Raw genomic sequence first — 144,179 nt, forward strand, 5'->3', positions numbered from 1 at the left:
GCCCGCGTAGTGCCTCTCCTCCGAGAGTGCCGTTAAATCACTGACACGGGTGTGCGGCTACGGGAGCCAGACATTCTCACGCATCAAAGCAGACCCTTTCTGCGGGGACTTCCCATTCTCGCATGGGACCTTCTTCCTCCTCTTGCACTGCCACCCGTCGTGTATCCCGCGTCCCCCACCCCGCACGATGTTTGGAGGTACAAGACGACACCTTCACCGCCTTGAATTACTTTCTTTCTTCCTGATACCTCTGAGGGCGTGAGCGGGTGATATCGTGGTCAAGGCGTTAATTATTGTTTCGAGTCTGTGAATGTGCAATGTCGGAGGACAATGACAATTATTATTTTATAAATACTTCCTTGTGTCATGACCTCCTCCCTAAGAGGCCGACGAAGTGCCTGCAGTGCTGTGAACAGCGAGTTTGCGGTGGATCCTCCTGTTTAGCCCCGTTCCTTTGTACAATCAGGCGCCTAACTAAAAAGGGGAGGCTTTATTTTTGCTTTCCTCCCCCTGACGGCTTCAGAGGAGCAAAGGGAGCGTCGCACGGGGAGGAACCTTTGAGATTTCTGCTCCCCAAACCCCTAGCTTTCAAACACCGTGGAGCCCCGAGGGCTGCGGTTTGGCTCCCCCGCCGCGGGCCGTGCCGTGCCCAGCCGTGCCGGGCTGTTCTTGCGTGTCCCCAGCCCAGGGCCGCCTGCAGCCCGGGCTGGTGCCGCTGCTTCCGGCACTTTCTCTGCCCTGAGCACCGGGCCCGTAGCGGCCGCTGGCTGAGCCCTCAAGCCAGGGTGCTGTGCCCTTCGCCCCGCGGGGCTTGGAGGAGACCCCGGCCCTTGCCGTGCCACGGCAGGAGGGTCCCCACTAAGGGGCACCCACTCACGTTCCCACACAGCGGGAGGGGTTGCAGGGGGTGGGGGGAATGAAGCCAAAGCCCCGCCGCAACACCGCGGCGAACGAGCCCAGCCCGCAGGGAGGGCGCAGGAAAGCCCAGGTGCGGCCCGCCCGAACCCCAGCGGGCCGAGCCGGGCCGGGCCGGGCCGGGCCGGGAGCGCCTTGCGCGGCCGCGGGCGGGGCAGGAGGGTGCCCGCAGGGCCCAGCCTCTGTCGGCAGCAGCTTTCAGTTTTCATTGAGCCTGCTGGTTACTGTTTAACATCCCCACCCACGTTTCAGTTTGTTTAGTAAATCGATCTGATGCTTGTACTGAGGCTGCTGCCCTGTCGCCATTGAGCAAAGTTAATTCCCCCCCCCTTTCCACACACACGCTCTCCTCCGCCTCCTTCCCTCCCGCTACAGCATATGGTAAAGACGGTGCCAGCGGCACCCAACAAGTCACGCAGCCCAGCGCCGGGACGCCCGCGGGGAGCCGGGGGGTGCGGGGAGGCAGGCGGCCCGGGGGATGCTGCCGCCGCCGCCCTGAGCTGCGACCGCGCCGCCGGAGCCCGAAGGACGGCGCGGCCCCGCCGGTAAGTCACCGGGGCTGGCGGCCGCCCACTGACCCAGCCCCGCCGCAGGAGGCAAACGTGCGGAGCGGGGAAAGTTGGCCCGGCTGGCGTGAGACCGCCCGGCAGCCGGTTTTGGGGGAGGACCGGGGGGGGGGGCTGTTCTGTGTTTCATACATACGACTTTTTTTTTTTTTTTTTTATAAATACGTCTGGTCACGTGTCTCTGTTGTCGGCGCCCCGGGGCGCACCGGAGAAACGCGCAGAGCTGGGCACAGCCTCGGGCCCCCGGGGCGGGGTGTGCTGTCCTGCCCGGTCGCCGGCCGAGGCCGTGGGAGCGCGGCGATGCGCGGCCCCGCTGCACGCTCCTGCGGTCCCGGCGCCACCGGCCGGGAGCGCTGCTACCACTGCCCGGGGCTGTGCAGGCATTTGGGACGCCTTCGCAGTCCAAGTTACATTTTTGGACTGCGTTTAGGAAGATTTTCTGTTTGCCTCCCCCCCTTTCCCCTCCCCCCTTCTTTTTTTCTCCGTCCCCGCCCTCGTGGTCACCTGTGCAGCAGGTGGATTTGTTATGGTGGTGCTGCTCCTAGTAGAACTTCTTGGCTGCTGCAATACACCTTGGTAAGGAATCCCGGAATACTTCTAGGGGAAAAATAATGACAAAAAAAGAAAATCAAAACATTAAAAGGGCAAAGCAAGCCAAGAAAAAGTATTGCAGGGAGATAGAACGGTGGTGCCAGTGCTTTAACAGTGCTGCAGGTGCATTGAAATGGGCTACCTTAACTTTGCTGAAGGCAAACTTTCAGATGTTAACACTTAATCTGTTCCTGTACACTGAAATAAGAGATGTAGTCAAACGTTTTCTGAAGTAAACAGTAGATTGCAACGATAACACTATTTTAAAACAACTTTTCACATTTGTAGTAATGAGCAATATCCCATAGTGATGTATGGTTATATCAGACCTTCCTTTTTGTAGGCCATTTCTTGTACAATGCAGCACATACTTTATTGTGATTTCTCATCGATATTACAAAGACAGTAGTCTAGTTTAAAGTGACATCTTTGTTATTGCTGCTGAGTTTGTTAAAACTGAGTTAGTGAATAAGAGTGATTATGCTGCACATATTTGCAAGTCCCCGAGTCTTTTATGTGCTGGAGAAAACTGCAAAGTGCTATGTAATTCTTCATATTCCTTAAGAATAGCAGTTCTCACAACTTATATACAAGGCATATTAAATATTTATATATGTGCAGGTGCTTTTCAACTGTTAGGAATTGAATCAGCCATTTCATTCTTCTTTCCTTTTTCTAGTCATATGATAAGGGAAAAAGGAAGACAATGCTGTGTTGAAACTCAGTTCATGCTTCCCATTATCACAGAATCATTGAATCATTAAGGTTGGAAGAGACCTTCAAGATCATCTGGTCCAACCATCACCCTACTACCAATGTCACCCTCTAAACCATGTCCCTAAGTGCCAGGTCCAACCTTTCCTTCAACACCCCCAGGAACAGTGACACCACCACTTCCCTGGGCAAATTGTCCCTTGGTCTGTGAATCAATGAGAGGAAAAAAAAATAATTTAAATTATATTTTCCATCAGCCAGTGCTCAGCTCTCTGTCCCTGTTTTGCTTACCAAAGCATACCAGACTGACTGAGGGTCACTTCATACATATGAAAAAGAATGCAGTCAGGTGTAGGACAAGATCAGGATGCCATCATCTTGCTCATGGAATCAAAGAATCACTTAGGCTGGAAAAGAACTTTATGAAGTTGCCTTTCATTTTATTAGCTCAAGCATTTGGAGCCTAAAACTGATTTCCCAGAACTAATTCTTTACCACTTTCTCTGTGACTTATATAATTAGAGGAATACCTATATTCCATAACGTTGTATTAAGTGGCATTAATGTAAAAACAAGGCAATGCAGAGATCCAGTTTGGATTTTCAAGACGGCTTTTGTAAGTACCGATGTAAAATATACTGGGAAAAGTGTCTGTTGGCATTGAGCTAACACTGTCGTCTATCCCACCTCCAACCAATGAAGAGCAGAGGAGATACAGAGAGGAAAACAGAATTCCTGTGGCCTGGCAGTATCTAGTTCCTTGGATGGTCAAGTGATATTTACTGCTAATTTGCGCGCATCACTAAAACAGCTTCAGGCCAGCTCCTTAACAAAGGTATTCTAGTATAAACACACCTTTGCTACTCCTATTCCTCCAGAGGTGAAGGCCTAGTATAGCTTTGCCACATTTGAATTTCTGAACCAAATCCTGTTTGATCCCTCTGAGTTTACTATAAACTGCACTAGTGCAAGAACAGAACTTGGTTCTTCTGATCCACATGGATTCTGTTTTGAACCATGCTGCAGAATTTATAACAGATTGACTCTAATGCAAGAGGTTGTTCCTGTTGTCTCTTCAAGCTCTTTAGGGCTGGTGTGGAGAAATGAGGTCCAGAACATATCACCAAAGTTACTTGCAAATCTTCATCACATAGATCAGTTTCCACTGACTTTTTGTCACCTACAAGAAACAAAACACTACTTTAAACACTATTCATTCTTTTTTACTAGATTGTTAGTATAGACTTCATGAGAAAATTCAAAGGTACCAATGCAGCAACCCATTCTACTTTTGTATGGTCTATATCAAAAAGATTCTGGTAACCGTTAAAGCTACAGAGGTTTTGGAAAATCCATCAAATTTTATGCTTGCTTATTTGGGAATTGGATTTTTAAACAAAACAACAATAATAGTTCTCAACTTGATTTAAGACTGAGTCATTGCTATAATGTGGTTCTGAGTTGAGCAGCTGCACTTTTATGTCTCTCAGATAGCAGGGGCAAGTTACTCCATTTATTAACTGACAAACAGACTCTTTCAGTGTGGGAATTTAGCTACCTCACATCTCAGTGATTTTAAAGTTCCATCTTCATCTTGTAAGCTTTGAAATATTCTCTGTTTATTTTTATTTTATTTTATTTTTTATTTTTTTTTTAATTTAAATGAAGTGGTTTGGCTGTTTGGAAGTCTCTCTTGATTCCTATGTGTGTTTAAAAGTGACTGAAACAATTCACACTGTTTGAAGCTAAGCCTGAAAATTAGCATGATTTGAATATCTTGTGCCATGTTGATATGAGGTATATACCATCAGTAATTGCATTGTTCTGGTACTCAAGCCTGGTAATATAGACTGCTTTAGAATATAAAGAAAGATTTTATTTCTGTAGTAAATAGTTACCTGTTGTATATGGTAATATGTTCTGTGATAGAATTTAATTTCACAAGAAAAATATTGCTGCAGCATAAGGTAACTTAACATTACAGAAAGGCACGGCTCTTAGGTTTTAATGTCTTTTAATGAATGAAGCATTATGTAACATGATGAGAAAACAAGGAAAATTCATTTCTAACAGATTAAGATGTTTGAGTGTCTTGAAACAGCTTTGATTGAATCAAATATTTTTCATTTCAAATTTTCAATTTTAAAATAGCACACCCTAAAAATCAGGTCAGAATGCTGTGTGCAATGTCAGAGCTGAGATATATCAAACTGAAAGGCTCCAACAACATTTTCAAACCTTTCTCAATTGTCAATTTAAGTTAATTGAAAATGAAAGGTCTTGGTTTCAGGATTGGGCCATTTAAATAGAAGCCTGCTGCTTTCATTTTGTAGAAGGGCAATCTCCTTCCACATACGTGTTTTAAAAGGTTCATTCATAATTCTCCCTTCACACTTCTATTGGAAATGACAGAATTCATTATTTTGAGTTCTTGAACTATTTTTCTGCAACTTGGGTGATGAATTGTATGAGATCTAGTTCATAACATGGTACGGCAACCCACAAGATTTAAAATTCTCACAGCTCGATCTGTCACTTTATGACGCTTGGCTGGCAAAGGTGCATGAAGCCTCCATGTTCATCTTCTACCCATAATGGAGTGGTAGGTTGGGATTTTTTTCTTTAATACTAACTAGGAAAGAGACTAGCACCCTTATTTGGTAATTCACTAGAAGTATCCAATCTACAAGGATATACATTACAGTAAGCTATATAAAAGACACTGTGAATTTTCTTTGCCTCCAGCTTATCTGGGAATCCAAACACAACAGATGTATATAAATATTGCTGTTTACAGTCTCTATTCCTAACATGGCAAACTTTGCCCCAAGACTTCTGTTTTTAATTATATTTAATTCTCTGATAGAAGAGGAATTTTTTGGCGCATATGTACAAAAGTACCTGTTAAAACACAGGTTCTGATGGGAGAGGGGATTCAAGAAGTACTAATTAATACTCTGAACTGTTCCCAAAGTTAAGTTCTATCTCTGTGAAATGGTAAATATGATTCAGCTTGCAGCTGTAGTGCATCTATGGCAATGGCAATGTTGCAACGAGAATCCCCCGATCTTTTGTACGGGGTTGCTCTGCTGTACCAGCCTAGTTTGTACTTGTCTGGAAAAAAAAAAAAAAAAGTAGCAATGCTTACCAGCTACTTCTTTACCAAAATAGGCCTCACTAGCAGTAAGGTAAGCATACCTTAGAATTTCCCCTTTTCTTTGTTGAACAAGACATTTGTTCATTAATTACTTTATTTTGAAGTATCAGCACCAGGCACAGAATGGAACCTGTTAATGCTCTCAGAGCTTTCTCACATACTTAGACTCTTAATTGAAACCACCATGTTTCTTCATATGCCTCAGGCACATTTTGTGTCTCTTGCAGATAGAGATTTTTTCCTTTTCCTTTTCCTTTTTCCTTTTTCCTTTTTCCTTTTTCCTTTTTCCTTTTTCCTTTTTCCTTTTTCCTTTTTCCTTTTCCTTTTCCTTTTTTTTTTTTTTTTTAATTGATGACTGTGATGAGAAAGATTACTTTTGTTCATATTACTTGTCTCAGAGTCATGCTCCAAAGTGTTTTGCAGACAGCATCTTTTGATATGCCCTTCAAGATAATAGTATTTATTCCTTGTGCAAGGAAATGTCAGACTGACATTACATTAGCAGATGAAATTCCTTCAGTAGAGGTCTAGAGATGACTCAGAGAAATGAAATGGTGCCTACACTGTGATTATACATTGATACCCACCCACTGTCCTCAGTAGCTGTAGTCATGTGTTGGTTTTTGTCTGCTGCTACAGTTGCAGGAGTAATTATGATTTTGTGAACTGACAGGATTTCATTTACCTTATTGCTAAATACTTCACCTGTTTATTACTTTTCTTCTCCCAACTGCCAAACAAGGTAAAAACAGTCTTTTCTGATGGACCATTTAGTAGCCATGCAGTGACGCTGGCAGTTTGGATAGAGACCTTATACAGTGCTGGCTACATCTGTGGTTTCATATGATTTCTGAGCAGTTAACCTTCGATCTATATTTCTTCTTCTGTCATCACAGAAATGGAGGTTGACTTTTTCTTACGAACTCTGAAAACAAAACATAGGTTTTACTGCTAGGTCTGACTTTGTTGGTAGTTGCTATCTACATAATAGGTATGTATAAGCATTACTTAATACCCTTCTTAACTTTTGGGAGAAAAATGGTATTCCCATCTCCAGTGTCCAAATCCAAAATATTTTTAAAGGACTTACATTTTTAAAGAAGCTTTAATGTCTTCTGAGCTTATTGTCTCCATTCATGTTTAACAGTATTAAACAGTTTATTATTGTTATTATTATTTATTTATTTATTTAATTTTTCCCCTTATCATGTGGCTCTTTCTTTCAGCATCAGTGACTTTTTCATTCACTTCAGTTTTGAAGTGCCAGAACATGGTCTGACATTTAAAGAAGAACTTTTGATTTAATTACTGTAACATGAACAACTTTAGCTGTGATAGTAAGGAAAAAAAAAAAGGCAAAACAAACAAAGGAAGGCACTCAGTTTTATTGTGAGAATCTTGAGAATCTTTCTGTGTTTCATTTCAGAATCTTCTAGATAAATTACAGGGATTCACAGTATCCCCTTTAAGAGTTTGGCTTGACACCCAAGCTTACTTGAAAAACCTAAACGTTAGATCAAAGATGAAACACCATCAGCAAAAATGAATTTCCCCAAAGAAAAAAATTAAACACAGGATTAAGGTAATTTTTTTTTGTTTATTTGTTTATTGATTGATTGGTTTAGGGCTATTTTGGTTTAATGTTAGTCAAGATAAAAAGAAAATAAATAAAAACAAGTGCTTTTCAGATTATTTATCTCCTTTGCTATTGTTATTTTTCATTGAGAATAAAACATGAATGGGATGTAGTAGAGCTTCAGCTTCCAGGAATGAACAATATGTATTACATTAAAAAATGGAGGTGCATTCTGTACTTCACGAGCACGTTTGCTTTGAGCCTTTGGGTTGATTTGGAGTCCATTTTCCCAGCCAGATTTCTCAGGCTTTATTAAAATGCATTTGTTTGCAGGTAAATAAAAGCAGAGAAGAAACTCTACATACTTCCTGATGCATTTCACACAGTTCAGTCAGGCCTGACTGAAATAACTGAGGCAGTTTATGGCATTAGCACCATTTGCTTATATGCTTCATCTTCCACCTCACTTGAAGGTCTTTGTCCCCATAACAGAGGCAACAGAATGCATATTCTTGTTTCCAACAGAGGTAGTAGTTTAAGTTGCTGAATGCAGAGCCACTTACATTAATGTAGTGGATTATGAACATCAGTGTCCAGGTGTGGGTGCATGCTTGCCTCTGCTTTATCCATAGAGTGGAATGGTTGGTTCTAAGAAGAGACGAGGCTGAAGTTGTAGAGTACTGCAACCAGATCATAACCATAAATTGTTATGTCAGAAATATTATCTATGCCTTTTCTTGCTCCCAAGAGTGAGCTGTACTGGTGGATGTGTAATGGTGGGGATATTTGCGTGCTTGAAAATTGATTGAAAGCACTTCATCTGTCGTTTTTAACATCATGTTGATCAGTGTAAAATAAGAGAACAAGCAACTTTGCTATAGAAATCTTTATAATAGAAAGTCTGTAAAGACCTTTTTAATAACAGATAAAATATGGGAAACTTTAAATAAATAGGCTTACATTTCAAGGACAAGGAAATGCTAAACTATTTACAGGCTTTAGCTGAGAAAGGAATTCAAATTTTAGCAAAAATTTCATCATTAATTTTGCTATCTAACTTAATAGAGTTTTTATCTCATTTTAATCCACTAGGCCAAGTAATTTATTTCTCAATATGTATTTGAGGCTGAAAGAAGGTAGAAAATGAAAAACACTCCCAATGATCATTCCCAAGTTTCTATGGTATCATAAAGTGTAAATGAGCATTTTGAAATTAAGATACATGTATGAATAGGAAAAACCTTGGCAGGTAGAAAATGAGCACAGCTTTTACTGGCTTGAAGAACATATCTAAAAGACTGCAGAAAACATTTTAACCCTTTATGATGTTCTTTTGCATCTAGCAGCTTTGAATTTATAAGGCTGGCCTCTTGCTTTCCACAACAGGAACGAAAGCAATGTTGTAAAGCAGCTCAAGCCAACAAGGTGCTTGTTAAACCTCCGCTGTGTGAAGAAGGTTATGAAGGAAAAAAAAAAATCCTGATACAGAAGTATTTCATTAGTTGGGCAAAATAGCACAGTTAGTTGTAGGGAAGCTGCAGTTTAGAATGAAACACATTATCAAACCTAGAAAGACAATGTGCTCTGAGAGGTCACTATGAAAACAGCTTCTTTGTCTGCCTTGTCTGGTAATTTTAGGTGATCAAAGTAATAGATTTCTATTTCTCAGTTTAAGAGCACTTTCTACCTCAGACAAGTACAACTGATGGTAGAAACTGTGGGGAGTACAGGCATCAGTAATAGTTTAGAAATGTCAAAAATGGCTAGCGTGGTATACTTCACCACAAAGGGTATATGCCCACCACAACTGTAGCTTGTGATCCTAGAAGATTAAAGATTCTCCATTGCTCTTAGCTAGATAAAGAATCCAACATGTCCTGTAATCCAGGATGAGACAAGATATATTTTTTCAGATAGCAAGAAAATCTGCCACTTTCTAGTGGCTGCTGCTTTCAGGAATCCTTTTATTTCAGCTAAGACTCTTTCCTTATAGAGTTTGTATTTGTTGTGGAACAGAACATACAGGCATCCAGGTGTCCTAGTCCTAATACCAGTGAATTCAAAATCCTAGCTAATTTTGTGTCACACTCAGTATTGGCTGTTTGAAATGACCCTGACCTTACAGTCAGCGTAGATATAGTAGAACTGTGAGAAAAGCTTTTGTACGTACAAAGGTAAGTACAAGGGTTCCAGTTAGGAACACTGGGCGTTACTTATGGTGTATCTCATGCTTTAGATACATCACTTAGATGAATGTACATTTTCTGTGGTTGGGAGTCATACAAGTCTGCAACTTACTTGCTTTTTTTTTGCCCTGAAACAACAAAAATAATGCTGTTATTAGTATGTGACATAGTTAGATTCCTGTTGAAAATCAATAACCTTCCCTTAAAACAACCCTTACATTCTTTCCTAAACCCATTTAGAATCATTTTGTATGCCTCATTAGCCTTGCAATTTAAGAAAGAACAAAAGAAAGAGAAAACAAGCCAGCCACCTACTGTTAAACGGCGTGCCTCATTTACATTTTCCAACCAAAGGGAATGTTTATGACACTAAATATATCTGTTAGTCTATAAGTACCTCTGTTTAGAATTGAACAGGACAGTGGTTCTCAAACTGAGTCCCATCAAACATGTAGTAATGATTCCCAGTGTGCTGTAGGAAGTTTGAAACCACTGCTACCTTCCTTCTTTTGTCAGCTATGTGGCTTACTTACATAGGAACTAAACAGATACTGAATGCATTCTTGAGGATTCTGTGCAACTGCCTGTTAGAAGGTGGGTGGTGAATGTGAACAGATATGGGCATTTTATTTTTTAAAAAGTAGGCCCAATACTTAAGCACAGTTGGCATTTAAAGGAAAATGTACCGAGCTTCTGAAAGGAAAGACACTGTACAATGTAGAATAATATTGTTGACTTTTAAGTGAGTGTTTTGGAAGTTGATTGATCAGATTATGGTGAGAGAAAGGGTCATGTACTTTTATGTACAGTTGTCAACTTTTAATTATAGTGAACCTTTGAAATTCCATGCAGTAACCCTGTGGGAATCAAACCAAATGAAATAAATGAGATGGAGGTGATAATGACCTACAGAAAAACTGAAGCTAGGCATTATTTGAGTTATAAAAATATAAACTGTCATATGTAATGCATGTTTGAAGAAATAAGATTTGCTACACTTATAAGTACAGCAACACCTACTTTTTCATGTAGTAAAATGTGTAGCAAACCAAAACAGATGCAGCTATATTAGACAGTTATAAGAAGGAAAAAAAAAAAAAAAAAAAAAGCTTTTGACAGCTCCTCTATTAAACAATTCTTACTTTTTATAGTTATTTTTACTGTATGTATGTTTATATTTATTTATGACAAGCAGTCAATGTTTAGAAATTTTATTTGAATATATTAAGCAAGCTGTTTGCTCTTCTAAATTTTATTCTAAAAAATAATCTCAATATTTCAAAGATTTGCTTATTTAATTATTTATTTAGGAAATAGATCCTTAACATAATATGTAAAAAAAATAAAAATAAAAAAAAAATATTGGAAGAAGTGATTGAACAGGTTTTGGCAACTTATATCAAATTCTTTAATTTCTAGGAATTTGACTTAAAACACGTTGGAATAATATCTTACATGTATTTTGCATGACATGAATCTTCTGGTAAACTATTTTTAAATAGAAAGTGAAGGTTTATTAAGTTCTATTAAAAAACAGAGTTGTGTCTCTTGAAGGAAAAAAATACCACACATTTTCAGTTTTCTGAGTATTTCTTTGTGTTTCATTCATCCTGTTGACTTTGTGCTCAACATTGAGAGGTAAGACTTTTTATATATTCTGTGTTAATACCTATGTTCAAAGAGTTAACTTTAATTTTTCTATGGATGCCTCTAAACAAGGAATAAACATACACACATTTTTATTTAAGCAAAATAATTTATTTATATGAACTTTGTATTACCATTATATGTCTTTCTCCTATTTTTAGTGTAGTTGTCTGTTTCCTTCAGAATTGCCAATTCACCTTTAGGTGAATTAAGATAAACTTGCGTGTTATTTATAAGTGTTAGTACTAATAAAAAGTGTTTTTTTATTATTTTTTTTTTTCTGTGTATAAAGGCTGATCATATATGTATGCTTTGTGTGTGTGTGTTTGAGAGTTTGAACTTTTTCTTTTTTCTTTTGTTTGTCCTTTGAGTAACCCATCAACTTTTGCTAAAGACACAAGTTGAACAGCTGGCTACATATTAAATGTAGCTGGTTGGCTGGTAGTTGCAGCATAAAAAAAAATGTGGCATACCATGATCTGCTTCCATTGCCGTAGATTTCTTCCAAGCAAATGTTTTGGTGAGGGAAAGGGTGAATGCTGGAGGACTTTTTTATTAGTATTATTTTTTATTTTTCGTAACTTATTCGTGGGGAAGGAGCAGGAGCACCATTCTGTGTGTTAGAGGATGGATTATAGTCTGTACATCTGTAGGACTAGAGAGCTTGTCTCGAGGACAGAAGAAGGTGTAACTGGATTGAAAACAGATGAGTGTCAAGATGAGGAATGTGGTGAAGATGCATGTAGAGTGCATTTTCAAAGGCTCTACCCTCCCACCTTATGTTTGGAAGGGATGAAGTGAGGTGGCTTGCCTCTAGCACCTGAAGTGGTTATGGCCAGGAAGACCATAGTTCAGGTATCAGTTCTAGCAGCTACTGAACCAGGCTCCAACTTCTAGTTGGAGGCATCTTTGAAAAGAGACAAAGGCTGCAAAACTTTACATTACAAGGTCTTGGTTTCTGAGTAAACTGTTGCCTCATGGTTTGTGGGTAAGAAAAACACTGCATCTGCACGCCAAGGAAATCTTTGTATAAAGAGAATGTTTCAGGAATCATCAAGCAATTTGAAGATGTAAGAGAAGACCCGATTTGATGCTGAGATTATGAAATAGGCAAAAAGTTCAAAAAGAACAGAGAAAAAGGGCAGATTATTTGTTTGGGCTCATTTAAAGCTTTGGTATAGGAAGCCAAGAGGAAGCCTAGAACTTGAACAGCAGGGACAATGTTGAATAAGATATGAATGATAACAAGTGTCTACAGATAAACATCACTGAAGATGGTGTAGTGGTTAGCATTTAGGTGACTGATGACCTTAGGTCTGATGCTTAGGAGGTAGTAAGGTGATAACCTGGGAGAGAACAGAACAGAGGGCTCAAAATTGAGCCTTGCAGGACTACGTAAAAGAAGGATTCTCTGCTTAGAAGAAAATGTTGAAGCATGTAAAACAAGTTTTTCACAGATAAAGCAGTAAGAAGAGATGTATATTCCCATCCAGCAATGGGAAAGTTGTAGGCATTAGAGAAATATGTGTGCATTACAAGGTGTGTGTACATATGCATGTTAGAGGGTTACTTTTAATATGTTGCAGGTTCCCAAGTTCATTAGGGTCTTATTCTGTACCGTATGCACACTTACGGAATCATACTGCAGTAAACCTGATAAGAATAATGTAATTCCCTGAAGAGTCATGGAGAAATGCTAGCAATTTTCAGCTGAAGCCTAGATTTTTAAAAGCTCAGCTGAAATAAAATAATGATAATAATGTTTTTATATATTATAAATATATAAATATGTTTATATATAATTAAAATAAAACATATAAATAAATAAATATTTTTTAAAATTTATTATTATTATTATTATTATTATTATTATTAACACTTCCTATTTCATGCTGAATAAAGAATTCCAAGTATTGCTTTTCAAAGTGAAACTGTTTCAATTGTCATGGGGGCTCTAGGAACATCTGCATCAAGCTAGATTATGCTATTACTGTTTCATGTGCCACATCATAACAGTGATACGGATATGATGTGGCACATGGGAATCATTAGAACTAATTCTGCACACTGTTGATGATTTCTCTGCTTATCATACTTTAATTAGTTGAGTTACACCAGTTTAAAATAATGGCAACAGAAGGAAAAATGAATTATTTTGTTTTTATTATAATTCACAATCCTTGTATGAAACATTTTTGAATTCAGTGATACCCTTCTTTGCAAGTAATTCCATTGAAGCAATTGTATGACTTGTACCTCAACCATGGCACATTTTGGATACAGACAACTACTTGTTCTTGATTGCAAAAATTACTTAGAGGCATCATTATATAACAAAGTGTTTTCTCACCATAGAGAACCTTAATAAATGTCTTTGCTCAATCCTTTCATCTGGAAATCACTTTCAAGATCAAGAAGTGTATTTCAGCAAAATCAGTGATTAACATTGACACTCCTATGTTACTGTAAGGAGGTCTTGTTTTTATTAACACATTCTCATTTGGTAATGAGAGAGGTGATAGCACCTTACCATAGTTCAGGTTTACTTGATGAAGCAGACTTGCAGACCTTGAGAGAACGGGACCCATAGGATTGATCGTGGTCCAGTTTCTCATTTGTGATTTTCTCTTTTTCATTTTGTTTGAGATTGAATTTGAGAGAGGGCTTTGTTCCGGACAATAGTTTATGGCAGTGGGCTGAAGAGATGAGATTTCACTGAATCATAGAACTAATACACAAAAAGAAAATATGTGAAAATTGAAATGACAAGGTAGAGTAGCTTGGTTGTTGAGGTAGATAAAATAACTAGGTTCTCAGGGAAATGAGGTGGGGATATTTTCCTGAACTAGATTTAGTTTGAACAAGAGCAGTTGAGATGGAAAACCTAGACATTATAAAAACTTGATAAAAATAGGAAAAAAAACGTATTTGTCCCTCTTTTTCTTGTAACTTTATATTGAAGGGTCTGTAATGGTGTGATACCACGGCCCAAAGGAAACAAACTAGAGTCCATTTTTGTCAAGGTAACACAGCTAAATGAATCATAAGTATATCTGATCAGAGTGTATTTCTTTTTACTTTATTTACTATGCAGCATTACTGTCTGAGCAGCTTGTGATGTAGAAATGCACAGGAAAATGAGTAGTACTCAACAAAATCAGTGTTTTTTTTTTTTTTAATCTAGAATAATAGTATATTTATTTTATTTTATTTTATTTTATTTTATTTTATTTTATTTTATTTTATTTTATTTTATTTTATTTTATTTTATTTTATTTTATTTTATTTTATTTTATTTTATTTTATTTTATTTTATTTTATCTTTTCTTTCTTTCAAATCATTCGGGCAAGATGTGACTGATCTAAGATATGTGAAGTACCCTTTTGTGAACAGAAGAATAAAGTCAGTTCAGTATAATCATGCCACAGCGCTGGCAGAGATATACTGTTTTGAGCTAAAAGAACCAGGAGGGCTGCCAGGGTTCTCCAGGTCCCAAATAACTGTCCCCCTGTGATGTGACCGAAAGAGAGAGAATTATTTTGCCTTTGATTAATAAGGATTTAATTTCAGTAAAGCTTCTTTTAACTCTTCTACAAATGCTCAGGGAGAAAAAGTCAGCACCACTTTTGGTGGTACAGAAGGGAGCATGCCTTAGGGAATGCAGAGCTTTGCAACAAGCAGAACAAGCCTGGACTGAACCCCAAGCAGGACAGTATTTCTGATTTTTTAGTGCTCTTGTTTTTAGCACCGGAACAAATGTCCGTTACGGTAAGATCACATCAATTTTGAATGTAGGACAACTGTAACAAATTTGTCACTTTTTGTCAATTTGCTAAGTTTTTTTTTTTTTTTTTTTTTTTTTTTTTTTTCCAGAAGTGTAGTTTTTTCATATTTGCTTTTTGATTTTTTTGTATGTATTGTATGTAAACTTTCTGTATTGCATCTACTAAATTCCCACGCAGTATTATTTACTACTATCCTGGATCATATTTTTTCACCAAAATTGTTAATCTGGCACCAGATAACTACATTCTCATCCCAACACTTTGAGCTATCAGTTCCATCACCAGTGAGGAACACTAAACATAAAGTGTCTTTCTTTTTCCTCTTCTGCTCTTATTCCTCTTCCTTGCATAAGCAAGTGGTGACATCTTACACTGTAGTTTCACTCTTCCATTTTGCTGTTGGCTGCTGTCGATGGCTGCCTAAATTTAGAATTATTTATGGAACTGTACAAAAATATATGATGGGAAAGTTTAAAAGTCAGTAATTTAAATTGACTGCTGACTCCTAACTTTCCATGCACCTGAGGTTCAAAGGAGACCCCAGACTGGTCTGAACCATCACTAGGTTTTTCATATATTGCAGTAATGCTTGCTAGCCTCAAGAGACTGAATGCTGTTTGCTGGCATAATAAAAAGGTAGCCTTTGCTCTAGGACCGTTAGTGCTTTTAAAAGTATTATCAGCAAAGTTAATATTTCTACTGCAGATTTGACTTTCACAGCCCCTTCCCTTCTTTATTTGCCAAAACAAATTGGCTTCATTTTTGACCTGTGGAAAAGCAGAGTTTACTCACTCCATTTGTTTTTCTTTCAGGATGACACACTGCCAAAGAGGGAGAACTTTTAACTCTTTGAAACTACCTTTTATAGTTGTTGTTTGCAACATAGCACACTCATTTATTTGGTGTAAAATGAATGAACTTGTCCTTTTTGAAAAGTACCAATACCTCTGTTTTGGGAAAACTGATGTCTGGATGTTCTGGAGGTATCGTTAGGGGAGACAAATGCATAACTTTGAAGAGCCATATGGTATAATCAAGACCTACAATGTCCAATGTAACCATCACAGTAACTATAATAAATTGACTGAACATTGCAAAATAATGTAAAAGTCTTTTTTTTTTTTTATCTAATTTTACAATCCCCCTTACTTCTTGCTGCCACCTGCTGATATTTGTACCTGGCCAAAAGGAACTTGGCTGGAAGTGATTCTTTTGAATCCTCTGAGGATAGCTAGTTATTTGTTAAACAGAGCAGCGAGACTGCCAAGTTCCTTTCTTAAAAAACATGAAGTTAATTAGTCACCATGATCAGAGCAAGAGACTGATGAGGCATATTTAATATGAGTGAGAAAAGTGGTCGTCAAAGGAGAGAGATAACTTTATCAGTGTAATATTTTAATTAAGTTCCCTTTTCATTCTTTTGCTGTACAAACATCATAGAAACAAACAGTTCTGATAACTTCTCTAATTTTTCCTGCCCTTAGAGGAGCACTGCAACAGTTTAGTTTATGTTATAGAGGTTAGAAGTTACTGCTGTAGTACCTTGAGAGCTGGAGCATATGTGATTACAGGGAGGTACTAATGAAGTATTATGACACTCAGTGAATCTACCCTTGTTTTCACCCCTAGAGAAATAAACTTTCACCCCTAGGTAATAAACTAGAACAGAATGGTATTTTAAGGCTTCAAACACTGCAATTTAATATCAGCTTTTTTTTTTTTTTTTTTTTTTTTTTTTTAAAGTGCCTTTTCTTGTATTTGACAATTAAAACTTTTGAAAGTAGAATTTTACTCCTTGATTCAGTAAAAAAAATCTCTCCAATATCTTATTTTTTTCAGTGTGTATATATATATATGTATATATAGGGAAGTGACGTTCCCCCTGTACTCTCAGAAATACGGCCCCCTCACTAAAAGAAGGACATTGAGGCCCTGGAGCATGTCCAGAGAAAGGCTATGGTGAAGGGTCTGGAATACAAGTCCTATGAGGAGCAGCTGAGGGAACTGTTTTTTTTTTCGTCTGGGGAAGAGGAAGCTCAGGAGAGACCTTATTGCTCTACAACTGCCTGAAAGGAAGTAGTGGGGAACTGGGGGTCGGCCTCTTCTCACAGATAACTAGTGATAAGACAAGAGGGAATTGCCTCAAATTGTGCCAGGGGAGGTTTAGGTTGGAAATTAGGAGACATTTCTTCTCAGACAGAGTGGTTAGGCGTTCCAACGGAGACCAGGGAAGCTATGGAGTCACCATACCTTGCGGTGTTTAAGAAAAGGCTTGTCCTTAGAGACATGGTTTAGTGGGTAGGGAAGTGGTTGGACAAGATGATCTTAGAGGTCTTTTCCAACCTTAACAATTCTATGATACACACACACATATATAGAATGCATATTTTATGTGTGTATATACATGTATTTTACATGTGCACACCTTGCAGTAGGATTGAAAATGCAGTGATCACTGTCCAATAATGGAGGAAGACACAGCTCTTGCTCACAAAACATTTGATGAAGATCTTAGACTTAAGAAATGAAGTTGTTTTCTACAGCTAGCTTGTCTTTACTCTTATCAAAACTATGGGGCTTTCCAATGTCAGGACACTTGGTGGGTGGTTACTTCTTAGAAGAATAAAGAGGACTTATCAGTGTTTGCTTAGGATATATTACATTCTCAGCCATAAAAGTAGCTATGCTGTATATAGCACTCATAAATCTTCAGCTAGTCAAGGCTACTGTCTCTTTCTTCATGCAAGTTTGCAGTTAAAAACATGGGCATAAACCAATTGTATGAAATAGTTGTAATCTCAAAATACCTAATTTCTTCACTGCTGGTTTTGAGAATTGATACCATAATGCAGTTCACAAAATTGTTCAAATTACTTACCAACCATGCCACAGAATCATTGTCTTTGTCCTTAGAGTGAAAACATATTTCTTGGGCACATACTCACCAGAGGGCACTGTTACACATATTCTTAGAGATTATGTTTTTAATTATTTATTTATTTATTTATTTGGGGGTGGGGGGTGAGTAATTTCTGGTCTTGGAAGAAATGGTGTATTAGTATTGATTTTCTTAGGGGAGCTGTTGTTAAAAAGGCAGTTTGAACTGTGTTTTAGTCTCTTTATATGGACAAAGTACATTCTTCCTAGTCATAAGTGAACACTGCTACCAGAGCTGACATTTCTGCTGAAGAGGGCCTATCTTTTTATGAATTAACTAAATTATGTCAAGCCCCATATAAATTATAAGAAGTGAATCTAAAAATTTCTGAACCTGTAGATGTCCACTGAATCAGTAGCAGAAGAGCAGTGATATTTCTGTTCTTCTTATTTTTTGTTGAAGAGAATGGACAGGTAATATCAAGGAAAACCAGTAATTCAGCTTTAGATAATTATTATGTCTTCAGTTGATTAATTAAAAATACATACTTGGGTATTGAGGCAACAATATGATTACAGAGGAGATCTTTATATCTACACAGTTACACAAGTTTGTATTGATATTAGGTAAATAATTATAGATGAGAAAAATAAACAATGACAAAGTAAATGATTCAGGCTATATTTTATTGTGGAAATAGGCTAGTTTTGCCAATATTATTGAGACAAATTTTACTCCAATGTCTCTTCAGCCTGATCATGTACTTCCTGATTATTTGTATTTTTTTATAGCAAAATGTGTTCCATATGTGCTTTTTTCACTTTTTTTTTTAGTGTTTTTCAAAACAGCAAAATGAAATAACACATGCCATATAAAAATGGACTTCCCCACAAATGAACACAGCCATTTGTTAAGGATCAGACATGTTTCCAGTTTTTACTGACCACGCTTTGACACCTATTGTGGGTGAACATCAATGACTTCTGGTTGCAGAGTGGACTTCTCATTTTTAAATAAATTCATTATCATTGATCTGGTTGGCATGGGTTGCAGAGAGAGAGCTGCCATCTAGAGTCCAAGCTGACAGCACTGCCTTTTATGCTACCAACGGTGAGGTGCTTCTTTGTCCATGCAGAAGAACAAAGGTAGGAGCATGAGAACCACCATTCTTGTCCTTTCCACAGGAAGTTGTTACACATCATCCTGGTAAAAAGAATGGTCATTCTAGCATGCTGTTTGCAAGTAGGAAGATATTTGAAGGTATTATTATTTCATCTATCTTGCTACAGCATGATCCATAATTACTAATCTGTCTCACTAGCCCATGTCTATGTCACTATATACCTTTGTATCAAAGTACCAGAATGTCATGGAAAATGGTAAATGCCACACATTTTTTTTTCCCCCCTATATAAAGGTCTGTAGATGAAATCCAATGAAATATAGCGTAAGCTCTGTATAGAAAACAAAGTGTTTAAGTTATAACAGAAAGCATATTTCCAGCAGGATCACCCACTTCATAAGATTTTACGTCTTTCAATAAGTTAGTAAATACAGGGAAAAGATATTACTGATCTTGGTGTGCCTTGATGGAACTCCTGGTGCTATGTGTTCCCTGTCTCCTGGTCCCTGACTATCCTGTCCTGAGAAAGCAAGCAAATGCTATAGCTCCTGTCCCATCATCAAGAATGCTGAGAGGGAAACAACAAGTCTGCTGCCCTTATCCCAATATAATTCATGGCTAAGACTTGGAAATTTTGAAGTGCTTCCTGATTGGGACTTTAGACACTATCACAGCATAGCCAGTTTTCCAAAAAGTCTTTGGCAAATTTCCTCCAGAAAGCATTGAAAGAAAATAAGATATCATGGGTTAAACCGAAAGATTTTTCCTGGATTAATGATTGTTTAATAGATGGAAAACAAAGGGTAGGGCTAGGATTAGGCTTATGGTTGGCTTTTGTAATGAAAGGATTGCTAACATTTTATCTATTTATTTATTTATCATATTTATCATATTTATCATATTTATCTATTTCTAGATAAATAGATACTTCTGGGATTTCTGCTATTCAATATATTCATCAGAGCTTCTTGAAAGGGGTTGATTCATGATGTAGTAAAGGTTGCTTGTGCTGCAAACCTGTTGCATCCAGATTGCACCAAAATCTTGAATACTGGATGTGGATCTGGTAACCCACTTAAAAAGATGTAAGAGGATTTGCAAAGATACCCTCTACATGTCATTTTGGTGTCAGTCACTATGGCAGCCATCACAGTGATACTGGGCAGGTTTTTGTAACTACTTGAAAAGCTTTTGGTAAAGAGCAGCATACTCAGGAGCATGACACCATAGATCTGTTCTCCACAAAGTCTGCACTGGAAATCCTAATAAAACAGAAGTGTTAAGATAGTCAGACAACATAAAGATCATAGAACTTCTAAGTGTGTCACTTTCTTTTTTATTGTTTTGTGATTTTTGCCAACTTTTCTGCAAGTCCAGTTGATTATACTTAGCACAGCCTTGATTCCATGTGCTTGAATTGTTGTATCAGTGAGATTTTCTATAAAATAAGTTACACATGAATTGTAGGCCATTATCTGTCATTAGCTCATCTAGAATGTCATGGTGAACTAAGTGCTATGTATAATGTGTTTTCTCAATTGCTACTGGCTGTGTTGTCTTAGTATAGCAGAATGTGACTGATACACAGTGCCATGCGGTTGGACTGCTGGAAACCAATTTTTTAAAAAAGGGGTTTAGTTAATAATTGCAGATTTTTTTTTTCAGTTATTTTAATTAATGAAGAGGCATTTACATTAAAATTTATCCTGTATTTATTTTAGATTTAGTAGTATACATTGCTCATGAAATTCATATCCATGCAGAAGAAAAACAAGGAAAAGACCTTGAGCTCTTTTTTTTTTTTTTTTTTTTTTTTTTTTTTTTCAGGATATATTTACCAAAAAAAACTACATTTTCAAGTTAATCAGTTGGTGTTTGTACTTTCCAAGAACATGTTTCTGAAAATATGTCTCATTTTCACCTGGAATTGAGCTCTAAGACTTGCCTACAAACATTTATGATTGCCTTAATCATTTACAGTTAACTGACAACTGATGAGCTCAAGACACAAATGGTTTAGCGAAGACAAGCCCTTATCAGCATACTTCTCAAAGGAATATACTTAGGACTGGGATCAGATTTTCACAGGGGCTCATGCACTAGAATATATATGAATCTTTTGATTTGTATAAATAGATATCTAGTGAAATACAGCTTCCATATCTTAAGCAGATAATATCTATATTATTTGTATGTAAACTCAGCTTCTAGTCTGCCAGCAAAAAGGAACAGGATGATCGAAACCATCATAAATAATTATGGGTCGTAGTTCTCTTTCATGTTACAGTGAATACTGCAGCTGTGTGCATGTGTGGAGAAGTGTCTTGTGTGGCACAAGATACTTGCTCCTTTTCACCTTCTTAATGTTAGTGATCCCGTCCTTTAAGTCTTTCAGTTAAAAGTTATGCATTTCACCTTTCTGTTTCCCAATAGGATGAGGCTAGCCATTATTTTAAGAGCCATAGGTTCTTTTGCAGTGCAAAAGAAGGTGCCTGAATGTTTTTGAAAAATCTCTGGATCTTTTTTTTATGGGGGTACATGATCTGTGGATTGTATATACTTCTCATTTCAGTTTGCTCACTGATACTTTACTTTGCTGAGAATATGAGTTCTCAGCAGGTCTAAGGTTTCTGTTCTTGGCTGCTTCTTTAGAATTTTGAACCATTTTAGTATATCACACTTTTTTATATATTTTCATTTCATCTCATCTCACTTAATTTTGTTTAATTTCCTGTAGACTAGATACTGCTTTGCACATTTTCTATACCATGTCTTCCAATACTTAATAGAGTGTTTCAGCTAAAATCAATGTCAGCCTATTAACATATTAATAAGTATTCTTATGGCACAAAACAATGGGAGAGTTTTCTTTCTGTCCCATTAAAAAGTGCAAAATTTTTCTATATAAAATTTGACCATCTTTGGTCAGACTTGCCATCAAGCCATTATCTGAAGATCATCCTAGTTCTAGATCTACTTCTATTTCTAAACTCGAATGTACTTTCTAAATGTACTTATTGCTAACAGTTTTAGCTAGCTTTCCTCACAGGCTTTTTTTGAAAGTAGTATCCCAAATGGTATATTTTTTTTTGTGATACTGGTAAGGTTTGCATCCTTTGTCCTTCAGTACCTTCTAGAAGATACTGCATGTTGCTATTGTTGCAGATGTAGTGCTGCTTTGTAATAATTTGCTCATTTTGTGTGTGGATTTGGTTACTGATTGGTATATTTTATGACTGTGTTCAGTTAGTTGTTGGAAGTTTATTGAGTGAAAATATTTGTTTAGCTTAATACAGGTATGTTGGAAAATCAAGAAGAGTGGCTTGAGAAGGCAGTAATCTAATAACACCCGTGCGACAAGTAGTACCATTCACTTTTACGTCTCTGACCAGCAATAGTTTCACTGATGAATTTACCAAAGTGAGTGGTAAAAATCTATGTGCATTAACATAGGAAAATATAATCCTAGTAATATTGAAAAGGATACGGGACAGGTGGATAGGCACAGAAGAGTAACACTGAAAAAATTTAGGGGCTTGAGTGAATTGTAAGGTAAGACATGATTAATTTCATCCAGAGGTTGTGAATAAAGCTGGTTGATAATTCTGCTTTTCTCTGGTTACAGGTTTCCCAGGAGGAAAAAGATAGTATCTTAGCTGGATATATGTGCTATACTGTACTGTAACCTACTGTACTGTAGGGGACCTTCTGTCTTGGGACATTCTGTAGGTCAGAAAAATCATGTAATTTCATAGAAGAGATGAAGAATTGGCAGAAATTGGTATAAATCTCAGCCTGGGTTCAGTGTTGCATTTCATTACAGATAGTTAGAAACACAATTTTATTTGCTAAAGTTCTAAAGGATTAAAAACAAACAAACAAAAAAAATGATTAATATATATTTTTTTCATATTTGGATTAACATTTTGTTAATTTTGATAATCAACTTGCTCCTTTTTTTTTTTAATTTTTCACTGTCATTATTTTATAGATGCTTTTTCAGGAAAATTGTTGGATATATCAATTATACTAGTTAGCTATATACAACTTACAACTTATATACAACTAAACAACTTATATAGTAGTTGCCTAGCAAATATCATTCTTGTCAGATACCTCTGATAATGTTAATCTAATAGCTGAAGAATAATTAATAAATATAATATTATATAAATATAATTAATGCTTACAGTGTCTTGGAAAAGTGTCTGTTAGAAAATCCAGGAATAAATCTGTTATATTTGTATAAATGCATATTTTTCAACTTCATAACTTATCAGCACATTTCATTAAATATAATTATATTGTGTTCAAACATGACTATTTCATAAAATTGTCACTAACTCAACCTGCATAGCCTTCTCTACCTCTTTGTATACACAAAAACATGCTATACCTGTGATGAAAACCAAATTGTAATATAAATCTGTAGATATTAATTTTACTGTATATTCTGTTAATTTATTTACAGTATCCAGGTAAATTGGCACCGGTTTTCATTCTGGAAATGAAAATTGTAACTATTAGTGTGAATATATTTGCTTATCCAACTTCAGTGCCAGCTTTTGCTATTAAGATTAGTTAAAGTACATGTTGGCCACATTTTAACTGTGAGTACTTAGAATAGTTTAAACATGTAAGTAAACAAGGCACAGGGCATATAAGCAGTGTCATTTAAAAGAAAAAAGGAAAAAAAGGTCATCTGTAGAAGTCAGCTACAAATTACTTTTTCCAGTCTAGTTTCATTGCCACTATTTAAGTTATAAAAATTCTTTTTAAAATATACTAAAAATGTTTTTTTAATTATTATTATTATTTTATTGCTGGGTAATTCATTCTTCGTTATGGACATTCTTCCTTGATTTATTTTTAGATTCTTTATTCAAAAAGGTCTTCAAATTTAGGGAGGCATAATGTTGACAAAAAGCTATTTTCCTAGTCTTTTCCCAATTGCCTGAGACTTTGCCAAGAATATAAAATTATGTAGAGGAGAGCAAAATATGGATTAAACAAAATTCAACCACCCTGAAAGGGGTATTTCTTTGTTTTATTTTTCTGCCATTGTCTTCTTAGTTTCTCCTTTATTTTTTTTTTCCTTGTATCTGTCCATATTTTGTTCTCTGTTTTTCAGTGAAATGAGGTGATTTATACACTGTGCTTTACTTTTGTCCTGGCTCAATAAAATAAAATAATTTAACACATAGCTCTATTTTATTGTATTTTTATTTCAGCAAGCTTTTTTTTTTTTTTTTTTTTTTTTTTTTTACTGTAAAATACTTTTTGGACACTTAAAAATTCAGATGTAAAAGGACATTTTTTTTTCTTCATAGTAGTTTTTGACCAACTTTAGAATAAGCTTTTTGAAGAATGTTGCTAAGCTTTTTCTGTATATCATGTGCACTTGCTTGTGCAAACACAACCTGTTTTATCTTTTTGCTTACAATATTAATGCACCGTACCACATATTGTCCTGGTCAGGTAATTTGTTTGTTCTGAGCAGTTGCTAGTGTATGGCTGGGCTTCCACATTTGTGTAGCTCATCCCAGTTTGAAGGAAGACAGGTTCCCTGAGCATATTGGAGACGAACAAAATACTGCTGAAATCTACAGTAAAACAATTTCTGATAAAGTATCTCTGGAAAAGTCTAGAGCAGATGGGAAGAGTAGGAGTATTGCAGCAGATGTGTATTACAGCAGGTGAAATGCAGTTTAAAACCCCAGAATTTACTGAAAAGAGAATTTCAGATCTAAAAAGTGATTTAAAGACCAGTCCTGTCCAAATTGCCACAGAAAATGTATAATTACACTCTCACACATTTGTTATGCAGGTTTTAAAGAAGAAAGTGAAATCTGCTCATATTTCAGTATGATGTAGTAATCCAACAGAGGTCTCTTCCAGGTTCAGGAATATTATGACTTTTTCATCTGGAAAAATGGTTCCATGAAAGGATTTCTCTAATTTCAATACCAGTCTAAAGACATTTTAGCTTCATGAAATATAATGTTTTTAATTTATTTTAGTGTTCTTTTTCTGTAGGGAATGAATTAAACAAAATTAAAGAGGGAAGAGATTGATTGAAATTGAGCAAGTGGGACAGGGAAAGAAGAAAGAGAAATGTTGGGCAGGAAATACTGGAACATACACAGCACGTGAGTGAGGTGAAACTAAAATGATTTTGCAGACATTTGATATGACAAATTGGCAACCCTAAAAAGATAAAATAGATTAATTTTCATTAAAAGAGAGAGAGAGAAAAAGAGAGAAAGAAAGAGAGATAGATAGAAAGAAAGAGGGATAGAAAGAGAGAAAGAGAGAGAGTGAAAGAAAGAAAAACAAAATAAAAACAAGGATGGTTGAAGGGTGAAACTAGAAATATCCAAGCTGGAAATAAGTTACTGTTTTTTGACTGTGACCATATTTGTGACTGTTACTAGTCAATGCCATTGGTCCCCTGTGTTTTTGGTAGGCCGTTGATCATTTTAAAATCAAAATGGATTCTCAAAGGAGATGAACATGTGCTTGCTCCTGGTTATGAATAACCAGGTCAAACTGCACTTTTCTGTGTTAATCAGAAGTCAGGGTAGATTAGTGGTATTTTATTAAGAATGGATTTTAGATTGGCACAGCAGTGACTGTAAAAGTAATTACAACATGCTGTAGTTAGTACATCTTCAATTTGTCTGCTTGTCAAGTATTCTGAGAAGAGGAAAGCCTGAATGGCCATCAGATTCACAAATACATAGGTTTTGTAAAAAACTTTCTTACTAGTAAAGATGTCTGTATTGTCTAATAACAATACCCACCAAACTCTATGTTTCAGCCATTTTATGTACCTAGTTTGGATAATACAATTAAAGGCTGAGGCCAACATTTACACATTTTATTACAGTCTCAGTGCAGATGTGCACATTTTTCATTGCATCTAGCCTGTTCAAAGTGTGGGCAGCAGAAATGCGGCCTGAGCACACCTGGTGAGGCAGACCTGATGTCTACTCGTAACCATTCTACCTCACCTAACTACTCTACATGTGTTGCTTTAAAAGAAAATGAGTTTGGGCTGAATTTGAAAATAAATAAATAAATTCATACAACTAACCATTTTTTTTTTCTTTGAGCTTTTTGTTTGTTTGTTTGTTTGTTTTTTCATGGTTTTTGTGATGCAGGCTGTAAAGTATTGGGCATGTCTGAGAATAAGGCTAACCAGGGATTTGAGACAGAGGAGGAATTAGTAACAGCTCCAGGTATCACCAGGTACGAAGGTCTCTGTCATTAAGGACCATGACTAAATAAACAAGCTGGGATATGATTGCTTTATTGCTCTTTGCTCATTTTATGTCATTTTATTACCTTAGTAATGGCTATAGGATTAGGTGTGTAAGGGAGTTCTGAAAATGTAGCACTGAAAGAAGTATATTAAGAAGTGTGTGCTTCCTATAGAGATTCTAAATTTTCCTAATCATGGATGATGGAGAGGCTGATTTAATTTGCGTAGAAAATTTAGGGTAGGGAGAGAGGTGCAAAAGGGTTTAAAGAACAGATCAATTTCTAGGTTTCATCCTTACTTTAGTATAGCTGATAATATTATGCGCCTTTACAGTGGCTCCAGTGGGAGAGGAAATGTCATTACATGTACTGCGCAGTTAGCCAAATGGTACATTTCAGTTCCACAGTCGAAGTGTGAAAATATGCAGATGAGAATTAGTTTTATGTATACATAACTACTAAATAAGTCCTGATATTGCCAACTACTAAATAAAACACTCTAATTTCTAATATTGACAAAACTAACCTCATACACTATAACAGCAGTATCACTTCTGAGGACAAAAAGTACTTATCAGCTAATAATTTTACTGTTTTCTGTTTTGCATGCACTGCAGTTTATACGATCAATAAGGAATACATGTATAATGCCTCAGCAGACCTACAATCTAGACTGTAAGAATATCTGTTCTTGACTAAAGTCCTGTTACATCTTAATAAGGGAAGATATTTTCAGCCCTGGTGTCTAGAAGGTGTCAGTTTATTCCAAGGGAAAGAAAATATACAATCCATAACATTTCTAGTAAAATAAAAAGCAAAGCAAAGAACACTTTATTAGGTTAAGCCTTTTTTTTTTTTTTTTTTTTTTTTTTTTTTTTTTAATAGGAGAACCTGAAAATAACATGCTTTTACTTGGAATTTAGTAGTAAAGAATTAGATTTGAGAAGCAGAAAAAAAAGTGTCTTTCAGTGTATTTTAAGTGTATTTTGTTTGTATTTAAGGATTTCTTATAAATGTACAGACTACAGATGTGTAATAGTGTACTTAATTTATAGGTAGCATTGGCAAAAATGTGTATAATGAAAAAAAAAAAAAAAAAAAAAGGGGAAAAAGTGGGGGGGGAGGAGGGAGAAAGGTAGTACTGCTCAGCTAAAGCTTAGTATTTAAAAATGCAAGTCACTCCAGAAAAATTAACATGGCTGTAAGATGTGTAAGGTAGTTCTCAAAGTTACTACAAGTTGTCCCTTGCTTTCCTTCATACCTTTATCCATTTTGAAATTCTCTGCACATAGTCAAACTAAACTTACTTTTCTTTCAGACTTTACTACTACAAAGCCTGTTTTGCTATGTAGTTTATCCAATACGTAACATTAGAGTTATCCAAAACCCAGGGAATCTTTTATTCATATGCTTCTCTGTCAACAGGTCGAGTCTTAAAAACATTTTTTCTCTTTTTCACTATATATAATCCTTGCAGATAGTATTTCAAGAAATTGAATAAATTCTATGCTTTTTCGCTCTACAAGTGGAAGAAAATATAGCAACATTGTCTGATGACTTAAGCATTTTCTTGAAGTTTCTTTAATCTTCTGAAATGCCTATGTACTTTGAATGAATGCACTGTATTCTCAGCATTTATAATCAAAATACATACGTTTTAGAAGCGTGGTTGGTTTACGTTACAGGTAGCTTAGCATTTATTTTACTCTTGTTTACTGCAGGTGTTATCTACAAGTGAGGATGGAAACACAACCCAGGAAATTAGCCTTTCCTCATCTGTATATGGAGAACTGAAGGTTCTGCACTCTTGTTTTGTGCTTGAATGTAAGTTTTACTGCATGCTTCAATATCCTTCTTGCCTGTTAGAGATTATATAGTTAGCTGTTCTATTTTGACATGCCACTCTCTCAGAAAATTGTGACTATTTGAAGACACAGCTGTCTGAATGATCATGTGCTCCTGAAAGCCACATAAACATCTATGAAATTGAAGAAATTGGTGGTAGGTTGGTGGAAGATATGCCTAACACAAGGACTTTTACCAAAATGTTGTACTGCATATGTCTATGCATCAATTATACATGATTGATATGTTGTTCAACCAAGGCTGTTGTGTGTTCCATTTGAGACAACTGCTCCTTCATCATATATTACTATTCCACCTGTCCAGATTCTTTAATATCTTTCTGAGAAAGGTGACCAGAAGACCTATGAATCACTAGCTTTTTCTTTAATTGTCTTGCTTTAATCAGCTAATTACTTTGCAAATCCAATAAATATTGCCCTTGAAGACCCAGCACTGAAGGGCAAATATTTTATTTTTATTTTTTATACTGTTTTCATTAGACTTTGAATGATCAGATATTCTCCAGTTTGAGGCCTTAGATATACAACATTTCAAAAAATATTTTTCCTCTTTCCACTTTCTTAAGTGAATTCTACCGTGACCTTCTGTCCCCAGTGAACTCCATAGTTCCCATTTTTCCTACCCAGCAGAAACTCACTGTTTTAATTCAATCACAGTTGGTTCATCAGGATGATTTTTTTGCACATTTTTTCCTGTTTAATTATGTAATGCTTCTTTTGCTCAGTTTGTGTAAACATCCTTTGGACTTGTTACAATTTGATTTTCTGTCAAGGATAAGTATGAAGAAGAGAAAATGATGGGCAGAGAAAATAATGCTGGGGTATATCTTATTTGCAATTCTAATAACAGCTTTGTGAATTTGAACACGTTAGTAAAGAGCACTTCACTCAAGTGCACATTAGCACAGAACTTTCTAAGCATGCCTAAGAATAATGCTACTCCAATCTGGGCAAATTAGATGGATATCACTTACAGCACTTGTTAATTATGTATCAGCTGCAGTCACAGCATAATTCTGTTAATTGCTTATCACACTAAGGTTAACTTTCTGTCATTTGTATTTGTTTAACACATACTTGGAATATCACACTTGATATTGTTCAGTGACCACTTAAAAAAAATAAATCACGATACAAGTGTTGCAAACCATAAGACAAAGAGATATTTCCTAAATCATCACTTTGGCTGAAGTCATCAACCCAAATAATACCTTTCATAAATAAATCTCTGTCTCTTAAAACCAGTTAGGTTCCTTGCCTCTGCCACCGAAGTGGAAGTTTGTTACAGTGCTCTAAGCCTTCCACATTTAGAGAGTTTTCACTTGCCAGCCTAAAAAATATTCCTTTGTTCTTTTGATGGCACTATTTTATTATCTAAATATTTTTCCCCCTACAGCATTCACCATGCATGATTTATTTCCAGAAAACCTTCCCTCTCACTTTTCACTTCCCTGAGATGGGCAAACCAACTCCTTTTAGCCTCTTTCTGTAGTATGTACATTCTCATGTTCTGAACATGGCTGGGAAGCCATTAGTGCTCCTTAACTCCAGCTGTAATGGTAGCTTTTAAGCCCTCCCCCCGTGTAGATGGAATCAGAAATACTGTACACTCTCAGATGAGTGACAGCAGGAGGTGTAGATGAGTTCAGGCTCTATGAAATGTGCCCAGGAGTACAGGTAGAAGAAACTGTCTGATTTTTTATCATGGCTAAATGGATGGATGCTACAGTATTTTAGTTAAAATTGAAACAGCTAAATCAATCTTTTCAAACTGAATCCATCATGGTAACTTAATTTATGTATATATCTTAAGCATAAAGAATGTTTTAGCAATTTAGCTAGGGGAGGCTGGAAAGGCATTATGGTCCTTAGAGAACTGGGGAATAATCTTATACTAGGGGGAGAATTAGGGGACTGGCTGGGGAGCAACTCTGCTGAAAAAAATCCAAGGGGTATTGACAGATAGGAAGCAGAGCATGAGCCAGTAGTGTGTGCTGGAGCTGTATTAATAGGATCAAGGGAAGTGATTTCTCCACTTCATTCAGCACTTATTAGCTATTATCTAAAATTGTGTATCCAGTTTTCCCTCTCCTCTTCTGCCATGCAAGAAGAAACATGGATAAACTGCAGCAAGTTCAGTGGAGGGTCACCAGGATGGTCAGGGGCTGGAGCACCTGCCCAGTGAGAAGAGCACTGAGTGAGGCACCAGGGATGTCTTAGCCTGGACATGAGATGGCTTTAGTGGAGGGAGCTTTACAACAGCTCCCAGTACCTCAAAGAGACAAAGAACTAAGTAAAAAAGATGTAGCCAGGCTTTTCACTGTGGTGAGGGAGAGGGGACAACAGGCTATGGACATGAGTTGATACAGAAGAGTTTCAGTCTGTGTGTAAGGAGAAAAAAATACCCCAGTGGGTGAAACCAGATCTGACAGAAGATCTGTCAGAAGATGGCCCAGAGAGTTTGGGCCATCTCCATCCTTCATAGTACTTCAAGATAGGACTGAATAAAGCCCTGAGCAACCTGGTTTGACCTGCATTGAGCAGGAAGTTGAAGTAGATGATCTCCTGAGGTCCTTGAAATTAATGATTAAGAACGCATTCAGGATTCCTCATATATATAGTTTCATTTCATATAGTCCTGTAGACTATATGAAAATTTAGTCTTCATGAGTCTTGTCGGATTTATAAAACTTATTACTGGGTGCTATACAAATGGACAGCCTTTTAGTTCACTTCTGTATCTTTTCTTTCTTGGCTGCATTTTATATTCTGATCCCCTTCAGGAAATAAGAAAAAGCCAGACGTTTTATTTATTTTTTATTTACTTTTCCTTCTCTGCTTCATCACAGCAATCTGCTGCAATACTACTTTAGTCAGTTTAATTCTCTTCAAACTTGGGAGTTAGCAAAGTTTTAGGAAGAGATCACATTTCCTGCTAGACCAAGCTGCTTCAAACAGCAAATGTTAGTATGACGTGTGAGGAGATCCTCTGGTGCAGAAATTGTTGCTGCTAGGTATAACAGTCAGTCTACTAAACAGTGCCTGCAGCTCTAGACCTTACATCACCTGAAAAAGAATATCCTGTCACACCTAACACTTCAATTCACCTGCAGATTTTGAACTTTTTTTTTAATAATTAATTTGTTTTATTTGTAAGAAAACCTTAACATAAATGGTTAGATACGCCCATTAATGACCTTTTTGTCATATGCCTAGTTTGTCATCTTAGTTTCCTTACACCCCATCTCTTCTGACTCAGAAACAGACTTCCTGATTCCTAAACAGATATATTTGTTCTGTGGTTCTTTCTTACCAGGAGACACTCTTCTAGTGTGCTTTTACTTGTTTTTGGGTACTGAAAGACTAACTTTTCACAGGAAGTTACTCTTACCATGCTCCCAAATCAGTTAGTGATATTTAAATACAAATGTGTTTTATGTGCTGATGTATGTATAAAACTTACTGATCAAGTAGACTGTTACCTTGAATATTTTCTCATGTGTAATTAAAGCAATATCATTACCTGGATAATAAATCAGCTTTAGATAGAGAAGGTTGCCAAGGCATTTAATTTTAAATAATACAGTTTACAGATGCTCTTTCCTCCTACATCAAATGAAAAATTGTATGTCTTGACAGCATTATTTTGAAAAATAACTAAAACTTTGGGGTACAACAATTTTTTTTGTGTCTCTTCTGAAATATATTTAATAAATCAGTTGTGATTTCTCCTTTTGTTCAATATAGCATGTAGCTTTGATAAGGCAGCTTAACCTCTAGTGGAGATTCCTGTGGCTGTATTTATACCTTGGGTTGAAAGCATAACAGTCCTTTCCTCAGGAATTGCACCTGAACGGTGTACCAGCAGACTGGGGAACTGGCCTGCGTTTGCTGCATGCCTTGTCCCCAGACCCAAGAATCACACAGAATCACAGAATTTTCTAGGTTGGAAGAGACCTCAAGGTAGAAGGTACTGGCTGGACTCTTATTTTGTCTGCATGCTTGGTGTTCCTTCCAAATGAAACTATACAGTCACCATCCCTGAAGGTATTTATAGTGTTGCCACCTCTGGAAGTATTTAAGAGGACCACACAGAATCACAGAATTGTCTAGGTTGGAAGAGACCTCAAGATGACCGAGTCCAACCTCTAACCTAACACGAACAAGTCCTCCACTAAGCCATAGCACTAAGCTCTACATCTAAACCTCTTGTAAAGATCTCCAGGGATGGTGACTCCACCACTTCCCTGGGCAGCTCATTCCAATGCCTCACAACCCTTTCAGTAAAGAAGTTCTTCCTAATATCTAACCTAAAACACCCCTGGCGCAACTTTAGCCGATTCCCCCTCGTCCTGTCACCAGGCATATGGGAGAATAGACCAACCCCCACCTCACTACAGCCTCCTTTAATGTACCTATACAGTGCAATAAGGTTGCCCCTGAGCCTCTTCTTCTCCAAGCTGAATAAGCCCAGCTCCCTCAGCCACTCCTCATAAGATTTGTTCTCCAGACCCCTCACCTTGCCCTTCTCTTGACTGGCTTGAGCACTTGTACTGGGGAGCCCAGAACTGGACACAATACTCCATGTGAGGCTTCACCAGGGCAGGATCACCTCCCTTGACCTGCCGGCAACACTCTTCTGACTTCACCCCAGGATACCATTAACCTTCTTGACTACAGGAGTACAATGCAGACTCATGGTTAACCTGTTGTCCACCAAGACTCCCAGGTCCTTCTCAGGGCTGTTTTCCAGGTCAGCTCCTAACCTGTACTGGAGCATGGGCTTATTCCTCCCTAGGTGCAGGAGTCTGCATTTGCCCTTGTTGAACTTCTTGAGGCTCCTCACTGCTCCAGCCTGTCCAGGTCCCTCTGAATGGCAGCACAACCCTCTAGGGTATCAGCCACTCCTACCAGTTTTGTGTCATCCACAAACTTGCTGAGGATGTACTCTATTTCATCATCGTCATTGACAAATAGGTTGAACAGGACTGGACCCTGTGTAGACTCCTGGGGTACACTGCTAGGTTCAGGCCTCCAACTAGACTCCATGCTACTAATCACAGCCCTCTGAGCTCTGACATCCAGTCAGTTCTTAATCCACCTCACTGTCCGCTCATGCATCCCACACTTCCTGAGCTTGCCTCTGAGGATGTTATGGGAAATAGTGTCAAAAGCTTTACTGAAATCAAAGTAGACAACATCCACTGCTCTCCCCTCATCCACCCAGCTAGTCATTCCATCATAGAAGGTTATCAGGATGGTCAAGTATGATTTCCCCTTGGTAAACCCATGCTGACTACTCCTGATCATTTTCTTCTCCATGTGTTTGGGATGACTTCCAATATAAGTGACTCCATCACCTTTCCAGGGATGGAGGTGTGACTGACTGGCCTGTAGTTTCCTGGGTCCTCCTTCTTGCCCTTTTTGAAGATGGGGGTAACATGGGATTTCTGCCAAACCTTAGGCACCTCTCCTGTTCTCCATGACCTTTCAAAGATGACAGATAGTGGGCCAGCAATAACTTCTGCCAGCTCCATCAGCACTCGTGGATTCATCTCCTCTGGGTCCATGGATTTGTGGGTTTCAAATTTGCCTAAGAGATCTCTGACGTTTCAGTTCAACCCACAATCAAAGACAGGTTTGATGAATCTGTTTAGAAGTGCCAGTGTCTGTTCATTGTATCTAAAGGCAGTTAGACTTCTAGTTTGCATACAGATTACTGTGTTGTAGGCACATGGACTCATGTGATAAACACTACCTTTAATTGTCCTTTGTTTTGGTTCTCTGTTTGTAAAAAGAGGAATATAGTTTGACCCTCTCCTACAGATACAGAAATAATTTTACTGACTCCAAGATTCTCAAATATAGTGATGAAGCCTACATGAATAAAAAAGGAATATGACCATGTGAATATAGCTGATGTCTAAAAAACCACCCAGGCACAAGAGTTATCTATAAAATTTAACACAGAATTGATCATGTAACTTACACTATTGTAGTTACACATAGATTGATCTTGATGATTTGCGTTGTGGTTTTGGTCATAACTGCACCTATGACTATTTCTTAAAGTTTCCTCAATTGACTGTTTCCTAAAGTTACCTGGACATAAAGGTAAGCTGAAGTTCAATTTTGCAGCACTGCTTCCCTACCAATACCAATGAATTTTTCGTGTTCATCTTGATCAGTTTTCTGGTTTGTTCGTCAGACAGATAAGTCCATTTTAGCTCTCAAATATTAATCATCAGCTTTCTAATAGAGAATTTTGCTCATTTTGATCTTATTAAAATTGCTGTCAAAAATTCTGTTGGGAATACTTTCATTTGTATCTCTTAGAAGCAATGAGAGTTAATGTTTTATTACTACCTGAGAACAAACTGAGCATGACTTAAAAATTAAGAGTTAAACATTGGCCAATTGCAGAGCTGATATCTCTGTGTGTACAGCAAAGAATAGACTTAAATTTCCTTCTACAGATAATTATTTTTTTATGCACAGCGGGTTGTGAGTTTATTGAATGTACAATGCAGATGCCTCTGTCCATAAACATATTAAGTGTCCAGGGCCTTCCCAACTCTTAGGAAAGCCAGGTTTGTATTTTCAAGGAGACACTGTTGTACTTATGTATTCCCTGAAACCAAGAGTGGCTTTGTTCTCTTAAGGAAAATAATGTAACAATTTCATTGTGAAATTTCTTGGTTTAAAAGCTAGCATAATGGTTTTATTGGCCCAATTTAGGGTTTCTAGAAGCTTTGGATTGTTGGTTTTGACACACTTTGGATGCTAGATTTTCACCAGTATTTAATGCTGTCATATATTATTGTTCTCACAAGGAAAAATATCCTTTTGAAAGTCAGGGTATTTACATACAGGGCCCCACAGAAGATTAGTTGTTTTAAAAATTTTAATATTTATTTGGTGCATAAAACTGAGTTATTTTGATACTTTAAAAAAATGATCCAAAGTATCCTTGAAACAAAATATACGGCTTTCTCTATTCTTGTTGTGCCTTCATGTAGTATTTTGATTTTTCCGTCCCTTTGCAGTACTTTCAGTTTAACCTCATAGTCTTTAACACACTCTGAACTTTTCATTAACTGAGTTTTGTAACAATAAAAATGAGAGAAGTTGTCAAGCTAAGCATAACTATGCCAATGACTTGGAAGAGTTACGCCAAGTGTGTTGACATGAGGTTCTCTCTGCAGAAATGTGATGAGTCAGTTCAGACTCTAGTTAAAAATTTTAATTTTAGATAGAGTAACTGAAAATAATGGGACATTTCTGACCATCCAGTTATTTAAGTAGTTTTTTTTACGTAGGACTGAGAGTTATACAGTCACTAACATGGGCAGAAGTTTACTGAATTTGTCCTGAAACATTATGTAGAATATATTACCTATTCAGCAAGGGATAGAATATAGAAGACTTGCTGTGATTGATTTGTCAGAAAAGAAAGATTCTAGGCAAGCTTGAAAACAAAACAAAACAAAATAAACCTTGCCTAGATACTGGTTAACATTTTTTTTTTTTAACTCTTTTATTGTGTATGACAAAGACAAGGGTGTTTATGGAGAAAAAAAATATATAAAATATGTATCATTATATGGTATTTATCAAGGTAAACATTGATAATTATAAGCTCTATAACCGGCTATGTAAAACTTTTTTTTTTTTTTTTTGAGTAAGTTTGAATAAAAACCTGCCAAGAAGGCTTAATAAGAAATTAATAATCACCTGAGGGTGACTGAACAAGAATGTTTAATCTTGTTTATCGATATCATGATGTTTTGCTTTTATCTTATGCCTGAATTCTTTCCTCTTTTCTTCTCAGTTCATTCTGCTCTTCAAGACAAGTCTCTGATTAATTTTCCCGTGTGTATCAGAAAATAATAAGTTACCTGATCTAAGCAAATAATTAACAAGAGACTTCAGTCATTTAACAGTAACTCAGCAAATCTCATCACAAAAAATGTATGCTACAAAAATCCTTTAAGCCCTCTAAACTGGCAAAACTTCATGGCTATTCTGAGTATTCAAGAATAAAATGAACTGAATAATATTCAGTTAAAATAGAAATATTAAATACTAAAGTCTACCTAATAATAATCCACATACCTAACAGTAAGCCTTATCTGTTGCTATGTAAAAGCAAAAGTATCCTATTTTTTTATCCTACCTCCCCATGAAAAAGTACAATTATCTAATACTGCCTGCTAACACCAGATAGGGTTAGCAAATTTACTGTTAATCTGGACACAAAGCAAGCACGGGAATGGATTGAAGTGGCAAAATTCAGATTTACTACTAGCTTATGAAGAAAATCTGCATGCAGACAATATAACATCAAGAATCACTGGGATCCAATATTTAGGTTAAAAGTCTCAAATGAGACTTTTTACGACAAAATAGAAAGCTTTCCCCTGCCAAATACATTTTATATAGTCGATATAATAATTCAGGTATAATATATTCAGATATAATAATTCACAGCTATAGTTGATAATAATTCAGGAGCCAAATCCAACTGTTAGAAAAACACTGAAAAGAAATTCATATGTGTATGTATACATACACATATACATGTGTATATTACATAAACTATCTTTTGGTATCTACATGTGTCTCAAGGTCTACTGTCTCCAAATGCCTCCTGGAACTGCTAGATAAGGAAATATAACTACTTTGTGTCCTCAGTCTTCTTCACTTCCTAACCCCTAATCTCCTAACCAGGAACACTATGTCATGACTGTCATCAGGCTTCCACTTCACCATTAGCTGTCCCTCTAAATCTTCCCTTAGAAAGGTGCTTCTTCAAGAGGCACTATCATGACATCAGATTCTCCTTCACACAGACACACTGCTCTCCACCAGTGTGGTTGCACAGCTGCTATCTGACATTTTGTGGTGGCTTATATTCAGTGGTCCGTATGTGACTTCTAGGCTATGAGATAACATTTCCTGGTCAATTTTAGCTCTTCAATAGTGTTATTATTTGGTGGAAGGCTGTCCAAACCTATGCTAAGATGGAAGCCAAGTAATCTCAGAAGAAAGTTTGTAAGTTTCAGTTGATGACATAGAATTATTTTAGGTGCAATCCAGCTCTCCTAGGTTGAAGAAATTCACTGCAACATGAGGATAATGAAGAAGTGAAATAATAATAGCAAAAATCTTCCTGATTTTGGTATTTATTCAAGGGCTGGTGGCTGCCACTGCAGGACCACCATGCACAGGAACACCACTCTTTTTGCTAGATCGTTGACAGTAGCAGAGCACATTGGGAAAACACATAAGATATTTTCTTAATAATTTTGATCTGTGCAGAAAGCAGGTACTTCCAACATGAGAATAATCCTCAAAACATGCCTTTTTCTTACAGAGAGAGAGAGCTACTAAGGGTTTCTTATCTAAAATGTTTTCTACTTTGATAGTTTCTATTCAAGACACTCACGGCAAACTGATATATGTGAGCATGTGTATGTGATAAATAAAATCAGATAAACCAAATAGCTTTGTTTACCTTGACCTTACACAGTGGGTATAATGTCTTCACTTTGCATATGGCTGCATTATATTAGTGTTGCTATGCTAGTATAACATCTCCTCAGTGACAATGTGGAATGTAAGAGGAATAGAATCATAGAATGGTTTGGGTTGGAAGGGACCATAAAGGTCATCTAATTCCAACCTCCCTGACATGGGCAATGACACTGTCCACTAAACCAGGTTGTTCAAAGCCCCATCCAACTTGGCCTTGAACATTTCCAGGGATTGGGCATCCACAGATTCTCTGGGCAACCTATTCCAATGCCGCAGCACCCTCAGAGTAAGGAATTTCTTCCTAACTTCTCATATAAATCTCCCCTCTTTTAGTTTAAAGCCATTACTCCTTGTCCTATCACAACACTCCCTGACAAAAGAGTCTGTCCCCAGATTTTCTGTAGACCCCCTATAGGTACTGGAAGGTTGTTTTAAGGTCTCCCTAGAGCCTTCTCCTCTCTAGGCTGAACAACCCCAACTCTCTTAGCCTCTCTTCATAGGAGAGGTGCTCCAGCCCCTTGATCATCTTTGTGGCCCTCCTCTGGACTCATTCCAATACTTCCATGTCCTTCTTGTGCTGCAGGGCCCAGAATGAATAAATCATTTATCTTTTAGAATAAGCTGCAGAGGATGATATTGGAATATGGTGAGAGGATCTGAAGGTAGAGTATATGCTCACCTAGTGTAAATTATCTTCAAATGCTCCAGTAACAATTTATCAGGCTTAAAATATTTTACAGCTTTCATATTCCTTTGATATTTCCCCTTAAGTGCAGACAAGCCCCCAGTGGATGCAAGATTAAAATTGTAAATTGCACTTCATAGAATTTGGAATATTAAATCAGCAACTGACCTTTGAAACTCTGATGTAGACTAGTCATAGACATCCTCATAACAGTCTGGGCAATATTTCCAGCTTGCAAAACATACTAAATAGTGTGGGTCCATACCATTTGACAAGTCAGAAGCCAGGCATGTTCTTTATTTTCTCTGTGTATTCATATTTATGGCTGTTGAAGTAGGCGATTGTTGCATTAGATGCTTTATGAAGCTAAAAACATAAAGACAGTTCACACCTCACAGTAACTGTGTTTCCTGTTACTCCAAAACGAAAACAGATAAACAAAACGAACAAAAAACACACAAACAAAACAAAACCCCACAACCCTCTTCATAACTTATTAAAGAAGTCTGTGTATTTTAGCTGTATGATGGAGTTCAATGTAATGAATAACCAATTCAAGTGAAAAAAGAGGCAGATTCAGTATGTGCAAGTATCTCATTTTTATAGAATGCCTGGGGTGGTCTAAGTGTCTAAAAATGTGTGTAATAGAAACAGGCTTAGCCTAGATTTCCTAGAAAGATTTATACTTATGTTTCACCTGGCATGATTTGTCGCAGCTAATCTTACTACCTTGTTTAATACGTGTGTCATGAAAACCTATTCTGGTTCTCATTTCACTTTTCTTGTATTTTATTTAACACCTGTTCTTTCAGGACACAGTGAAAATGGAGATGTAAAATGAAAAAAGACACAGAAGCCTGTAAGTGCTAGAAATTTACTCGGTAAAGCAGATAGTTGATGCTCTGTTTCAGAAGTACGATGGTGCCTTTAATCAGATTATTGGAAGCAGTTGTGCTGTGCATTTACTCTCATGATTCACAAATTGTTCTGAAAATTCCTTTAACCTTAACTATCTCTTTGAGATAACAACATTGTCCTTTTTGTGGTTTGGAACTATGTTGTTGTTTACTGGGAGGAAGGGGAGGGAAGACACCACTACGTTAGAGACTTTTACTGTTTTAGAACTGTAGAGGACATGGCTGTAGCTGTGTAGAAACTGTAGCCATGTTTCCATCATGATATTTAGGTTTTAAGCGCAAGAGATAATTTATGCTCCAAGAAGTCCAAGAAACTGGGTAATAACACATTTGGATTTATCAGTCTTTTTTTTTGGATGTGATTCACCTTTGACATTTTTGTTTTCAAAAAATAAAAACAACCTGATCTCTATCACGCACAGTGATACTGCAGCATTACAGATATCTTCATATCAATCACTCAAATCATTTTATGTGTAATGGAATATAAGCAAACATTTCCCAGCCATTGCTCATGGATAATTTATGAAATACTTTGGGGTGGGTGGCGGCAGAGCTGATGCAGCCTCCCTGTGAAGATACCTGGTGTTGAGGATGCATTACAGAAGAGGGACACTCAGTCTCTGCTAGGTTCATGTTTATGAACCAAAGGTGAAATTCTCCACTGGTGTGAGGAAATTTATGATCAGCTTCCCGCATATCAAGCTTTTAGCAAATAAACTCTGACTTGGAGATCTTTGGCTACGTTGACTGTTGCAAGCTGCTGTTATGGCATAAGTTCATATGATTTCATTAGGCTTTGTTATACAGGCTCCCTGACTGCCAGCAAATGGGAGAAAAGACATTTCAAAACATGCGTTATTAACATACTGAATAAGTATGCCAACTTATTGACATAAGTAGGATGTCCATTACAACTCACTGTACATGCAAAACAAAGAGATACTGTGAAGATGTGTTCCTTTTTCAGAACACATGGGAAATAGGAATACATACATTTAAATAAAGACCTTATTATAGGCACCTACATTTCTTACTAAGCTAGAATAATAAAAGGATGTATTGCTACTTATAAAAAAAAAAAAAAAAATCAATAGTGATAGTAACCTGAGATTTGTTTTTATTTTCATGAAGACTTTTATGGAAACAACCTTGATTTTATTAGCTTGTGCTCTATTTTATACCACAATCAGAAAGAATGATTACATTTAGTATGGAGAGCTGAACAATTAACAGGGTTAACAGTCCTAAAGATAAGATAGGAATGCTTTCTGTATGTCACAGTGAGGTCAGATGTAAATAATAAAAAATAAAAATAAAAATAAAAACAAAAACATATGAAGAAAATATTATGCAGTTTTCTACTTCTTCAGAATTAGTGTAAAATTAATTTTGAAATATAACTTCTTACTCAAGTTTGCAATATCACTTACCTGAAAGGTCTGTTTTGCAGTCCAATTATACAACTTTAAAATATCTGCTTATCTAAGGCTAATATTTCTTGGCTGTCAGCAGTAGATGACTTAGAATTTGAAAGAACATATACTACAAGCTGCAAGGTCACAAAGAGTTTGAAAAACAATGGAAGTGTCTAATATGAAAAGAATACTGCTGTACATTGATTCAAATGCTAATGAACTTTATAAAGTTTGGACTGACAGGACCAAAAGCTGATCATTGACTTCCCTCCTCAACTGCTCTAGTTTTGGGACAGCATTGTGATCCACTTCAGAGATAAAGAAAACATATTAATATTTTAGACTAGTCATTTACTATACATTAATGGTTCATGATGCCAAAAATCCCCATATGAATGCAGATTTTTTATGAATTTAAGATTTGACTGCAAGTAATTTCCTTAGCAAAACATGAAGAAGTATAATGAACATTAAAATGGCATAAAGAACAGCTTTCCTATCATTATATATTTTTTTCCATATCAAAAAATCAATCAAAATTAGTTTTTATATGACAGAGGCACTAATTAATTCCATCTCTTTAGTAGTCACTGAGGGGCCTGTTTTAGCAGCATTGAAGAAGTTCTATTAACAGTGGAAAGAATACTAGGATTTGATCATGTCATATGTGATATCTTCCATTTTACATTCATTTTCGTATTTCAAAGTTATTTGTATGCCAACGTGGTTTTGGATCTGGAGTTTTGAAATAAAACACAGCTACTTTATGATATATTAAAATATATAAAATTGTATAAAATATATTTTTTATAAAATGATATAAAATAGTTTATGTTTGTGTTTGAGCAACACACAGTCTTGCTATGAAAAAGCCAGAAATTATTAATTGAAAATTTTATCAAGGAATTAAGGAAAATATAAGGAAGGAACAAAAGATAATTCTAGTTAACATGAAAAATTAGTATATTACTTTATGTATGTTAGTATATTATTTTAGTTATATATAGTATATTATTTAATGCAATGAATCATTTTATTCATATAACTAGTAACTAGTTTTGTAGCAAGTAGTGCATTGAAAAAAATTCTATTGAAGAAACTTCAAGCTGAACCATTGGAGTGTAATAGGATTCTATCTCATGATGAAACTACCGTGAGTTCCTAAACAAATAAGGGATGTCAATAAAAAAATAGCTTTTTGTCAATCTAAATTTGCAAAGATACCAATATGCTTTAAAAATAGGGAAAAAATAGTAGTTAGAATCAAAGATAGTGAAACTATACACTAGAAATTTGTGAAATGGCACTTTCTGAATAGAATTTCATGTTTGTAGACATGAAATTGTTTAACATAATGCTAAATATCTTATAACTTTGCCAACTATTGTTTATTTTCTGCAGTGTATAGGAAGTACAGCAGTAGGTTGAAAAGGATAGCCCCCATGGACACCCTCCAAAATTTGCAGAGAATTTGTGCAATCAGGAACACGATCAGAAATGTTCTTCAATTTGGGGATGGCTTTGGGATAGCCACTTCTTTAGGAATCCTATTGTCATAATTATGCCCGTGGTGTCTGCTGGGATCCATGTCCACAAGGAAACAGGACAATTTGTGCCTCATGTAATAATAAGGACTGGGAATTTAGAAGGATGAATTTTGAAACTTTTTTTTTTCTAGGTTGTCTTCTGAGAATGTCCATTTTTCATTGATAGTTTGACTGATGTTGATTGCTGTCTTTTTATTTATTTATTTATTTATTTAGTCAAGGAATTATTTTATGATGACATTTTGTGGCTACCTATAGTGAACAACAACTGCAGGCACTCTTTCCATTCAAATAAGCATTTCAGTGCTGTATGTATAGTTGCCCTTGTTAGTTAAGCAACCTGGAAAGTTTTCCTATGTACATAATCTTTAATGTAACTGTTCTGAAGTGTAAAGGGTAGTTCTCTGTACAGAATTACTTGGGAAGCAAAAACATTTGACATTTTGCTAATTAGCAAATGAAATTCAGCTTTCCCACTGATACTCAATTAACTTTTTTTTTTTTTTTTTTTTTTTTTTTGGGGGGGCGGGGGCAGTTGGCAAAGGTGGAGGTTAACTGGATTTGTATATGCCATGTACACCAGTCGATGAGCAGTGGACCTACCTAAAATCTCTGTCTTCTTTTTAGAGAAGGTGAATTATATTTTTTCTTGTGTCTCTGAATGTTACTTGAAAACAACATGCTTTCATCATAACCTAAGACTGTGCAAGATCCACTGCTGCCATTACGACACAGGAAGTGATGGAGGGAATCTCTAAGGTTTCCTTTCTTGCTGTAGCATTTGTGTTGCTTGAGGTCTTGGTTAAGTGTGCCTACACAGTTGCTTGTTGTCACTGTTAATAATAAATAAATAAATATTGTTAATATATAAAAAATAACAACTGTAGAAATAGGTATATTTTTTTCTTTAAATAACGATAAATATATGGGGCTTCAGCATAGTCCATAATCATATCACATTTATTTACTGTTGAGAACAGAGAGAGCAAAATGGCATGCAATCCATTTACAAGCAAGTGTGGTTTGTTTAGGACCTTTTACACTGCAAATTGACAACAAAATGTGTAGAAGGTCGTAAGAGATAGGAAGCTTCCTGGATGTACTTGGGTTCACGGAAGAATTGGAGCCAGTGCAACTCCTGATAAGGTTATTCCATAAAGCATTCCAAGATTATCAGAAGGGTTGCACTGTATCATAAAAGAAAAAAAAAATGCAGACAGAATATAGCATGCAGAAGCAGTTTTCCAGCTCCTCCCATTGCAGCACGCAAGAGACACGGTTATAGTTAACTTTGGATTATCAATCACTGTGAAACAGAATGGAAAGGTTGTACATTTGAGTAGCTTTTTCACTGTTTTTGCACTGAATGATGAGGCTCTCAGAACCAATATTAGACATGGAAATGGCAAACTACAGTGAAGTTTTAGATCCAACGTATACTGCTCTGGAGTTTGAAACTATGCAGATTCTGTATAATGGCAATGGTGAGTTCTGTTCCATGACGCAAAATCAAGACAGTTAGCAGAAAAAGTGAAGTTTAGTAATGTTATAGGGTGGTAGCTAAATGTTTTATTTATGGAGCTTTTGGGGATTGTTTTCAAACTACAAATCTGTTCTTTTACACTTCATCGCTAACTCTAAGTTAATAATATTATAATTCTTTAACATTAAGGGAAATAAACGAGAGGTTATATGTAATAAACTAACTGAACTAACTGTCATCAGTCAGTTAGTCAAAGGAAGAAAACGGTGTATTCAGCAGTTGTTTTATTTGCTGTAAGACAAATGAATAACTAGTATTGATGATTTGGACATGAAGTCTATTTTGTATATAACACTCATGAGGACAGTACAAAATTGTCCAGAGGCTTGTGAAAAAAAAAAATAAATAAAAAGTCTACTGCTTCTTGATGCCTAATTTCTAATTATTGGACTAATATTTTACTTATTTAAATATTAATTAACCATTCTAGATACATGTATCTGTGAATGAGAGTGATTATTTTAAATCATGTTGGCTTTCTACAGGGTACAGTTTAGCTGAGAAAACCCATTGGTATTTGGCTAATATAGCATTAACCACTCTACTTACTCTAGGTGGAATTTTTTAATGCAATTTTTTTTTTTTAGAAATTGAACCAGTCAGTTATGCTTGAAATAGAAAGCACACCATTTAATTCTGCCTTCTTTTAACACTGATGAGAAAAATAGGAAATCTCAGACTATTAAAGTGAAGTGTCAGGTGAATTAAACTAAACTAAACTAAAATGACTTTCGAAATCTTCTAATGTATTTAAAAAATTGTTTTAGCTTTATAATAAAGCATAATTCATAGTTATAGTGTATATATTATAGTGTATGTAATATACATGAAATATAATATATGTTAAAAGGCAAAACAAATATTTAGTGATTTACAGGAAATATTCAGCACCTGCATTTCCTATATATATAAATTCCTGCCATAGGGAGCCCAAGTTAGTTTTTGTTGTTGAGCTTGAAGTTTTATTTGAATTTCTTAGTAAACAGAAAAGTAGATTTGGTTATTGATTTAGGAAGAAAAACCTTCACTGCCAAAATGATTTTGAAGCTATCAACAATGATTATGTAACTTTTAGATGATTTATCTGATTTTTCTTTCAATATAGGTGATTTCATTACTCATTTAAACCTTCACTGCCAAAATGATTTTGAAGCTATCAACAATGATTATGTAACTTTTAGATGATTTATCTGATTTTTCTTTCAATATGGGTGATTTCATTGGTCATTTGTGTTTTGCTGAATTGCACCCTTCAGATCTGTTAATGTTACATAGAATGGGAAAGCAGATTAGGGAGGTTATGCTGTGTTGCATTATGTGTTGGTGATACAGTTAAATTATTCACTGTAAATGATTAGTTTGACAATTATTAGTTATTGAATGTAGTCCTTTTCTGTTTAGCATTTGCTTTGAGCTAAGCTTATGTGCTTTATGATAGAATTTATCAAAAAGTTTGACTTCGAGTTACAGTGCTAGTCTGGAACAGAATGTCTCTTCTGAAGTTTCATATGTGTATTTTTGAAACTTCATTAATTAGAACTATTCAGAGAATGTTAACTGTCCACATTCAGACAGATTATGCAGTTCTGTTGAAATCTGAGAATTTTACAAAATCAGGTCGATTTCACAGATATTTTGTTTCAGAATAATAACAAGGAAAACAAGTATCTCCGTCTCTCTCTTTATGTGTCTATATGTGTCTATATACAAACACATACATGCACATACAAAGAGATACAATTTTATTCTTTATAAACATATACATATACTATATGTACTATATATACTATATATATAATAGCTTACAAAGAAAACTTTTATATTTCTCCAGCTAAATTATTCTGTAAACCATTTTAAAAATAGTTTTCCAGTCAAACAAACCCAATTTTAAAATAATAAGTTCTTCATATAACTGAATTGTTAACTTTCTTATTTTTATATGAGCATTTTATAATTTTCATCAAACACATCTCTGTAAAACAGGAAAAGTTGGTGCTTCTTCTCTCTTTGTCTAAAAAAATCGATTTAAATTTTAAGATCCTTGGAACACAAGCAAAATTATATTATATGTTTGCATAATACATTTCAGATGGATCCACTATGACATGACAAATTATATTTATCAATATCAATAGTTTTACTTTTCAATCTGACCATTCTTCATGAACTGAGGTACTTGAGTTTTTAATGCAGGCTTGAATATCTAAGTAATGTGAAACTCTTTCCTCTCTGACTGAATAACTACAAATGCTTAAGACATACTGCAAACAGTTTTCCTTTCATAAGACTAGAAACATATTCAGAAAACATCTGTTAAACCTTGTGACTCAAAAGAGAATAAATATGACTGTTCTGTTTTAAGGTAAATTTCTTCAGTATTGTTTACCACATTCAGTGACTAAATGTTAATCATATGTAGATAATCTCTCATGGAACCGTAAAGTCTACACAAGTCTTCCTTTGGGAAATTTCTTCAAGGAAGTTAAACCAAGTCATCTTAACATTCATTTTATCATTTATTATGCAAATATTTTATTTTTTTTTTATATGTCATGCATGCAATTGTTTCTTTATATGATAGGAGCTGGCAATAATTTGTGACTACGAAGACAGTATATATCTTTGCCAGCTAAGTAGGCAACACTAGTCAATGTCAAAGTTACTCATCATGTTAGTTAGAACATATGTGTAATTATACTTACAAAGTTATACTTTAATTTTTAACCCCTTTCAATTGGATAGAGTTTGGAATAAAATTATTTCTGTTGTGAGCTTCATAAATTCTGCTAATCTGACTCTATCAATTTGGAAGTGTTCATCAGAATGACAACCAGATATAATCACACGTACTGTGGTAAATAAATAGCAAGTGTCAATTAAAAGAGAAAAGACCTGAAAACCCCTCAATTTAAGTATAAATTGGTCATGGAGTCGTTGCTGAAAGTCTTGTCTGTAACTACATATGTTGTTCTTGCCTCTCCTCAGATAGTTCAGGTGAAGCAGTCAACATGAATACTGTTGACAGTGGAGTCAGCAGTCTCTGTGCAATATGTGGAGACCGAGCAACCGGAAAACATTATGGTGCTTCCAGTTGTGATGGATGCAAGGGATTCTTCAGACGAAGTATACGGAAAAATCATGTTTATACATGCAGGTATTAAAGAAGTTCCTCTAGATGCACCAAATTAATGAATGTACCAAAAATTACTTTCAGACTTTTTCAGAATTTTCAGAACTTGTAAGGGGTATTTCAGCTTTATCTGAAGGAATTCTAAACAACATTTTAATGGAGTATGTAAGTGATGGTATGTTCTCAAAATTTGGAAAAAAAAAACACCTTCCACTCAGGACTACTGAATTGGACTATCTATAAATGGCTTCTCTGAGGTGAAATTTCTGTAACACCGTACATGCTTTTTTTTTTTTTTTTTTTTTTTAATTATTATTATTTGTGATTGTAACATGTAAAATTTTATTTATTTATTTATTTATTTTTGCTATGAATTATATTCTTTTTGTCTCTACTAGAAAAAAATTGTCATTGTATTACTAAAGACTAAAGAGCTTACTTTTTTATGGTTATAAAAGGCATCACAGAATCACAGAATAGTTAAGGTTGGAAGGTTGACCTCTGGATGACCTCTGGAGGCCATCTGGTCCAACCCCCCAGGGACACCTAGAAGAGGTTGCCCTGAACCATGTCCAGAAAGGGATCTCCTGAAAAAAAAAAAAAAAAAAAAAAGAAAGAAGAAAACAATATATTTTCTTGTCTCTTCACTGGTAATGTGGAAAGTGTGATTCTTAACTGTTTTTTTTTGGTTTTGTTTTTTCTTTCAAAATTGTTCCTTAGAAGGCAGTTTCTGAATAGAATTTATGAGTCTTCTGAAGACAGTTCAAGCACATCTACACATCTTTCCACTTTGGTGACACACTGCTCCTTTTAGTGACAATTCCCCTCTCCACTCCCCTCCCCCCTGTCAGTATGAATTGCAATCTCCTAATATTTGGATGCTTAGCTGCCCAAATTGTCATATTGGAGGTATGTGTACCATATTTGAGGAATTGCTCTGTGCATGCACAAGTCTGTAATATACCAGTTTTAAGTCATGCACAGGAGTACTTTGTGAGTTTAGATACATCAGTAGCAGAAAACTTATTTATAGCCTGGAAATGCTAAAAGCTATTGCTGGAAATGTTTGCTCAGCTCTTCCTTGAACACTGAGCTTTCTTATAAGGAAGTATCTGCCTTATAAGTAGATTACATTGATATGTCATAGACATGCTTCCAAAGTGGTGTGACATGGTGTGACAATAACTGACTCCAAGCAGAGCTCTGGAAAACATACATCTATTTATATATTTATCTGTGATTTATCTAATACATGCACAACAAAAAGGCAAAAACAAATGGAGAGGAGAGGATATCTCATATCCATTCTCTGTAAGTACATCTATCTGTAAGGGTGAATGAGAAAGCTAGGTAAGCTTACTTGTAGAATCATAGAATCATAGAATCATAGAATATCCTGAGTTGGAAGGGACCCTTAAGGATCATCAAGTCCAACTCTTGACACCGCACAGGTCTACCCAAAAGTTCAGACCGTGTGACTAAGTGCACAGTCCAATCTCTTCTTGTAGTGCTCTGTGCATTTCCTCATGTCTTTATTTTATTGTGGTATTCATTTTTTTTTCTCTCACATTTCCTGTTTAAGTTGTCATCTGTAATGACACAACTTGTTCATTGGTATTTCCTGGAAAAAGTAAACTCTGCCAGACAAAGGTACCAGTGTTGCAGGTATGGGCTCCTCCGTGCTTGTAACAGTTGACATTTACATCAATTGTCCCATCTTTTTCCTATTAGTAGGTTTCCTACCCTCCCTCCCCTACCCACCACCTTTCTGTATAGGCAGTTGCTGGCTTAGTTTACAAGTAGACTGAGGTGTAAATAATGCACATAACTCCAAATTTTTCTACACTTGTCCATTCCAATACACACTTTATACACACACACATGCCTACAAAATAAGGAGGTATGAAATGCCTCTCAAGACTGGCTAATGGAAAAAAAATGCATATAAAAAGTGATTATAGACATTATTCTGTCAGGACAGATTATTTAGTTTTCATAATCAAGGTGGTGCTTTGTTAATGCTCTGTATATTTATCTTTTGTTTTTTTTTTTTTTCTTTTTTTTCATCTGATAGATTCAATCGACAATGCGTTGTTGACAAGGACAAGAGGAATCAATGCAGATATTGTCGTTTAAAAAAATGTTTTCGAGCAGGAATGAAAAAAGAAGGTAATATAGTCATTTACTATTTGATATACTAAGAGAAATAATCTGAATGTGTTCTAAAATTTGATCAAAATTAAAAAACATAACAGCAGAATAATTCAATAGAAAAGTCTGCTCTAGTGCCTGAATGATGGAGAATTGCTTTTATACTGAGGTGACATATGCATCATCTAATTTTCAGGTAGGTAAGAAGTTTTAACACTTTGGGCATTAGAAAACATTATAGGTTTAAAGTAAATCTGAAACTGTTTAATGCATGAATCTTGGCACTAAAATGTATTAATTTCTAAACATTGAGCTGTATGCCTGGAAAAATTCAAAGCATGAGATTTTAGTTCAAATTTTTATTTTTTTTAACCAAATTTGAATAATAAAATCCACATCTAGGATTTTGTTTCTACATTACTGAAGTTACAGTGCCAATTTACTTGTTTTTCCCTTAATTTTTGATGTTTGAAACATTTAAACAAGAGGAAGCTTTGTTAAATTGAGAGAAAAAGTACTGATGAGATTAATAGAGGTAACTGTCAGTAGAGTGTCCATAATCAGAAAGACTTCTAACCTCACTGGGGTTCTCATTCGTGTGTATGGGAAGATTTTTATTTAGGCATCTCCATGGCAGACATGAAGAAACATGGTTATCCCAGTGATCTTCTTGTGGAAGTGGAAGGATTAGATCACTACAAAGCAATAGCAAAAGAAAAGCAGTAAGAATATCAGAGAATTCTTGTACCAGGTTGTTGGGCCTGTTGCTTCACTGCCAGTTATAATGTAGAGGCAAAAGACATCCTAATCTGGTTCAAATAAGCAGTTAAAATGGTTCTTTCATCACAAAATTTATGTTTGCTGTGATACTCTTTGCAACCTGTTTTATTTGTAACATGGTATGTCCACTTGAAGGCCAGTCTGCAATGTGAGCACATGGCTCTCCTGTACTGTAACTAGTCTATATTAGCTTTAGTCTAGACACAGCTTTCCTAATATGAGGCTTTTTTTTTTTTTTTTTTTTTTTTTTTTTTTTTGTGTGTGTGTGTGTGTGTGTGCATTTTTACCGTAGTATTTCTTTGCTAGTGATCAAGTTGTGGTATGAGATAAAAAGAATTTTTTCCTTGCAAACACATGGGAATATTCTAAATAGAATAGTGCTGTGAATATATGAAATGGGTTTGCTAATTTCTGTGGAGCACAGTTTAATCTTCTGAAATTTTAATTAATAAAATTAGTAATGTTGGGTATATATCATCAATCTAAAACGAAGAAAAGGGGAGACTTTCAAGTCCATAGCAGCTGTAAAACTTCTGCAAAAAGCAGAACTTTACAGACATTCAAAAACTGGAATTAAAGAACAGTTTACCTCAGAAGGGACATCTGTAAGTCCAGGCCCCCATTTAAAGCGGGGCTAACTTCTAGCTTCCGTCAGGTTGCTAAGGACCCTGTCTGGCCAGGTTTACACAGTCCCTGATAGTGGAGATTTCTTAGGCTCTCTCAGCAACTTCTCCCAGTGCTTGACCACCCTCATTATCATTTTCTTCCTCATATCTAACTGGAATGTATTATATTGCAAGTAGTGTAGTGTCCATCACCTTTTGTCTTTTCACTGTGCATCTGAGAAGAATTTCTCTACAAAAATTAGAACCTCACCTCCACTTCCACCTTGGTCCTCTGCCATATAAACAAAGACACATTTCCCTGCTTCACCTTGGACAGCCTGTGGGTTACATCACCATAGCCCTCCACTGGACACCTCCCAGTTTTCCAGTGTCTCCCATATACTGGTGAGCCCAGTGCATGGTTTGCTGACACCACAACAAGACATGCTGCTGACTTATGTTTAGGAACTGAAAAGATATATCCTATTCAAAACTTTTAGTCTCATTTACATTGTTCTGCCTCTTCTGATCCCACTACCTGCAGAACTTTATTTTTAACTTGTGTCCGAGCCATGTTTATTCAAGGCTTGAAATTTTTCAATTTACTAAAGTAATTGAAAAGACTAAACTGTAAATTTCACTACTCATATTCTATTTTAGACCTCTGTACACCATCAGGTTAAATCTTATATTGTAACTGTAATATAGTCTATATGATGTATTTTCAGCTTGTTTTCAGCGACTCTCTCTTTCAGTGTGAAAGTGAAAAAGGGCTTCAGCTGGCAGAGGCTATACAAGCCGTCTTTGAGCAAATATTCCCACTTAATATGCAGATGGAGTCTGAACAAAAGTTTTAGGAAGACAAACAATCCAGTCCATCAGAAATTATACATACACAAGAGCAAATAGAATCATTTACCTATGTAAATCAAAGTGTTCTGCTAGTGACTTTCACTAGTGATTGTCAGAATAACATACTATTTTTCTAATACCAATCATTGCTAACCTTATTTTGACCTTATTTTAAGCACTTAAGCTGCAGAGATCCAAAGTGAATGTTTATTCTTCATTCTTGTAAAAAATGCTATTTGCGTTTGTTTGTTTCACGTCTGCACAAACATTTAGCACTTTGTGTTTATCACTGTGCAACATTTCTTATTGTGACCTTAATAAAAGGCCCATCATTGAATGTCCTTGGCAAAAAGTTACTACACCTCAGGAATAAACTGTGTGAATTGTTCAGATAAACCCTGAAAACTATTCAGTGTATGGATTTTTTATTTATTTACTTTCTTTTTTATTGAAGCCTTTGGTACTACTTCTAAATTCTGTAATGTAGATTGTTTCCCACAAAACAGCAAACATATCTTTGGAAATAAAGCTACTGCTCTTAAAAGATGATGAGATCCCTTGTGCAATGAAAAGATTTTGATCAGTATCATTCTTTTTTGTTGTTGTTATTGTTTTTCTTCTTTTTTTTTTTTTTTTTTTTTTCCTTCTTGGCCTAATCTTGGGCATGGTCTGGGGTTTAGAAAAATCTGATTGGGAGTTTTATTTTCTTTTCTTCCTTGAATTCAAAAGTAAGCCTTGTTGCTTCCTGAGCCTTCTGTGTACTAATTAAGGATTTCTTATCCAAAGTGCTTTTAACTGTCTTTTTTTAAGACACCATGAGACAGAACTTACTTTCCTGGAAGTTTTTTCTTGCTTTTTAAAATACATTATATATATTTTGTACTTAGCTAATGTTCTGTGAACTGGCTAAGAATTCATTTTCACTGAGGAGCATGAGATTTAAACCATTAAATTACATTACTAGAGGATTTAGCCATTCATTCTGTTTCAGGATTTTTCACAGAAATCCAAGAGTAGGACTTTCATATTTCCTCTCACTCAGACATTTTGTCAGAGGTGGTGCCTCTTGACCTATTCAGCAGTACCAAGTGTCAATTTCTACCATTGTCATAAAGCCTCATTTACTGAAGTGGGTAAAATAAAAAAAAAAATGACAGAATATGTTCTAAAGGAAGAAATATATATATATATATATTTAACTTTAATAATGACAGTCACAAAAGTGCTAGCAATTCAGTATCTAGATGCAAGTAGTTATATTTAGTTTTACAGGCAAACTTCATTATATGAATAAGGACCATGAACAGGTATTGTCATCTTTCCTCATTACACAGAACTAAAAGCAGAAAGTATTTTTTGAGTGTCGTATCTTTTGTTTCTTATGCTTATCTAGTAAACCTCTGAAATGATATTGTATGGTAATGTCTACAAGTTAATAAATGAGACAAATTATTTTCTTACAGCTGTACAAAACGAAAGGGACAGAATAAGTACAAGAAGAAACAATTTTGATGGCTGCAACATTCCATCTATTAGCACACTGTCACAAGCTGAGACACTCTCCCGTCAGGTACTGAGATCCACCATAAAATTATTTCCTGATTTTAAGAACATTTATGCAATAGTTAAATACTTTCAGTTTCTCATTGTATTAAATGAAGATTATTTTTTCTCCTACTTGCAAAATGCACCCATCTTCGACTTCCTAATGAAAGAATCAGCAATATAATACCTTCTTAAAGCAAAGTCAATAAAAAATTCTACTTTGTCCAGGACAATATGTCCTAGGCACCTTTCTTAATAAAGCTTTATGGTTCTTACTGCTTTTAAATCAGTTGCTGTCTCAGGCAGCTTGTGGCATCTATCTATCCTTGAGACTGGCTTTCTCATGAAAAATTAGGGAAAAAATTGTCCAAAGCCATTAGGTTTCAAAGGGGTGTGGACACTCATTTCCTTAGGTTCTTTTGAAAATCCCATTTTTAATATCCTTAGACATTATAAATGCAGCAAACAAAAGTGTTCCAACTGTAGTCTATTCATATCTCACTTTTAAATTTTATTTGTCTCATCTGAATTTAATTTTCCTTTTTTTTTTTTTCCATTTTTTTTCTTTTTTTTCCATGTTCAGTCAATTACTGACTGTAACAGTCTCCAGTCCTTTTCTGCAACTCAGATAAATCATGGTCATTGATTCTGCATTCTTGCACCTCTTACTAACTTACTTAGAATTTAACTGCCACCTTTATGATTTCATGATGAATGATTTATACATCCCCAAATGTTTTGTAATCTCATCCTTTATCAGCATCTCTCTTAGGGTGAAACTGTCTGTAAAGAATTGATGCAGGAATTACTGGGTGATAGTCTTTGGCACATATTGCATGTCTTGGCAGACTAGATGAACGTAATGTACCTTCCTACCTTTCATACTATACAGTATAAAAATATACCTATTTTTACCTCCTTGGTAATGCTTTGAACTTGCTTATTGTGCTTTGTGTGTGTGTTACTCCCTTAATCATTTCCAACTGACACCTGCAGTCCAGAAATAAGAGCTATCTTAAACAGAATCATGTCCTGAGTCTTTTCTGTCACAAACTTCTTTTCAGCTGTTAGCTTCTTGTCCTAAAACATCATCTTGTGCATACATATGAATGTATTATACTTATTACTTGTTGTAGTGGAAGAGAATTTCTCCCAATAAGCCAAGCACGTATGAAGATATATATGAAAGTCACCTCAAAGACCAAGAGGTGACATTAACATGACGGAAAAGTGATATCCTTCAAGTCCTTTTTTTTTTTTTCTCCTCAATCAAACGGGCCTGTAAGATGAATTCAGTCCTGAGAAGAGACTTGGAAATGGAGGTAGTGTCACAAATAATTGGCTCAGTCCTTCAGCTTTGAAAATGAGGAAGAAGATCGCATTCTTCCATTTTTTTTTTAATTTTCATATTAAAATAGGGAAAATAAATTGTCTTGTCCCCTAATATGCTTCATGAGGGCAAATTGTCCAAGTAAAATGTTTTTTCTCACAGTTACAGGAGAAGCTTTCTGGATCATGTAATTGTGAAAGGGACATGGTAGATTCTCATATCAGTAAAGATATGAGTCACTGACGCTTCTCAGAATTGTGGGGATATAGTGTCATATTGTCATGTTCATCAAGTTGATGACTCCCATGTTGAACCCCAGAAATGAGGGGCATGTCAAAGCAATGAAGAAATAGAAAAAGGAAAGTTCACAGCTTCATGTCCTTGTAAAGAGATGCAAACCTAGGAGTTCATTATGAATCCCCAACAGAAGTTCACAAAGTAATTTCAGAACACGGCCCATATTTTTTCCTAGAAGGTGTAATTTATGAAGTTGTATCGCTTTGATTAAAGGATGGAGAGTGTATCAGGTTCATGAGTCGATAAGTCTAATGATTTAAACTGCCTGTTCTTTCCCCTCTTTGGTGGTCCTTCCCACCAACTGGTTGGTGGATGTCTTTTTTACTATGTCTTTTTCTTGTAGATCAGAGAGTATCCTGCTATCAAAACATTTTTTTTTTTTCCTGTGTAGGTATTTTTGAATCATGATCAAGACTCCTCTTTTCTGGAAAAAAAAAAAAAAAAAAAAGAAATGTTGAGTTTCTTTATTCTCTTACTGTACTGTGGGTTTTCTAGATTGAATGACTCTGGTAGTTCTTACCTGAATGCTATTCAGTATTTTCAACTTTGTTTTTGTAGAACAGATACCAGAAATGGATTCATGATTACAGCAGGGATTTCATAAATGGTCTGCCTACAAAGAGACAATGTCTCTAATGTTTTTCCTACATGATAGCCTTTGAATTATGTCTGAGGATTTTTTCACCTGCCTGGCTGCTGTATTCCCCTGAGAAGTAATGTTCAGATGGTTAACAGCCATTACTGTCTAAGCTGTTTTCAAGGTTTTAGGCTAGTGAATTATGTAGGAAGTGTTGGGCTTTAGTTCAGAAGTGCAACTCCCTTTGACCCACCAAGTAAAACGGTATTTTACCATGGATCCCAATGGGGGATTTAACATGGATCTGCAAATGAGGGGAATATGGTAGGAGTCAATGCAAATAGCATCCAGCATCCTCAAATTTGTAGCTATGTAAAAATAAAACAATCTTTTCTTATCTTGGAACTGGGGTGGGGGCAGCAGCTATAACCAAATCACCAGATTTCCTGAGGATGCTTTCCTAAGTTAAATAGAAGGTGAAACTCAGATTCAGAGGCCTCATACAGTATTTCCCTCCCCTCCCCTCCTCTCCCCTCTCCTCTCCTCTCCTTTATCTCTCCCTCTATCTCTCTTTTTCTTTGCCCTTAATGTTATTGTCTCTATGAGCTCTTTCATTTTTCTAAAACAAGATAACCATTTCAGAGGAAAAAAGGAGCAACAATAAAACAAAGCTACAACAACAACAACAACCAACTTTTTTTTTTTTTTTTTTTTTTACTATGCTTTTAAGCTGTCATATAAATTCAATTATACAAAGTTCAACATTATTAATTTTTTCTTTCAATATGTCCAGATCTCAATCTCCAGTCCTGGTGCAAGCACTGACATAAATTCTAAGAAAATTGCTGGTATTAGTGATGTCTGTGAATCTATGAAGCAACAACTTTTGGTCCTGGTAGAATGGGCTAAATATATTCCAGGCTTCTGTGAATTACCATTGGATGACCAGGTACAAGAGGAAACCAAAGAGAGAACTTTAATTACTGTTGTGTCTTTTCTGTGATTTTTAAATTTTATGAGTAAACGGTCATGTTTTTTTTTTGTTTTGTTTTGTTTTGTTTTTTTTTTTTTTTTTTCTGATCAAATAGTTTGTTATTAGATCCCCCCCCCTTTATTTTTTAAGTTTTATAACATTACCACCACAAAAATAGAGGAAATTTATATGACTTCAGCCTTTTAAATCAAGAAATCAAGTCTTCAGCAAACCAATACATCCGTCAGTATTTTGTGCTTTCTGCATTGTTTTGCAAGGAGATACCAAGCTGAATGTAAAAATGAAAAAAAAAAATCTTGTAAAAAAAGAACATTTTTTTTTTTTTCTGATCTTGCAAAATGTTTATTTTGTGTCCATCTTTTTTTATAATATGGTTTAAGACATTCTGCTATTTAATATGAAGCATGTTTTCCTTACAAAAAAAAAAAAAAAAGTCATCAGAATCTCGAGTAATTGCCAAACACGTATTTATGTCATTCTATAGCAAGTAATATTTCATATGATGTAATGTACTCAAATTATATTGTATATAACAAGAGTGTGGGGAAAAAATCATGAGACCTTGATGGGTTCTTCAGGGTTTTTATGTGACAGAGGTCTGACCTATCATCACATCTGTAATACACCTAATGTTTAGTGGTTTTCAGAGTCAGCCATGTTGGCACACTTAGAACTGTCTTCATGTAGGCAGTCCTTTCACTGGCCGCCTGGCTAGTAGGCGAATTCATGGCTCAGGATCTCCTGATTCCAGTCCACTGACATTTGATTCTGCTTGAAAATGCCTCTGGGAAGTGGCATTAAGAAATTCTTTTTGCCTCTTCAGTCTTTCAGTTTGTAACAAAGTCCCATGAAGAAGGTTAGTTAGCTCATCCTTCGGTTTGAAACTCAAACTGAGCTCATTTGCTGGTATACTCTTTCCCAGGTATATGGAGTTGTTTCAGGCAACAGAAGATTCCCTCCAAAGTAGGCTCTTGATGCTTTAGTAAACTCACATAATATGTGTGTGCACATGCTCAAAGTACTGAAATAAGTTAAAAATCTGTTCATGTAAAAGAGGGAGAAAAATAATGTTAGATCTTTAAATACAATGGTTCCATAAGGGCAACAAAAGCAAGCAATAAATATTGCTGCTTTTAACTTGTTTAGATGGCATGAAAGAATATGGAAAGGATCAGGCATCATTAAAAAGTTATTGGTTTTCTTAAAAAGAAAAAAATATATTGTGTGGAAAGATAAGAGATAACTTAAGACTGAAAACACCCTTGCAGTGCTCAAAGAGTATGTCTGGGAAATATTCCTGAACTTTAAGTACCTTAGAAAAACAATGACAAATGTATTGGGAGTTAAAACAAATGCCACATTTTCATTTGTGATAACCTCTTTCTATCAGGCATTGTGCATTTACTTATCAAGTAAATTATCAAATTTACGTATATATATATAAATCAAGTTTATTATATATATATAATTTATAAAGTATTTAGAAAAAAAAAAAAACACCAACAAAAACAAAAAACAACAAATCAAGTAGTTTGGGAGAAATGATTCTTGATCTTGGAGTCAAACCATGGAGCATGTCAATGTGGATAAGTTAACTCTACTGAGAATCTGTCAAGTCTTAACACATTAAGTATTTCTAGGTGCTGTGTTCCTTTACGTTACCCATAAAGTATTGACTTGTGTTCATAAGAAAAGACTTGCATGCAAAGACACAAATTCTGTGAGGAAATAGAGGTCAGTGCTTCGAGCAAACATTAAAAAGGAGAGTAAATATGTGACAGAGTAAAGTAATGATCACATTTTGAACTGCCTTTCTGGTATGAATCAGGTTTCTTTGTTGTTGACTGTAGCAGATATTTTAGCATATCTGGCTGTGTTGGGGAAAAAAGCTCTTTTAAGTAACATAAATTATTGGTTCAATGTGATAAAAATGAAAGAGCAATACTGCAAAATTTACCACCTTAGTTCATTCCAACCCACTGGAGTCTTTAGTACCAATTTATAATTCCAGAGCAAAATTTGATAATAAAATAAACACTAGGAAATGCAAGTACAAAATACTATTGAGAAGTATTCTGCGGAGCTGTAAGTTTAAAATCTAGACCAATGGTTAGAAGTGAGAAAGTATTACAAGTTAATTATAGTGTGTTATTAATTCAGTGCTACAAAATGGAAGGTCTTTTCATTTAGTTTACATTGGATCTTGGAATCTTAACAGTACCTATAGCTGAATGTACCTGTGGTAATATGCATCCTCATTTCTTTTCCCCTCTTTAGAAGTTTTGCTTTATTTTCTAATGAATCTGCTGTTTTTTGTTTGTTTACTTGTTTTTGTTTGTTTGTTTTTGTTTGTTTGTTTTGTTTTGTTTTGTTTTGTTTTGTTTAAGGTTGCCCTGTTAAGAGCACATGCTGGGGAACACCTGTTGCTTGGAGCAGCAAAACGGTCTATGGGGTATAAGGACATTTTACTTTTAGGTAAATATTGATTTTATTTCAATTAATAACAATGATGTTATAGTACACTAGCAACCATGTAATCACTTGAGTGGAACAACTGTTCTGGCACAATTAAAGCTATACATTCTGTGAATGCGAAACAGCTATTAAAGACATAATATCACATGTCCTGTTTTAGCAAAAGCAGGACATTTTTTTGTGTGGATTAACATGGATAAAGATCAGATATGAGAAACAATTCAGAGTTCCTAGCAAATTGTTTCCTTATACTAGCAATATTTCTGGCATCTTTGTTCCATTAAAAATAAGCAAAACAAACAAACAAACAAAACAAAACAACAACCAAAACACATAAGAAACCATTTAAGAGAGGAGTCTCTTAAAGAGAGTCATTTCAGTTTTCATGAAAACTCTTTATCTGGCACTTTCCTGAGAGCTCTTTAGACAGAGATCTTACAGGCTAGCTTTTCTAGCCTGTAACTATTTCTTCCCTGCAACTATTTTTCCCAAGAGGTCTTTCACTGCTGCCTTGACAGTCATCACATGTTCATCACGTAAAGAGCAATCCTTTTGTCCCCTGTTGTGTGGGAGACAGGTACATCCATGGCATGCTAAGGAGTATCGCATGTGTAACAAATCATGAGACAAACTTATTGATGGTCACCTTTTCTGAGTTATATAAAGAGACCATGGATAAAGGGGCATTGTCACATGGTGGAAATATGTCTTCCATTCATTCACACAACAGAGAAGCACAGTCATATGATGAGATGTGTGCCTGTGTGCATAATGACCTGGATTATGACATGTTAGCACTGTCTGACACAGTACTCTGGCAGTCTCAAGTGCACCCTGCCAAAATGGTCTCGCTGAATATGCGCAGTACTTTGGCTGTTTTGTGAGAAAGCATGTAGGTCTTCTTGGAATGTTGATGTGTGTCAAGATTATGAAGAATATGGACTTATCAGTGTCGTGGTACAAGAAAGTTTTCTGCTACTTGTTCTCTTTGGGACTGCCTTTTCATAGCTCTAAATCATCTTGAATTTACTTTCACACATACCATAACATTAAAGCAACAGAAAGATATTAGTAGAGATTGCTCTGGAGATGTTACTGGCACCAGTGATATTTTCAAATTAGAAACTATACAAATGACTTCCTTGATGTAGCTTCTTTCTCTAGCTGCAGTTTTACTGACAAAATTAATGAAATAAAAATGAGATATCTACATTTTCGTTAGGATTAGTAAGTAATAAGGACAAATAATGAGAAAATAAACAGAAAATTATAATCAGCATCACCAGAATCAGCATATATACAAAAAGAAGAAACAATTTGAAGCTCTAAGGCGTATTTCCGATGCCTAGAAGTAGATGTCTATATAGTTTATGAGTCATTTTGGCATAGATCTCTTGTGATATAATCATCCGTTTTTCTTTCAAAAACTGCTTTGTGGCTTCTGGAAGCTCTATGTTTTTCCCACTGTTCTCATTACTTATGTTAGATCATTTCTGCACAGAAGTTGAATGAAGATACCAAAAATGGTCACTTACCCAATATCAAAATTTAAAATGATAAGAGCAGAGAAAATTGGTTCTTTACTGAAAATTTTCTGATGCTTCTACATTTTAGTAGGAATAACAGGATCATCTGTTGGATAAAGAAGCATTCCTGGTGCCTTCTGTGAAAGAAGTTTTCTTTGTCCATGGACAAATCCTGATCATTTAGCTTGGGATATGTTATTGTAATGTAGGAGGAAGAATTTTTAGATTACATTGCATTACATTGCATTTATCTTTCATATAAAGGCCTGCTTCCTCCACGTTCATGCATTCAAATGTCCATCTTAGTCCTGTAGACTAAACAGTAACTACACATGTTGCCATATTCATCCACACAGCTTATTGACTAGGTGAGAGCTGTAATTATTTGCAAAATAACAGTTTTGTATCATATAATGGAGAGCTATTGAATAAAAAACAAACAAAAAACAATTTGATTAAGCAAAATGAAGAATACTTTTGAAAATGTTCCTCATGTATTATGTTACATCTAAATCTTTATATCAATCAACATGTTGGTCTTCTTTCTCTCCAAGGTAACAATTACATAATCCATCGCAACAGTACTGAAGTAGAGATCAGTCGAGTGGCAAATCGGATTCTAGATGAACTAGTTCGACCCTTCCAGGAAATTCAAATAGATGACAATGAATACGCTTGCTTGAAAGCAATTGTGTTTTTTGACCCAGGTACATATTTGAAAATATTTGAGAATTATTGCCAATTATTAATTTTGTTAAGATTATATTGAAAATAATCTTTGTTCATGTAGCAAGTGCTCATATTTTTTGTTGTTGTTGTTTGTTTGTTGTCCGTTTGTTTTTTCAGATGCAAAGGGCTTGAGTAATCCAGTAAAGATTAAGAACATGCGGTTCCAAGTCCAAATAAGTTTAGAGGATTATATCAATGACCGTCAATATGACTCCCGAGGAAGATTTGGAGAACTTCTGCTTCTACTGCCTACACTCCAGAGCATCACTTGGCAAATGATTGAGCAAATACAGTTGGTTAAACTATTTGGAATGGTTAAAATTGACAGTTTACTTCAAGAAATGTTACTGGGAGGTAAGATAATAACCTCTCAAATTTACCATGTTTTATTCTGTTGAGTTTAGCATACAAGGATGTTGAGAGAATCATGATGTAAGCAAGCACTGTGAGTACTGTGAGTACTGTGACAACGACTGAGCTTTGGGTCATATAATTGTTGGCTAAAGTCTTGGCTGCTCATGTTGTTCCCTCAGTCCTACAACTTGATTTTACTGTATTTTTCTCAGTCATCGCTGGATATCTAAACACAGAATTTACAGACTCACAGAGTATTTGAGGTTGGAAGGGACTTCTGGAGATCATCTAGTCCAACATGCCAGTCTCAGGCAGGGTCCCCTAGAGCACATTACACAGAATTATGTCCAGGAGGGTTTTGAATATCTCCTGAAAAGGTATCACCCATCCCCTTCAACCTCTCTGGGCAACCTGTTCCAGTGCTCACTCATCCTCACCGTGAAGACATTTTTCCTCATATTCAGATGGAACTTCCTGTGATTCAGTTTGTGCCCATTGCTTCTCATTCTGTCATTGGGTACCACCAAAGAGACTGGACCCATCATCTTGACACCCTCTTAAGATATTTATATAGATTGATAAAATCCCCTCTCTGCCTTCTATTCTCCAAGCTAAATAGGCCCAGCTTCCTCAGCCTTTCCTCATAAGAACGATGCACCAGTCCCCTAATCATATTTGTAGCTCTCTGTTGGACTCTCTCCAGGAGCTCCATAACTCTCTTGTACTAGGGAGCTCAGAACTGGATACAGTACTCTAGATGTGGTTTCACCAGGGCTGAGTAGAATGAGAAGGTTACTTCTCTCAACCTGCTGGCAACTCTTCCTAATGCACCCCAGGATACCACTGGCCTTCTTGTCCAAAAAGCACACCACTGGCTCATGGTTAGCTTGTCTGCCAGGACTCCTGGGCTCTTCTCCGCATAGCTGCTTTCCAGCAACTTGTACTGGTGTATGGAGTTGTCCTTCCCCAGGTGCCAGACTTTGCACTTTCCCTTGCTGAATTTCATGAGGTTCTTGTCAGTCCACCTCTCCAGTGTGTCCAGCTCTCTCTGAATGCAGCACAGCCCTCTGATGAATCAGCCACTCCTCCCAGTTTTGTAGCACTAGCAAACTTGTTGTGGATACACTGATTCTATCCGTTCATTCACATCATTGATAAATAAGTTGAACAAGAGTGAACAAGTACTGACTCCTGTGAGACACCGTTAGCTACAGGTCTCCAACTAGATTCAGCACCACTGATCACAGCCCTGCGAGCTCTGCCATCCATCCATGTTCTCAGTCCTCCACGCTGGCTCCTCTTCTGTCCCATGTTTCCTGAGCTTGCCTGTGAGGATGTTGTGGGAGATAGTACCAAAAGCCTTGCTGAAGTCAAGGTAGACAACATCCACTGGTCTCCCCTCATCTACCCAATCAGTCATTCCATCATAGAAGTCTATCAGGTAAGTTATGCATGATTTCCCCTTGGTGAATCCATGATGACTACTCCTGATCAGCTTCTTTTTCTCCACATACTTAGAGATGACATCCTGGATGAACTGTTCCATCACCTTTCCAGGGATGGAGCTGAGGCTGACTAGCCTGTAGTTTTGTGGGTCTTTTCTTGCCCTTTTTGAAGACTGGGGTGACATGGGCTTTCTTCCAGTCCTCAAGCACCTCCCCTGTTCTCCATGACTTTTCAAAAATGATGGAGAGTGGCTTAGCAATAACATCCAGCAGCTCCCTCAGCACTTGTGGATGCATCCCAACTGGGCCCATGGATTTGTGGTTATAAGGTTAGTTTAAATGACCTTTAACCTGATCCTCTTCAACCAATGGAAAGTCATTCTTTCTCTAGACTTTTTCTTTGTCTGCAGGGCCTGGGATTCCTGAGGGCTGGCCTTAGCAATAAAGTCTGAAGGAAAGAAAGCATTCAGTAATTCTTCCTTCTCTGTATCCTTTGTCACAAGGACACCCATCCCATTCAGCAGCAGACCCACATTTTCCCTAGTCTTCCTCTCTGATGTAGTTGAAGAAGCCCTTCATGTTGTCCTTGATATCCCTTGCACATGGATCCTAGCCTTCCTTGTTGCATCCCTGCATATTCTGACAATGTTCTGGTATTTCTCCCATGTGGCTTATTGCTTTTTCCACATTCCATATACTTCCTTCTTCTATTTGAGTTCTTCCAGGGGCTCCTTGCTTATCCATGCAGGTCTCCTAACAAAGACACTCTCCTCTCCTCTGACAGATGAATCTCATAGGAGGCCAGGTTTGTCAAGGTGAATCTCATGGTCTGAGTAGCCAAACCCCTGTCTGTGACACCAGCCGTGTTACTGTTTGTTGATTCAACAGATTTGATTGGCCCTTTCAAACCTCTTTCCTTTGACTGTAAAAACTACTTGCTTTTGAGTCCCTTACTGCCACTCCCAGGGCTCTGTAATCTTTCTTGATATTCTTTTGACTGCTCCTATTACTCCTATCACTGGTGCCCACATGAAACAAAAACAGTGGATAATAGTCAGTGAACTGAACTAGGCTTGATAGTGTCCTGATGACTTAATTCCCTGATACAAATGCCCATTAAGCATCACACCCCTCTAGAGAATGCTTCAGGTCGGCTAATATGTGCTTTTGTACCTCTCAAAAGAGAAGTGCCTACTACTATCACCTGTTGCTTTTACTTAGTTGCGCTGGTTGTTATACTGGGAGCAGATTCCTTAGGTAGATTGCAGAACCCTTGCAAATATTTAAATAAATCCACTGTTACTGCAGTCAAAACTGTGCAAATAAACATAGTGCTTAATGTGGTTCAAGTCTGGTTAAATTGTTTAATGAATACCCAGAAGCAATTATTCAAATTGCCAATCAAAATATTTGCTCTACAGAAATGTAATTATTGCAATATAAATTGCTGGCAACAACATGTTCTTTTGAATTGCTATGTGCTCATGTATTTTTGCAGGTACTTCTAATGATGCCAGTCATCTGCATCATCCAGTACATCCTCATTTAGCCCAAGATCCAATAACTGGCCAAACTATCCTCATAAGTTCAATGTCTACTCCTGTACATGCAGAACAGATTTGTAAGTAATTGCAAGTTAGCCTTCTAACATAACATTTCAAAGTTAGAGATTAAAATATTAATTATATTGGTGAGCTGTCAGTGCTCATAGAGCTATTTCATCATCATTCCTAGATTAAAGTAATTGTACATTAGAAACAGGTACTTATAAACAATGTTATATAAGAGACTTTGACTTGAATTTAATCTAATTTTAACAATTCAGCACCATTCTGATATATCATTGGTTTCACATGAACAATTTTTAATAAGTTGAGAAATTCTGATAATGTCCTATTTACCGAGCATGCCAAATGCAGAAGAACATCCATTTGGGGCAGTAGTATGTATATATGTATGCAGAATAGGCAAGAATATAAAAATGCACAATTCTTTATGAATTCTTTTCCAGCTACTCCAGAAACTCCATTACCTTCCCCTCCTCAAGGCTCTGGACAAGAATACAAAATGTCTACAAACCAGGCTTCAGTAATCGCACAGCAGTCTATTTTGAAACAAAAAACATTGTGATAATGTTTATCTCTTTGTCTTGCTCTTCATACCTTCCTTCTTTATCCCAGTCTTTCCCTTCTTCCCCCCTCCCTCCTTTCTTTCTTTCTTCCATTTTATGCACTAAATAAATTGATAGGACACTTGCACATTAAAAATCTCAGGATGATAAAGGAGATTATTTCCTCAGCAGCCACTACTGTGGGTATTTCTTAAAACCCTTCATGATTTAGAAAGTAATATACGCTGTTCTAACTGACATGTGCAGCTGTAACTGTGGCTACTGAAGTGTGAAAAATGTGTATAAAGGTTGATACTATCTTCTGATCTTTTAACTGCACAGATTTTTTTTTTATCTTTTTTTATTAATTTCCTGTTGTAGTTGCCTTAATATTATTGTTTTAGATGTGTATATAATTTTTTTTTTTTTTTTTTTTTTTTTTTGTGACTTAACTGGTTAGTGTTCATTTAGCTGTGAATTGTAGACATGAAAAAATGGGTTAATCAAACCAAAGACAAGATTGCATAAATAATAAGGCAGTAGGCTATCAAACAAAGCACATGTATTAAATAAAAAGGAGAAAATACTGAATGGATAGAAATATACATCCCCCCCCCCTTTTTTTTTCTTTAATATCCTGATTTGAAAGAAGCATCTCTTTCAAGTAAAATTCCCACAAACGATTTGAATTCTCCCTGCTTACCTATTTGTATGAATCAGAGAATCTGCCACATGCAAAGACGTTTGGGGACTTTTAAAAATCTGCATACACAGTAATGTTTATATTACTCAACTGGACAGTGCCTAGGCATGGGTGCAGACACCAGACTGCTAGCATTTATATTGCTAAAACGTTAGAAGGGGACTTATAATGTTTTGTCGTCAGGACTAACTATTGGTCTCCCAAACAATTTATGGGCACACTTTGGGAATTAGGCCAGTCTTTTCACTAGGCACTTTGAATATAGCCAACTTTCTTTACAGAGTATAACTATAGGAACGTGGCCAGACCACACCACTTGACCTCAGGGCTGGAGACTTTGTACTGTTTAATTTAATAGTGTAAATGTAGCCATTGTGTTTATTTACCTAACTGACTGGTGAACTTGTGTTTCAGCAATCACTCTAAACTTTACCTACAGAATAGTTGTAGTTTTGTAGTAGCTCTCTGTCTAGAGAGAGGTGGCTTACTAACCCAAGCAACAGACATGTCTGAGTTCACCTTCAGATGTTCCTGTTTTGAGCCATGGTATTTCAAACCATGAAAATAGCCAGCACATCAAATAGTTGCTCTGTGGATTTCAAACTCTTATAGTCTTCAAAAGCTTGGGACGATTTGACTTACTATGAAGAGCCCCCTTTACCATCTTCTTCCTTTACAATTTGGAAGGATCTAGCATTGACTAAAGTTTTGGGTCTGGAGTCTATATTAACCCATCTGGATATGGATGCGCTGTTGATTTGCACAAAGGACACCTTGTGCAAATCTTTCAGTAACAGTGTGTGAAAATGATCTCGTTATGATATACAAAGTGATTATGCTATTCATACAGTACTGGTGTCATAAGAAAATTGCCACTTCGCACATTTTATTTATTCCAAACAGCAATGTTTTTCCTTTAGTACTTTAGACTTTTTATTCCCAGAAGCTGTAAAGGAAAGAAACAGAAAAGAGAGAATAAAATTTTGCAGTTTGCTGAATTATTACAAAAAGAAAACACAGACAAGTCAGAAATTCTTCAAGGTGAGATGTTGATCATCCTGAATCAGACACCTGCCTTAATCACAACATCCAAAGGTGGCATAAAGGCATTGAACCTCTGATTTTTAAAGTTACTTAAACAAATGGGTACTATTCTTCAGATACTATTTTGCAAGCAGAAAATAAATACACAGTAAATGCTGAGCTGACCTAACTGTTCAAAAGATTTTTAATGAGAATACATTTACCACCAGGTAGATGCTGGTTTTCCTTATGTTATTTTGAAGTAGTTGCATTTGTACTTAAGTCTGCACACAGTAGCTTTTGAAGTTTACTTTGCTTTTTAGAGAATGTTTTTCTTTTTGCTGGTTACCATTTATTTTTTCTCAATTCATTGCTTTTTTTGCAAGACCCTTTTAGTATGAGTTTTTATGACAAAAAAAAAAAAAAAGTACCAAAGTTTTCCCATCAACTTTAGAGGGATCAGGACTGTACTATTTCTCCAAGCAGTTCACTATCACTTTGTGCAGAAACAGATAAAGCATGCATGAGAGACACCCAGAAGTTGACTGTCTGGGGTCACTTTTATATACCTGTCATAGAAAGACGGTGAGTATTTGTCTCTAGCTGGATCTGCATGACTTCACTGGATCAGATTAATTAAGCCCATTTCAAGAACATGGCAACATTGGTCTGACTAAAAACATTTAAGTGGAAATAAAAAGTAGTCCACAAGTTGTGCCTTATATGCACATAATAGTTGAATGTGCTTAGTTTTCACACTGTAGTTTAGGTATCAAATGTACAATAAAATGTCCTCTCACACTGCCAAAATGTACTAGATGAAAAATATACTTTAGTATTTTATCTTGCTAAAAGGTGTTATCTATTTTGTATGATATATTACATTTTTGAATAAGAAGAACACCACTATAATTTATTGGGAAAGGCTGATTTATTTTATAAATGTAACATTATTTTTGTAAACTTAATTATGAAAAATCAAAAATGATTAGCTTTGTTAAATATTAAATTATAATAAGATGTAACTTTATATGGTTGAACTCTGATACTAAGTTTTTGTGTTTGAAATTGAAATGGTTGTTGGAAATATTTCAAATGGACTGTTTTTCATCAAAACTCAATAAAGAAAAATGAATGATGCAAATTACACATTTGCCTTTTGGTATTTTTTTTTTTTTACTATTTACATAAACAATTATGATGCTTTATATTGCTTATCTTATGAATAAGTATAAAACCATACATGCTTTCATCTCTACAGTGTTCACAGAATCACAAAATGGTTGGGACTGAAAGAGATCTATGGAAGTCATCTAGTCCAACCCAGCTCAACCAGGATATTGAAATCATATGAAAGAATATGATGGCAACATTTTAGTTGATTCTACTGTAACATGACAAAGTAATACATAGCTATGGTTTTCAGTTTTTAGTTCTGCCTCAGAAAAGTATTGAAGCCTGTTCTTAATTCCATATGTGTTTAAAATGAAGCATATGTTCAACAGTTGTGGGTTGTTTTTTTGTTTGTTTGTTTGTTTGTTTTCTGGACAGGGATAACTTCAGAAATCACTCTTTCCTTGCTCTAGTGCACTGTTATTTAGACCAATTTAGTTACAACAAAGAAGTTATTTACTTTGTAAGTAAATACGTTTAGTATACTTTTTAGTGAGTAGCTTTTGAATAGAAGTGGTGTAGTGGGTTTACGTGGCAAGGTTTTGGTAGCAGGGAGCCATAGGGGTGGTTTCTGTGAGAAAGATCTAGAAGCTGCCCCATGTTTAGGAAGGGCCCCATTGTTTTCCAGATCTGAGCCAATAAGCGATGTTGTTTGCGCCTCTGTGAGAGCATATTTAAGACAGGGAAAAAAATGCTGCGCCAGACAGCAGCCGGGAGTGAGAAACAGCCTTGCAGGTTCCAAGGTCAGTGTAGAAGGAGGGAGAGAGGTGCTCCAGGCGCCGGAGCAGAAGTCCCCTGAGGCCTGTGGTGAGGACCATGGTGAAGCAGGATGTCCCCCTGCAGCCCATGGAGTACCACGGTGGAGCAGGGTTCCACGCTGCAGCCCGTGGAGGAGACCACGGTGGAGCAGGTGGCCCTGCACCGACGGAGGCTGCCGCCTGTGGAAGACCCCTGCCGGAGCAGATTCCGGGCCGGACCTGTAGCCCGTGGAGAGGAGCCCACGCAGGAGCAGGTGACCTGGCAGGAGCTGCTGCCCGTAGGGGAGCCAGGTTGGAGCAGTTTTCTCCTGAGGGATGGACCCCGTGGTACGGACCCATATCTGGAGCAGTTCTGGAAGAGCTGCTGCCTGTGGGAAGCCCACGCCGGATCAGTTCATCAAGGACTGCATCCCGTGGGTGGGACCCCACAGCACAGGGGACGAGAGTGACCGAGAAGGAGCGGCAGAGAAGAAGTGCTGTAGACTGACCATAACCCCCATTCCCCGTTCCCCTGCGCCGCTCGGGGGGAGGAGGTGGAAGAGGGTGGATGGGGGGGGAAGGTGCTTTTGTTTTTTTTTTCCTTTGTTTTCTCACTTCTCTCGCTTGTTAGTTGTAGGCAATAAATCTTACTATCTCCTTATGCCGAGTCTGTTTTGCCCGTTACAATAATTATTGCGTGATTTTCTCGTCCTTATCTCAATCCTTGAGCCCTTTTCACATATTTTCTCCCCATTCCTCTTTGAGGAGGGGGAGTGAGAGAGCGGCTGTGGTGGAGCTCGGCTGCCCACTCGAGCGGAACCACGACAAGTGAGTGTGAGGATTTTTTTTTTTTTGGGGGGGGGGGAATAGCACAATGAATTGGGTTATTTGCTTTTGTTCAAATGGTCTCTAATTTGGAGTGCAGAGCTTCAGGAAAAAGCTGTCATGGGAGGCAGAAGAGGCTTCTCTCTGAATGCTGGAGATCTTCAGGTCTCTTTGAGAAACTTGTCTGTGGCTGATTATTCTAGATTAAAGATTTCTCTGCTATTTGCTTGTAAATACTGACTTAGTTGAAATAAGTTAATGATTTTAAGGAGCAGAAGAGTTTTTTGTTTGTTTGTTTGTTTGTTTGTTTTTCAGCTTAAAATGGAGAAAACATGGAAAATCCCCTAAATCTTCAATGCCATGAAACGTTGACAGACAGACTCTTAAAGGATTTCCATAAATCAATTTTACCAACAGCTTCAATAGGTGAATCAGGAGTGTATATTTTACAGAGAGAGATGGATGTATTAGCTTTCAGGTCTAATCACTGCATAAAATTCCTCCCATCTAAGGAATTCTGAATGTGGGTAAAGGTATTGAGTTCCAGGATGCTTCTGTGACAGAAAGTTTAACATTGTCGGAATAAAGGAAGAAAATCCATTATAACTCTTGTTTAATATTTGTGTACTTGGTAGTTCTGTTTTCACCTGAATAATGTCTGTCCATCTGTGATTGAGTAAAATGTGTCTTTCCAACAGACTATTTCTAATTGCTCACCTCCAATATTTGTGTCACTTAGAATCACAAAATAATAGCATCATAGAATCATAGAATGATTTGGGTTGGAAGGGACCTAATTCCATCCCCCTTCCAATGGACAGGGACACCTCCAACAAGATCAGTTTGCCCAGGGCATCATCCAACCTGACCATGAACACTTCAAGGGATGGGGCATCCACAGCTTCTCTGGGCAACCTGTTCCAGTGCCTCACCACCCTCTAAATAAAGAACTTCCTCCTAACATCTAATCAAAACAGACCACCTTAGTTTAAAACCATTCCCCCATATTCTATCTCAACATTCCCTGATAGAGTTCCTCTCCATCTTTTCTGTAGGTCCCCTTAAAATACTTGAAGGCTGCTGTAAGTTCTCACTGGAACATTCTCTTCTCTAGGCTAAATAACCAAAAGTCTCACAGCCTTTCTTCATAGGAGAGGTTCTCATCTGCTCATATTTGTGGCAAATTTTTAACACCACCTTTTCCATGAATTATTTCATACATCTTCTATATTGTTTTGCAAATGCCTACATTTTTCATTTTTTCATGACAGTAGGTTTCATCTTTCTCTTCATGTTCCTAAAGAAAGAAAGAAAGTAGTACATTCTTTTTTACAGCAATTTTAAGTCATTTTGTTAACAGGTTTCCTTCTCTTCTGTCAGTTTTGTAATACAAAAAGGGAATAAAGCTCTCATCAAAGCTGGTGTTTATCACTACTTTCATCTGGTTCCTTACTGTCCTGTAGTAAATCCAAACATTTTAATGAATTCTAAAGTCTACTTGTCAATAATGAGCCTTCTAGAAAGTCAAAATCTAAACTTGATTACAAAGAGGAGTGAGGGTGCCTGATGTAACAGCTGCTCCAGGTTACACCATGGTGGTATGACCTACACAGCAGTTCTTCATTGCAACCATTGGTGATTCTGGGCTTAACACCACTTTTACCTTTAGAGAAGTTGATTGTCACTAGTGTGACAATGAGTTAACACAATGAGTTAAAAGTCCACAGGGTGAACAGTAGCAAGTGCTGATCAAGGGGTAGTTTAATCTGGAGCTTAAGCTCTGTGCTCTGAGAAAAAAAAAAAAAAAAAGCCTAGACATTCACATTTTTACATTTTAGACATCCACTCATTCTACTTGTGTCTGAATAACACTGTCTGGTCTCTTTGTAACAAATCTTACTGTAACAAGAGAGTACTCTCAATGAAATTACCTTATGAAATAAAATGAGGTTATGACTGTTTACAGAAAAAAAAAAATTTTACTAGAATAAGAGGTATTACAGTCTTTCAAGGAAAATAGTGAAAAAAATGAATAAAATAAGGCTTTCACAAATCTGGTAACATCATTGATTTCGTGAAGATATCATCAGAACCTCTGTAATAGAGATGAGAGCTTAGACAATCTTGCTCAAGACAGTTTGTTTGTCTGTGGTCGAGTGTGTCACTTGTTCGTTGCAAACATCAGATTAATTTGGAACAGATTATTTCTATTTATTTATCCATTTATTTATTTATTTATTTAAGCAGGTCTGGAAGCATATCCCAGCAATTTAGCATACCCTCAGACAACTTGTTGGCCCCCTGTGGGGTGATTGTACAGGAAGGCATGTGTGCATTCTGCATCAATGTTCAAAGATCCTTTCTCTAAGCATTATTTAAACATATTTCTTATCAATGGGTACTAACACCATAGGAATGAAATGAGACTCTCCATCTAACCCATAGAAGTCATCAATCACTTTTACCATGACACATGCTTGTGGCACAGGTGAACCTGCCAGTTATATAGGCCTGAACTATATGCCCTGATGGAGCAACTCTACAAGTTTCCTCATTTTGGGAACATCGCAAGACACAAAGCACAACACTGATGATAGTCAGGACTCACAGTCACAGAATCACAGAATTTCTAGGTTGGAAGAGACCTCAAGATCATCGAGTCCAACCTCTGACCTAACGCTAACAGTCCCCACTAAACCATTTCCCTAAGCTCTACATCTAAACGTCTTTTGAAGACTTCCATGGATGGTGACTCCACCACTTCCCTGGGCAGCCTGTTCCAATGCCTCACAACCCTTTCAGTAAAGAAGTTCTTCCTTACATCTAACCTAAAACTCCCCTGGCTCAACTTAAGCCCATTCCCCCTCGTCCTGTCACCAGGCACGTGGGAGAACAGGCCAACCCCCACCTCGCTACAGCCTCCCTTGAGGTACCCATAGAGAGTGATAAGGTCATCCCTGAGCCTCCTCTTCTCCAGGCTGAACAAGCCCAGCTCCCTCAGCCGCTCCTCGTAGGACTTGTTCTCCAGGCCCCTCACCAGCTTTGTTGCCCTTCTCTGTACCCGCTCAAGCACCTCGACGTCCTTCTTGTAGCGAGGGGCCCAAAACTGAACACAGTACTCGAGGTGCGGCCTCACCAGAGCTGAGTACAGGGGGACGATCACCTCCCTAGCCCTGCTGGTCACACAGTTTCTGATACAAGCCAGGATGCCGTTGGCCTTCTTGGCCACCTGAGCACACTGCTGGCTCATATTCAGCCGACTATCCACCATCACTCCCAGGTCCTTCTCTGCCTGGCAGCTCTCCAACCATTCCTCTCCCAGCTTGTAGCTCTGCTTGGGGTTATTGCGCCCCAGGTGCAGGACCCGGCACTTGGCCTTGTTGAACTTCATGCAGTTGACCTCAGCCCATCGGTGCAGCCTATCCAGATCCTCCTGCAGAGCCTTCCTACCCTCAAGCAGATCGACACACGCACCTAACTTGGTGTCATCTGCGAACTTACTGAGGGTGCACTCAATGCCCTCGTCCAGATCATCAATGAAGATATTAAAGAGGACCGGCCCCAGCACCGAGCCCAGGGGGACGCCACTAGTGACTGGCCTCCAACTGGACTTGGCTCCATTCACCACGACTCTTTGGGCCCGGCTATCCAGCCAGTTTCTAACCCAATGAAGCATGCGCCAGTCCAAGCCAAGAGCAGCCAGTTTCTTGAGGAGAATGCTGTGGGAGATGGTGTCAAAAGCCTTGCTGAAGTCAAGGTAGACCACATCCACAGCCTTTCCCTCATCCACCCAGCGCGTCACTTTGTCATAGAAGGAGATCAGGTTCGTCAAGCAGGATCCCGTCTCCCACAGCATTCTCCTCAAGAAACTGGCTGAAAGGGTTGTGAGGCACTGGAACAGGCTGCCCAGGGAAGTGGTGGAGTCACCATCCATGGAAGTCTTCAAAAGACGTTTAGATGTAGAGCTTAGGGAAATGGTTTAGTGGGGACTGTTAGCGTTAGGTCAGAGGTTGGACTCAATGATCTTGAGGTCTCTTCCAACCTAGAAAATTCTGTGTGATTCTGTGTGATCTGCCTTTCATAAACCCATGCTGACTGGGCCTGATCGCCTGCTTGCCCTGCTAGTGCTGCGTGATGACTCTCAGGAGGATCTGCTCGATGAGCTTCCCTGGCACTGAGGTCAAACTGACAGGCCTGTAGTTTCCCGGGTCTGCCCTCCGGCCCTTCTTGTAGATGGGCGTCACATTTGCTAGCCGCCAGTCAACTGGGACCTCCCCCGATCGCCAGGACTGCTGATAAAGTAATCACGCAAAGTAATCATGATAGCAGCTGATTCAATATGCTAACTTATACTTTATTTTATATTTCTCACAGGCCAACAAATGTGAGATAAATACATGGCCAATTTTTAGTTTAGTTGCGTACAAAGTCAACACTTTGATACAACAGTGGAGAAAAGAGAAGCACTGAAGTTGGCAATCTGCTGACCTCTTACATCCATAAGTGGTACTGGCCAAAGGCAAACCACTTGATCGGCAGGTCCCTTTTGTTGCCTCAGAATAGTCCTCATTCTCTACCTGTTTGGAATAAAACACAATAGTTCGAGTTAAAAATACTGTCTAGCTAAATGTATGCCAAATTTATAGAAGCCTAGTTTTGATATCATATATGCATTTTCCTGCTTAAATGAAATAGTGCAGCTTATGTTACATTTTGAAGAGCAAGTTTTTTTTGCTTGTTTGTTTGTTTTTCACCGTTTTTTGACCCCCTCACAACTGAATGAATTTTTATGAATATGACTGCCTAACAAAATATCCCATTTTTCAGATGCCTGCCTTTTGTAATTTAAATAATGTAAACATGTGAACATAGAAATTTTGCATTAAGAGGCAAAGGCAATCTCAATAGAGTTTATTCAATATATTTCCAACATCATCTGTTCCAAGATATAATTAAGCTTACCATGACCCAAGACTAATTTGCTGTGGTTGCCAAAAAGTGAAGGAGATAATAATTGTAACAGAGGACAAGAATTTTCCATATAATTTTTTTCATTGTTATATTAGTTTTTTTGTTTGTTTGTTTGTTTTAATGAGGATTAGTCTTGATCAGAAATACAGTATAAGGGAACAATACTCTAAAATATGCAGACTGGTGTATTATAGAATAGCAAAATTATATTATATATTATAAATATTTAATTTATTTACTGTGAAGTACATTTTCTTTTGCAATATGAACTAATATCAATTTTCATCTCAACAGCAAATTCATGATTTAACTGTAGAACGATCTGTCATCTATTTCAACTCATTTTTTTGCAGGTTAATTAAAATTTAATCCTGTGAGTAAATACACAGAAACAGATATTCCATCCCTGTGACACTGTGCCTGTTCAGAGACTGACAGCCTGAGGTGGTGCTTATTAACCAACAAATAGTTTGAAAATGAAAATAGGAATGGAGTCCTTTAGGAGGGAAGAAGAGGAATCTACATCTTGATTGTGAGAAAAGCACTGCTGGAGTTTTCAGTTTTTAACTTACAGAAGAAAACACCTGTTTAAATTGAAATTTACACTTAGAAGATAGGGGAATTGTGGGGAAAAATGCCTTAGAAAAATGAAGTGTTGTAAGTCTCAAGGGAAAACAGAGAAGATAAATTCATGAAGGTTTGATGAGTACAGAAGGACAATCAGCCAAGGAAATAAGAACTATTGCCTTTTTCAATGTCTCAGCTTCTAGAGGTATATGAATATATGGAAAGGATTTTTTTATTTTTTTATTTTTTTATTTGTTTTGCAGTTAGAGTGAGCTTTGAGGCATTGTGGTTCCAGAGAACCTCCTCAAAAAATGAAACTTACACACAGGAAAATCAGAAGGCATATTATTTTGATCTGGAAATAATTTAGTTTATTGATTATTATATATATATATATAAATTATATATACACATATACATATACAAGTCAATCTTTCTGGTATTTTGAATGCTGCTTCCAGGTTTTAAATACTTGGAATTGACTGTTCTATTTCAAATTTAATCTTCATGTTCTGCCTGGTGGCGGTGTGAGGAATGAAGACATTAGAAGGCTAAAAAAAGAACAAAAAAAGAACCACAAAAAAATAGTAACTCTCAGACCTAAAGAATATACCTTCAACAGCACACTAAATAGACTCATGGGACCTACTTCAACTAAAGCACGTTAATGGAACTAATTTGCTCAAATTACTGTCTTCAGCCCTAATAATATCATTTGCTGGTGATAAAGGTCCTTTAGTGTAATAACTATTAATTGCATTACTCTGTCTCCTCTTTCACCTGAATCTTATCTTTCCCAGAGTAAGAGTCCTTATTTATTTACAGCTTAATTTATATTGAATCTCGTGCTTGAGAATCCTTGAATCCATCAAGCTTGCAGTACTTGTGTTGTCACACTGTTAGTCTGGTTTCATGTGAGTTCAGACTGAGATTCTCTGGGAAAACAAACAAACAAACAAACAAACAAACAACACCTACTAGAATAACTAGGAAGTGCAAGAGAAAGCAGCAGATTTAGAGGGATGCAGCACATCCTGTCATTTCTGTTACTTACTGCTTCTGAACTCATTGCCTACTATTTATGACCTCTGAACATGTTAGCAGTTGCATGGTAGTTCCTCATGTCACAGGGAGACATATGGTGACACAAAGGTCTATATCCTGCCATTCTTCTCTGTGCATTCTACATCTGGACTAGTATAGGGAGTGTTTGGAAGGATGTAAGCAGAGAAGTTATTTCATGCTATTCCTTTATTTAAAAAGCAAAATTCATGAGTTATTCTTTGTCTCTTTGAACTTTATTTTGTTCATGAATACTAATGCTAAAATAACCAAAAATGTAAGATTTGGACTAGATCCTTAGTTGATACTTTTCACTTTCTCTACTGCTCACCTTACTAAAATCAGTTTTCAGTAGTGCTCTTTTTCTAATACAACTCAATTTTATTACTAGGTAGTTTAAGATTTCTATTTAAGATTATGACATGACTATGTGACAGTAATGAGGAATAACAATATTTCTGTAAATAAAGTGTCATTACAATCAGTATGTGTGCCACAGGCTGTTCTCTGAAGTTCTGTAATTTGGGTGCAATGTGCATTACAGGTTAATCCCCAGAATGCACAAGCCAATTCACCAATTTAAACCTCATTATTTCCTGTCACTTTGCTTTAAACTACAACCACCATGTGAAACAAAGCTGTGCCCGTTGTCCGCTGTCATTTGCTTTATATATGGAGACACTGAGAATTATTTGTTGACCTTTAAAGTAGAGTGTCAAGCTCCTTTAATATTCTTTCATTTCAGATGATGAGGAATACAACTGAGAGTGCTCAGTCAGTCCCACGTGACTAGTGTCCTCTGCGGTAATGAGGCTAAGTGGTGCAGATGACCCCTAATGTGAGAAGGAAGCATCAGATTGCCTGCTCCAGCATCTCTGTAGGGCTGCATCACCCTGTAACTGGAATGAAACTATTCTCTGTTTCTTTTCCTGTGGAATAACAGCTCAGCCTCCACTAAAGTTCCTGCTCCATTTAAATAGTCCTTACTCATGAATTAGCTATTTATTTTTCATATGAAAAATGTTACAAGGAAATATTATGACACTATCCAAAATATTATGGTGTTATGAGAAGAAAAAAATAGCTAAAGAGCTTAGCAAGTCTATGTTGGAGTTTTATCAAATTCTGTTATATAAGTAATCAAGTTTGAAAAGAGATAACAGGGGTCTTATTATCTCCCTTCATACAGAAATTTAGAGTATCTGGGTATCACTCACTAATGTAGCCTAGTCTATACAAGGAAGCACACACCCACAGGGCGTAATGTAGAGCTCATCAGGCTGCTAAGATATTTGAGATATAATCTGGAATAATGCTTAGCACTCTGACCCGATCCAGTACAGCAGTTAGGCAATGCTTAACTTCAGTGATATGGTTGACCTCACTGGAGCTACTCATGGGCTAAAAGGTACATTCCATCACATTGTGCTGTGTAGGGACAGTCTGCATGCCACTGCATGTCACCCTGCAGAACTGGTGATACTGCAGTACTGCAACTCATCATGCAAATTACTGCTATTTCAGCCACAGTATTTAAACAAAACATAACAAAACAAAAACACTACACAAACTACAAAACCACAGCAACTTTCAGCAGAACAGCTGCTCTCTCCTAGCCACAGAAGCCCATGTGGGAAGACAAGATGCAGACTGAGCCAAGTGTCTTGTGTAAATGGCAAAGACTGCCCCATCTCCTCATTATTTTGAACACAAAAAGAAAATCACAGATGGAAAATTATGACTTTTATCACTGGAAATTGTTGAGAAAGCTTTGAAGGAAGTAAGTTGTTCTTTTTAGTTTCATATGACATGTTGGTGGAATGGACTGCTCAGCCATCAGCTGGGTGGACACTTTTCTCCACAAAGCTACAGTAGCAAATGGAGTTACACTCACATCCTCGCAGCAAGGTCAGTGACTGAATCAGCTATGAAAACTGCTCTAGTTTATAACACCTTTAGACATAGGACCCCTCAAAATGAATCTAATGATGAGAACTTTGCAATAAAGCTAATATGAAAATGTGAACTTTGGCACTAATCTTCAAAGATTCTTTGGCACCTAACTACTGCTGAAATCAATGGAAGTTGGGTACCTAAATAGTAATTATGTGCCTATGTATCTCTGAGGATCTGTGCTTTTGATCTCCAAACCTGTCAGTACAGCTCATTACAAGCTCTACATTTGCTTTAAAAAATACACGAGGAATGAATTAAGGATAAGATTAATTAATAGTGGCATTAACTGTAGCAAAGCAAAGAGACAGATTGCACTGACAGTGAAACTTAAAAGGATAATGGATTTAATGGCATGTGTTTTAATGGGAAAAAGTAACCTACTGCACAAGACTGTCATATCTGAAAAAAATATGTCTACCATTTACAGTTCATATAGGGACAAAAAGGTTTATACACTGGCAGTACATAAATCACTGAGATCTTTATAGAAGCAGTGATATATTTTTCCTCATGGAAGCCCTAGCCCAATTTTGTGTCTACACAATCTCTTTGTGGCTCAAGGGGCTGACCTACATCAAATGCCCAGTGCTGAAGAAGGATGCATCCTGAGTGGAGATAGGTCCTTTGAGCAAAGGTCCATTGAAGAACAGGAATGAAACCTCTCCTCTTCATGTTTTACTGGCTAACACAAGGGTCTCACCATATAGCCAATATAATTTAAGGTATGTCCCTAAGCAGGGTAGGGACAGAGCCCCTAAAGTAAGTCAGAAGATTTGACTAGTGGGCAGTGAGGTAGAAAGTTAAATATTCCTACTCCAGATACCTCCCATGTAGAAATTTGAATGAGTGATAACCACCGTAAAAAGAAGGCAGAAAAAGATGTGTCCTTATTGAGCCTTTTTCCTGAGCAAGCTGTGGATCTCCATAGGAAAACTTGATCAAGTTCCAAGTTATTGAGGCTATGATGCATCTGCGTATGGATACAAGTTAGACTTTAGGAGCTTTTCTAGGGGACTTTGGTGTTAGGAAGAGCAGAATCTTGATGGTTAGAGTTGGGACCTGTGTCCCTCTTTGGTCCTGTGTTCTTCATCATGATTGTATGGCCTCTAACTACCTCTGGGCTCTCACTGACAGCTGTCATATTGCAATAATTATACTTTTGTTGGTATAACAATAAGCTTAGTGATTTAATGAGGCTGATAAGGCTAAACTGACATCAGACCTAAACTAACATTTCCAGACATTTCTGTACAAACTGCCATCAGACCTAAGACAGCATTTCCAGATATTTCTCTACTAACTTTGTATTCTTCACGTGTTATTGCACAGGGTAGACATGGCATTATGTTGGATCCCTTTATAGACCTACTTTTCAGTGGTTTCTTCAGAGGATTCTTTGCCACTTCCCTGAGTCTGACTTCTTAACTGATCCAAATGATTACAGAGGCAGACATGATGGAGAAAGCAAGTAAATTTTAAAATTGACAATAAATGAATACTGTAACTGTTATACTAACTTATAGTCAAGCTGATAAAGAATGCAAAACATGATGACAGCAATATCTTTATCTGGAAACAATGTGGTAAAATCTGTGAGTGAGACTTAAGTGGGGAGAAGGTTTCATCCTAAATTGTTAGAAATGGGAAGTAGTGGCCTGCGACACTGATTTCAAAGTCTGATGGCTGTGGTCTATCCCTGCTTGCTGTTAACATTTGAATTACAGTAGTTCTCTGTTCCAGATGTTGTGGGGAGGAAAAAAAAGGAAACAAAAAAAAAAAAAAGAAGCAAACAAACAAGGAAGGAAACCTTTGTTATGATATTAAGATGAACAATTTCAGTTCCACAATCCCATGGTATTCAATTTAAACAGCCGAATGGAAAAGGAGTGGCTGAAGAACAAAATGCTGATAGATAAACCAGATGTGCAGGTATGGTTAAGTGTATTTTTTGGGTGGGAGACGGAGGAGGGTAGAGAGAGACAGAGGAAAGGAGGAAAAGAGGAAGGGAAGGAATACAAAGGAAGAGGAACTCTTGCCTAAGCCTTCATTCTGGGCTGCTGCTGCATGGCCAGCCCTCAGGCATAGGTTAGAGCAGCCCTGAGGCTACCTTGCTAAGTAGACAGATCCTTCTGCAAGTGCAAGATTATTCCCAAAAGAATGTTATCGACTGCTGTGTTCAATTTCGTTTTAAATGACTCATGTACTAATTGAGCTTCTACTACTTACCAGCTGAAATATCATTCGACCTCCCTGTTAGGGAACACAGTCTTGTTCTGGTGTCCTGATAATTGTCATTGCATAATTGAACACCACTATCAAAAATAAACAAGTGACTGCAGAATAAATTCAAATTTGTTGTATGAGAGTAATCAAGTAAATGTATTGCTGCAGCTGATTTTTTACAGGCAACAAAACTAAAAAATGCTTCAGGGCACCAATGCAAATAGGCAGAAACCAAAACCTAGCACAAAATGAGAACAATAATCCCCAGTGAGCTACTTGTTCAAATGTCCTAGCTCATGTTAGCAATAGCAAAATAGCAGACAATAGTATATGAACTTCATAAGTATTTGCTAACCCCAGAGTACTTGAAAGATGAGTTAGCAATGGAACAGTAAGATAATTTAGAGGCTCCCTGCCAAAATTGCTCTGACAAGTATTCAGTTGACTGGTTGGCCTATGTACATTCTGACTGAAAGAATCCCTTCTTTCACTACTTTTTTATTTATTTATTTATTTATTTATTTATTTATTTATTAAATTTCCTGTGGTAGCTAATGGATCTTAAAACACTTTATTTGGACACTGCTTCTTTACAAGTATTCATCTGTGCCACAAAAAAACAATAATGTTTGGCACAGATCCTTTCCTTTCCAGTGCTTATTCATCTTTCCCAGAGGATAGGTTTGTATTGGTGCCTGCAATGGTAAAAAAGTGTGGTACAATTAAACTAGTCTATAAAACCTCAGTTTTCAGGGAGACAGCAGTAGTGGCATCCAATGAGTGGCCAGTGGAGTTAAGGAGACACTTGTTCATGTAACTAGACAAAAGACATCAAGGGACTAACCCAGGAGGCATTTCCATAATTACGTGGCATCTTCCCCTGATCTTTTCTCAGAGAGAAAGGTTAATTTTTAGTTTTGATGAAAGGACTCATTCTGTATCTAAAAACATATTCAAAATATGACTTGAAGTTTCATGAAAACTGAGCCATTCTGGATTTAGATTTGAGTTGGATGAGTTGGTTTATTTCATTTATTTATTTATTTATTTGTTTATTATCTTTGTGTACTTTTGTTTACCATGTAAAGAGGAGTCAGAGCAGCTGATATAACTTATTTGAGCAAAATTTGTCTATGAAAAAAATGAAAGAGTAAGTGCTCAATCAGTCCATGAATCACCTGTATTGTGGTGATTTTCTCACTCGTGGCAATAGAATCTCATCAGGAGAGGGAGTTATCTGGAGCCAGTTTGTCTCTAGGGCAGGTACAATGACATAGTAGTACTGCCTCAGAACTAACATCTCACTTGCAACCCTGCAAGCTCAGAATCATAGAAACATAGAATATCCTGAGTTGAAAGGGATCCATAAGGATGATTGAGCCCAACTCCTGGCAGCACACAGGTCTACCCAAAAATTCAGACCACAGAACTAAAAGCACATTCCAAACGTTTTTTAAACTGCAACAGGCTTGGTGCCATGACTACGTCCTGGGGGACCCTGTTCCAGTGCGCGCGTGATATCCAGACTGAACCTCCCCTGTTGCAGCTTGACTCCATTCCCTTGGGTCCTATCACTGATCACTAAAGAGAATAGATCGGCGCCTGCCCCTACACTCCTGCTTGTGAGTGCTCCTCATATGCTCCTCATATGTCTTCCCTTGTAGGCCCTTCACCATCTTTGTAGCCCTCCTCTGGACACTCTCCAATAGTTTCACATCTTTTTTGTACTGTGGTGCCCAGAACTGCACACGAGGTGAGGCCGCACCAGCGCAGAGTAGAGCGGGACAGTCACTTCCCTTGACCAACTAGCAATGCCATGCTTGACACACCCCAGGATACGATTGGCCCTCCTGGCTGCCATAGCACACTGCTGGCTCATGTTCAGCTTGCTATCAACCAAAACCCCCAGATTCCTCTCTTGCTGGACTGCTCTTCAGCATCTCATCCCCAGTCTGTACGTAAAGCCAGGGTTGCCTCTTCCCAGGTGCAGGACCTGGACTACTCTTGTTAAACTTCATGCGCTTGGTGATTGCCCAGCTCTCCAATCTGTCCAGATCTCTCTGCAAGGCCTTTCCACCCTCAACAGAGTCAACAACTCCCACTTTAGTATCATCAGCAAACTTACTTAAAACAACTTCTTAAAACTTACAACTTCAAACATACTTAAAAGAACTTCCAGATCATTTATAAAAACACTGAAGAGAACTGGCCTTAAAATGGAGCATTGGAGGACCCCACTGGTGACTGGCTGCCAGTCTGATGCAACCCCATTTACCACAGCCATTTGAGCCCTACCTGTCAGCCAATTGTTCACCCATCATATGTTTTTGTCCAGCTGTATGCTAGACATTTTGTCCAGTAGGATCCTATGGGAAACTCTGTCAAAAGCTTTATTGAAATCCAAAAAGATCACATCTGCTGGCTTCCCTTGATCAAGTAGATGGTTGATCTTATCATAAAAGGAAATCAAAGTTGTTAAACAGGACCTACCCCTTATGAACCCACGTTGGCTTGGTCAAATTTTCTGTGCCTTGAAAATATGTTTATTTCCAGCCAGATATTCAAGGGCCATTGCAATAGAGCTGGATGTATATGATATTCTATTTGGTATCATGCATTCTGCCAGCTTCAGTGTGAGCTTCACTGTGAGCCTGTGGTCTTCTTTTTGAGACTGCACTCTAGATCTTGGCCTCTCTCTCACCTGGTGAAAAAGTCTGATGCCCTAGGGTTCACAGGACCTGGATGTGCTTTGGGAATCAGCATAGGTTACATATAGCTCATGTCTCTTTTCCACCTTTCCTCTATCTCTAGAAGATTGTCTGCCCATACATACCTAAAAGACTACACAACCCTAGTCTACAAGTGTTGCTCAGTGAGGTGATCAATCTGAATAAGGATTATGTAATCTGCAAAATAGAAACATTGAGGTTGATCAGCTTGATGTACTGACATGCAAGATACTTTAACTATAACCAAGAGAATCTGTTTTTCTTTCCACGAGTCTTATGTAACTTTGTTAGGATAAAACTGACAGAGATGGTATGTGTATTTCTCCTTGATAAACAGAAGCTTCTATAATGAAACCATCAATCTGATGGATAAGGGGGAAGCAGTGGATATTGTCTTCCTGGACATCGGTAAGATCTTTGACACTGTCTCCCATAAGATCCTCATATGGAAGTTGAAGTATGAGCTGGATGAGCAGACAGTGAGGTGGATTGAAAACTAGCAGAACAGCCGGACCCAGGTAGTGATCTTTGGCGAAAAGTCTAGTTGTAAACCAGCAATAGGCAGGGTTTATTGACCCCCCCGGGGGTCAATACTGGGTCCATTCCTGTTTAACATCTTCATTAACAATCTGGGCAATAAGGTAGAGTGCACCCTCAGTGAATTCAGAGCTGACATGAAACTGAGGGAAGTGGCTGACTCACCATAGGTTCATGTTGCCATCCAGAGAGACCTTACCGTCCAGAGAAACCTTGAGAGTCTGGAGAATTGGGCTGACCAGGACCTCATGAAGCTAAAGAAGGGAAAGTGTAAAGTCCTGCACCTGGGGAGGAAAAATTTCAGGCACCAGTATATGCTGGGGTCCACCCAACTGGAAAGCAACTCCACAGAAAAGGACCTGGGAGTCCTAGCAGACACCAAGATGAACATGGGTCAGCAATGTGCCCTTGATACTAAGAAGTCTGTCAGTATTCTTATCTACATAGATAAGAAGTATAATCCACAAGTTAAAAGAGGTGATCCTTCCACTCTGCTTATCATTGTTGAGGCTGTACCTGAGTACTGTGTCCAGTTCTGAGCTCTCCAGAGCAAACATACAAAACCAGAAATTAAATGCACAATTGTGAACCAGTTCAATGGTCTCTTCATTATATTACAAGACACATAACATAAAGTGAAATCACATCTGTCCTGGTTTCAGTTAGGACAGAGCTAATTTTCCTCCTAGTAGCTAGTAGGGTGCTATGTTTTGGATTAGGATGAGAAGGGTGCAGATAACATGCTGATGTTTTAATTGTTGCAGAGCAGTGTTTACACCAAACCAAAGACTTTCCAGCTTCTCATACTGTCCTGCCAGCAGGCAGGCTGGAGGTGCAGCAGGAGCTGGGAGGGGATAGACCCAGGACTGCTGACCCAAACTGGTCAAAGGAGTATTCCATACCATCTACTGCTAAACAATATATATGCTAAACAATATATATGGGTGGCTAGCTGGGGTGGGGGAGCCGGCTGCTTGGGGTTAGGCTGGGCATCAGTCAGCAGTTGGTGAGCAATTGCATTGTGCAACATTTGTTTTGTACACATTATTAGTAGTAGTACTATTGGTATTGTTATTTTCCTGTCTTAATAAACTGTCTTTATCTCAACTTACAGGCTTCACTTTCCCATTTCTCTCCCCCATTCCATCTCATCTCTAGGAATTAGCATGCTCCTTGGCCACCATCCTTGCTGGCCAGCAACTGGGGAAGCTGTGGCAATGCAGTGGCTGAGAAGTGTTGAACCATGCTACAGCCCAGCACCCAGAATAGCCCTAAATCAAGCACTGTCTTCCCTGCTTGCAATAAAAATAATTAGGAAAGACTAGGACCTGCAGGACACATAGAACCCCTGCCTCCAGGCAAAGAGTATTTTTGCTCTGACATTGCTCATTAGTTTTGTGTTACTTCTGACTATCCTTGGTTTTGATTTTATATGTCATTAACAAGATTAAATGGAGATTTTAAAAATTGCTGGTTTGATATTTTATTTATAAATAATAGGGTGTTAGATGGATATCAATAACCTAACTTTTTAAGTTACAACCCAAATGTTTCATAAGACCTCAACAGGCCACAGATTTATATAGGAGATGAATAAGGAACCAATATGCCGTATTTCTAACACATAACTCTCATATGCATCTGCACACAAAATAACCCAAAACTCCAATTCATTTTAGTGGGACAAAAGCAATCTAAAATAGAAATAAAAACAACTTCATATTACTTGAAATAATTGAACTCTGATGTATATTGATGTTCAGAACTTTCAGATTTTTTTTTTTTTGATAGAAGAGGTTCTTTTGCAACATTTTTAGACATTTACTTGTCTTAAATGTGTAAATTTGTCAGTTTAATTAAATAAAGTATATGTATTATGGTTCACACACATGAATTATATTTGTATTTTTATATTACATGAATCAACTGTTATATTAATGTAAAGACTGTCACAATATAAATATCGCCATTTGCCGAGGCGATCGGCTCCGGGGCAGACGCGTTCTGCAGCGGAGCGGGGGATCGGGCCAGGCAGGGCTAATTTTGTCCGGCATCGAGCCTACTTGAGGGAGCCGCCAGGACCCGGCAGCCCTCGTGAGGGAGGCTGACGAGGCGAAGGCGGAGCCAGCAGCGCCCCCTCCCCAGCCGTTCAAAAGCTGCCCCTAGGGAGCGCGGCGAACAGGACGGGCAAACAGGGCGTGGCGCGTCAGAGGGAGTGGCGCGGCAGTTCGCGCAGGCAGGGCGCGCAGGAAGGGCAGAGCGCTCCCCCTACACACAAACAACACCTCGTTAACAACAGCCGTAACTAGGCGATAATGGTCGCCACCAGGCACGGCGCGCTCTCCAGAAAGTCGTACAAACGCAGACCGACTACCCGTTAAAAGATGCAGCAGTTCAGGTCAGCGGATGCAAGGAGTGTCTGAGCCTGTTGCTGCCATCGGCGGGAGGCAGAGAAACTGCGTGCGTGAGGTGCGAGCAGGTGGATGACCTGGTCCGCATGGTGGCGGAGCTCAAGGAGGAGGTGGAGAGGTTGAGGGCCATCAGGGAGTGTGAGCGGGAGATAGACTTCTGGAGTAACTCCCTGCAGGGCCTCAAGGGGAGGTGCCGAGGTGAGACTCCTCAAATGGGGGCGGACCCCCCGCCCTGTCCCCGTCGGGCAGAGGGAGGGGATCTGGGAGCTGAGGAGGAATGGAGACAGGTCCCTGCTCGACATCGCAGGCGATGCTCTCCCCTTCCGGCCCCACCTTCCCAGGTGCCCTTACACAACAGGTTTGAGGCCCTAGAGATTGAGAGGCCGGTGTGTGAGGAAGAGGTAGCAAATGTTCCCAGGAGGATGCCTGGGGCGAGGAGGTCGACTCCGCGCCTCAGGACTGCCTCCACAAAGAAAAACAGGAGGGTTATTGTTGTTGGTGACTCGATTCTTAGGGGAACAGAGGGCCCTATTTGTCAGCCTGACCCTACCCGTAGGGAAGTCTGCTGTCTCCCTGGGGCCAGGGTCAGGGACGTTGCCAGGAAGCTTCCTAACCTGGTACGCCCCTCTGATTATTACCCCCTTTTGATAGTCCAGGCGGGCAGTGATAACATCGAAGAGAGAAGCCTCAAGGCTATCAAAAGGGACTTTAGGGGAATGGGTCGGTTAGTGGATGGAGCGGGAGTGCAGGTGGTGTTTTCGTCCATCCCTATGGTGGCAGGGAGGGGTTCAGAGAGGACACGGAAAGCCCACCTGTTAAACACGTGGCTCCGGGGCTGGTGCCAACGCAGAAATTTTGGGTTTTTTGATCATGGGGCACTTTACTCAGCACCTGGCCTGATGGCCGCAGACGGGTCCCTATCTTTTAGGGGAAAAAGGATCCTGGGCCAGGAACTGGCAGGGCTCATTGAGAGGGCTTTAAACTAGGTAGGAAGGGGGATGGGGCTGAGGCTAGGATTGTTGGGGCTGTGCCAGGGGGAACAATGGCAAGGCCGGAGGATAAGGCAATGGCCCAGCTGAAGTGCATCTACACCAATGCACGCAGCATGGGTAACAAACAGGAGGAGCTGGAAGCCATCGTGCGGCAGGCAGGCTACGACTTGGTTGCCATCACGGAGACGTGGTGGGACCAGTCTCATGACTGGAGTGCTGCAATGCCTGGCTATAAGCTCTATAGAAGGGACAGGCAGCATAGAAGGGGTGGTGGTGTGGCTCTCTATATTAGAGAGTCTTTCGAGGTTGTAGAACTCGAGGTTGGGAATGACAAGGTCGAGTCCCTTTGGGTTAGGATCGGCAGGGACAATAAGGCTAGTGTCCTGGTCGGGGTCTGCTATAGACCGCCGAACCAGGATGAGGAGACGGATGAGGAATTCTACAGGCAGCTGACAGAGGTTGCAAAATCATCAGCTCTTGTACTCGTGGGGGACTTCAACTTCCCCGACATATCCTGGAAGCACAACACAGCCCTGAGAAAGCAGTCTAGGAGGTTTCTGGAGAGCGTGGAAGATAGCTTCCTGACGCAGCTGGTTAGTGAGCCTACCAGGGGAGGTGCCCCGCTAGACCTTCTCTTCACAAACAGAGAAGGACTGGTGGAGGACGTGATCATCGGGAGCTGTCTCGGGCAGAGTGACCACGCAATGGTGGAGTTCACTATTCTTGGCGAGGCCAGGAAGGGGACCAGTAAAACCGCTGTATTGGACTTTCGGAGGGCTGACTTTGAACTGCTCAGGACACTGGTTGGTGGAGTCCCTTGGGAGGCGGTTCTGAAGGGCAGAGGGGTCCAGGAAGGCTGGGCGCTCTTCAAGAGGGAAGTCTTAATGGCGCAGGAACGGTCTGTTCCCACGTGCCCAAAGACGAGCTGGCGGGGAAGAAGACCGGCCTGGCTCAACAGAGAATTGTGGCTTGATCTTAGGAGGAAAAAGAGGGTTTATAAGCTTTGGAAAAGTGGGCAGGCCACTAAGGAGGACTTTAAAGAAGTAGTGAGGCTGTGCAGGGACAAAATTAGGAAGGCCAAAGCTCATCTGGAGCTCAATCTGGCTACTGCCGTTAAAGATAACAAAAAACGTTTCTATAAATACATCAACACAAAAAGGAGGACTAAGGAGAATCTCCATCCTTTACTGGATGCGGGGGGAAACTTAGTTACAAGAGATGAGGATAAGGCGGAGGTGCTCAATGCCCTCTTTGCCTCAGTCTTTAGCGGCAATACCGGATGTTCTCTGGATACTCAGTACCCTGAGCTGGTGGAAGGGGATGGGGAGCAGGAAGTGGCCCTCATTATCCATGAAGAACTGGTTGGTGACCTGCTACGGCACTTAGATGTGCACAAGTCGATGGGGCCGGATGGGATCCACCCAAGGGTACTGAGGGAACTGGCAGAGGAGCTGGCCAAGCCACTGTCCATCATTTATCAACAGTCCTGGCTATCGGGGGAGGTCCCAATCGACTGGCGGCTAGCAAACGTGACGCCCATCTACAAGAAGGGCCGGAGGGCAGACCCGGGAAACTACAGGCCTGTCAGTTTGACCTCAGTGCCAGGGAAGCTCATGGAGCAGATCCTCCTGAGAGTCATCATGCAGCACTTGAAGGGGAAGCAGGCGATCAGGCCCAGTCAGCATGGCTTTATGAAAGGCAGGTCATGCCTGATGAACCTGATCTCCTTCTATGACAGAGTGACGCGCTGGGTGGATGAGGGAAAGGCTGTGGATGTGGTCTACCTTGACTTCAGCAAGGCTTTTGACACCGTCTCCCACAGCATTCTCCTCAAGAAACTGGCTGCTCTTGGCTTGGACTGGCGCACGCTTCGTTGGGTTAGAAACTGGCTGGATAGCTGGGCCCAAAGAGTTGTGGTGAATGGAGCCAAGTCCAGTTGGAGGCCAGTCACTAGTGGCGTCCCCCAGGGCTCGGTGCTGGGGCCGGTCCTCTTTAATATCTTCATCGATGATCTGGACGAGGGCATCGAGTGCACCCTCAGTAAGTTCGCAGATGACACCAAGTTAGGTGCGTGTGTCGATCTGCTTGAGGGTAGGAAGGCTCTGCAGGAGGATCTGGATAGGCTGCACCGATGGGCTGAGGTCAACTGCATGAAGTTCAACAAGGCCAAGTGCCGGGTCCTGCACCTGGGGCGCAATAACCCCAAGCAGAGCTACAGACTGGGAGAGGAATGGTTGGAAAGCTGCCAGGCAGAGAAGGACCTGGGAGTGATGGTGGATAGTCGGCTGAATATGAGCCAGCAGTGTGCTCAGGTGGCCAAGAAAGCCAACGGCATCCTGGCTTGTATCAGGAACAGCGTGACCAGCAGGGCTAGGGAGGTGATCGTCCCCCTGTACTCAGCTCTGGTGAGGCCGCACCTCGAGTACTGTGTTCAGTTTTGGGCCCCTCGCTACAAGAAGGACATGGAGATGCTTGAGCGGGTGCAGAGAAGGGCGACGAAGCTGGTGAGGGGCCTGGAGAACAAGTCCTACGAGGAGCGGCTGAGGGAGCTGGGCTTGTTCAGCCTGGAGAAGAGGAGGCTCAGGGGCGACCTTATCGCTCTTTATAGGTACCTCAAGGGAGGCTGTAGCGAGGTGGGGGTTGGCCTGTTCTCCCACGTGCCTGGTGACAGGACGAGGGGGAATGGGTTTAAGTTGAGCCAGGGGAGTTTTAGGCTAGATGTTAGGAAGAACTTCTTCACTGAAAGGGTTGTGAGGCACTGGAACAGGCTGCCCAGGGAAGTGGTGGAGTCACCATCCCTGGAAGTCTTCAAAAGACGTTTAGATGTAGAGCTTAGGGATATGGTTTAGTGGAGGGCTGTTAGCGTTAGGTTGGAGGTTGGACTCGATGACCTTGAGGTCTCTTCCAACCTAGAAATTCTGTGATTCTGTGAATATTTTAGGAACTCTTACCAGATTCAACATCTTGGTCCGTTATCAATTATACAATGAACATTGAACTATTTTAACTGTGTCAGCAACGTTAGTGAAACTGACTCTTCCCTCCTGGACCAGTATGCTTTCCTATTTTATGTACACTCATGCTTAGAAATCCAGGATAAAACATATGTCCTGTTATTCTGTGGAAACTCCAGCTTATTGTAGCACATGAAGACACTAATTTATTTATTTTTTCGTAAAATTATAAAAGTTTATCTTGCTATAGAATATCACCCCAGTTCACACACTATAGTGATATAGTGATATTCTATAGTTTAGAATATCACACCCAGTTCACTATACTCAAGCTTGTGAGGACAATCCTAAAAGAACTCAGGAGTTAAGACATGGAAAGCTATTTCCAACATACAGAAAGTTATTTCCAGCCTAGTCATTTTGCAATAAAGCATGTTCCATTTCTCTAAGTGTTCACTGTAGACACAGATATAAAACAACATTCTTGGTATTCAGAAGCATACTGGGTCTGGCTAGGATGGAGTTAACTTTACCTGCAGCAGCCCATATAGTGCTGTGCTCTGCACTTGGAGCTAGAACAGAATTGGTATCACACCAGTGTTTTGTCTACTGCTGAACAGTACTGGCACTGCATCAGGACTCCCTCTAACCCTCCCTCTCCCTCCATCCCCAAGAGACAGCAGGCTGGGGGTGGGCAAGAGGTGAAGAAGGAACATCACCAGGCAGCTGACCTAAACCAATCAAAGGGATATTCCATACCATATGGTGTCACACTCAGCAATAAAAGGTGGAAAAAGGGAAGGAGAGCAGAGGGGTGGGCTCTTGTCATGAAAATGTCTGCTCTCTTGAACAACAGCTATGCATGTTGAGGCCCTACTTCAAGGACACGGTTAAGCATTGCTAGTTGGAGGGAAGTAGGGAAGTAGAGAGTAATTTCTCTCTGCATTTCCACGTGGACTTTTTTTTTTGTGTGTGTGTGTGTTGTTTTGTTTTGTTTTTGTTTTCTTCCCTTTTCCCCTTTAGTCAAATTATTTAATTAATAATATTTTATCCTTAATATTTTTTTCCCTTAATAATAATTTTTCCCTTAACAATATTTTTCCCTTAATTAAATTATCCTTATCTCAACCCATGAGTTTTTTCTTTCCTTTTCTTCTTTCCCTCCTCTTCTGAGAGAGTGGTTGTGATGGAGTTCAGCTGCCTAGCAAGATAAAACCACCACTAAAATGCCAAAAACAAACCAAACCACCATCAAAAAATATTCTATTGTTTATTGGATCTTCCACACTATAAATAGAATTGTCACAATATCTGCAAACATCTAAGTGACCATATTACACTTAACTCAAGCACGTCATTTAAAAATAGATATCAATAGTATTAAAATGGTAGCCACATAGGTCACAGAAAATTGCTTTATTGTATCATTGAAGTTCATAAACAGCTTCCACAACTTTGAGTCTGTAGAGAAATCTGAACATTCAAAGCGCAGAGAGAGATGGAAAGATCTGACATTTCAAGGAAGAAGAAGCTGAACAGAGTACAAGTATAGCAAGATACATGTTTTGGTTTAAGCTTGGTAGGCAGGTAAGCACCACACAGCTGCTCACTCTCTCTTCCCAGGTGGGACAGGAGAGAGAATGGGAAAAGTAAAAGTAAGAACTCACGGGCTGAGATAAAGATAGTTCACCATGTAAAGCAAAAGCCATACTAAAGCAAAGCAAAACCAGGAATTCATTTGCTACTTCCGTTGGCAGGCAGGTGTTCAGCCACTTCCAGGAAAGTAGGGCTCATCAGCCATGTAATGGTTTCTTGGGAAAAAAAAATCCATCATTCTGAATGTCCATCCCATTCTCCCCCACCCTACCCTCCACCCCTTCTCCCGTGTTTACACCAGCTTTTATTGTTGAGGATGATGTCATGTGGTAGGGAATATCTCTTTGACCAGTGTGAGTCAGCTGTCCTGGCTCTGTCCCCCCCTCTCCCCCCCCAGTTTCCTGTGTATCCCCAGCCTCCTCTCCTCACTGGCAGGACAGCACAAGAAGATGAAAAGTACTTGGCTCTGTGTAAGCACTGCTCTGCAGCAAATAAAAGCATTAGTTTATTATCAAAGAAAAAAAAATCCAAAACACAGCATCATATGAACCTCTGTGAAGATTATCCCAGTCTATGAACTCTATCCCAGTCAAAAACGTGAAAATTCATAAACAGCCTTTAGAGAAAGTTCCACTAAATAAACATGTATATTATAAAAATGTAAGAACCCATACAAAATGAGTTCCTATACATTTCTGTCAGAATGGATTTCCCAGAGGTGTTCTTGGTGTTGTTTTTTGTTTGGGTGGTTTTACTTTCCCTGTATCTTCTGAGATACTGAGGTACTGGTACTTCTTGTATCAGTCCTGCCTATCTCAAAGCAAGCAGCAGGTGCTAAAAAGGTCTGGAAAACAAAAGCCATGTAATTTCAAGAGGGAAAAGGACATACTGAAGTAAGCTAATGTGCTATATGAAGAATTGGGTGATTTTATAATAAAATAGTATTGTAATGCTATATGATATACTATATGATATTATAATATATGATATGATATGATATATAATATATGATATGATATAATATATCATATGATAACATATGATAGAATGGCGTGAATTTGAAGGGACCTCAAAGACCATCTAGTTCCACACCCCTATGCCATGGCCTGATCAGGCTGCTCAGGGCATCATTTAAACTGGTGTTGAACACCTGCAGGGATGAGACATCCACAGCTTCTCTGGGTAACCTGTGCCAGTGCCTCACTACCCTCTGAGTGAAGAATTTCCTCCTAACCACTAATCTAAATCTCCCGTCTTATAGTTTTCCCCTTTTCCTTTCATCATCTGCCTAAGCAAAAAGTTGTTCACTTTTTTTTTTTTCTTTTTTTTTTATATATTTACTTTTTAAGTATTGAAAAGCTGAAACGAGGTCTCCTAAAGCCTTCTCCAGGCTAAACATCCCCAGCTCTCTCAGTCTTTCTTCACAGGAGAGGTGTTCCAGCCCTTTTATCAACTTCATAGCCATCCTTTGGAACCATTCCAACAACCCCACATCCTTCTTGTGCTGGGAGCCCCGGACCTGTATGCAATACTTCAAATGGGGCCTCACAAGGGCAGAGTAGAGGGGAACAGTAACCTCCCTTGGCCTGCTGGCCACTCCTCTGTTAATGCAGCCCAGGATGCAGTTGGCCTTCTGGGCTGTAAGTGCACATTGCTGGCTCATGTCAAGCATTTTGTCTACTAGAACCCACAAGTCCTTCTCTGCAGGGCTGCTCTCAATGAATTCTCCCAGTCTGTACTCATGTTTGAGATTACCCTAACCTAGGTGCAGCACCTTGCACTGAGACTTTTTGAACCTCATTAGGTTCACATGGGCCCACTTATCTAGCTTGTGCAGGTTCCTTTGGATGGCATCCCTTCCTTCTGTTGTGTCGACTACACTATTCATCTTGGTGTGGTTGTCGTGGTTCCGCTCGAGTGGGCAGCCGAGCTCCACCACAGCCGCTCTCTCACTCCCCCTCCTCAAAGAGGAATGGGGAGAAAATATGTGAAAAGGGCTCAAGGATTGAGATAAGGACGAGAAAATCACGCAATAATTATTGTAACGGGCAAAACAGACTCGGCATAAGGAGATAGTAAGATTTATTGCCTACAACTAACAAGCGAGAGAAGTGAGAAAACAAAGGAAAAAAAAAACAAAAGCACCTTCCCCCCCCATCCACCCTCTTCCACCTCCTCCCCCCGAGCGGCGCAGGGGAACGGGGAATGGGGGTTATGGTCAGTCTACAGCACTTCTTCTCTGCCGCTCCTTCTCGGTCACTCTCGTCCCCTGTGCTGTGGGGTCCCACCCACGGGATGCAGTCCTTGATGAACTGATCCGGCGTGGGCTTCCCACAGGCAGCAGCTCTTCCAGAACTGCTCCAGATATGGGTCCGTACCACGGGGTCCATCCCTCAGGAGAAAACTGCTCCAACCTGGCTCCCCTACGGGCAGCAGCTCCTGCCAGGTCACCTGCTCCTGCGTGGGCTCCTCTCCACGGGCTACAGGTCCGGCCCGGAATCTGCTCCGGCAGGGGTCTTCCACAGGCGGCAGCCTCCGTCGGTGCAGGGCCACCTGCTCCACCGTGGTCTCCTCCACGGGCTGCAGCGTGGAACCCTGCTCCACCGTGGTACTCCATGGGCTGCAGGGGGACATCCTGCTTCACCATGGTCCTCACCACAGGCCGCAGGGGACTTCTGCTCCGGCGCCTGGAGCACCTTTCCCCCTCCTTCTACTCTGACCTTGGTGCTGTTCCTCACTCCCTTGACTCTCCCGGCTGCTGTCTGGCGCAGCGTTTTTTCCCTGTCTTAAATATGCTCTCACAAAGGCACAAAACAACATCGCTTATTGGCTCAGACCTGGAAAACAATGGGGCCTTTCCCAAACATGGGGCAGCTTCTAGATCTTTCTCACAGAAACCACCCCTATAGCCCCCTGCTACCAAAACCTTGCCACGTAAACCCACTACAGTGGTCTGCAAACTTGATGAGGGTGCACTCAATCCTACTATGTTGTTGATGAAAATATTAAACTTTACTTGTCCCAAGACAGATGCCTGATGAGCACTACTCATCAGCAGCCTCCACCTGGACATAGAGCAATTTACCACCACTCTCTGGGTGTGGCCTTCAAGCCAATTCCTTGTCTATTGAATGGTCCACCCTTCAAATCCATATAATCCATATAATACATCACATTCAAATGCTGAAATGTAGGTGATGCTTCAACATTAATGCAATAAACTTAACACCTTCAAAAATGGATCTTGTTTTTATGAAAAGTCAGCATTTATTTTAACAGGCATGGCATAGTTTTGCATAGTCAAAGAATTACTGCTGATATAAAGATGGTCTAACATCCCTTACAGGATGGTAATTCTCTTGGCAGATACTGTAGAGTCTATCATTCCCAGAATCTTTAATATGTTTTCACTACCATGATGAAAAACAAGTATTATCTTCTTAAAGTAGCATAATATAGTCTAAATTGAGAAGATTTTAATACAGTGCTTCTTCTTTTCTTGTTGTAACATAGCCCATGTACTACCATCAACTCATTCCTTTTCTGTTGAAATTATCTGAAGAACCTTATTACTTTTCCCTGAAAACAAGGAATGTGCACAAAATCACAATGTCCTGTATATATGTTACAGGGAATCTCTTTGGACTATTTCAACACTTGCTTCTCAAAACAGGCATGTAACAATACAATAGGAGTAAGTGCAGAATCCTTGCAGCTTGTCAGTGCTAATTCTGGACTAACAGGAAGAGTTGGGCTTATATTTCGGTGAGATTGAAAGGATTAATCAAACAACAACCAAGGAATCTCATGGATATGCAGAGAACAGTCTGTTGCAGTGAGCCAAATTGTCAAGAAAATATATAAATAAATAAATAAAATCTTAGGTTCCTGCATGCCCTTTTTAATATTCTGTTTCATTTTCCCCAGTCCCAACATTACGAGGGGAAAAAGGTAAAGTGCAAAGAAGTACGGAACTTTTCCTTTTTAAGTCTAAAATTTGCCCTGAAATAGGACTCTTTTGTTTGCCATCAAATTTCATGAAATCAGGCTGCTGCTTTTTATGTGTAATATATATTCATAAATTCTGTGCAGTTCTTCTTCCAAAACTAACCCCTAATCTATCCAACTCCTAAAACTCAGGGTTTACTTTTGGTATTGACATCTGAAAGCCACTGATATACAGCTGGCCTTAATTGGAATTATTTTGGGCAGGCTCAGTAAAACAGAGAAACTGAAAGAAGGTGTTAACCTGACATGCAAAGGCCTTCAGAGTCACACAGTTAGGGCCATTGTGTGGTCAAAATTTTCTGCTATACTTCTGTACATTAAAAAGGCTTCCTAGTGATCTTTTGATCTTTGGTACTTTTTTTTTTTTTTTTTTTTTTTTTTTTTTTAATATTATTTAAATAAATACAACAAAAGAAATGTTTTTTTGCTGTCCTAGTTCTGGAGAACTTTTCTTACAGTTTTGATAAATCTACCTACATTTGAGTGCAACTAGTGTTTAGTGTTTTTCCATTAATTCATATTTTTACTTGGGCTCTTCTGTCTGCAAAATATGATTAATTTTAAATTAAAGAATGACCTAAACAGTACTTGAGACTAAACCAAAATGTTTTATGAAACATGTATATTGATTTTAACCAAATGCAAGCTTTTTAGATAAAAAGACTCTTTGATCCATATTCAGTGCACCAAAAACTTTCTTGACCTTGATCATACGAAGGCATAGAGAAGATCTTGCCAGAGATGAAATGCAGAAGTGAAAAGAGGTGAAAAATGGATGAAGTGACATAACACTGGTAGAGCTTTGTTGTCCTTGCTGTACTATACTAGAACAAGCACTTCTTGCTAAAATGATGGAACAGAGCAGCTCAACAATTTTCAGCCACATAGACTACTTGAGGGAAAATTCAATAAGTAAGTTAAGGATACCAAGCCATAATCAGGCCTTGGGGAAGAAACAGTATTGAAACACAACTTTTTTTGACGGTTTTGAGTGTAGCTCTGGTGGTCTGTTTCACAAACTGTCAAAACAATGATAAGCGGTCTTAGGAGTCTAGTCTGATTCTTAAACCATGTAATTTGGCTGCCTTCTGGATATTAGTGCTGTTAGCAATTCAAAAAATAAATAAATAAAGAGAAGAGATGTTAAAATAGAAAAATGACAAAGCTGAAAGTAGAGTAATTACTTTTCATGGCATCCTTATTGAAATCAATAAGATTGACTAATTAAGACATCTAAGCTGAAATCAATAGGATCCGACAGCTAACACCTCCTGGTAGCAATAAGCCAGCATCAACAATTTTGCATGTATACTAATGTGAAAATTAGCCAATCTGATTTATATTATTATTAAGTAATTAACACTTTCCCTAAAAACAATGCCATTCCATACCTAGTATGTGTTCCAAAAGAAAAACTGATGAAATTGATATACATTCCATCTTGTAGTGCACATCTGCGGTTTGTTACAAAAGGACTTTGATAAGCCTGATGAAGCCAAGGGAGCAATAGGCAATTAAAATGTATGCTATAGCCAATAGTGTGAAATGAAGAGCCAGCAGTCCAGCAGTCCAAAAAGAAATAAAAAAGGAGTTTTTTTTTTTTTTTTAAAAAAAAAGCTCCCCAAAAAGCCTTTTTTAATGGGAAAGCCTATGATGATAGAAACCACAACACCACAACACAGTTTCCTGCCATCTCCTCCACTGAGGGTCTGAAGTTTTGCTCTGTTGTCCTGCAGTCTTCCAGAGTTAAGTTTTAAGTTGCAGAATTAAGTCTTCCCCAGAACAGTCAAGTTGCTTAGGATTAGAGCTAACACTGCACACATCTGAAATAGATGTTTCTTGCACAGTATTTGGACTTGTGCATCCAAAACAAGACTACGTAAATGATAAGAATACTTCATTTGGGTGTGGGAAAAATTGGATTCAGATGCCTGTTCTGCTTTTTCATGGCAGAGAGCTAGCCTAAGTCCTTCCACATCCAAAATAAAAATTGCTGGATTAGAGAAATACTCCTTTTATTATTACTAAAATGTTTGTAAAGGACAAGGCCCAATAAGAAAATTTACACTGCACTGGAAAGCCAAGTTTGTTATGATTTAGAAACTCAAATGAAAACCTGCAGAACTATGCTGACAATTCTCGGTCTAGGTACAGCACAGGCAGAACCTGAGTAGATCTCCTACCTGTGTCTGAGAACTTTAGACTTCAATTTACTCTGCGGTGAGGTACTTGCTCTTTCTGTTATTTTCTTTGCAAAAAGGCAAACCAGTTTAAATTCATGAGTCTTACAGAGGGAGGGTTAATAGCCAAGAATGCCATTAGGTGATGACTTAAATTTTGCAGTGCTGCATCTTCTGATTTTTAAGGGCATAAACCCTTTAAGTTTCTCCCTGTCTCTGTTCCTTGCCCATAATAATGGGACAGGAGTAACTGTAAAATTGCAGGAACAAGGTTAATGGGACCGTATAACTTCTGTGCATGGATATCTAGTAACACAATAGCAAGTAAACATAATGAGCCAGTGTTTCACACACACAAAAAAAATAATAAAAAGAAACTCCTCTGTATTGTAGACTGCACTAGGTAGTTTTTCTCAAGGTTCCAGGTGTTCACTGTAAAATGAGCTCTAACACAGGTACTACATACAGAAAAGCCATTTCCTTGCCTAAAGGAGAAAATGATTTCTGTAACAATTAAGTTTTGTAATAATAAGGCTGTTTTTAATCTGTTTACATCTTTGTGACATCAAGGAAGGAACTTCATGATATAAATACAGTACAAATTCCATGAATAAGGTAAAAATATATCTATATTTTAACATAAGCGTTCCTGTAAATTATTTTTATCAATTCAGTCAAATACGAGTCTATAAGCAAAACATGACACAGATTAAATAACAAGGTGCATCTGCCATGGTTTAAGCCTGCAGAGCTCTATGTGATACTTCTCAGGAGAATAACTTCCATTTTAAGTGTATTATATTCATCATTCTTTTCCTCCCCCTCCTTTCGTCTTACATTTTAATTCATTTTATGGCTTCCCCTTCATCACATTGGCTTTTATTTTCAAAATAAGCCATTTATGCAGCATCTTTTCAAATGCCTTTGCAAAATTTAAATATATAATGCAGCTACATTCCCTTTATCTGTCACGCTAGCAATATCTTCAAAAAGTTTAGTGTATTTGGAAAGCAAGAGCAGCTCTTCTAACATTCTTACTGCATCTTGTTAACTAATCCCCTTGTCACCACCTCACTTTCACTTTCTTCTGTCACAAATTAATCCATCAACAATCTTGTAATTCGAATGATCTGGTTTCCTTCTTTTTCCATGAAGTGACATTAACTCGTATTTGAGTTGTAAGAAGGCTGCATAGTTTTCACTGAACAAAATATAATCAAATCTTACTTCTTTTAAATGCTACTCTAGGGCTTTGCTAGTTACCATGCAATTCTGTCAAGGATGTTTAAGAACTTAGACAGAGGTAAAATGCAGATTGGTTAAGATGTAGGATCCAGACCCTGCTGGAGCTGATACAAAGCTTCCTGTTGATTTTACTACCATGGCACTAGCACATCCTTCTTTTATGGAAGCAACCAAATTGATTTTCCCCTATCTTGGTGAAGTGAAAGTAGAGCTCCTTGACTGTGCTGTTAAACTATGGGGAGAGAAACAAGGTAGAGATTACCTTATAAAAAAACTTCAGAAATAAAGCCTGTCCAACACTACAGAATTATCATGTATTGGTAATGAGAATAGCATGCAAAAATGATTGTGGATTCCCCGGTAATTAGGCTTTTAGGTTTTCTGGACTACTAAAAACTGAAGTGTGCTACTAGCAGGCAGAACCAGCTCAAGTACAAATTAAAGCCATAGGCAGATGGTACTATGTTGTCCAGGGATGTCACCAGGGATGGTGACTCCACCACTTCCCTGGGCAGCCTGTTCCAGTGCCTCACAACCCTTTCAGTGAAGAAGTTCTTCCTAACATCTAACCTAAAACTCCCCTGGCTCAACTTAAGCCCATTCCCCCTCGTCCTGTCACCAGGCACGTGGGAGAACAAACCAACCCCCACCTCGCTACAGCCTCCCTTGAGGTACCCATAGAGAGCGATAAGGTCACCCCTGAGCCTCCTCTTCTCCAGGCTGAACAAGCCCAGCTCCCTCAGCCGCTCCTCGTAGGACTTGTTCTCCAGGCCCCTCACCAGCTTTGTTGCCCTTCTCTGTACCCGCTCAAGCATCTCCATGTCCTTCTTGTAGCGAGGGGCCCAAAACTGAACACAGTACTCGAGGTGCGGCCTCACCAGAGCTGAGTACAGGGGGACGATCACCTCCCTAGCCCTGCTGGTCACACTGTTTCTGATACAAGCCAGGATGCCGTTGGCCTTCTTGGCCACCTGAGCACACTGCTGGCTCATATTCAGCTGACTATCCACCATCACTCCCAGGTCCTTCTCTGCCTGGCAGCTCTCCAACCATTCCTCTCCCAGCCTGTAGCTCTGCTTGGGGTTATTGCGCCCCAGGTGCAGGACCCGGCACTTGGCCTTGTTGAACTTCATGCAGTTGACCTCAGCCCATCGGTGCAGCCTATCCAGATCCTCCTGCAGAGCTTTCCTACCCTCAAGCAGATCGACACACACGCATAGCTTGGTGTCATCTGCGAACTTACTGAGGGTGCACTCAATGCCCTCGTCCAGATCATCGATGAAGATATTAAAGAGGACCGGCCCCAGCACCGAGCCCAGGGGGACGCCACTAGTGACTGGCCTCCAACTGGACTTGGCTCCATTCACCACGACTCTTTGGGCCCAGCTATCCAGCCAGTTTCTAACCCAATGAAGCGTGCGCCAGTCCAAGCCAAGAGCAGCCAGTTTCTTGAGGAGAATGCTGTGGGAGATGGTGTCAAAAGCCTTGCTGAAGTCAAGGTAGACCACATCCACAGCCTTTCCCTCATCCACCCAGCGCGTCACTTTGTCATAGAAGGAGATCAGGTTCGTCAAGCAGGATCTGCCTTTCATAAACCCATGCTGACTGGGCCTGATCGCCTGCTTGCCCTGCAAGTGCTGCGTGATGACTCTCAAGAGGATCTGCTCCATGAGCTTCCCTGGCACTGAGGTCAAACTGACAGGCCTGTAGTTTCCCGGGTCTGCCCTCCGGCCCTTCTTGTAGATGGGCGTCACGTTTGCTAGCCGCCAGTCAACTGGGACCTCCCCCGATAGCCAGGACTGCTGATAAATGATGGATAGTGGCTTGGCCAGCTCTTCTGCCAGTTCCCTCAGTACCCTTGGGTGGATCCCATCCGGCCCCATCGACTTGTGCACATCCAAGTGCTGTAGCAGGTTGGCAACCATTTCTTCGTGGATAGTGAGGGCCACATCCTGCTCCCCAACCCCTTCCACCAGCTCAGGGTACTGAGTATCCAGAGAACATCCGGTATTGCCGCTAAAGACTGAGGCAAAGAAGGCATTGAGCACCTCCGCCTTTTCCTCATCTCTTGTAACTAAGTTTCCCCCCGCATCCAGTAAAGGATGGAGATTCTCCTTAGTCCTCCGTTTTGTGTTGATGTATTTATAGAAACGTTTTTTGTTATCTTTAACGGCAGTAGCCAGATTGAGCTCCAGATGAGCTTTGGCCTTCCTAATTTTGTCCCTGCACAGCCTCGCTACTTCTTTAAAGTCCTCCTTAGTGGCCTGCCCACTTTTCCAAAGCTTATAAACCCTCTTTTTCCTCCTAAGATCAAGCCACAATTCTCTGTTGAGCCAGGCCGGTCTTCTTCCCCGCCAGCTCGTCTTTGGGCACGTGGGGACAGACCGTTCCTGCGCCATTAAGACTTCCCTCTTGAAGAGCGCCCAGCCTTCCTGGACTCCTCTGCCCTTCAGAACCGCCTCCCAAGGGACTCCACCAACCAGTGTCCTGAGCAGCTCAAAGTCAGCCCTCCGAAAGTCCAATACAGCGGTTTTACTGGTCCCCTTCCTGACTAGAACCACCTGACCTTCATTCTTGCTTTTGTCCAAGCTAAACAAAAGTTCCATGCAATGCACACCTGGCTACAGGCTCTGACTAACATGATAAGTTCCCTGCTGTACTGATCTTCAGATAGCTGTTTACACCAGTGCAAAATAATTGTAAAGATTTTCCGACTGAACTGGACAGAAGTTTATATCCTCTTGCTTTTTATGTCAAGGCACATTTGACAATAGGAGATAATAGATAGCTGAGAACAAAGCCACAGGAATTAACCTAAAACTGCAATTTAGCAGTCTTCTCTCTGGCTCATATGCACAAAACCTCCAGACAACTTTTAAGACCTTCAATCTCTTTAACCTCTCTCATCGCTAAGATTTTTGAAACTGTGAATTCCAAAGTCACTAGTTTCCCATGAAAAAATACATCTTTAAACTTTGTGTTAGACCTTAACTACATGCCTTAAAAAGGAGGAGATTTGTGGTAAGGAAAAAATGACTATAGTGATATCACAAGAGATTGGTGAACCTCATTCAGTATAGCATCTTCTATCATCTTTTATTTTGTAACATGGAAGATTAATTAGTGTGAAAATTTTATGCATAATAGGTTTTTCTCATATGCAACCTTCTGCAGTAGATATGAACAACATAAAATTTTGAAATACTAACAAATAATTTTATTTTATTTTATTTATTTATTTATTTATTTATTTTTTTACATAAATAGCTTTTGGAGTAATCTTATACTCTATTCCTTTCTTAGGCCAAAATTAAACTTCTTTGAGGAACTATTTTTTTTTTCTTTTCTTTTTTTTTTCTGAATTTCTTCAACATGTAGATTCACAGGAGCTCTTTTCCTGTTTTGTGTCATTCTGCTAACACTTGGAAATATATGAAAAACTTTCACAGCCTAAATAATTTGATTTTAGGATGAACCCACACTCAGATAATTTTAGCCCACAAAATAAGTAAGTCAGGAAGTTTTGAAGGTCTGAATTTTATGTGATGAACATGAAAAGGATTACAACTAATGCTGTATGGTAATGGAGTCTGTATCAACAGTCTCCCATGCTGAGAAGTAAGACTCGTGTTTTATACATCTGATTCATATGAGAGGAAGAAAGGCACACTTGAAGATAGAGATGTGCTACAATCCTGCAGCTGAGCACGGGGGGATGCATAATATTTTCTGTAGGAGGAAATAGAAATGTCTGCAGCAAGGAGTTAACAGATGCAGAACTGGGTTTTGTTTTCATCCAGAACTCTCATCTTTTCAGTATTTTATCTGCAGAGACCTTGCTACATGAGATCTTATGATGTAACACAGCTAGCATTGGGATCAAATGTCAGGGAAGCATGAGGACATTCAATAGTAGATAGGGAATGTGTGAAGCCTCACAGCTTGTGAGGGACACACCTTCACGATCAAACCTAAGTAGCACAATGCCACCTTGCCCAAGAAGCACTGTCATGCTCTGCTGTGTCAGCAGTGTCTTATGGCATAACCTGCCTCCTAGGAATTTCACGCTTAGTGACATGGACTTGGCTGGTCAATGAACAGGGTTTCAAGATAGTCTGCCATTAAGGAAGCTGCCACAGCAGCATTTCCTCCTGTCCACTGAGTGCCTGTGGGAGCTTATCTAAATTCTGCCATCTGTAGGCCTCATTTTCCCCATTTGCTAACTGAGAACATCTAATCCATGCCATTTCCAGAGCACTTGGAGATTGCTGAATATTAGCAACAGCTGTATGCAGGTATCTACTAAATATTAACTCTTTTAGGAGTAGGTTAAAAAAATTTAGTGGACAAGCTCCAGGAATGTGCTTGGGCACAGAGATTTGCAGAGGGAGCATGGACACAGAGACAGCAGTAACATGCAGTGGGACCCAACTGTCCATTATTACTTTTTATGTTAATTTTCTGTCTTTATGGCTTTTTTATTTTTGATTTTTTTTTATTTAATTTTGTTTCAAGCACTAGCCATTGGATGCAAAAGCAATTATTACCCCTGTATGAAAGTTGTGCTTTTTCATTTCCATCTCTTTTATTATAGCAATTAAATTTTCATCAATGGCCCGTATTTCTCCTTATCCCTATAAGACAGAGACTTTTTCAGTTCTTCTCTCCATTGTTCTTCAGTATTGATCAAACAATTTGCAACCTGTCTTTCCTTTAATGTCATTTTCAAAATGCCATCTATCTAGCATCCTGTCTTTCCCAGGCAAATATGTGGTTGATATGATCTTATCTAACACAGTATGGCATTATTTCTGTATTTAAATGCCACATTATATACTTAAATGGATGTATTCTATGCAGGAATTCATGAAGAATGTCCTGGTAGGTGTCAAGCAGACCCTATTGTTATTTTAAAAGTGAATGAGATAGAAGAATGGCTTAAAAATAGACAAATAAACAAATAAAAATTACATTCAGAGAGATTTATAAAGGACATCCCTAATACCTCCTTCAACAGTTAGAAGAGCAACAAAAAATTCCTAGGAGAGAAAGTCATCTGTTCCTATGTAGGAGGACAAATATTTATCCAATAACTCTTGAAGAAGCTTGAATGGTTCAGTTCTGATCAGTTTTGTACTAATGTAACACAAACTGTTTCAGAAAGTTGACTTACTGTCTATGTAAGTGATATTCTTAAAGCAATATAGGTGCTTGCACTTGCATTTTATCGCAACTTCTCTTTAATAAATTCTTTGTCACTTATGTACAAGCTGGATCCTTAAAACTGAAGCCTTCTGATAAGGGTCAAATCTTAATTTGGAGATTTATTTATTTATTTGTAATTAGACAATCTCAATTTATATATACGTGTATATATATATTTTAAATAAAACAGTTTTAGTTTGCAATGTGGAGTGTGTCAGTGTCTCAAAGAAAAAAGGCATCTTTAGTCCTTTAAAAAGGAAATAAGGTTTTGAGAAGACCTTCCAAGCAAAAGAAATAAATAAAATAGTAAAATAGTTTACAATTTTCTGTTGAATAGAATATATATTAATTTTATATATAGCCATACTTTTATAAATATTTTATATAAAACTAAGTTATGTATGCATTTATAAGTATTTGTATAAATATATATTTATAAATTATATATATGTACATGTACATACATACATATATATTTCTGCAGACCTTCTGCTTTAGAAACCAAATCAATGTCCAAACTGCTTTTGCTGTGCTCCACATCCATACATTTTTGCCTAGGTCTTTCCCTTCCTGAAACTGGGATGGACAGCAAAAGGCTACTCACAGAGTCTTAACTGAAAGATTGGAAACTCAATATATAGTAGGTAAGCTGTTGTAAGCAAGCTTCACTCCTGAAACCTCTGTAGTTTTTCCTAGCTTTGAATTTAAGGATTCTGCATGAAGTATTGAAATAAAATCTGTTCTTAGCCATTTATAACAAGTTTTTTCACATCAGTTTGCACTCAAAACCTCCAGAAGTTTGCATACAAGCCAAATTGGCAAAAACAGATGAAGAGTAGCTATGTTGTTTCAGACCACTGGAATGATGTTCTTAGAAACAAAGAGCTGCAGTCCATGTTTGCAGTCCAGCTCCTTTCCTCTTCCTAATCCACAGCTCAGTTAAATAACACATTTTCTTCATTCAGGCCTTCTTTTATCTTTTCTCCTTCTCATATGTGTGGGATGATTGTTTTTTTTGTTTTGTTTTGTTTTGTTTTGCTTTGCTTTTTCCTCTTTACTATCACACTGAATGTTGCTGATAAGTGCTGATGAGAAATTACTTAGGCCAATCCTAGATACATACTTATTTGTTTTCCCTTCAGGTCTGGCAATACCTGATCCTTGCATTTGAGAATAGCAGGTGGCTTAGATTGCTTGAATACAAGGTAGTGCCTTAGTTCAGCCCTAGAGTGGTGCTGGAGAAAGGAGATGCATTAAAGAATGAGGCAGAAATATTTTTCTCAGTGAGTCTCGCAAAAGAACAAAACTACTCTGTCTTCTATGCCATGTGAGCAAAAATCATGGGATGGAGTTGTATTGGAAAGGAGAGAAAACAAAGGTTCAGGGCTGGTGTTCTGGGTCAGTAGGTTCCAAATGTGTACTTACTTTTACATCTGTTACACTGATTTATATACAAGGTGGAGGTTAACTGTTTTCTGTTTTCCTGATGCTACAACTTCCTCTGAGCTCAGACCATATGCTTTCTTGATACTACCTCAGAAGAATTTTATTTATTTTATTTTATTTTATTTTGGTGAGGGGATGGAGATGAAGCAGGGGGAGATTTGACTGGAACTGGTGAAAAAAAAATGTACCCTCTGTGCTTGTTAAAAATGTACATCAATCATTTCCACTTTGCTCCATTTGTTAGGGTCTAGCTGTATTTTTAGTAGCAGAAAAATATATGCCCAAGACTCTTGCTTCCTGCTATATCTGTTATAGTTGTGCTGAGGATGGTCAATGGTTAATGGCTTTCTATGCTGGTTTGTGCTGGAGAAGTGAAAATAAAAATTAAAATATTACAATCAGCTCTGTAGAATGGAAAATAAATTAGGTATATCTTGATAAAAAACTGCCAAGAGAAAATATGTTTTGAACAAGGGGATTGCAGGGAGTCTCCTACTATATCTCCTGTAGGGTAGGGTGAGGTTTGACTAACATAGGCATTTGTATAAGACCCTGCTTCCATCTTACATTGATGTACTTCTGCCAGAGGTAGGGAAGTACCTTTCCTTGTAGAACCAGCAGACTAGCAGAACAGTCCTAATAGGATTACATTGAAGCAAAGCCTTTCTATAATGCTGTTGAAGGAAATGATATATAGGACAGGGGTTTTCCAAAGCTGTGAGATACTGTGCTGGTAAAACTGTGCTGGTTAGTGGGGTAAAACATTTGCTCAAGGGTTCTGTAGTAGGGCAGATACCCTGATGTAGCTTTATTAGTAGAACAAAAAAGTCTATTGTAGGCTACTTAAGTGCAACATCATTGGAAAGTATGCAAATCTATTGGCCTCAATGGGATTATTCTTATATGTAAAGTTGGACACGTGCTTTAGGTCTCTGTTACTTCCACCCAAGAGGTTCTGTTGTTAATTCAACAAGAAAGTGAAGTAATTCCTCTGGTTCTTACCTCCAGAACATCAGAACATTTCTGAAAGTACTGGTAGGAAAAACCTGAAATATATATATATATATATATATATATATATATATTCATATATATATATATATTCATATATATATATATATGTTGAAAATTTATAATGAAATGGATTCCATTTTTCTCACTAAAAATAATAGCTGTGGAATTATCCTGTGGAATTACTTTTTGATGGAAGTTTAAGAAGCCCAAATGTTTTCTTCCTCTTCCTCTTCCTCTTCCTCTTCCTCTTCCTCTTCCTCTTCCTCTTCCTCTTCCTCTTCCTCTCCCTCTCCCTCTCCCTCTCCCTCTCCCTCTCCCTCTCCCTCTCCCTCTCCCTCTCCCTCTCCCTCTCCCTCTCCCTCTCCCTCTCCCTCTCCCTCTCCCTCTCCCTCTCCCTCTTCCTCCTCTTTCCTTCCTTTTCTTCTTTTTCCTTCTCCCTTTTTCCATTTCTTCTTTTTTTTTTTCTTTTTTACTCCCCTTCCCCTTCCCCTTCCCCTTCCCCTTCCCCTTCCCCTTCCCCTTCCCCTTCCCCTTCCCCTTCCCCTTCCCCTTCCCCTTCCCCTTCCCCTTCCCCTTCCCCTTCCCCTTCCCCTTCCCCTTCCCCTTCCCCTTCCCCTTCCCCTTCCTATTCTCTTAAAAAGGGAAGAAAAAGAAAGACCTGCTATAACTGTTGATAGTAGTAGTTTGTTGCCATCCCAGGTTTGAATAGTCATTGGAAAACATTGAAATATACTTGAAACATACTTGAAATCAGTGGGACTGCTCAAATACTGCAAAGACTTTTGATGGACCTCGGTCCTCTGAAGTGACATATTGCAAAAACCATGCCTTGTTTGAAAATGGTGGTCTGGAGAATACAGTTTGGATAAAGTAAAATATTGGAACCATCTATATTACAAAGTAGGCAGAAACAAACATTTCTCAGTAGAAGTGTGTGAAAACAGTGATCTCTTTTGCAATGGAAATATCTATAAGAGGTACTTCTACCATCTCACAACCACATGCTTAAAGATGTTAATAGCATGAAGCATCTTTTAAAAGCAACTGATAAACCTACTAATTTCTAACATCTCTGTGTATTTGTCATTTACCATGAAATACTTAAATGTTTCCTACATTGTTTAAAGAACCTGTCTATAGTTAAATAAAAAAAATTCTTCTACTGTCCTTGTTACATATTTCATTTTATCTGTATGAGAAATGCGAAACTAGGGAATTAATAATTATTTCACTTGAAAAGGTATGAAGCAAATTCCATTGCCTTTGTCTGATTAGAATCTTCCCTGCTGGTTTAATTAAAAATGGCCATGTGACAACTAAAGAAAGCATTTCTCCTCTGGGGTGGAGGGGGGAGGAGGGAATGGTATTGTATTTTCCAGTAAACAGTGAATCCTGAAGCTCCAGAGTTGTAAAATTTAAATGCTTCATGCAAATGAAAAATGCAGTCTCAGGTCAGCTATAGACAAATGTCACTAGACTGGATGCAAAATGCACCGCAGGCAGAAAAGATGACATTTATCAGTCATCCATACATCAGTAACTAAAACAATTTTAGGGTTGTCTAGACAGGCATCTATTATTCCTTAAATTTAAAAGCTTTAGTAGAAAGACAACAGCAAATGCTCTATTTATATTTAGGGCACTTTTTCGCATTTATTTATTTATTTATTTATTTATTTATTTTTCCCCAGGAGAGACAGGATAGGGTAAGGAAAAACGGTAGTTTTCAACATGAAAAGTATGAATTTTGTTTTATTTCTCTCTCTCTCTCTTTGTTTTATTTATTGTTTTATTTATTTATTTTTCTGTCTGGTCAAAAGAGATTTTCTTGGCATGTTCTGAAGGCAATTTAAGTGAATTATCAAAGTGTGCGTGCAATACTGGCTGTAATTATTACAGTACAGCCCTGTAATATTGAGCTTAATTACTGTGTACAGTGTTTGGCCTTTATGTTTTCTGCTTAATTTACCCTGTATAGTTAATGTGAATTTAGTGAAATCATTATGCACCTTTCAGGTTTCTTCTTTGGGAAAAAATATTTACACTCTCAGAAGGAAAAAAAAATAAAATAGATACAAATATTGAAGTAAATCATCATGGTGGATGGATCCCTTTCCTCTGTTGCTCAAGTGAAGCCAGTTCTGCAAATATATACACATGCTAAATGAAAGTCTGTGAACTGTCCCATTAGCTGTAACAGGACCACTTGGAAGCTACAATTTCAACATCTGACTAAATATTTTCACTATTTAAACCACATGCAGTAAGCTTTTTCTTTTCTTCTCATTTTTTACCCCATACACTACCAAGCATTTTTGTAAGACTGAGCACAAAATTGCAATTGTTCTCATTTCTGTGGAGAACACATACTACATATTTTGGAATGAATGGAATTATTTGTGTGATGAAATTATTTATACTGCTGCTTTAAATTAAAGATAATCTGTGGATATGCTATACTTAAGCAGAAGCAGTATAGCCCTACTCATCTGCAGTCTGTTGTCCATTAATATTTGCTCTGTTCACAGGTTTCTCTTTTATATCTCCTCCTCCTGTAGGAGGAAACAGCTCAGTGTCAGATTACCTCTCTGGCAGCATGGCTGGACCGTTGGCTATTCAAGCCCTTTTCTTTAGTGGCAGGGATTTAGAACCCTGCAAAATGTAAGGTCAGTTCTGGCTGTCACATGAGGTACAGAGAGAGCAAGCAGAGGAACAACTTGGTAAAAAATACAGAAGGAAAAAAAATGTTACTTACACAGTAGGCCTTAACAGAGTGCTCTGATTTTTAAAAAGATGGATCCTTTTAATGGGCAAAAATAAAATACAGATGGCTTGTGAAAGCAGCAGTAAGAAAATCTTTGAAAAGTAAATAATAAAAATAAAATAAATCAAGGTTTCAGGTTCAACTTTTTTCATTTATTTTCAGAAAATAAAACTGCTCTAGAGCATAACACCTATATACGTTGAAAGGTTTAGAGGCTTCCTCTCCTCTCCTCTCCTCTCCTCTCCTCTCCTCTCCTCTCCTCTCCTCTCCTCTCCTCTCCTCTCCTCTCCTCTCCTCTCCTCTCCTCTCCTCTCCTCTCCTCTCCTCTCCTCTCCTCTCCTCTCCTCTCCTCTCCTCTCCTCTCCTCTCCTCTCCTCTCCTCTCCTCTCCTCTCCTCTCCTCTCCTCTCCTCTCCTCTTTCTTACATCTCCAGTTCCTCTACAGTTCTTACATTCAGTGTGGAGGGGATGGGTGTGTGTGACATTATGATTATCTTGTTTTGTCAATTTGGCAAAGTCACACAAAGGTAAAGAAACTAAGGCACAGAGAGATATCAGTAACCATTCCATGGATTCACTTGTATCTAGCTACATGAATGATACTGCTGAAATACTGTTTGGAAAGAACTTTGAAGCAATTAAATATATTACAGAAGTGCAAATTAATACTGCAGTAAAATGTGTACACAGTAAATCCCCTTACGTTTAATTTGGCAGAGGTCATAGGAAAATTCTGAATGTATGTGAAAATTCAGACTCCTTTTGATTAAAAGAACATATATAACTTTGACATCTTTATCTTTTGATTTGATGGACGACCCAGATTTAACGGGTGCTGTTCTCTGGCAAAGATGCCACGCGAGAAAGAAACAAATACTTCATCGTGGACGTCCAGGCCCATAGCATTTGAAACCGCTGGAAAAGACCCATCCATGAGCCTCGCAAGCAGCAGCAGCACCCGGGGCCGCCGCCCGCCGGAGACGGCCCGGGGCAGCCCCGCTGCCCTCGTTCGCTGCCGGCCCCGCGGTTCCCCGGATTGGCGGCCGCTGGGGCTCCGCTCCGCCGCTGTATTTGTCCCAATTCTCCACTAGGTGGAGCTGCAACAATATTTTTCCTGTCTTTATGCTAAGCAGGAAATAACCTATTTGAAAAGCAATGTTCGTTTTAACAATTCAAATGTATTCCTGTTAATTTGTACTTGATAAAGGTTCAGAAGTCTTTTGTTGTATGTCTTGTTAGCCTGCATGTTGCATTTATAGCATTTGCAAATTTTCTGTTTGATCGTGAGCCTTACCGTGATTTTTTTATGTGGCTGTATACCTTCATTTACTTGTTTATATGAGTATATGTATGCGTATTCCTGTGTTTATAGGTGTGTGTATATAACAGGTGGGAAGAAAGAGCTGTGTCTTCACTGTTGTTACTTATGAATGGATTGAAGTGATAAAGCACAGAGCAATGCCTAGCATGTACATAATGTCAATATATTGTTCAGAAACAGATGGAGATTAAGGATTTGACTGATGTGATTGTCCTCTGTGTAAAACTTGTTGGGTCAGTACCCAAAACTGAGAGACAGGATAGTGCTTAGCTTTCAGAAAACTCATTTTCTGTTTGCATTCCTCTTGGACAGTTTATTGAAGTGGGAGTTCAACACCCTTGTATCACTCTTTAGCATCTAGTTATCATGTCCTCTCTTTAAAGGGTCAGGACCCCCTATGGCAGATACCTCTAAACATGCAGAGGTGGAAAAACAGTTAATGAAAAGTAAAATATGCCAGATGTCCAAGTGTGCTCACCCTTGGAGTTGACTGTCTATAAATTCAGGCCTACCATTATTAGACCGGAAGCACCTGTGTTTTGTTACTGGGATTCAGAGACATGGATGTCCTTTTAGATCTGGGCTGTTTGTGGAGGTCAGGATACTTGAACTGCCCAAGCATGCTCTGCCCTTCCCTGTTAGGCATTGGTGCTGCAAAATGTTCATTCAGATGCATGATCTTCTGGCACTGTCTAAACCTTTGCTGCCTCTGGCTTGTGTGGCTACAATGAGCTGTAAAGGGTGTCTCAGGGTTCAACAAGTAGCAGCATGTCTGATCAAGGGGACCAATGTTGATATCTGTTCCCCAGAGATAGCACTGGCTTCCCTTTGGTTTCTTGATTAAATGTGAGATGCAGTTCTGACTTATCAAGTCCTAGGCCCTTTGTAAATCAGATTATTCCTCATTTGATGCTGGATACAGTATTAATCTGGCAAGCTGACATTCCCAAAAGAGTCTGTGTGATTTTTGATGCACAACTGGAAAAAAGTATTTAAATCCTGTTGCTTGTTTTGAGAATCCCAGTCAGTTATTCAACACAGAGACTTCTTTTTCTTTGCACTTTATCAATGAGAACCAAGGAGATGATGAACTAGCAGTACCATTTAGATAATACCAAAGATAGTGTGTGTGTTTGTGTGGTTGTGGGTGAGTGGGTGGAGAGGAGTCTTTGAATATCTCCAGTACAGAGTGGTCGTAGTTTGAGGGCTGAATTTCATTGTGCAATGCAAAGTTTAGGTTACCCGAGACTGTGAGGTCTGTCTGAGGAATACAAAAGGTGTGGAGGGAGATGGGAAAAATGATGTTTGGCAAGTGAAGAGTCTGTCACATTTTTACACAGGTAGGTTTTATGTTGGAATTAATACACTTTTTTTAAATCAGATATCGTCCTGACTACTTGTGATTCATAAAACCTATGAGTTTTATGAGATTCTTTTTAAGTTCTTGTCTAAGTGGGAAACATTGAACACTTGTTTCTCAATTAATAGGTCAGAAGATAAATATACCTGGGTACCTTTGGTCTAGAAATTCTACAAGGTTATGTTTTTACTTAGTCATTTATCTGAAATATTACTGTGACTGCATCTCTCAGAGCTTGTATAGTATTTCCTTTTCAAGAGCAGACTGGAAAGAAGTTCTGCATGCAAAACTACAGGCAGAAATGGCACTACAAGCCTGACTTTTTGGTGAAGCTTTACTTTAGATTTCTTTTTCCATGAACCACATTACTCAGCTCTGATATACATAGCCTTTTAAAGCAGTCTGTAGCACACCTTTTTTCAGTGAAGATGCGTGTCTGAACTGTGCCTTTTAAATCCTCTCCGTGCATTACAACAATAACAACAGATGGAATTTAACACCAATTTTAATGCTGATCAGCTGTAAGAATGCAGTGATCCATTTCAATCTCTTTCTACACTAACAAACTAACAAACAAACAACAACAACAAGAAACTTCAGGCAAAGTTTCTAAACATCTGTATATCAGACTAAAGTAAGAAGTACAGAAGGACTTCTAAAATGACATTTTATCAACAGGAGTGCCTGTCTCTATCTTTTTTTTTTTTTTTTTAACTTTAAAATATCCTGTAAGTTTTAGAAAAAGAAAGAAGGTTTTAGAGCCTTTTGCCTGCAGGATAATGGCTGAAAGAACTGCAGAAAATGGGGGAAATTTTCAGAAAAGATACATGAACCCCCACAAAAATGACCAGTCACAGAAATCAGTGAAAGTGAGACTTTCATGGTGTGAGTAGGTAAATTGCTAGGGTAAGCCACGTGAGCAGATTCCAATCTGACTGTCCCGGGAGCTGTATGCATACTGCACTCATCTCACAGTGCATGTGGGTTTTCAATATTCGTTCTAGGTGAAGAAGTAGGTATGGTCTGTTGCAAACATAATAAAGGGTGAAAAGTTATCTATAAGGTATGGTGTGAGAGGATGTAGTAGGAATGACAAAATATTCCTATTATGTATAATGGTGATGAACACAATAGGAAAAGGCTGGATTTAACATAATTTTCCTTTTCCTTTTCCTTTTTTTTTTTTTTTTTTTTTTTTTTTCTTTTACCCAGGCTGACATTTGTGAAACAGAGCCCTTGGAACAGCATCTGTCCAAATACTGATAGTTAGATTTGTATTACATGATGTAATTAAAATGGAAGAATCTTTTAGGGCTTCTTGCTTAAGACAAAACATCAGAGGCACCCTGCAAGGGCAGGAAGCTGCCATTCCAATGGGCATGCGTGTCAGCAGTGAGAAGCTCGGTGCAGCAGTCGACCATCATTACAGTGTGCGTTACATCTGAGCTTCTGGAAAGGGTTGGGGAACTCTCCTGCCAGGAGACTGGCAGGAAAAAGGTGCACCTGGGAAAGAGTGAGCTACATATTATTTCAGTTTAGGTCCTGTAAAAGCTAAGTCACCACTCTTTGAAGACTAGTGACTATATTTATGTAAGTGGGGTAATACAGGGAGACCTGTAGGCAATTAGCCTATAACCAAAGCTGTTGCAGATTTGTGAACTACTAAAAATGTTTGTGAAGAAAGAAAGTATCTAAACTTTTTAGAGCCATTTAATCTAATTTTGACTGGAAATGGTAACCTGACTCGACAAATGGGCATTACTGCAGCAGCAGTTGTGGTTGCAAAGGTTGCTGTAATGAAAAAAAAGAAAGGGGGGGATATTTATTTATTTATTTATTCTCTGTACTGATTTTTCTAGTTCAGTAACCAAAATCAGAGATTTTTAATTGCAATATAATTTTGGGGAATTAATTTCCACTCTCTTCTGACATTTCAGTGCAGAAGCACTGCTATGAACATCTTTCAAATGTGGAATTCTCTTGGAGAATTCTCAACATCTATTAGCTTCTGTGGGTGGCATATACCAAAGGATAATACATTCTAGTATCTCTGAGGCCATCACAGTCCTTGATAGCTGAGATGTGCATCTCTCCCATAATTATCTGTAAGTACAGAAGACTCTGTTGATGTAAAAAAAACATTGTGAGCCAAATATGCAGGCTAATGTGAAATTGAACAATGGTATTTTCACACATTACTTTCCTAGCTCTGAGCAGCCCTCTTAGTGCAAGGTGTTATTCTACCTCCTGCGATTACTCACAGCATTCATACAATGAGTAAATACACAACCTTTATTTTTTGGTAACAGAAGAAACAATATGCCTCCTAATATTTTGTAATGCATACATCCCTAATGGTTATTGAAAAATAGCCAAAGGATGACTTAGAATGGAACTACATACATATTTCATTTTTCTTCCACTTCACAGAATGTGAGGCTATTGTGATAAGTTCTAACCCTGGTGTAAAACCGGGGCAGGTAAGAAGAGATTCAGGACAAATATGCTGGCATAGTTTAACATAGTGTCAATCTAGAAGGGAAGCTGTTGATCCTCTGATCATTGCTAGAATATAGTGTAATGGTTCCTTTGACACCTTTGTCTTTTATTTCATCGGCATGTAGTACATGACATTTTGTACTTGTGAAAGGTGCTGAACTGACAGGCCTTGAGACTGAAGTCTTCTCTTTGTACACATATCAGATGATACATAGACAAACACAGCATCCTCTCTGTGTCTCTTTCTCTTTCCTATGCTTCAACTGCTTTCTTTCTGCTGCTGCTTTCTTATATGACCACCATTTGAAGTGAAAAGATAGTCCAATCTCCATTACAATTCAGTAGTTACTGCCTGTTATAAATGTTACCAGGAAGGCTGCTAGTTCTGTAGTCCTGTGCTTTTTTTTTTTTTTTTTTTTTTTTTTTTTGGTGTGTGTGTATATGTGTGAAATGTGAAATGGACACCTATTTCCATGAATTTAAATAATTCCAGCTCATTTCATGTGGGTTAACCATTAGGCTATAATGTAACCATTAGGCTGTAATATCTTTAGGTTACCAGTGCCCTGAACCAGGCTTGATCTGGTAACCTATAGCAGAGGTGAAATGCTCCATATCCTATTTCCATTCCTGCTCATATATGAATTTGTTCAGTATAAGGTTAATCATGCATATAAGTATTTTTTTTTTTCTCTGAAATGTACAGTAGATCTGTGTTTTTGTCTTTATTGTTTGGAGCAGACAAAGGGGATTCTAAATGGGTAAAGAAGAAATTATAGTGTTAACAGCATCAGTGAATACACAGTGAAATTATTGTGTTTCATAATATTAGTGAAATTTGTCTCTTTATTCACATAGCACAGAATGCCCATTGGGAATATTGGAACCACCACGCAGATCAGAGAGAATGATTTTGTCTGTAGTATGGAGTTCTAATGGTTTTACCATTCTTGCACTTGGAAGAGAAAGGGACAAGGGGGAAGGAGCTATTGTCTACTCTCATACTTGAATAATGTGACCACTTATAGCAAAAGAAAATATGAAACAATCCATATTTAGGACCAACAGCTTGCAGATTTTAACTTCAAAATGCACAACTATTTTCTGTGGTTGGCATAACCCCAAAGTATTCAAGAATTATTAACAGTTATTTTATATTTGTTTACCATCTTGTAAAAAATAAAATAATACAAGAACTTACAAAAAAAAAAAAAAAAGTAGAAATAAAAAGCTATAACTTTCAGGATATTTCCACCAAGCTGCACTGTGGGATGATGGTGGTGCAGGAAAAAAATTCAAAATACTCAGGGAGGTATTTTTCTGAGGAAAATTTTGAGTAATGTCTATGCTTATATATTTTTGATACCATAATTAGTAAAATATAGACACAATGCATGATTGCATGTAGAAGCTACATTAATATACAGCTTCAAATGATTGTTTTTTTCCAACATTTTGAATCTTGTTGTGTGTTTCTTGGTGTGTAGAAATTATTTTATTTTCCTCTGTTCTTAAAAGGTTTGTTGTGTACTTAAGTCCTTGGTTATCTTTTACCAGGTGTTGTTAACTATTTTATTTCTTCAAAGACTATGTACCCCTGATTAATAATTTATTAACACTTTGGTAGATTATATAAGAAAATCAATAATATAAAAGAAAAAAGTATAAATGTTTGTTTACAGGTGACAAAAAAAAATTAAAAAAAAATTAAATAATCTCTATATGTACAGTATGGGATGAGGTTTTTGTTTGTTTGTTTGTTTGTTTTTTAGTATTAGCATCATATTCCTATTCTACTTACTCATACAAGGTATCATATGAACATAGGCTTTAATTATTTTTGTCAGGACTGGCTTTGCATTAAGGATTTGTTTAGTGATTAAGGGCAAAAACGGCCCCTATCGTTTTTCACACTTGCTTTTACTCATACTTTCAGACTTGTCTAAACTAGATCAACTAAATTTTCCCTGAAAGATGGAGAACATTTCCGGCCTCACTCAGTCACAGTCCAGAAGGAATTCAGTTATTTCAAGAAGTCTCATTACACAAGATCCTTCTATTGCCTCTTGTTATTTATCTTTCAGTACTATCACCTTTTACTACCCTTTCTTCTTTCTTAATTCAAATTAATAAAGTCCTACAGTGAATGATTCTTCAGTTCCTTTGAAATTTCTTTTGAAAGAGTGAGAAGTCCTCAAAAATCACAATACTCATAAAATGGTTGAGGGGAAAAAAAAACCTTTATTCTTTCCTCTAGACTTCAGTGACACTATGAAGTTTCACATAATTTGCAGACTGCATCTCATAAAATACTGGCAAAATTTATTCAATTCAAATTAAATAGATGTAGCACAGAGTAATCTTTCTCTATTAAATATGTCACTTTTTGCAATTGTTTCTTAATATCCCTCACAGCTTCCATCTAAGATTAGCACTTTCTTTGCTGCCACAGTTTCACTAACCTACTGAATTATTCACTGAAGCATAACCTTCAGATATCAGGTTAGAAAGACCTTGATTATGGCAGGAAGTGAACTGTATAAACCATTTTTCTTTAAAAGAAAATTTCTCAGTATAGAAAAGTCTGAAATGAGATAAGTATTAAATGTGTGTAAAAATTAAGTTCATAATTGATAGGAATTTAGTCAACTGTGACATTCCTGTATTTTGTTTATAACAATGTACAATAACATTCTAGATACCATTTAATAATGTAAAAACATGTGCATTTTCATGGTACTTATATAAACTTAAAGAAAAAGCTAGGATATCCATTTTGGTCTTAGCTGTAAAGTAGAGCTGTGAAATCTCTCACACAGATTTAACATACTGGACAAAGAATATTTACATCCAATTCCTGATTTTGTCCCATTTGCTGCAAATTACTTTTAAGGGGCTCTCAGCTCTGGAAACCATGGTGACAGAGTGGAAGGCTTCCCTACAGCAAACCGCTGTTATTGACCATTACTTTGTGCCAATCCACTGTTGAAAGGTCATTTGAACACCTACCAAGGAGACAACAGCTTCAGGAACACTTCCTTTGCAAGTATTGAAATACAAACTTGCCGCTCTGCTATCTGCTTCTCATGATCTGGGTGGCACCCAGGATCTGAAATGCAATTGTGAAGTTTAACAGGCTTTAATGACCTCACTTTTTGAGGCACTGTGATAGCAAAATGTCAGGGCAAACAACATTCTACAAATTATTTTGCTAGTCATGCGTACAAATTTTCATAATGACTTGACCTAGAATAGGAAGAAAATTTGTTTTCCTAATGTGGGTGATAACTGCAGAATTATGCAACTGATTCAGCTAATATTATCAGCCTTGTGTTACTTTCCCAGATGTCAGAGAAGTGGCACAGAAGGGGAAAATGGGTGGTAAGATTGTGGGATGTTGCATATTAGTGCAGTTCATAACAGAATTTTCTATGTAGATTTGTCGACCATAGTTAGAAGAATTATACAAAATATGTTGCAGAAGAATTTAACATTTTCAGTGGTTTTGGGAAATTTCCTGTTGTGCAATTAAATGTTCAGTTCCCAAGGCATGTTTAAACTTCTTTCTTATTCTTTTCTGTCTCTATTTCTCAGTGATGTTTGTGGTTTACAAGGCTTTAAGAGCACATAAGGATGTCACTTATAGGTAGCTAAATTTGCATTGAATGATTATGTGAATTCACAAGTCAAATATAATTCTAAAAGAAATAGAAGTAATGTAAAAGAAAATATAAATTGTAATAATTATTATTTTTCAATGATTTATATATATATGGCTTTTCAAAGACCCTTTAAACAACAAGAAGCATTTGAAAGCTGTGTGGGATATCATCCAAACTATGTTTCTGCTGTGAATATATAGATTTATTTTTTCTCATACATGTATTTTAAAATATGCTATGCATACATGTATCATAAAGATGCATGCATTCATATATTGTGGTATGCATTTATCTGATAATTTTACTCTGTATTTATTCTGTCTTTAATAAAGAAGTATGCCTTTGACTGTCTGCAGCTAAGGCATTTGAATAGCACACCAAAATATATGCGAGAGAATTAAACTTCTCATATGGGAAAGAGGCTAGAATGTGGAGAAAAGAGGTCATTTTGGACTTAGAAATATATGTTGGAAGTCACTCAGTGTACACTATTCATTTCAGTTAAGCTGTATCCAGTTAAGCTTCCTGAGAGTTGCACAGAGAGTATTCACAACTTTTTAGTTTCTGCATTTTTGTCTTTTAGTAACGTTTGCTATAATTCTTGTCAGGCTTAAAATAATTGGAAGTGAAGTAAACTACAATATCAGCACTGAAAAACTGAAAAAAAAAAAAAAAAAATAAAAAAAAGGTTGTAGTAGTGGTTTTCCTAATAAAATAAACAAAATATACATCTCTTTAAGTGCCTGGAAATTGTGTGATAATCTGAAACTCCGATTAAAAGGAATGCTATTAAACTGATATATTCATATCTTATCCAGTGAATAGAATTGCCATCAGACTAGAAGAAAGTTTGTGTAATCTGAGGCAAACTACATTTATTTGATTGTTACCATATCTATGTCTCAAGAATATTTTGAAGAGGAAGCTGTAGAAAATATGAAGAAAAAAAATATGTAGAAAATATGTAGAAAATTCAAATTTAATGGAGTGATAGGAGAACACAAAATATATAATGGAACATAAATACTCTTGCTCAGTTGTTTCTGAAATAGTTTTTTTAAAATTTTCTGATTTTGCATATACATTTTTACAGAATTTTGTAGATTTGGAATCAATAGAAAATTTTCATGGTGCAAAGTAAAAAAGTATCAGATCAAAACATGTTTTTCATATCAGGACATTGGGTAATTGATGGATAAGCATGGACTTTGAATGTTACACTTTTTTCAGATTTGTAGGCATTTGGGAAGTTAATAGTAGACACATGTTACAATGGTTGCCAATAGCAACCCCTGGGAATTGGGTTGGGTTCAAACAGACATTCAACCCCACTTGTCCCCACTCATTATTTCCAAAAGCTAGCCATGCAGATTGTTTTGGGGGGTGACGTTTTACATGTGTGTCTAGCAGTCTCTTCTGTATGTATTTATCTAAACATTTATATTGCTTCCATCACCACATTACACAAGTGTGAATGAATCTTGGCTGACAACATAGCTGTGAGGAATGGAGAGGGAGTATTATCTTTCCCATTTAACACAGAGAGAAAACTGAATTTAAGACTTACTGAAAGTTCCAAAGAAAATAAGTAACACTGCTGGATATTGCTGCTGAAGTGTCAGAGTCTTTATCAGCTTTCTCATTTTTTTTTGCTGTGTCTGTGCAGAAACATACCTGAGTTTTCTGTGCCAGTGGTTCTTTTCATTTGTTGGGCTGATAGGTTGGCTCTTGGAAAGATCTACAGGATTCCTAGCTTTATTACAAGTTTTTTGCATGGAGTAGTTTGGGTTTTTTAATGTATATGCTTATGTCCATATCTATCAAATATTGTCATCAATTATGCATATACAAATATTTTTAAGTTTCCTTTCTGTAAATTGCCTATACTCAAACCATTTGGGATCTATCTGTAGTTACATAGTGGAAGTATTTTCAATATATGTCTGTTTTTTCTTCTTTAAGAGCTGATAGAGACACCCTCCAGTTATAATAGGACTGGGAGAGAGCTTGTGAAGCCATGCCACAAGACAGATAAACTGCTCCTAGAGAGATCTAAAATATTATTCAAATACTCTTTCAGAAACTGCTAGTAGCTCGTTAAAAAAAAAAAAAAAAAAAAAAAAAAAAAAGAAACCTCTGAACCACTCTTTGAGTCCACTCTTAGCAAACTTCAGTATGTTGGACTTAGCATATACACCTACCCTCTTCTGTCATGCCACTGCTCCTCTGAAGCTTGAGTCTGTCGCTATATTGTGTGGTAGACAGCAAGAAAAAAAGTTAAGACTTCACACAACTCTTCTGATGGTAGTTTCCAAATCTACTACCATGATTTGTTAGGGGTAATACACAGTCTTTGCTAAAACATTTGAAATCAGCAGTACAGTGCTGGCTGATACATGTATCCAACACACCTTCTTACATTTCCTTTTGATATCTTGTGCTTTTAAGACTTGTTCCTCCAAGTGCACTGTTAAGCCTGTTGGACAATCACATGGAAAAGTGATTATTAGAAGTAATGAAAAGTATAAAAAAATAGGTATGCTAATTGCTGTTGTGTAGCAAGATCACTTTTCCTTATTGTCCAAATGTCTGCTGAGAATATGGTGGATAAAATAGCTGAGCAGAAATATAGTCTAGCTGCCCCCTTGAGAGAACCAATAAGTACATTCTGATCCATTGATGGTTCTGGTAGGTGTCCATCAGTTTTAAACTTGCTTGGGGTCATTTTGTTTGTATATTATAAATATGGTGGGGGCATTGTGTGTGTGGATGCCTCTAATGAAAACCAATGTATTATTACACCTAATGCATTTTGATGGGGTCAGTAAGGAGTATTGCCCACTGCAAGCCTGATATACCCAAATGATACGCATTAAGGGAGGCAGTCTCTCTATTCTCCTAAGCATGGTAAGGTGTGAAGTGAACACTCTGCTCTCAGGCATGAGCTGCTACTAGCATCCATCTCCTGCTCCCTTCCACCCTTTACTATCATGGCTAAAATATTTACATTGTACCTAAGTGCTCATGTTAACAGGCTAAGAGGACCCAGCTGGAGATCTGTGCATGTATTTCATAGAATCATAGAATGGCTTGGGTTGGAAGGGATTTTACAGATCATCAAATTCCAACCCCCTACCATGGGCAGGGTCTCCTTCCACTAGATCAGGTTGCTTAAAGTCCCATCCAACCTGGCCTGGAACATTTCCAGGGATTTGGCATCCAAATCCTCTAAAGACAACCTGTTCCAGTGCCTCATCAGCCTACTTCATTGAGTTCTGCTGAAAGGAAAGAAACTGGTGAGAGTCTATCTCAGACACATGAAGTGTCAATAACCAGGAAAGAAAGTGTGAAGGGAAAGGTCACAAAGAAGGCTGAGGAGAACTTTAAAAAATGGAATAAGAATGGAGGGAATGCATTTAAAGATTGAAAAACAAAACAAAACAAACCAAGCAACAACGACAAAGGCAAACAAAACCCAAACAAAAGAAACAAACAAAAATAAAAACCCACAATGGAACAGATGGAAGGAGATTCATTATTTACAAATGGGAGTGAAAAATTAATTTGGAGGGAAAAAAAAAAAAAAACAAACAAAAAGCAAACAAAAACAAAAACAAAAACAAAAACAAAAACAAAGGAAGGATTGGAAGGAAAACAAAACAAAGGGATGAAGCTAGTAGGAAAAGGGGGGGGTGAGGAAGCAGGAGAAAGGACTGGAGGAAGAACAAAAGAAAGAACAAAGAAAGGCACAAAACGCTGCTCATGTTGCAGTTATTGTATTTTGGACATAAATATTTGCAGGTGGTTACAGTAGTAATTTCCCCACTTCTCCTTCCCTCTTCCTTTTTGAACTAAATCACAAATCAGTAGAATCTTCACAACAGATGAAAATCTTAAAAATGTGAGTTGTGTATAAAACCACCAGAGTCACTCTGCAACATCCACATCACTGTAATGAAGTCTTCCTGTTTTTCAGTGCTGCAAGGTATGCTGAACTTGACTGTCACTGTATTACACTAAACTTGAAACAGCCCTTCTTTAGAACAAATGAAAAAAAAAAAGAATATAACTTTATCCATGGTCTTCATCAGATTCTGGACTTGTTGCTCTTCCTGTATTTAGTTGCATTTCAATATTTTCTTAGCACATTTAGACACAGTTTAATCACTTTGCATATTAATAGTAGTTTACTAGTGTGAAATGTTTTGTGAAACTTGCCTTATTTAAGTCACTGTGATGACTCTCCCTGCCTACAAGAGGGTCAAATTGTCCTCCTTCTGTGCCTTCTGGGTGCATTGCAGCTGCTACTTGTTTTCGCTTGTGGAGCTTCCATGGGAAAACAGAAAACATTTGCAAGTGTGTACCTCGTGCATTTTTAGCACTGCTATGATAATCTCTGCTTGTTGTTGTTCTGTGCTCTGTGTGTGGCAGTGGCAGTTCTACCTGCCCACTTTTGTGTGTCATTAGTTTTCACTGTGCTCTCACATCTGCATCAACACTTCTTCACTGGCAGCGGCTCTGGAACCATGTCTGGGCCTCATAAATCCTGGCAGCAAACACACAGCAAAACCTTAGTAACAAAGCAGAAGAATGACAATTAATGATGGATGAATTCTTGAGAGGCAGGAGGAACATGTTTGGGTTGTGCAGAAAGCTGCATTTCAAGGCTTTTGAGCACAAGGCAAAATGATTTTACAATCCATGCTACAGATGCAGCACCCCCTCGATCCGGCCGAGCTATGCTGTACAGGAGCTCAAAGCCTGCATTAATATCAGTTATTTGCAGAGCCTCTCGACTTTGGTGAGGGCTTGTTCTCGTCATGTAGGGACGTCACTGGATGATTGAGGCACTAGCACTTTGAAAAGGACCTTAATCGTGTGATCAGTTTATAAATTAGATTTTACACAGTGTGAGTGGGGGTGACAGGACTGGCACCTTTGGCTTCAGAGGGACTGCTCACCTCGGTAAGCTTTTACATGATCAGGACTTTAAGAATAAACACTATTTTCCCCCAGTTATACAGTAAGAGTTAATCTTTCCAAATTATTCTGAGTCCTGCAAATGCTAAAAATATATTTTTCTTTAATGTGCAGAATTTTTGTTTACAGAAGGCATTAAACAGAGGGAATGACAGTGTAAGGATAGGTGGACTTAATGGGTTAAAAACTGTGTAAATGTTACTCTAGTTAAATTACAGCTTGTTGTTCAGATGAATACTCTCCACTTCTCTTATAGCTTTAAATTATGGACAAATGCTTGCAATTGTGAACTACCTACATTGTGGCTGCCTGTTCCCAGGCTTCATCAACCCTAGCTGTCCAATGGGATTACTGTAAGCTTTCACGGCAGTCTGCCAGCCACTGATCAGAAATTCATATCCCTGGATGTTAGATTGCTCTCTTTATTCCATCCTTGTGATGGCTGTGATTGCTGTCATGGTGTTAGGTTAGAAATTAGCATTTTGTGGCCCAAATTTTGCCATCCAGAACATAATCAGAAAAGAGAGAGAGAGAGGGGGAAAAAATCAAAGAATAGTAATTTCATCTGTCAAGGAAGGGAAATGCAGTGTTACCATGATACAGATGTCTATGAAACTTAGGTCAGGAAATGTTGTGGTATTTATGGTCCTATTTGGTGAATGCTTAGGCAGGTGGTGCTTTTCTGTTATCGCAGACCTCTGTTCATAGATTAATGCTTTTCTTCTGATAAAAATAAAATTAAAAAAAATATATATTGGTGAAACTATAGGTGGGCTTCAGAAACTCTTAAATTAAAAAAACGAGGATCTCTAGCAGATACTTTCAGGGACATGCTGAATTAATCACAAGAGGCTGGTTAGCAGGAGGTCAGAGAGAGACTTCTTAGCATCATTTTGGGTCATATGTCTAGAGGCGATGGCAGCATGTATGTGCTGTATTGTAATATCCCCTTTCTAGTTTTCTTGTCTGAGTCAGAAAAGGATGAACACATATTATATAGGGTTCTTGAAAAGAAAGAAACACTGTTAAATATTACTAGTTTTAAGGTTGTTTGTTTTGTTTGTTCTTTTTTTTTTTTTATTTATTTGTTTTTCCTGTTCTGAGTTCTGTTTCACTAGATCATGAAAATACATTATTGTTTTTCACCAGTTTTGTGTTTTTCACCAGTATTTAGCACTCCTTGTATTTTATTTTCTTAGTGTTTTATCTGATGATGCGAAGGTGGTGATTAAATGTCACAGTAGTAGTCACTGATAGATTTAATGAACATTTATTATTTCTCTAAATAAAGATTTTTCTATTAATCTGTTTCAAAACAATTCATCAGGGTTTATTACATAAAATTATGGAAAACAACTGTTTGAAATTTAGGGTAGTGTATTGCTAGGTCCTTAAAGGTAGCCTGTTATCCTTTTTAGGCAACTCACAGACATGCTAATTTTTACTGTCATTAGCGCTGAACAAGCTGGAAGGATTCTGACATGTGAGGTGCACAGATTCTGTTAGGAGCCTTGATTTTTATCCACCCAAGCTTATCCGTCATCTTTAATCATGCAAAAAGCAGGATTACTTAATCATTTCATTTTATTGAAAAGAAAAAGAAAGATTTACATTAAAATGATGGCATGAAAGAAAAAAAAATAAATTGGAAAAGATTATGAAGAAAATGTAATGTAAAGACTAAAGCTCCATTGGTTTTGTGATGCTCATTTAAAGCAATGATCTAGTAAAACTGAGTTATAAAAGTAATGATGATGTTAGCTGTTGAGGTACTATCATCATATTTTTTGCACTTTAACTTACATTCTAGCATGGTATATGTAGTCAATTACAGTAGATAACTAATGAAGATACTGATTTTCACCTATGCTGTATTTATTCCTTACATTAAGTTGTACCTTTGTCTGAACTAAGTGTGTTTTACAACACAAATGCTAAAATGTAAGGCATACTGGTATTTTCACAGTCACTTTAGTATGCATGTGCTTATTTGTTATATGTGCCTATATTTTCCTATATAGGATTGGCCAGAATTATACTGATTTTTAGCCCATCTACAGAAAGTATTGATTTAATGCAATTGTAAATTGTTTTTTGGAGATAAAATTAATAAATTATTTATCAGTAGGTTCTGTATTTTCTGGATTTTAAACATTGCATATTATTCCTTACCAGTTGTAGTTATTATACATTTGATTTTATATACTCCATATATATTTTTGTTCTCTTTATCTATTTTTAATATTCTTATTAAAATAAGACTTTTTTTTTTTTTTTTTCTTACATAATTATAACCTAACATAATTACAATCTTACTTTTTCATTATTTTTTCTTACATAAGCTTTGTTTTAGGTATGTCACAATTTAGGTGATAAAAGGAGTAGGGAAAATATACCTGCAGACTTCATGAAACATTTATTTAGAAAACATATGATTGTTTCAGAAAGAAAGTTAGTAACAGGAGAAAATGAGGAGATGTTTTCTTCTTTGAATATATACAAGTGGTGTATTTTTAAAAAGAGTCTATATTGAAAGTACCAGACTTTTGGGTCTTAGTCTGATATTCACATAAAATGGTGCATTATACAAGTAATTACATTACAAATCAATGTTTACCAATTAGGTCATTAATAATTCAATCTACTGTACTACTACATTCTACTGAGTGAATTTAAGGTTGAATACACTGTTGCCGAATTGTTTTTGGTACACTAACATTTAATGAAATCTGAAAAATGTCCAACTTTTTCTCAATGCATAACATTTCTAAATTCATAATATTCATTTTATTTAAACAGGGGAAAAAAAGGAGAAAAAATCTTTTTTTTTTTTTTTTTTCTTTCATCAGTACGAGAATCCAGTACTGTTATTGGAGGTGAGAGTGTATAAGTAGGAAATAAACCAATTAAGATAAAAGTACGTGTATAGCTGTTTATTTGAATTCAATAACTTTTGAACCATATTGTGACATTAGCTCTGCTTGGTTGTATAGCTGACTGTTTTGATAGGTAAACTTTTAGTAAAATTTTAGGAAATGGTTAATAGTGTCAGGACAAAACCGTATAAGTGGGGAAAAAAAAATAAAAATCTTGCTTATATGTTGTTTTGAAATTCCGTTTTAGAAGTTATCCATTTATTATTATATAAAAATAGTAAGTAGAAAAGAAATTTAGACTTCCTTTATCTTTCTTTATACACTTCCTTATGTTACTGTAAAAACCCTAAAACTCTGTGCTACCACAGATATGTTAAATACTTTGACAGTTAAGTAAATGCAGTAATACATTATTATTATTATTATTATTATTATTATTATTATTATTATTATTATTATTATTATTATTATTATTATTATTATTATTATTATTATTATTATTATTTAAATATTTTCTATTCCTCCTGAATGCATCCTTTTTCTGATAATGTCACAAATATGAAAAATCTTTCAGAACTTATAGGACTTATATTTTAACATAGTTTGAACTTCAATGTTCTGTGTTGTGACTGAATATTTTTAGACAGAAAAACTACGGCTTTGTAGAGGGATATTGTAGTACATACAGCTGCTTCTCGGTAGTGATGAAGTAAAGTCAACTTATTTTAGTCACAGACTGAGTAATACATGGAGAGGTCTGTCAACAACACATTTTCTTCTAGAATAACTAACTAATCTTTATAACTGTAAATGAACTTAGATTGTACTTATGAGATATAAGATTATGTAACTGGTGTTATTTTACATTAATCTGTTATCTTCTTGACTGATACATATGACTTTGCTTACTCAGTACCCATTTTTCAGTCTTTCTTTTATATAAAATTAAATAATTTTATTTTCATTATTTATGTATTTATTTGTTTATTTATTTTATTTTGTTGTTGTTTTTATTTTTCAGGCTAGCTAAGTTTTATTCAGATGGTGTGATTCTTGTTCAGATGTGGAATTTGATGGTTGGCTGAAATCGAAGTATTTACTGAAGAGAAATAATATATATACCTATACCTATATATATATATATAAATAATATATATATACCTATACCTATACCACTCATTACCATGCTTTTATATATGTGTCTCGAAAAGAACTGCAGGTGTAGATTTATAATTAGGGTGACCTGACCTCTAACAAAATATTAGCAAAAATCACTTTGGATGACATTAGACATATTTTATCTGACCAGTAACTTGGAATTTGAAATATGTGGCCTACAATAGCATAAAGAATTTTCTTTTGTTTCTTTTCTGGAAGGATCTTATATTTTGTATGATTTTTTTTTTTTTTTTTTTTTTTAGTATTTTATAGAAATTTACTTTCATAGATACTGAAATATTATTGTTATATTTCCATTAATTTTTGGAAATTATAACCATAGTACTGAAGACAGACATTTACTATTAGTTAACCATTCTTGAATATGAAAATCTGAGCCGTTTATTAGAAATAATGAAAGCAAATAAAACAGCAAAGACAAGTGACAAAAAACTGCAACAGAATTTAGTTACTATATCGTTTAAGCAATAGGTGGCAGTGTTACCTAAACACTTTGCTTTGAATTGGAAAAGAATGAAAATACTTAAGAGGAACAGGACATTTGTTTCACTTGAACTTAATTGCACATTTGTACAAACAAATTTTACATTGTTAAAGATGTTTTAGAGAAGATTTATTAAACAAACAAACAAACAAACACAACAACAACAACAAAAACACACTAAATTCAGCATCCATCACCTCTTAAATGACCTATATTTTTGTATTATATGATTTATTAATTAAGAGATGTTGCTGGAATCTGAAATATTCAACTTATATCTGAAAAAATAACATTTTTTTCTATGAGATACAGTGTTTGAAAATGTCATCTGTTTTAACAACATTGCATATTTATAGTAGTAAACACCAAGCATAGTATTAGAAAGTAGATTACAGAAATTACTTTTCTGACTTACTACAAATTTGAAGATTTAGGACCAATTTAATAAAGCTTATAGTGCTTTGGTAGAGATTGTAGAATAAACTTTAAGAATTCTTTTAATATGTACAGCACCATATTACAGAATATACCTGCACTAATCTACAAATACTGTCTCCCTCTTTGTATACAAGTAGGTACTCCATTCCACACCTTCTGAAAAGCATGCATTAACCAAAAAAGGGCTGGCATTGCATAGAAAAATTGAGGCATTAATACACTTTTCTAAACTGAGTACAGTTCACTTAGATGTAAAATGCTTCACAAAACGCAGCACTGTGCATTAAAATCAGAAACAATTATTTAAGCCATTTTGGTCCTTCGAGTGTTACTTATGTATATTTAATCATATAATAATTAAAATACCATACTGACCAATGAAGCAGCCATATTCCATACCATGTGTTCTACCTCTAGGATACAGTTTTCATATAGAACCAGTTCCAAGAGATGTATTCATCACCGTGTAATAGAAACACTATGCTGTACTTTTTGCAGTTTGACAAGGGAAAAAAAACAACAACAACAACAACAACAACAACAAAAAAAAACACCACTTGTTATAGCAGGTAACCTAGGTTTAATAATTAAACTTTAATTATTTATTACTTTACATTTGTTGATTTTTAATCTAAAATTAGGATGTTGCTTGCAAGAAGGAGAAAGGTAAATAACAATCATGCTAGTGAAAGAAGATAGTGACGGATAGGAGCAATGATGAAATCTGTCTGATAGGGTAGTTTTCTTCTATACCACCATTTCGTTGCTGCTCTGGGATTACAGCAAAATGGTGGCTACTTATATTTTTATGAAAAATGTAAATCTTATGGTAACCTTCCTATGGACTCCAAATTGCTTCTCCTTTCTATCCCTGTTATATTGCTTTTTTTTTTTTTTTTTTTTTTTTTTTTTTTTTTTAATAAACATGTTGTTTGCCTTCTGATTCTTACTACTAAGAAAAGGTAAATTCTCAGTTGCAAAATTATTTATTGTCAATACAGAATTTATTTAAATACATAGACTTAAAACATAATCAAACAGGAAAATCATGTTATCTTAACTACAGTGGATAAGGTACTAAAAAATCATAAATAAATAAATAATATTTGGATCTTATTCTTGTTTTGCACAGTACAGAACTACTGGAGCTGACTACAAACATAGTTATTTATTTATTTATTTATTTATTTTGGATAAAATTTAGTCTTTATTTTCAAGGAATTCTAATAAGAACTCAAGAAGGAGATGAGATAACATCCTAACACTTTGCTTTCTTGTTGTTTCTCTGTTCCCAATAGTTGATATGGCATGGAGTGACAACACTGTCTTGTAAAAGATTCCCTTATCTACCTTCTTGGATAGGGGTAAGGTACTGAAACAGCACCTTCCTCAAATAGCCACACACTTTGTCACATTTTACAGACAGATGTTACTTGCGATAGTATTATTTTTCCAGGTATCTACATTTATAATTGAAATAAACTAAAATTATTAGCTACGTGTGTTAGAGAGAATACAGGCAAGCAAAAAGCAAAGGGAAATGAACAGAACCAAATTAAGAAAATTATCAGAAAGAAAGTAGAAGTAATATTATTAGTATATTAATGTTTTTCTTATTTCTGCAATTACTCTATTATTTAGTTGTATTATTCAAATATAAGGTATTTTAAATGTGAATACCTCTAGATGAATAGATAGATGTATTTAAAATTAAATGCATATAACATTATGCATTTATAAATAAAGTCTGTACTTAATTTTATGATACACTTCACATAAGATACCTGAATTTTGAAGGTGTAATATTTTAAATATTTTAAATATATTTTTTTAAATCATCTGCCAGGGTCATTTGCACTCTTTATTTATCAGGTGAATGTAAGTGATAAATTCAGTGACAAATTACTGAATTTAAGCAAAACATTATAGATTAAAGGCATTGATACTGTTTAGTTTTAAAGAAGTAGATTCAACAAGGAGCAAATTCTTTCTTTGAATCTTATTGAATTTGACATTGTGGCGACTGTAATAACAGAATCCACATAAGATTATGTTTTATTTCTAGAGATACCTGTTACCTATAGTGAGAAGTGGTGAATGAATATTGAAATTTACATGAACATGAACAAACACACTATCCTGGTTAGCAGATCATGCCAGTTAGACACAGAAGAGGTACTATGTTCCAAATGTAACTTTTTTTAAAGTTACACTTTGCCCTCTGCACGTTTACACAAGTTGATAACCCTCAGAGTAAATGGTGAATTAGAGCTACATAAAAACAATAGTACTCTGAATCTTTTCTGATGGCTGGATAAATTTAAGCTTCAAATATTAATTGGGGGTGGGGGGATTATTTTGTTCTGAAATGCTCAAACATATTTGAATAGATTTTAAATGTAGAAATTATAATGACATAAATGTTTCTATGATGCAATCATAAATTTGTAGTTACAATTTGTTTTATTACTCCAGTTTTTTATCTATATCCTGAAAGTTGGAAAATAAAATATGGATGATCTGGTTAGAAAATTTTCTATTTTTTACCTACAAAACTTTAGACTAATCTCAAATTACACTACCTGATTTTAAATTGGATTGATTATTTTTCCCTTTGTAACTTGTTCATTTTAACAGCATATTTATGTGCAAACTTCATGGTAATTTGAAGTTTTCTGTTAAATAAAAAAATACTCGGGAAGATCTAAAAATTAACTGTTGTCCCTGTAGCTTGGGACTACAAAGCTTCAACTAATTTTACATATTTAAAATAAGGTTACACAATAAGTAAACACAATAGTTTTATTTTAATAATAATAATAATAAAATCCTAAAGCCCTCTTTATCAATCTGTTTATTAATTATTTAGTAATATTAATCACACTGTAGCATAATTGTGCATGCTAAAATTTGTTATTTCAAACTACTAAAAAATAACAAATATTACTGCAACATCTTATGTATTGCTAGTTTAGAGAGGAGCTATGTAGTCATTTGTTTTTAAGGTTCTCTGGTGCCTACAGAAATACAGTTTTTGATTCTTACATAACGGAGATATATCACTGCAAACACATAGTGAGAAGAAGTTTTAGTATAAGCATTTCAACTTGCATACTAAGAAAAAGAAAGTACTCAAAACACCAAACTTGTAGTGTTCTCATACTGAGCCAAAACAACATAAAAAGTAACCTGAATGAAGTTTAAGCCTACAAAACTACAGATGTGAAGAAGATGTTGGTTTGGTCCGGATCTGCCATAATTACTGTTGTGATCCCTGTTTTCATTGCAGATTGATGTGAAATGAGCTATATGCCAGCAGAGCACTTTAAAAATAAAAATTTGTAAAGGTTTATTGTATATTGTTATAAATCTGTGGGTTAAAATGAGATTTACTGTTTAAAGAAAGAAAAAAAAAAAGATACATGTTAAACATGTTGAATTATGAATTAGATATAACTTTTAAAAATTATTATAACAACATTTTAATAAATAGTAATTTTCACATGCAATGATATTAAGTAATATGTTTATTATTTTTATTAAAATGATATGTTGTTTAATTACTTATTTTGAAATATATGTTAGTCAATATATACATAAACTATTAAGAGGATTTTACTATGTTTGTGTAAAAACCAGTATTTTTATGTACATATTCAATTCCATTTTTTCTATGGATTACTATAGTTGAGTTACCTACAGTTTCAATGCAAACATTAAATATCTCAAGAGTTTTATGCTGTCCAAACAGCATAGTCTAATCCTTTTTAGTGAACAAATATTAAAACTTAACCCGTATGCTATAACTTGCTTCATGCCTGCAAACTTGCTTTTAGCTTGAAAATTGTTTTTCTTCCTTTTTTTTTTTTCCTTTTTTTTTTTTTTGATATGCTTAAAATAAATTTAAAATAATGTCAAAATAAATTAAAAATAGTGTTTAAATGCAAATGCATTAATATCTCAATTAATTTCTGTTGAATAAACACTTTAATGCAGGATCCTGTAAACTGAAGATTTTTTAAAGAATTCTATTCTATACTGAATTTTCAGCTTTTTTATGTTTTGTTGTGACTGTGAGGCCTGTATATAAAAGTATTTAGTTTCTCAGTTTTCTTCTACAGTTAAATGGGTTTGATTAAAAATATAACAGCTTAACAATCACCCCCACACACCCCACCTCAATTTCTGAAATGAAATGAAAATATTTGTTGTTTTCTTAATTTCAGTCAAGAAACAAATTATCACTAGGTAACTCCAATATAATAAATCACTCAGAACAACGAAACTAATATTCATATTAAAACCAAACCAAAACAACACAACACAATAGAACACTTTTTATTATTTCCTCTTACTCCAGCAAAGATGAACTCCAGCAAAGATGAAAGCTGTCCAGTTACATCTCAACAGCTGGGAATCTGATTTTCACTAGATTTGTCAATCAGAAAAATAAATTTACTTGTTTGCTTTCATAGAAATTAGAAGACAGAATGGTAACCTACGCTTCTGTTTGTACCAGTACAGAATTGTATCTCTCGGAATGTTCTGGCCAGTTATTTTAAAATTGCCTAGCAGTGGTCCATTCTTTGCTCTCCAGAGAGATTTTTCTATTGCTTATCTCACAGTCAGTTTTTTTTTTCTTTTTCCCTTACTGATATATTCCCTTTATTAATTTCCTCCCATTACTCCTAGTTATATGTCCTTTTACTATGCTAAATAATTCCTTTTATGCTAAATAATTCCTTTTTTCCATTTTTGAGTTATCACTGTAACATTGCTGTTCTCCTTTTTATAGAAACTGTCTCAAATTGGCAAGATCTAAAATATGCTGAGTTAAATCTGCTATAAAAGACTTTATTGACAATTACTATAACTGTACAGTACTGCTTTAATAAGCTCTGCTAAAACTGAAGTTTGAATAATTTTTGTTAGCTGAACCAAGAAATCTATTAAAAGGAACCTTCTATTTTGAGCTGTTTTGTAATGATGTAATAGGGCCAAATGATTAAGCATAGCTTCGATAGACAAAATCCTCTGGGTCAAATTACCCTGTCTGCTGAGAAGCACAACAGGGTTAAAAGAAACACAGACGCTGGACAAATGTTTCTAGTAAGAGGAGAAAAGTAATATAGTGCTGTCTCCTTTTTCCAGAGTTGGAGCTAATTTCAGCAGGCTCTTCTTAGTTCTCTGTGGGTTTTCCTGAAGACTGGAGACTGAAACCTGATGATATCCCCTTCTAAAACATTGCTTTCACTTATAGTCTGTAGGAATGGGGACTTTGTGATGCAAATTTAACCTTGTTCCTAAGCTTTTCTGTGCTTATTCCTAACTTTGAAAAGAGCTGTACATTAACTGTGTGTGTCTGCAACATGGGATGGACAGAGCAATAATAATGTAGGATGGACACACAAAAGCTCCTAGATCTTTAAAGAAGCAAACAGGTGTTCCTGTACTGGATGTTAAACTAAAAACACATCCAGTTTTCCAAACTGTCTTCTACCTCAATTTTCTTTCCCTGGAAAGACCTATAAAATTAGTTGGAGAGACTTTCACACCATCATCTTGACAAGGATTGAAAACCATTGTGATAATGTTGCACTGATGAATGCTACCACCATGGTTACAGTGAGGAGACTTGCTGCTGTTTGATGCTGTGTCTATAGCATTGTTATTTATTCATTTGCATCAGGTCCCTAGCAAGTTAATGGAAACTGAGTGCTCATTCCCTTTGACAAGCTAGGCATGTTTTAGGAGTACATGCATAGGTTTAAAAAGGGACTCAATTGGTTTTTTTTGTTTGTTTGTTTTTCCTTCAGTTGCTTAATTTTGCAAAACTTAGATTTCTGCATCTCACAGGATTGGGGCCTTGAAGTAAGTGTGTGTGCCAGTAAAACTTCTTTATTTTATTTGACTATCAGACTGAGGAGAATTAGTACAAAGTCTTCGGTGTTGTAGTGATATCTATCTTTGTTACATTATTGTTGGTGACCACCATGTTAGTTCCAACAAAAATTAATATTATTTTGTATAATTTAAGACTCTTTTTAGAACATTTTGTCTGTTCTTGCAATATGATCTCTTACTGAGGATATCTGAAAAGTAAGAGATAATGTAGAAAAAAAAAATCCTGTAAGTAGCTGTAAATATTTTAACAATTACATTTAAGACTTTCAGATTTATTAATTTGTTGTTATTTTTTAGTAATATACTCAAAATCTATTCCAAGATCCTTTGGAGCATGTAAAAGGCGCTTCAGTAAACAGGTCCTTCTGCCCTTGTTCTTTAAACTGCAGTGAGGCTGTTGAAAGGTTTGAGTGATGGTGCAATGCTTTAAATTAAATATAGATTTGGGGTTCTGTGCCTGCTGAGTTGAGTGCTGTAAACATTGGAGGACCAATCAAAACAAACATAAGTGACGCAAATGATCTTCATTGAATCATTTGACATTTCTCTTGACTTGTTTAGAAATAAATGTGTTTGTTTCCTTTGGTGGAATATTGTTTCTAGATTTAGTCTGAATTTTAATTTAAAGAGAGAATATTACAAGATAAATAACATTATTTTACCTTGAGAAACTAGTTAAAAGAAGTGCAAAACATAAAGCAAGAGAAGCATGGCATTTGTAGGCTCCGTTTTCTTGGTGTGAATAGCTGTACTTCATTCCCGATCAACTGTTCTTTCAGTTTACAGTATCTTAATTCCATCGTGTGCAGTTTATGAGTAGAATTTCCAACATAAAATTGCTAGGGCTGAGAAGTGTTAGGTGCACGTGTGTGTGCATGTGTAAGTATGTGTATTCATTAGCATTTGGGGTAGCAGGTGTTGAGAGCTCTTTTTCCTTGGTGTGAATACATTTTGCATTGGTGGAAGGCACTGAGAGATCTTACACTGTAATCTTTTGTGAGAGGCAGCTTAACATTATGTTTATTTTACTACTTCTCTAGAAGACCAGGCAAACCAAGGCCCTTCACCAGTGCTAACAGCTCCAGAGTATTGCTCAGCTAAGTGTTGAAGAGGGCTTATATGCTGAAAGGATTTCAGGAAGAGGACTATTATAGAAAAACAGGAACAAACAAAAAAGACCCCCAAACCTAAAAACATTTTAATTAGTTAGGAAACAGGAGCAAGAGGGTTAAAGCTTTGTCTATCATGCAGCTTTAATTTTTGAGTAGAGAAGACTTATTTGAAAGATTGGACTTGAGTGGAAGAGTAGATGATCATGGGCAAGTGTAAGGACATGATTTTCTCAGTTCTGTAGTTAAAGAGCTCAGAGGTGTAGCAGAGCACCCTGAGTATGGGTATTTATTTATTGTTTTTTCACTCTTGCTCAGTGTAACAGCTTGACATCTCTCCTGGATGAGTTCATCTGGTTGTCCCCTCTTCAGTTCTTTCAGAGACTTTTTACATCTGCAGCCATGTTCATTATTACAAATGTGGCTAGCTAGGGAGAACATAGGAGAACCTTTTCAACTGCAGCAGAAAAATACCTCCTTTGTAAAAGGAGGTAAAACAAAGAATAGGACATTTCAACAAGAATCATTTTATTCTGTAGTATCATTCAAAACACAACATAAATAAATGGGGAAATAATGAACAATTCATACAGAGGTGACTTTAGGAGAGGGTAAAATGAAATGTTAAAAATAAACAAAACAAGCTATTGATGAGAGTTATACTTAGAGCAAAATGTATTATTTCCCTTTGAAGGTCAAAATCACACATCTAGAATATCTTGTACTAAGAAAAGAAAGACCAGTTAGTGGCCAGAAACACCCTGATGTCCTGTGCTACAAATTGAAAGTGAAGGTTACTTTCTTGTAGACTTTATCTTAAAGCAGTAAAACGGGTAGCTGCAGCTACAACTGAAAGTATTGATTTTGTAATTTCAGCAAATTAAGAACAAGACAGGAAACCTATTAAACCTTTCCACTGATTGCCAGGGCACTTTTTGGTGATGCTGGTGCTGACATTAAAATTACATGCGCCTGTCTCTTTAAAGCCAAACATATACATTTTACAGAAGATAGTGCCAGTTAGCATGCTGAAAAAGGATCTTTATAAATCTGTGTAATTTCACATTTCAAGTGTGAAACTTTTGAAGCCTGATGACATGAATGTCAAGCAGCACATCTAAAATTTTCATAAATTATGGTTCATGTTAGATGTGCTTTTATTATATTTTAATAAATTAAAATTTTCACAAAGCCAGAAGATTTTTTATAATAATAGCAAAGATGGTAACGCTAGTAATAGCATTATCTGTCAGAACATTATGAGTAATGATTATGTAAAAATCTATGTAACAAAGGCTAACTGAAGAAATGATCAAATTATATTCTTCTGTATCTTGTATAAAACAAGTTATTTTATTACAGTAAGAAAAAAAAAACTCAAAACAATATTTAAATTACTTTTTAAAAATCAATACAATTAAATTCATTTGAGTTACAATAGTTAAGATCACTTCATATGTTTCATAAAGAATTGTTTTAAAGCTTTGCTTTAATATTATTAAATATAAATATGTTGCATCTTTAACAAATGTAATACTTCTAATAGCCATTAATGAGATAACTTTTCATTAGAAGTGGGGCAGGGAAAGGAAAATTATACCTGGACCCACTCTGAACACCCTATAAAGATGTAAGTTTCCAGTTTATCTGATTCATAAATATTTTGTTTCATCTGAGCAGGTATTTGGCATCTTTCCAGTGTGTAAACAAGCATGGGTTTTACACACACAAATCTAATTTACAGGCAAGCCATCATCTATATTTACTGTAGTAGCCAGCAATTTGTGATGTGCCTGCAATGGAAATGCACAGTGACAGAGGAGGCGGTGAGAATGTAAATTTAAAAAGAGAGATTGGATTTTTAACAACAAAGGTAATCTTAGAGTGTGGGTGAACACTGCTGAGAGACTGTGAGCCAAAGTGTCTGTTGGAGTGAACTTCAGGAACTTGTAGTAGGTGTTTGCGCCATCCCTAAATGTACAAAGGGGAATGTGTGGCCAATGTTAACAGTGAAACAACAGAATAACGTATGAAAATGAATACCGGTTGTGAAAACACGTATTTGAAAATAAAGGTGAGAAATGGCGAAATAGATTTAATAGTAAGAAAGAACTGGAATAATTAGAAGGACGGACTACAGAGAGGTGCCAGACTTTCAACAAACAAACAAGCTAAATCAGTCTTCATATCTACTGAAGAAGTAATCCATCTGGAGAACTGGGGAGCTCCATAACCACCTGTCCCAAACCAGCAGAAATGCAGGTGATAACAGTGACTCTTTGTAGCACATCTCTTCAACTTACCATAAATGTATGTGCATGACTACTTATACAGACCTATATCTTTTTCTTTTGTTTTCACAGTAGATAGTGCCAGGCTTTTTGATGCCTACCAAGGTAGATATGCAATGCATATTACAATTATATTAGGCAATACCTTTAACTCCAAAAAAGGGTTGGTATTTTACTGTACTACACAGACAGAAAATTGCACAAAGATATCTAGCTCGCCCACACACTTTATGGTCTGGGGCTTCACTGAACCTGGAGAAAGGAATATGAAGAGAATAAAGATGCAATAATAGCAAAGACAAGTGTCCATGTAAGTTATTCACAGTGGCCTAAATACTTACAGGTGTCTGCCAGGGTAACCACTCCCAGATGGTGATGATTTGAGGTAGGGAAGCAAAAGGTGATATTAAGGAGGAATTTAAAGGGATAAAGATCAGATTTTGCTAGAGAGATGACAATTTATTTGGCACAGGATAGGCTCAATAACCTGAGCAGAAGCTTTAAATTATCTTGCTAGAGTTTATTCTGGCCATTCAACAATGCTGAGATTTTATTAAATCTAGTGTGGGTTTGTGCCTTCTTCTGAAATTTTCTTTGAATTGTCTTTTTTCTTTTTTCTTTTTTTTTTTTTTTCCTTTTTTCTTTTTTTTTCTTTTTTTTTCTTTTTTCTTTTTAATCTCATTAAATGTTGGGTTTCCTTTCCTCCGTCATATGTATGTGCTAGCTGCCAATTTCCTGTAGAAATATATTCCTTATAATATTGCCAGAGTTGTGAGCTTAGGTGTTTCCACCTAAACTGCTGATGTTTTCTTTGTTTTATTTTATTAATTTAATTTTATTAAACTGGTTTTGTTTTTAAATGGAAGGTTCCAGTAAGTGTTCCAGTTAGGTACTCAACAACTTCTTTGCTTCAGTCTTCACTGTCAGTCAGGCTTTCCAAGTCTTTTGTTTCCCTGAACTCATACATGGGGATTGGGGAAGTAAAGTCTCCCCAACTATAAGCAAAGAGCAGGTTCAAGAGCACCTGATGAAACTAAACAAGTACAAGTCCATGGAGCCTGATGACATGCATCTTCAGGATCCTGAAGAAATTGGCTGATGGAAGAATTACCAGTCCTCTCTCCATCGTGTTTGAAAAGTCCTGGCAGTCAGGTAAAGTCTCTGGCAACTGGAAAAAGAGAAACATCACTCATATTTTAAAAAGGGTAGAAAGGAAGACACAGGGAACTACAGACTGGTAGTTCCTCTGTGCCTGGCAAGATCTTGGAAAAGATCCTCCTGGAAGCAATGTCAAGGCACATGTAAGACACAGAGGTGATCTGAGACAGCCAGCATGGCTTCACCAAGGGAAAATCGTGCCTGGTGTATTTTTTTTTTTTTTTTGGAGTGACTGTGTCAGTTGAGAAGGGATGACTGACTGCTGTTATCTACCTGAACTTCTGCAAGGCCTTTGACATGGTCCCACATGATCCTGATCTCCAAATTGGAGGGATCTGTATCTGATGAGTAGACTGTTCACTCAGTAAGGCGTTGTCTTGAAGGTCACACCCGGAGAGTGGTGGTCAGTGGCTCTATATCCAGGTAGAGGTCAGTGATGAGTGGTGTCTACCAGGGGTCTGTCCTGGCATGGTTACTTTTTAATATTTTGATTATTGACATAGACAGTGGGACTGGAGGCACTCTCAGCAAGTTTGCAGATGACATCAAGCTGAGTGGCACAGTTGATACAATAGAAGGAAGGGATGCCATCCAAAGAGACCTAGACAAGCTTGAGAGGTGGGCCCATGTGGACCTAATGAAGTTCAAGAACTTTAAGTGCATGGTGCTGCACCTGAGTCAGGCAATCCCAGACATGAGTACAGACAGGGAGAAGAACAAACTGAGATTATCCCTGCTTGAGGGTTCTGGTGGATGAAAAGCTCAGCATGATCCAGCCAACTGCATCCTGGATTGCATCAAAAAAGGAATGGCCAGTACATCAAAGGAGGGGATTATCCCGTTCTACTCTGCCCTTGTGAGGCCCCACTTGGAGTACTAGGTCTGGGTCTGGGGATCCCAGCCCAAGAAGTATGTGGGCCTCTGAGAGCAGTTCCAGAGTAGGGCCCCAAAAATGATCGGAAGTCTGGATCACCTCTCCTGTGAAGAAAGACTGAGAGAGCTGGGGATGTTCATTCTATGGAAGAGAAGGGTCTGAGGTGACCTCATTGCAGCTTTTCAATGCTTAAAGGGGCTTATAAAAAAGATGGAGAACAACTTTTTGCTTAATCGGATAATGAAAGAGCAAGGGGGAATGGTTTTAAACTAAAAGAGGGGAGATTTAGGTTAGAGATTCTGAGGAAATTTTTCACTCAGAGGGTGGTGAGGCACTGGAGCAGGTTGCCCAGAGAGGTTGTGGATGCCCCATTCCTGGAGGTGTTCAAGGCCACGTTGGACAAGGCCCTGGTCGACCTGATCTGGTGGGTGGTATCACAGCCTAGGGCAGGGGATTGGAACTGGATGATCTTTATGGTCCCTTCCAACCTGAGTCATTCTACGTTTTTATGATTAAATGGAATATGTTTTATATGTTAATGTGCTTTTTTGGGGGTGTGTTTGTAAACATGTATACATATATGTGCAAAAATTCCCAACCTATTGGGGTTCCACCTATATCAGGAACGTGGAAGAATCAAGAGTGAGTGAGTGGCAGAAGGTACACCCTAGTATTGTTCAAATTCTTCCTTTACTTGGAAGAACTTGGAAGAATAAAGTGAAGGTTAGAACCTCAGTCTTCTATGTACAAGGACAAGACCTTAAAAATGAGACTAAAATCCTAAAGAATATATTTATTTTTTCTTCAGTAGAAGAGGTGGGTGGAGAAGAATAACACAAGAAGAACTAGTAGGCAGGTGACGTAAGACTGTTGCTGGAACATCACACAGTAACAGAACATAGTCCGGTGTACAGGCCTCCTGCTTTCCTGAGATGTGTCCACATTAAAAACTCTTTTATGGATTCTGCAGAAGTAGATTTCCATATGAAACACTTAGAGTATCTGTGTTATGACCCATAACAGACAGTGGGGGAAAAAAATATCAAATCTTCCCAAATGCTGCAGTATAGGAGAATCATGTCCTGCACACCTTTTCTTTCCCACTGAAAATAATAGAAGATTTTTATTTTTTTATTTTTTTTGACACACGCGTAAACTTGTGCTCATGAATTCACACATGCATACTGGAAAACACCGACCTGTATTAAAATTTGATTTTTGCTTTGAAGTCTGTCCAACAATGCAAAACCAGAACTGTCTAAAGGCCACTTGAAATTGAACGAATTGGTGATTAAAAGTTTGGCAGAAACATTTGAATACATGGGAGGTAACTTTGGATACCAGTGCCTCCCTTTCTAAGTGTGTTGCAAATGGCAAGTGCTAAATGCATTTGCATTGTCGAGATAGTGTAATGAACCACTGCTAGAATTGTGATTTAGATGGAAAATGTGCCTACTGATGTTCTTGAGATAATAACATTAAACTCTCAAGAGCTGATTATCAGCAGACATACAGTGAAGATAATGCATGTATCTGAGAGATATGGAAGTTAATAAATATTAAGTTAATAGGACTCTGATAACAGGATTGTTATCAAATAGTAGAAAACATAGGATATTCTTGTAATTAGTGTCAATTCAAACTTAAGTTCCTACATATTTCTACTCAAATCTCACAGAAATAGCATAAAAAAAGCAAGCTCCTATACTTGTAAGCTAAATACAGAAATAATGAATGTAAATGTCATCTTAAATAAACTGCTGAAATAAAAGTCACTGGTCTTGGAATTGCCAAACTAGATAAAGACACATCTATACAAATCCTAATATACAAAATCTAGTTTTTGTGCTAGAAATAGTTATATTTATTTTATTTATTTATTTATTTATTTTGCAGGTATCAAACCAGTATGGAATTAGAAATGGTTAAGGGGACAAAATAAGAAAAGACGCAAAATATTTTCTGTGAATAGTGTGCACTTTTCACATATAATACATAAAAAGCACACATCCTTGTTTTTATTTTTTGTGTGTGTGTGAGCATTTTTGTTGTTGTTTTGTTTGTCTGTTTTTTTTTGTTGTTGTTGTTTTGTTTTGTTTTGTTTTTCTTCTCCAAGTGGACAAGCAAACTGATAGGAAGCAGGTGTTCTTTTATGAATTGACTTTTCCATTGAAAAAAACATTGAGTGCTAAATATTCTTTCATGACCTAAAAAATGGTTCTAAGGATAGCAGAAAGGAGAAATTTTTTGATGTTAAAAGGCTTTTTTTTTTTTTTTTTTTTTTTTTTCCCATCGCTTTCCAAGAAGAAGAAGAAAAAAGTCGAGAAAAGAGAAACTATTCTTTCAGTTTATGGAATTCAGTTATATATGAATCGTACAGGAATTTTGTGTTTATTTTCTTTATTCTCTTCAAATTTTCCTTATTGTTTACTAAATGTTTCTACTGAAGCAGATACATGAAAATAATGATTTTGTTTCATGGTTGTTACTAATAAAGACATGGTTAAAGGCAGAGGTAGTAAATTCTTGTGTTGAATCAGACTTGGAAATAGTGAAGAAAATATCATATGTTTTCCAAAAATAATTAAGTGAAAATCAATAGCTCTGCTTGTTAGTTCCCTAGCACTTGTTATCTTTTCTATTTTCTCTAAGAAATAGGCAATAGTTAGATTTTTTTTTTTGTTTATATCATAGAATGTTTGGATGTTCTGAATTTACTGAAATTGTTTTGTTTTTTGATGTTTTAGGTATTTTCCACACTTGTTTCTTCATCCTTCAAATATTTTATTACTATTACTATATTTATTATTAGTTGGGGACAGGCAGTTTATTGATCTTCTCGTTTTCCTTATATTGCTTTTCTTAATATAAATTAGTTATGTTGAAAAAATTACAGGAGTGATGTTTCTAAATTTTGTTGCCTTCAGATGTTCTCCCATATGAACTAGTACCATTTCCTTCCCTTCCCCCTTCCCTTCCCACTTCCTTTCATCTTTTCCCAACTATTGTATCATAGGTAGAACTGATGAAATCAGTGCTCTTGAGCCTTTTTCTCTACCTCTTTTCTTCATTAGAGAGTGCTTCGCAGATTGGGAAATAAGGAGTCTGTTGGTCACAGTGCACCTGCATATGTATGCTCAGCAGGCATAAGCATTTTTCCATCTTCTGTTAATTAAGATCTACCTTCCTAAACCATCAATGTTTTGCTTTGGATGTCTGCTGACATTGCTCTTTAATACAAGGTCCTCCACTTCAGTTCTAGCTTTCCTGGCAAATGCCTCTCAGAATAAAGGATCATATTTCCCCACTGCTCTCACAGTTTATTTTTCTTTCTTTCTTTCTACTGAGTGCGGAAACTGGATTTGGCTTTGCCTGTCTCTGCTGTGTTCCCATGGTAAGCAAAATTTTCTTACATGTCTACTAATGTAGATCACATAATGGGAGACATTGACAGATCTTTACATAGGCAGGTTAACTAGTGAGCAGTCCCAGACTGACTTCTGAGGTGTGTTCCTTTTGGGAAATCTCTCTCCATGTGGGAAACTTGTGATTACTGGTTGCAATTGCTGTTACCATTTAGCCAGGCTAAGCTCAAACATGAACACTGACACTAAATGTAAACATAGATATTGCCTAAAATATAGATATAGCATAAGGTCTTGTTTCCTATTGCTTGTCAAGAAAAAGAAGCTTTTAATTTATTTATTTTTTTTTTCTTTTCACATTCTCATCCTTTGGTCAAAGAGCTGACCAAAAAAAGGAGAGGAGGAGTCATGGGATGGGGTTAAATATTACATTAAAAAAATAATATATTGCAGGTTCTTATTATGTGTCTTATCTTTTACACTGCTAAAATACATGGACTTTTAATTTGGAAATGTGCCTACAAATGTAACAGCAAGAAAATTAGTATTTAAATATGAAACATCAATTTCATATGCAAGTGCATATTTCCAGAGAGAGGAAGGAGATGGAGATTAGAAATGTTTTCTCAACTGTAAAGCCATCTATTTCTTCAGGAAATTATTTAGGGAAACTAAGATTAGAGTGTCTGAAGAATCTGTCAGTGAAGGAGGCATTATCTAAACAGCAAGTTTGTTCCTGCAAAGAACAGGGAATATGATAAACTTTCTAGCGACTAACACTTCGTTGTGTGTTGTTGTTGTTTTTTATTTTTTATTTTAAAAAGAAAATGAGGAAAATGTCCATTAGGACTGGTTTAGGTGAGGTCTTGAGTTATGGAGTAAGACTGATGACTTGAGAAGGTCTTTTCTTGTCAATTTTAGATCTTCTGTAAGAGCTTCATCAGGTTTTCAGCTGGCTGGTGCTCCCCAGAAATGGGTCTCCTACTAAAAATATGAAGCAGAACCAAGTAGAGCATGTGTATGTTGAAATTTTTCCTAGTCTGACTCTTTGCCACAGACATAAAAGGAACATGCCTTTTCTCAGTGAAAACAGTTCTCACAGACATGGCACACACACGGGTCCAAACTACAAGCAGGTCTACACAAAAAAAAAAAAAAAAAATGTTCTTGACAATTATACTTTGATTTTGTTTCAGCTGCTCTAAGTTTAGAGGATTTCATTCTTGGCACACATGTAATTGCATTGAACTTACAGTTTAGCAGGAGGAGCAATTCTTTCGCCCCTTTTGAATAGCTGAGAAGAAGGTGTCTGAAGAGGTAAAGAGAGAAAGCAGCCGAAAAACTCAACTTGGGACACAGTCCTACTCAGCATATGCATCTCTGCTGTCTTGGAAGTAGCTTTATAGCACCTAGCAAAAAAAGATGATAATCTCCAAATATGTTTCCACAGCCTAAAATATGCCTCCTAAAATGGAAAGAGTTAGGTAACCAATTCATATTTATAATAGAACAGATACTGGATTTGTACTGGTTTGAAGCTGAACC

General features: G+C 37.3%; 1 protein-coding gene across 2 annotated transcripts; it reads left to right on the forward strand.

The window, feature by feature from the left end:
- Positions 1 to 1,241: 1,241 nt before the first annotated feature.
- On the forward strand, positions 1,242 to 67,681 carry HNF4G (hepatocyte nuclear factor 4 gamma). Of its 2 annotated transcripts, XM_082754061.1 has the most exons (11): positions 1,242 to 1,460; positions 28,124 to 28,226; positions 46,900 to 47,068; positions 49,119 to 49,213; positions 52,896 to 53,002; positions 55,975 to 56,130; positions 58,563 to 58,650; positions 60,731 to 60,883; positions 61,023 to 61,259; positions 64,203 to 64,325; positions 64,716 to 67,681. In XM_082754061.1, exons 3-11 carry the CDS (start codon positions 46,923 to 46,925, stop codon positions 64,832 to 64,834), a joined length of 1,224 nt encoding a protein of 407 aa, XP_082610187.1. In that variant the 5' UTR covers positions 1,242 to 1,460; positions 28,124 to 28,226; positions 46,900 to 46,922; the 3' UTR covers positions 64,835 to 67,681. The 2 variants fall into 2 exon arrangements, with proteins under 2 accessions (XP_082610187.1, XP_082610186.1); XM_082754060.1 differs by lacking the exons at positions 1,242 to 1,460; positions 28,124 to 28,226 and adding an exon at positions 43,711 to 43,855.
- The last annotated feature ends 76,498 nt before the right edge of the window (positions 67,682 to 144,179 follow it).

Source organism: Aythya marila (assembly GCF_965140915.1).
Source record: "Aythya marila genome assembly, chromosome: 2".
NCBI classification, from domain to species: domain Eukaryota; kingdom Metazoa; phylum Chordata; class Aves; order Anseriformes; family Anatidae; genus Aythya; species Aythya marila.

Bases quoted from the DNA above. Each gene is read 5' to 3' on its own strand.
- HNF4G (XM_082754060.1), top strand. From the start codon at position 43,738: ATGATGAGGCTCTCAGAACCAATATTAGACATGGAAATGGCAAACTAC. The intron at 58,651-60,730 runs GTAAATATTGAT...TTTCTCTCCAAG, and splicing joins TAAGGACATTTTACTTTTAG to GTAACAATTACATAATCCAT. The intron at 61,260-64,202 runs GTAAGATAATAA...GTATTTTTGCAG, and splicing joins TCAAGAAATGTTACTGGGAG to GTACTTCTAATGATGCCAGT.